The sequence below is a fragment of the Desmodus rotundus genome, chromosome 6 (genome assembly GCF_022682495.2).
Source record: "Desmodus rotundus isolate HL8 chromosome 6, HLdesRot8A.1, whole genome shotgun sequence".
Lineage (NCBI taxonomy): Eukaryota > Metazoa > Chordata > Mammalia > Chiroptera > Phyllostomidae > Desmodus > Desmodus rotundus.
This window is the reverse complement of record NC_071392.1, coordinates 85,444-205,868: the sequence shown is the minus strand read 5'-3', so window position 1 is coordinate 205,868 and position 120,425 is coordinate 85,444. Positions and strand designations below refer to the sequence as shown.

The 120,425-nt window shown below is 52.2% G+C and overlaps 5 protein-coding genes and 1 long non-coding RNA gene across 21 annotated transcripts; 4 read left to right on the top strand and 2 right to left on the bottom strand.

The window, feature by feature from the left end:
• The first annotated feature begins 2,123 nt into the window (after window positions 1–2,123).
• Window positions 2,124–8,837, top strand: POLM (DNA polymerase mu). 8 transcript variants are annotated; one of them, XM_053927208.1, is made up of 11 exons: window positions 2,124–2,578; window positions 2,777–2,957; window positions 3,611–3,709; window positions 3,858–4,028; window positions 4,641–4,712; window positions 5,956–6,151; window positions 7,197–7,329; window positions 7,438–7,540; window positions 7,650–7,865; window positions 7,934–8,017; window positions 8,167–8,835. In XM_053927208.1, the coding sequence occupies exons 1-11, from the start codon at window positions 2,406–2,408 to the stop codon at window positions 8,251–8,253; spliced, it is 1,515 nt and encodes a 504-aa protein (XP_053783183.1). In that variant the 5' UTR covers window positions 2,124–2,405; the 3' UTR covers window positions 8,254–8,835. The 8 variants fall into 8 exon arrangements, with proteins under 8 accessions (XP_053783183.1, XP_045053337.2, XP_024418853.2 ...); XM_045197402.2 differs by having other exon boundaries at window positions 6,028–6,151; window positions 8,167–8,834; XM_024563085.3 differs by having other exon boundaries at window positions 6,031–6,151; window positions 8,167–8,833.
• A 1,339-nt stretch (window positions 8,838–10,176) lies between these two features.
• PGAM2 (phosphoglycerate mutase 2) lies at window positions 10,177–12,626 on the top strand. Its single transcript, XM_024563059.4, has 3 exons — window positions 10,177–10,670; window positions 10,753–10,933; window positions 12,419–12,626. The coding sequence occupies exons 1-3, from the start codon at window positions 10,257–10,259 to the stop codon at window positions 12,583–12,585; spliced, it is 762 nt and encodes a 253-aa protein (XP_024418827.1). The 5' UTR covers window positions 10,177–10,256; the 3' UTR covers window positions 12,586–12,626.
• Window positions 12,627–13,361: 735 nt separating this feature from the next.
• On the bottom strand, window positions 13,362–24,471 carry DBNL (drebrin like). 3 transcript variants are annotated; one of them, XM_024563080.4, is made up of 13 exons: window positions 24,314–24,471; window positions 20,112–20,167; window positions 18,826–18,938; window positions 18,302–18,376; window positions 17,342–17,488; window positions 16,549–16,626; window positions 16,176–16,312; window positions 16,045–16,093; window positions 15,682–15,772; window positions 15,106–15,201; window positions 14,857–14,999; window positions 14,502–14,598; window positions 13,362–14,069 (listed from the first exon to the last, which is right to left on the bottom strand). In XM_024563080.4, exons 1-13 carry the CDS (start codon window positions 24,394–24,396, stop codon window positions 13,930–13,932), a joined length of 1,305 nt encoding a protein of 434 aa, XP_024418848.1. In that variant the 5' UTR covers window positions 24,397–24,471; the 3' UTR covers window positions 13,362–13,929. The 3 variants fall into 3 exon arrangements, with proteins under 3 accessions (XP_024418848.1, XP_024418849.1, XP_045053245.1); XM_024563081.4 differs by having other exon boundaries at window positions 16,045–16,090; XM_045197310.3 differs by lacking the exon at window positions 15,106–15,201.
• A 1,319-nt stretch (window positions 24,472–25,790) lies between these two features.
• On the top strand, window positions 25,791–35,427 carry LOC128781247 (uncharacterized). Its single transcript, XR_008427187.1, has 3 exons — window positions 25,791–26,711; window positions 31,056–31,217; window positions 31,892–35,427. It is a non-coding gene; the product is annotated as an uncharacterized lncRNA (long non-coding RNA).
• UBE2D4 (ubiquitin conjugating enzyme E2 D4) lies at window positions 28,406–43,243 on the bottom strand. Its single transcript, XM_024563091.3, has 7 exons — window positions 43,220–43,243; window positions 41,021–41,084; window positions 37,461–37,492; window positions 37,292–37,369; window positions 32,149–32,254; window positions 31,035–31,128; window positions 28,406–28,542 (listed from the first exon to the last, which is right to left on the bottom strand). The coding sequence occupies exons 1-7, from the start codon at window positions 43,241–43,243 to the stop codon at window positions 28,497–28,499; spliced, it is 444 nt and encodes a 147-aa protein (XP_024418859.3). The 3' UTR covers window positions 28,406–28,496.
• A 7,254-nt stretch (window positions 43,244–50,497) lies between these two features.
• Window positions 50,498–64,411, top strand: URGCP (upregulator of cell proliferation). 7 transcript variants are annotated; one of them, XM_071221635.1, is made up of 7 exons: window positions 50,589–50,607; window positions 51,849–52,105; window positions 57,568–57,594; window positions 57,896–57,962; window positions 59,437–59,487; window positions 59,678–59,716; window positions 61,257–64,411. In XM_071221635.1, the coding sequence occupies exons 2-7, from the start codon at window positions 51,965–51,967 to the stop codon at window positions 63,845–63,847; spliced, it is 2,916 nt and encodes a 971-aa protein (XP_071077736.1). In that variant the 5' UTR covers window positions 50,589–50,607; window positions 51,849–51,964; the 3' UTR covers window positions 63,848–64,411. The 7 variants fall into 7 exon arrangements, with proteins under 7 accessions (XP_053783182.1, XP_053783181.1, XP_053783180.1 ...); XM_053927207.1 differs by lacking the exon at window positions 51,849–52,105 and having other exon boundaries at window positions 50,498–50,607; XM_053927206.1 differs by lacking the exon at window positions 51,849–52,105 and having other exon boundaries at window positions 50,498–50,607; window positions 57,892–57,962.
• The last annotated feature ends 56,014 nt before the right edge of the window (window positions 64,412–120,425 follow it).

Genomic DNA, 120,425 nt, shown 5'->3' with positions numbered 1-120,425 from the left:
ACCAGAATGCTGACAAGCGACCCTCAGGAGACTGGAAGTGACTGGAGGGACAGCCCAAGAGCCAAGGCAGAGCTCGGGCCCCACAGGCCAAGGACAGGTGGAAATAGCACTGAAGGTAACTTCAAAGAAAGTGCTCTGCGAAGGTCATGAGGACTTAAAAATGACCCCTGGGGACCTCATGGAGCTGGAAGTGGGAGCAGGAAACAGATAAAATTCATCTTGGAAGAATGCAAGCTCCTACACCTGGGACAGGGAGGTGGACTGGAAGGGCCTGGCCAGAAGCTCGTCTGTGCGGCCTCTCTGACTTTCTGGGGTGGTCTCAGTGCGGGCGTGACTTAGGCATCTGGGACTCCCAAGCCAGGGGTTTTGGAAATAGAGGGCTGAGGTCTCTGCTTCCTAGCTGGCTGGACAGTGACCTGGTGGTGCAGGCAGGAGAGGAGAGGAGCACATGCCCCTGGCCTTGCTTGCTGGTGCCGGGCACCAGTGGTCACCCCGCCCCTTCACAGAACTTCCCTGCACCTGTGCAAGGCCCCATGTTCCTCATTTTTGCAAGTTGCTCAGTGTTTTAAGTACTCAGGTGTGATGGGCCATTAAAAGCTGCCTCTGCCACCCCAGGACAGAAGCCAGGTGCCCTGGCCAGACACAGGACATTCAAAGAAAATGGTCTTGGGATAGGGGGCTGCTCCCCATGGAGAGGTGGGACCCACAGATGGGGAAGAGGCCCTGGAAGCTGCCCCTTCCCTGAAGGCAGGAGGAGACATGGGGTTGGGGGGCAGTGAGGGAGAGGTCACAATCCTGGCGTCCTGGAGTGTGTCCTGGATCCCCAGAGGGCAGGCTGGGAGATGGGGTGGGGAGCTGAGTCCTGGGCCCACCACAAGTGGGGTGATGGAGGAAAGGGCTGGGACAGGGGCCACACCTGGCTGTCCCACCTGTCTGAGCACGGCTACACTGCTGAGATAAATTCCAAATGCAGCGCCTCGGAATGAGGGAGAGACGCAGGGACAGTTGGTTGTTCCCAGATGTCAGCGTTCCCAACCTAATTGGCATGTTCAGTGCAGCCCCAACCTTAGAAGAGGAATTGTTGGGTGAGATTTTTGGTTTCATTGGATACAGTTGCCAAACCGGTTTCCAAAAAGTCCTTCCTACAAATTGCCAATTCCCTCACACCTTCAACAAGGGCGATCAATTTTTAAAAAATGTTTGACAATGCAACAGGGGAAGAAGTCTCACTTGTATTTTCACTTTTGTAATGATTGGACAGGTCGGGAAACATGGCATAAGTTTATGAGCTGTGCGCCTTCTGTGAATTGCCCGCTGGTTCTCCTGCCAATTTTTGCACTAGATAGTTGCCTTTTCCTTATTTATCTGGCAATTTCATAATTACATGAATTAGACTTAATTTCAAAATGTGTCACTTTTCCCTCTGGTTTGGTTCTTAATTTTAATTTTTGAATATTAAATATTTTACTTTTTAAAGAGATTTTATTTTTATAGAGGGGAAGGGAGGAAGAGAGGGAAACATCAATGTGTGGCTGTCTCTCACGCGAACCTACTGGGAACCCGGCCAGCAACCCAGGCATGTGCCCTGCCTAGGAATCAAACCTGCGACCCTTTGGTTCACAGGCCGGCACTCAATCCACTGAGCCACACCAGCTAGGGCTACTTGAACACACTTTAAATTTATGTGTAGTCAAGTTTATCTATCATTCTTTTTCGTCAGTGTTTCTGGTTTACTGTAATACGTAGACTATAAAAACATTCATCGCCTTCCCAGCATGTTCTCTGTTTCTTTTTCAGATTTCAAGGTTTGACCCATCTGGATTTTATTTTGGTGTCAAGGAGTGAGGGAGGGGGCCCAGGGAACCGGCTTCTATTTTTCCAGGCGGCGGGTCAGCTGTCCCAACGCCGATCAACTGAAAACCTTCGATTGGAAGCGGCCGCGGCACCAGCACGTTCCAGGCTCCGGCGCCTGCCCCGCTGCGCGGTCCTGGGAACCCCGCCGCCAGGTCTCTGCGGCCAGCGGCTCCGCCCTGGTCAAGCCGTTAGCCCCACCCCCCACGGCCCCGCCGAGGACAGGCCCCTGACCTCCCGCCCACCCTTGCCACTTCTTCGGTCTAGAAGAATCCTCAAGCCGACGCTGCTTCCTTGAGAAGGCGTGTTCTCTGACGCTATTTGCATAGAAGCGGGGCTTCCGGCGCCGGGCGGCCAGGACACCCAATCCATGGGACCTCCACCAAAGCCTTCATTTGCATGGGGCGGGGCCTGCCTCGGGGCCTGAAGCTCCGGGCTACTTCCCCTTCCAGTCGCTTTACGCCCGCCTTCTTTCCGCCTTCCTTCCGCCTTCCTTCCGGCGCCCCACCACCTTCCCTCTGTCTTTTGCCGACGCCACCCGAGGCTTAAGCACGATGCTCCCCAGAAGGCGGCGGGCACGGGTCGAGGACCCCGGTAACTTCTCTTCCGAAGTGCGCTTCCCCGGGGTCACCATCTACCTGGCGGAACCGCGCATGGGCCGCAGCCGCCGGGCCTTCCTCACCCGCCTGGCGAGGTCCAAGGGCTTCCACGTGCTGGACGCCTACAGGTGCGTTGTCCTGCGGCACTTCGCGGCCGGGCAGCGAGGGCCGCAAGGAGAAGGGGCTGGCAGGTCTCTCTGAGATGGTAAAGACTGAACAGTGTGCACCCGGCAGAGCGAAGGCCTGCAGGAGTGGAGTGAGGCAGGGAGGAGGGCAGGCCCATTGGGCAAGGGCTCCAGGCCTCACCCTCCCTTCCCTCTGCCCAGCTCCGCAGTGACACATGTGGTGATGGAGCAGACTTCAGCTGAAGAGGCCATCTGCTGGCAGGAGAGCAGGGCGGCCCTTGCCCCAGGCTGTGCCCGCGCAGCACTGCTGGACATCAGCTGGTTCACAGAGAGCATGGCAGCTGGGCAGCCGGTTCCTGTGGAGGACCAGCACCGCCTGGAAGTGAGCTGGGCAGAGGAGGAGCATAGGGCCACAGAGGAAGGCCTGGTGCAGGGGCGGCTCCGCTGGGACAGGTGGCAGGCAGCAGTGTCCAGAGGAGGAGGGCAGAGAGGTCTCTGCCCCGACGGCCAGACCAGGCCACCCACCTCCTGCTCTCATTGTTGCTGCAGACTTCCTTGGGTCCACCTGTTCTTAGTGTCTTTAGGCCTGTCTTCGTCACCAAGCACATGACTGTGACCCCTACGTGCAATGACCCGAGGGCCAGCAGGAGGCCTCTTCCTGCCCCCATGGGTCCTGGGCGAGCTGAGTGGGGGAGGTGGGCAAGAGCTCCTGGCCTGACCTCTGAGCCATGAGGCCTCAGTGTCCCTATCTAAGGGGATATGGCAGTGGGGCACATGAGGCATGTGCGTCGGCAGGAAAAGTGCCCCGTGAGGGTGGCAGGTGGTGTCACTACCGCCCCTCTGGCCTGAAGGGTCATCAGCTTGCTCCGTAGGGCAGCGCTGCCTTTGGCCTAGGCCTCTGGTAGTGCTGTCCTGTCAGAGTTGGCTCCTCCTCTCCTGTGTGCCAGAGAGCCCCAGGTGACCGCCCAGAAGAGGCGAGGCTTCGGGGGCTGCCAGCCCTGCACCTCAAAGGGGTTGTTCATTGCCCGTCCCTAGGAGGCTGTGCCCAGGAAGGGGCTACCCAGCCCAGTGAGGATGCCACCCTATGCCTGCCAGCGGCCCACGCCCCTCACACACCACAACGCCAGCCTCTCGGTGAGCCATGGGTCCCACCCACTCCTATGAGCACTCCCTGCCCTGCCCTGTCCTGTCCCAGCCTTGGGGCAGGTGGGTTGGAGCAGGAGGGGTAGTTGAGGCTCCCGCCAGCCCTGCTGTTGCAACTCACAATGGCTCCTCCCTGCAGGAGGCTCTGGAGGTGCTGGCAGAGGCAGCGGGCTTTGAGGGCAGGGAGGGCTGCCTCCTCGCCTTCCGCAGAGCGGCCTCGGTGCTCAAGGCGCTGCCCTGCCGGGTCACAGCCCTGAGCCAGCTGCAGGGACTGCCCCGCTTTGGAGAACATTCCCGCAGGGTCGTCCAGGTAGGCATTCCCCACCCATAGCAAGGCAGACTTGTGAACCCAAGTGGGTGTCCAGGAGCTGGGGCCCAGTGACCACAGGTGGCTCTGTGGTTCAGCCCGGCTGGGGAGGAGGTCGAGGCTCCCAGGTGAGGGGGACAAGCCCCCCTGCACCCAGACACCGCATGTAAGTTAGGGCCACACCACCTGCTCCAGCGGGGCTGAGAGGACTCGGGCTGCAGGCTGGTAGCTGGCCCTGCTGGCACCCACCCAGATTGGGATGCAGCAGAGAAGCTGACCTGGGCACGAGCTTTAAGTGCAGAGTATTTGAGGAAAGTGGGGTTTTGTCCGTGTCACTGGGACAGGACATCATGACAAAAGAGACTTTTGAACTCAGTTACACGTTTAAAGGGAGTTGCGTTGAATTCATCACCTATGTTTTGGAAAGGAATTGTTTACATATACTGGGACTTACCTGAGAGAGGAAGCCAGACGCTCTTGGGCACAATCTCCGTTTTCAAGTCCCTCACTTCTGATGCCACAGAGCCCTGTGCTGAGGGTGGGATCGTCAGGTCCGTGGCCCCATCTCTGCTCTGCTCTGTGGTCAGGCTGGGCTTTGCTTTGTCTCGCCCACAGGAGCTGCTGGACCGTGGAGTGTGTGAGGAGGTGGAGAGAGTCCGGCTCTCAGAGAGGTACCAGAGCATGAAGGTGCGCACAGGGCGGACCCCAGTGGGGCTCACAGTGCCTCATTGCTCCCCAGGAGGAAACCCCCCGGGTCAGGCAGTCTCAGGAAGTCAGATATGTATGAGGCAGCCAAGCAGACCACAAGGAGAAACTTGTTTTGAGCACAGGAATGTTCTAGATCACTCAGCACTACCTGTCCTTGTTGGGCTGTTGAAGGAATAGTCTGCAGTGGTACCTGCTCTGTCACCTTAAGCAGAACGCCTGGCAAATGTTCCGTGGGGACGACCGAGTGCGGGCTGCTTGCAGCTCGCTGTCCTGTCCTCCTGATCACATGCTCTGATGTCTCTGGGTCATTGCACCCGCATCCAGGGTGCGCCCCTCCTCTGCCCCCTCACCTTGGGTCTGATGTGGAGCTGCTGGTGCCCCAGTGCCCCCTCCTGCGGCTGTGATGCCCTGCTTTTGTGCTGAAGGTCGTCAGATGGGATTCCTGTGGGGCGGTGGGGCTTCCCTGGGGGGTTGCCAGATGTTGTGAGGATGGGGGGGTCAAGAAGGGGAGGGGCCATGTATGAAGAATGGAGGGGCTCAGGTAGGCAGTGAATGGGGTGTGGGGGCAACCAAGAAGCTGGCGAGTGGGGAAGCATGGACAGAGGGCGGAGCCGTCTGCCTCCTCCTCATGGGCCCCCTGCGCCCCAGGAGGCATCCAAGCCTGCAGGGAAGTACGTTAACAATTACTTATTTTTATAAACAATGTGACTGGCTTATTCTCGGCACTTTTTCTGGGAGGACTCTGTTGGTGACAGTGACCCAGCCCATGCTATTGGCTAAGGGGATGAAGTAGGGGGTGGGGGTGCGCACAGCCCCGGAGAGGCAGGTTGCAGCAGGTCTGGTCTGCAGGAAGCAGTGCTTGGGCACCTCCTCTGTTGCTGCTGCCCCCACCAGCCCGGTGTGACCCCCAAAGGCACTCCTGCCACACTTTACTGCCTCTGCCACTGCACAGGCCTGACCTTCCATTTTAGTTCCAGAAACTCCCGGGGAGGGGCCAGCCCAACCAACAAGCTGTGAGACAGGTGACTGGTTGGGCCAGGGCCAGGGAGACCTGTGGGAGATAGGCAGTCACCCCAGGCAAGGCTGGCTCCAGGAGGGCCACCGCCCCACACCCCTCACCTGGGTGTCTGCGGACCAAATTGATGGCTGGGCAGTGAGGCGAGCTGTTGGGGGGTCACCCAGACCTGGTCCCCTCCAGCGTGTTGTGTTTGCATTTGTGAAGGACAGGAAATGTGGTCAGACCACGGCTGGAGGTGACAGCTTGCACACGTGCTGGGGGGGGCCTCTCTCCCAGCAGCTCTTCACCCAGATCTTCGGGGTCGGAGTACGGACTGCTGACCGCTGGTACCGGGAAGGGCTGCGGACACTGGACGACGTCCGGGGGCAGGTGCAGAGACTGACCGAGCAGCAGAAAGCAGGTGACCCTCAGGGAGGCCACGTCTCGGACCCCCCAGAGCACTTGTGTCTGTGTGTTTCCCACACCCAGTGCTGAGGCTGCCTTGGGGGGCGTCGGGGCAGAGCAACTTGGTGGGAGGCAGCATCTGTGGAGGGCTTCCTGGGGTCCCCACCAGTTGCAGTCAGAATCCATGGTAGCCCAGACTCAGTGGATGGTGATGGTCACAGCCACTAGTGTGACATCAGGACCTCCTGGCTAGACTTGGACTAGATCAGGCCTGGGCCTCTTACACCTGAACAGCGTGTGCTCAGTGTTCTGGCCCACTGGCCGATGGTGTGGGGACTCATGTGGTAGGAAGGACAGGACCTTGAAAGTTGGTTAGGCCTGGGTTTGAGTCCCACCTCCCTGATGTCCTCTGTGAATTGGGGGGAGGCTGTGAGCGCCTCTTGAAGCCATCAGGTCACAGGCGTTAAGCAGAGTTCACTCTGGGGTGGGTAGGAGCCCTGCTGGATGAGCCCCACGGCCCAGCCCCCCACCTCTTCAAATATCTTCTCAAGGGCTGGAGGAGGGGCAGTCTCCCAGGGCCCCAGCAGACACAGAGCTGTGTCCAGTGGAGCGTCACAGGCTGACACCGGCTGGTCCCGTGACACGGCACAGCCGAAACAGCCAGCAGTGCTCACTGCCGCTGCCAGCAGCTACCACCCCCCCACTGGAAGCCCTCTCGCTGCAGGTGGAGAGGCAGCGATCCCTGACAGGGGAGGCTGTGCCTTCAGGCTGAAGTAGTGCTTGTCCCCCAGTGGTGGAGCCGGCTTCCTCATGTCCTCCGTCAGCTCCCGGCCCCACTGCACCGCTGGGAGGACCAGGCATCGGCAGGCTCGGGCTCAGCAGTCTCAGGATTTCCGTGGGGGCAGCTGGCTGGAGGGCACAGGGACTTCTGTTGTCTCTTTCAGTCCTACAGGAACCCACAGTTATCTCTGAACGAAGGATTGACATTTAAAAGGGAGGAGGGGATAGTGGAGAGTAAGATAGGGTGGATGGGTCGGTCAGGAGGTCCGTGCTGCCCGTAGGACTCCGGCACCACCGGGACCTGAGCACGCCGGTCCAGCGGCCCGATGCAGAGGCCCTGCAGCAGGCGGTGGAGGCAGCCGTGGGGCAGGCCCTTCCTGGGGCCACTGTCACATTGGCCGGTGGCTTCCGGAGGTAAGGGGCCTGAGGTGTGCTCTGGCTCAGATCCGAGGTGGGCTGCTGAGGTGGGCCTCCCCACTCTGAAGGGCCTGGGCCGGCCCAGAAGTCAGACCTGTCCCTCAGGGGGAAGTTGCAGGGCCATGATGTGGACTTGCTCATCACGCACCCCCAGGAGGGCCAGGAGGCGGGGCTGCTGCCCAGAGTGATGCGCTCCCTGAAGCAGCAGGTGAGGGCTGCCTCTCCTGAGGGTGCTGCTGGGTCCCGCCCTCCCAGGGCTCAAACTGTCCATCATGCCCCGCTCCCCTCCCCCCCCCCCCCCCCCCCCCCGCCCCCAGGGCCTTGTCCTGTACCAGTGGCACCAGCTCAGCCGCAGCAGAGACCCCACCCACCTGACCCGGAGGAGTCACATCATGGACGCCTTTGAGCGGAGTTTCTGCATTTTCCGCCTGCCAGGACCCCTGGGGGCTGCCTGGAAGGCTGTGCGCGTGGACCTGGTTGTGGCTCCCGTCAGCCAGTTCCCCTTCGCCCTGCTGGGCTGGACTGGCTCCAAGGTAGGCAGCGAGCTGCTGGGGCTGTCTGGGCCCAGGCTGCGGCCCTGCTGACTCCTCGCTTTCCCCAGCATTTTGAGCGCGAGCTTCGCCAGTTCAGCCGGAAGGAGAGGGGGCTGTGGCTGAACAGCCATGGGCTGTTTGACCCCGAGCAGGTGTGTTACGAGGGCAGGAGGTGGGGAGCCTGCACCCACAGACAGGGCCCTGAGGGGCACTGCACCCTGGGAGGGCTCTTCCCTCCCTTCTCAGGGAAGCCGCCGTGGCGGACGGATCCTGGACATCAAGGCCCACCTTCCCATTGCAGAAAACACTTTTCCGTGTGGCTGCAGAGGAAGACATCTTCAGGCACCTGGGGCTCGCATACCTTCCCCCGGAGCAGAGAAACGCCTGAGCCCCTCTGCCGGCCCCGTGACGCTCTGGGAAAGGGGGCTGCTCAGCCAGCCGGGTCCATGGGTGCCCTTGGCTGCTGACCGTCTGTCTGCAGGCCGAAGACACTGCCCCAGCCCTCACCCTTCTGGGTGAAGTCCCCCACGCGCACCCCCTCCCTTATGCACAGCCCGCCAGGACACAATGGGGTGAGCAGGTGGAGCAAACCAGGCTGTCTCCTGAAAGTGCTGCTGGGTGGGGCTGGCTGGTCTGCCCCCCCACCATTGGTGAGCTGGGGCGTCATCCGGGACTTGGGTAGAAGTTGCACTGAATCTGCAGAGCGGTCGAGGGGCACTCCCCTCAGGGGGTCTGTGACCCGGGGTGCCTTACCACTTACCATTCATTTGGATCTCCTTTAGTTCTGCTGATGTTTTACAGCTTTCAGAATGTAAGTTTTGCAACTCTGTTAAATTTATTCCTAATTATTTCATTCTTTTGATGTTATTGAAGTGGAATTTTGTTATTTTTTTCTTCTGATTGTTCATTGGTGGTATGTAGGAACACAGCTGACTTTTGTGTTGTGAAGCCTGGTGCATGTTGTGTTAAACACAGTCACCGCTTGGTGGGCTCCACATGACTGCACACAAGTCTGTGTCGGGGGTGGGGGGTGGCGTGCAGGGGAGGCACGTTTGTGCTCAGGCCCAAGTCCGAGGTGGCAGCCGACCCCTTGGTGGCCTTCTGGTAGGGGGAGGGTGTGGTCGCTGGGGCAGTGGGATGGGAGGAGAGCGCGGCTGTGACTTGGTTTCCTCACAACCCCTGCCCCAGTGGCCCGTGTGCCCCAAAACTGAATGTAGAAGCTCTGGGCCCGGCCCCAGCCTTGGTCTGCCTGAGTGCTAGGCTGGGCACACACCTGACAACCGGCCCCTCGGATTCCAGAGGCCCCTCAGGGGCATGAATCTTGAATATCTTTTTCTTTCTAAAGATGGTTTCAGCTGGAAGGGGTGAGCCTGGCTTGGGTAAAGGCAGGTAGGGTGGGAGAGTGGGGCATATGTTAATGAGACCTCAACAAAGGCACCCAAGAGCAGAGAGGGGACCCCTGCTCCACTCTGGCCCAGGAAGCCAGGCCTCCAGCTCCCTGGTTGTCCTGGCAGTGCTCTGCCTGGCTCGGCCTCAGCCCCTTGCTCACACTGCTGCCTGCTGCCCTCCTGCAAGGCCACATCTCTCCCCAGGGCTGCAGACCCCAGCTGCTCCCCTGCCCCAAGTGGACTAGGGAGATGCTGGTGCAGCCCCTCTGAGCCCAGCTGCTGCCACTAGCTCCCACAGGGCTCATCCTGTGGGTGGAGCTGGGGCACAGAGCCACCACACACAGGGCCAGGGGAGGAGTCAGACTCCTGAGGGAGCCCCTGCCCTGATACGTAGCCCCCACTCTCAGGTGAGCAGAGCGGAGCCACAGGGGGAGTCGCACATGTAACACACATGCCCACCCGCCCATAGGCTTGTGCACACATGCAGATACACGGGCATGTGCACACGTGTGCACACACATCCCTTGACTCCGGGTGTGTCCTCACTGGCATGCAGGCTTGTCCCTGGCTGAGTGATGAGGAGAAAGCTGGTGGGACTTTGTGCTGGTGTCAGGGGCCCCCTGGGAACAGGGGTTGACGGGGTTGCAGCCCCACCCTTAAGGAGCCTTTCCCTGGAGAGCCCTCTGTCTCTGCTAGCGCCCACCTCTCAGGCTCATCGAGACCAGGATGTCTGCCCTTCCTGCCCAGCCTTGCCTGGCAACACCCCAGCCTGGGCTCTGGGCTGGGGACTGGTGGCTATGAAACTATTTTAAGTCCAGCTCTCAGCCCACCCTCCCCCGAAGCCTTTGCTACTGGCCACCTGCCGCTGCCTGTCGGTCTGGGCCTGGAATGCTGATTGGCAGTTGGGCAGGGTGGGGGCTGGGGACGGACTGTTATAAGCTGGTGGCACGGGGCAGGCAGCTGTCCTCTTCCGGAGCCCACCACGGTCCCCACCACCGCAGCCATGTCCACTCACCGCCTTGTGATGGTCCGGCACGGTGAGAGCACCTGGAACCAGGAGAACCGCTTCTGCGGCTGGTTTGACGCAGAGCTGAGTGAGAAGGGGGCCGGGGAGGCTCGGAGAGGGGCCCAGGCCATCAAGGAAGCCAAGATGGAGTTCGACATCTGCTACACATCGGTGCTGAAGCGGGCCATCCGCACCCTCTGGACCATCCTGGACGGCACGGACCAGATGTGGCTGCCCGTGGTGCGCACCTGGCGTCTCAATGAGCGGCACTACGGGGGCCTGACGGGCCTCAACAAGGCAGAGACGGCCGCCAAGCACGGGGAGGAGCAAGTGAAGATCTGGAGGCGCTCCTTCGACATCCCGCCGCCCCCCATGGATGAGAAGCACCCCTACTACAGCACCATCAGCAAGGTAGGCAGCTCGGGAGGGGGGGCAGAGGCCTCTGGAAGGGGGGCAGGGGTCTGTCTGGGACGTGACCTGCGGACGCCCCCAGGAGCGTCGGTATGCTGGCCTGAAGCCCGGGGAGCTGCCCACCTGTGAGAGCCTCAAGGACACCATCGCCCGAGCTCTGCCCTTCTGGAACGAGGAGATTGCCCCCCAGATCAAGGCTGGCAAGAGAGTGCTCATCGCAGCCCACGGGAACAGCCTGCGGGGCATTGTCAAGCACCTGGAAGGTGAGGCTGCCCCAGGAGGGCTGTGGGTGCAGGCAGGCGGGATGACACGAGCTGTGGGGCCTGTCCTGCTCCTCATCTCTGCAAGCGCCCACCGCATTGCTGAGGTGGCGGGGCCGATGCCAGTGCTGAGGGTGGATTTTCAATTGAACTGGGAGGGTTGGACAAAGTGTTTGGAGACACAGCTTTGTGGAATTTGGGTCTCATTGCTGTGTGTGTCCTGGGACATTGGTTTCCTTCTGAAGACTGAGGTGAAAACCTGCCACCACTAACCCTAGGCCAGGCCCTACACAGGGCCTAAGGCACGGGGCGGGCCCAGCTTCGGGAGGTGAGCCCTGGGCAGGGGGTGGGGGACGCTGGGAGTGGCACCCTGACAGGAAAAGGCCGGGCCGGCTGGCTCCCCATCGTGCTTTGCTGTATGTCCCTGGTCGAGTCAGGTCCCCTGCAGGGCTTCAACCACCCTCTGAGGCAACTCCTGGCTCCCCTGGCTGCTGGAAGCGGGCCCAGGGTGGAGCCCTGCCCCCAGCCCCCACATTCACCCCTCCAGGCAGAGAGAGGGAAGACCACTCAAAAGGACACAGGGTGGGTGGTGGACTGGAGCTGGTCAAGGGCAGGATGTGGGCCTCAGGGTTTCCAGGCAGCAGGAGAGTCTGTCAGCATCTGAGGGGCCTTCAAGCTTGTGGGGTCAGGGAGAGTGGAAGGTGGAGGCCCCAAACCTCCTGCCCCTGCAGGTTCATGGGCAGCTGGCCAGAGCAGACAGGCAGGCCCCCGAGGCATGTCCTCCCCAGGATGCCAGGTCCACACAGATACCCCATAGCAGGCACTGGACCCAGTGGATGGACAGTCCATGTTCCACGCCCCCTTCCTGGGGTTCCTGCAGCTCACATGCCTCTCAGCACACTGGGAACATGACTGAGGGCTCCCACTGCCCAGGGAACTTGCCTCCCTGCTTGGGGCGGGTGGAGGGGGGCAGTGGGCGGAAATACCAAAGGGCGAGCTATTCCAGGCTGGGGACTGCAAGAGGCTGGTGGGTCAAGTTTCTTCAGAAAACATAGTGCTTTCCACTTGGCAGAGCCTCCTCTCCACCTCGGCCACACAGCTGTCCCTCACCTGCTCCACTTCTTAAGAGCACCCCTGCTCCTCTGCTCAGGGTGCCCCAGCTCAGCACCCCCGGGAACTGAACAGCTAGCACCCTGCCTGAACCCAGACATCCTTGGTCTGGCCAGAGGTCACGCTGGGCCCAGGCTCATGGAGCAGCCCCAGGTCACAGCAGCCCTCAGTTTGGGCCGCTATTTCTGTAGTCTGAGGCCTCGGCTCTGCCGTGACCTTCTGCAGGCACATTTCTCGGCCTGGCTGCTGGGAAGGGAGGGCTGTGCCTGGCTGAGCAGCCGTGGCTTGGAAAGGTCACGGAGCCTGCTGAACCAAGAGCAGCTACTGCCTGGTGGCCAGGCCAGGAGGGGCTGAGGGTCTGCGGTTTCTCTGGTCCAGGGATGTCTGACCAGGCCATCATGGAGCTGAACCTGCCCACGGGGATCCCCATTGTGTACGAGCTGGACCAGGCCCTGAAGCCCACCAAGCCCATGCGGTTCCTGGGCGACGAGGAGACTGTCCGCCAGGCCATGGCTGCTGTGGCTGCCCAGGGCAAGGCTAAGTGACGAGTGGGCTCCGGCAATAAAGGCACCTTCCCCAGACCTGAGTCCAGTGTGGCCCGCATACCCAGCGCGCATCAGGGCTGGCTTCACAGGTCTAGAGCCTGAGAGGCCACAAACGCTGCCCTGGGGACCTTGGCCCCCCATCCCTGGCTATCAGGTGACTCTTGACAAGTCCCTCTGGTGACCCCCAAAGCCAAAGACCCACTTGGTAACCTTGCTCTAGAATCAGGTGCCTGGGGTCACCTGGGTTGAGTCCCAGTGACCAAGCTGTCCCCACCGTGAGTAAGCACAGCAGCCAGGAACCCACTGCCTTTCAATGGGTTGTCCTCGGCTGCCCCTGCAGGAGGCAGCACCCTGAGCCCCACCTCCACATGCAGCCAAGACCACCGCTGGCCCCAAAGCCAGGAACACCGGACTCATGGGGGTCTCCAAAGCTGGTGGGGAGGGGGAACTGTCACCTTCACGGAGAAACCAGGACAGTGAGGCCTGCTGGTGGCTTGTCCTGACCAAGGGTCACACAGGACAGGCCACCTGTACCAGGCAGGGAGGGGTCACTGGGCTTGACCACCACCTGGGGTCTGCACCCAAGGCTGCTTCCACCCAGCAGCTCCCCAGGTACATGAGGGATCGGGTTCTCCCTGAAGTGCACTGAGTGCCAGGTGCTGCCCCACACACGCATGCACACACACGTGCTGCCCCACACACGTGGGCATGGGCCCTACAGAAGGACCAAGGCGGGCCCTTGGCCTCTCCCAGAGAACTAAGTGCAAGAGGCTCGCTTCACTTACATCTGAATCTTTATGCCTCTCAGGTGACTGTAGCCGGCCAGGCCAGGGTGCACACGTACCAGACACTGGGAAGGGCTTGTTTCCCAGGGTCTGTCAGGCCACAACAGGGCATGTCAGAGCCGGGGCGTGTGGGGCAATTCTGACCCAAGTGTGGTGGTGGGCTGGGACCCGGGGAAGACAGCAGGCCAGAGCGCTTCCACACTCAAGACGGAGGCCTGGTCATCCCTGTCCTGCCACCCACAGCCCACTGCCCACGCTGAGCGACAGAACGGCTGGAGCACCAAGCAGGGCCTAGGAAGACCAGCTCCTGCAGCCCGAGCCACCATGCCTGACCCTGACTCTGCTCATAAACTGCGGAGTCGACGGTCCCCAGGTCCGACAGTGGTGGCTGCGAGGAACAGGAAAAAGGCAGGTGCCCCGCCGGCTGGGCCTGCGGGAAGCATGTGTGGGGTGCCCAGGCTGTCGCTGCCTCCAAGGCCTGTTCCTGGGAGCGCGCCGTGGGCAGTGGTCACGCTGCCACCTCTGGCCACAAGGCCCTGCAGGCATGGGGGAGGGGCCTTCACTCAATGAGCTCCACGTAGTTGGCAGGAAACATGCCGAAGTGGCCGTCAGGCCCATAGCCGCGCCACCATCCTTCATCAATCACCTCGATGCCCGTGATGAGGTTCTCGGGGTCAAAGGAGATCTCGGTGTCGTCAGCTGCAAGGAGGGTGAGCCCAGACACTGCATTGGGGGCTCAGACCCCGCTGGCCCCGGCACCAGCCCAGCCTGTCCCAAAGCCGTGCCAGTGGCGTTTCCCCCTACACACCTTTCCACAGGGTCTGCCTCTGGGCTTGCGCTCCAGCAAAAGGCTGGAGACAGCACTTCCCTCCCCCTGTCAGCCTGTGCCCTGAGGTGACCACCCAGAGTTGCCTCTGTGCTCCAACCTTCAGGCTCTACAACTAGGCTGACAACTGGGATTGACGCTGTGGGCAGCAAGGACCTGCCTGGGGCCCACAGAGAGGCCTGGCTGCGCAGGGCATCCACCCCACCCCCTCTCATCCTCCCATCTTCTGATACCCCCTGGGGCAGCCCTCCCAAGCCCAAGAACCAGCTCCTGTCCTAGGCCCTGTGGTCTCGGGGGCACGTTACCTGCCTGGTAGTCATACAGGGCCCGGGCACAGAGTCCCTTCCCGCTCGGCCCTGGGTAGTGGCCCATGTGCACAGAGCTGGCATCTGGCTGCTGCACCTGGCATGGACAGATGGGAAAGAAGTCATGTCCTGGTTACCTTGGCCCTACCCCTGGCAGGGCTCCTATCAGGCTGGGGGAGGGCATGGTACATGGGGGTCCTCCCCACCCACCCCTCCCACATGATGGCGCTCGTCACACATCTTAACGGATAAGCAGCTCCAGAGAACCTGCAGGCAGTGAGCCTCGCAGATGAGGCCCAGGAGGCTGTTTGAGGGCACAGGCCCTCACAGCTCTGCCCTGCTACAGGGAACTCACCATCGGGGGCTCCTCGTAGAGGGTCTCTTGCTCTGGAGGCTCTTCATAGAGGGTCTCCTGCTCTGGGGGCTCCTCATACACAGCCTCCTCTTCGGCCTGTGCCAGGCTGGCAGGGGCACTGGGCACTGGCTCCTCAAGGAGACCTACACGGGAGGATGCCGTCGGCTCTGGCCCTGGGTCGGGGAGAGGACACTCCCTACCCCCGCTGTCTCACCCACCCCCGGCCCCCACGGGGTCAGAGAGCCTTGCCTGCCCTGGGTCTTGAGGTGGTGTGAGTTGACTCCCTGCCGAGGGGGCTCTCTGGCTGGGTGAGCTGCTTCTGCAGGAAGGGGCTCCTCAGTTTGCCTGCAAACCGACAGTGATGGGGCATCTCACAGCAGGAGGCAGAAGACCATGTAGGCCCTGCCTTCCCTACTCCCTGCCAGGAGGGCGGGCCTGTGCCAGGACAGTGGCTGCACACAGGGAGTGTGTGGGGACAGCACACACACCCCTTTGCGCTCTCAGCAGCCCCTCTGGGGCATGTGCAGCGTGGGAGAGCTGGCCTGGAGGACTGGTCCTGTGTCCTTTCAGGACCAGAGAGGTGAATGATGGTGGCCCTAGGACCCAGCTGACAGCCTAGGGTGAGCTAGACAGGGGCTCCAGGAACCAGGGCTAGAGGATCTCCAGTCCTTCCCACCAGGTCTCTGCGGGATGAGGTCAGGGGCAGGAAGGGGACACTTGGGTCCCCTCCCGACACTCCTACCCCTGGTCTCAGGAGTACAGGCTCTCCTGGCTCACTTGTCTCGGTCACCACCTCATGGTTCCCAGTGGGGCAGAGAGTCTCACCTGGCTGGGGGCTGGAAGCAGTTGTGGTGGACTGGGCTCTCTCCTTCTGCTTGAAAATCTCCCGTGGGTGAGCTGACTGCTGACCAGGCTCCTGGGGATCACACAGACCCTGCATGGGTGGGAACCCAGGAGCCCGCGACCTGCCTGGCCCCACAACGGTGGGGGCTCACAGGCCCCCCAGGACTGGGCTGAGGGCCATGCTGGGAACTTCCGCCCTTCATGACCCTCTCTGAGGCATCCCAGGTCCCCACCTGCCCCAGCTGGCTGCAGGACCCCAGGCACCCCCTCAGGCCACGGCAGCTCGCCCGGGCGCCGCCACGCCACTCCCGACAGGCCCTCTGGGTAAGAGCACCCCAGTCTCACCGGCTCCTCTCTGCTCCTTGAAACCACTTCCTGCTGCTCATACTTCCTGCTGGGAAGGCAGAAGACAGAGCTGAGCCTCTGTCTGCTGACCCCTGACCTCCGAGGGCAGCCCCACCTCCCTGCGGGCACACCTCTGGCCTTGCTCCTGGTAGCGCTGCTCCCTGCGGGCAGCCTCCCGCAGCTCGCGCTCCCGCAGCTCCTGCTCCAGCCGCTGACGCTCCTGCTCCGCCCGGCGCTTCTCCGAGGCCCTCCGTTCCTCTTCCTCCTCCTGCAGGGAGTGCGCTCAGCCCCTACCCAGTGCAGTGGGGCTCCAGAGTGACACTCCTAGCCTCCGTCCTGAAACCCTCTCCCCGCGGTGTCTGGCTGTGCATGGCACCAACCAGAACATGGCTCCAGGAGCCCATGGGAAAACGGGGACAGCGCGAGGAGAACGCTCACTGCACGCCCAGTGCGAGCCGGCCGCCCCACACGTGCCCACGACGCCATCAGGCCGGCTGCACTCACCTCTGCTTTGGCCCAGAAGCTGTCTTTGCCGACCCTCTTGATCTCAGACATGGCATTGGTCTTCTGGTACACAGAGCCCTGTGGGGACAGGGGATGCAGCGCTGGGCCATCTGCAGGAGCTGAGAGGACAGCACCTGGCAGGTGTGGCATCCCTCAGCCCTGTGAGCTGACAGGCTGACAGCACAGCGGCCCAAGATGCCCTGGACACTGCTGCACAGGTGGGTCTCTGGTTGCACCAGGCCATGTGGGTGAAGCTTGGGAAGGTGTGAGGCTGACCTCTGGTCAGGGGCCATTCCTACGAGGCTGGCCCGCCAGCTGCACAGCAGACCACCACACAGCACCCACCACATCCCTGCTTTGTGTCAGCAGACTTGGCTCCCCACCCAGCACCAGGCCTGCAGGTGTCTGCCCATGCCTTGGAGGGGCCTGCCCTGCCCACCACTTGAAGTTCTTCCATGATGGCCACCACCCAGGGTCATGTAGTACTCGCTGGTGCCATGGCCTCGAGAGTGGCTGCGCTGTCCCTGCAGGGAGCCTCTGAACACACACAGCCAGCATCACAGGCTCCAGGAAGGCCCATCAAACCAGAGGTCAGGGTTGAGGGCTGCTCCTCGTGCCAATGGCACGCAGCTCCGGCTCCCATCAGCAGTGAGTCGCCGTCTGTGCATCGATTGGGCTCTGGGGCTCGAAGCCGGGTGGGGGGGAGCCAGCCCACAGGGGAGCAGGGGCTGAGGGCAGGTGCAGCCGTTTTGGACCCTGGCAAGTGCTCCAGACCCCGGCCAGCAGCACTCACCACTGGAGCCTGGGGGCCTGTGTCCTGGAAGCGGCTGCTTTCTCTGTGGAAAGTGTAGTTGGCACCCGAGGCCCTGGCCACCTTCTGCATGATGCACTCGGGCTCCACGTCCTCTTCGGCCCTCGCGTTGATGGTCACGTGGGCCCCCTGCAGCGAGAGCTGTGCATCAGGGAAGGCGCTGCAGCTCAGGAGGGGACAGGCCACACACCAGTCTGTGGAGGCTCAGGAGACCCCGCTGGGAACTGGGCAAATGCGCCTGCTTGTGCCAGCCTGTGCGTGGGGCCCTCGTGGCCTGTGGCACATTCTGTGGCCCGGCCCTTCACCAGATGGCTCAGGTGCTAGAGGGTTTCTTTCTGATCAACAACAACTACACTTGACAGACACCTGGGAACGAGCGTGTTTTCTATGGGAGCCTGGTCTGCTGAACTGGGCCTGTGGTCGCACGCACTGGCCCTCAGCACCCAGTCAGCCCTGGACCCTCTCTTTAGCTCCTAGGTGGAGAAACTGAGGCAGATCTGAAGAAGTGCTGGCAGAATGGGAAATCGAAGTTCTGAGTCTCCCTGCCGGTGACCTAGAATGCAGTCTCCTGACACGTGAACGCCCTGGAAACCACACAAGGCTCCCTTTACGACTGACACGCAGACAGACAGAAGGGAACGCGTCAGACGGGACCTGCTGCACGGGGTGTGGTGCCCGCCCCCCAATCCAAGGACACTGCTGAGTGTGTGCAGCGTGTGGGAGGCCAGCCCTGCCCAGGAGCAGCCCCTGGCAGCCCTTCCTCCTGCCCTCCCCCGCCCCGGGGCCACACCCAGGCAAGAGCAGGCAGCAGCAGCAGTCACACCCAGGGGCCAGACAGAGCAGGGGGCGTGGGCACACTCCGGACGCTGGCTGCAGGTCCCACTCACTCACTACGGGCACCCGGCTGGAGGAGCTGCGGGGCCCTGCAGGTGCGGCCCTCACCTTCAGGAAGCCGGCCAGGGTGCTGACGTGGTTGGCGCACACGCCCTTCCTCGCATCGTTCACGCCCTCCCCAGTCTGCAACACAACACACCCAGAGTGACCCGCTGCCCGTTTCTCACAGACACTGCCCTCCCAGGGACTCGCAGCTTCCCTGTGTCCCCAGAGGGAGAAAACAGACACCACAAAGTCCAGGACCAGGTAGCCCCACCTCTGAGTCAGGGAGGTGGTGGGGGCACCTAAGAAGCCCCTCTTCCCCAGCCCTGCCCTGCCCTGCCCTGGCAGAGCCTCCCTGCCTTTCTCCCGGTCCTCTGCTCCCTCAGGAACACCGCCCGGAGGGGACGAGGACACGGGTGTCCTGTGACCATTAGTACTTCATCCTGTGGGCCTAATTCTGGGCTCAGAGGGTGAATTCTGAGCTGCCAAGGCCCCAGGCGCCTTCAGGCCACAATGAACGAACTCACCAGCTGTGAGCTGTCCTCAAGCCTCCCAGGAGAGGAGCCCCTGGAGCCCCCAGGTGCACGTACCCAGTTGACGAGGACAAACTTGGGCAGGCCGGAGTTGGGGTCCTTCACCCTGCAGAACGCGTACATCACCTTCCCGCTGTTGAGCTCCTCCACCATCTCCTCCAGGCCGCCCTCTGCAGCAGCCACAGAAGCATCAGAGGTGCCAGGCACCCGCCCACCAGGACAGGGAGCCCAAGCTGCCACCTGCACCAGAAGGAGGCCCTGGGCCAGCCCACCCGCCAACGGGTGAGCTGGGTGGGACACGGGGCCAACAGCAGGCTGCGCCAGTGGCTTTTACTCGCACTCGTCTGAACACCACTGCTGTAAAATGACAATGTCATCTCCACCACAGACCAGGCACCCCACTGTGAAAAGGAAGGCCCCTGTACCACAAGGCTTCCATGGCCGGGACCCCCCCCAAGGGCCCCTGCCTACCTCCCTGCTCAGACTGCAGGCCCACTGGAGCGCCGCTGGCAGATGGGAACATCCTGCACGGGCTCAGCTGTCAGACTCTCGGAGGGAGGGGTGGGCGCCGGAGGGGCTGCCAGGCCACTGTCTCCTAACCCTGCCTGCACTGGGGCTTGCTGCTCTCATCAGCCTTCCAAACCGCCCCCGACTGCGGGGTCTGTGGCTGCTGAACTCTGCACCTGCCGCCTAGGACATCGCAGTGTGCGCGAGACCATTGCAGTGGCAGACCTTCTGGAGAGAGGACTATCGGGAAAGGCACTCCAGGGTTGGGGGGCTCTCCACCAAGCCACCAGGACTGTGTGTGGGTGGCAGGGCTATGCCTGGCTCAGGTCAGGGGAGCCGGCCTTGAGCACAGGGAGTCGGGGTGGTGCAGCTTGCACCCGGCCATTCTCGGGACCTTGGCCGGCTGGCCTGTGCTCCCTGCAGAGACCTCCGGCTGCCCTGTCCTTGAGCGACCGTCTCAGGGCACCATGAGGGCTCGACTGTGTGCACTGCTACGGGTGCTGGGCCCACAGTGGGTGCGGGCAGGAGGAGGGGTGTCTGTCCCGCCTCCTCCACCGGCCCAGGCCTGAGCCCCATTCTCCTCTCAGCTCTCCCAGCTGCAACACCAGGCAGCACTGCCCTGCGCCTCAGGCCAAGGATGCCAAGAAGGACTTAATTCCACCTGGAGACACCTGAAACCCCCATTCTGCCTGGTCCATATCCCCAGAAGGCCTCGTCACTGACACTGACCGGAGCCCCTCCCGCTGTGATGGCTGAACTGCTGCCTGAGCTGCAGCCCTCACAGTCACACTCTCTCCCCCCAGAGCCCCCTGGGCTCCTCCCTTGGCCATACTCACCCCCAGTGCCGGCCACGCGGATGTCATTGCTGTTGCCTTCGTAGGTGAAGAGAGCCCTGCAACAGACAGGTGGGCCCTAACGCCAGTGCCGGGGCACCGTCTGCCCTCGCCCCAGGAGCTCAGCGCGGCAGTCACACTGCAGGCCAACACAGGCCCCTGTGACCTGCTGGGCCTGACAGAGTGCGGCCTTCTCAGTTCTGACGCTGAAATGGAACTGGCCTGACTGACCGCAGGGCCTGTGAGGGAAAAACTTAAGATGAGGCGGTGGGTGGGGTACATCTACTCTGAGGGAAACTGAGGTGTGAATTTTTATGCCAACATTTTATACATTCGTGTCTGAGATGCTCGCCTGGCTATGAATTCGAAAAGACAAAGACACCCACATGTTCCTGAACCCAGAACCCCCCCCCGCCCCCCCGGAGGATCAAGGAGGAGGAACTGGCGCCAGAGCCCGCAAGGCTGGCGGAGCAGGTCTGTCTGGGTAGGGACTGTCCCGGCAAACACACACCTTCCCAGTGTGTGCAGCACCAGAAACCACGGGGGCCACCACCCAACGCGACGTCAGGTCCTCAGGGGTGGGCTCCTCGTGGGGCGAGACCTAGACCAACCAGAGCCTCACTCTCCACGGGGGGCCCAGAGCCACAGCTCCATTCTTGCAAGACTAATTATTCATAACATTTCTGGAAAAGATTTGGGGTTAAAAACTGGTGTCCCAGAGGTGTTTAGGAACTAGGATAGACTTTACTAAATGTGGGCACAGCTAGGGAAGGGCCCTCGACAAGAACAAGGGTTACTGTGGAGCACAGGCCTGCTGAGCCGGCCAGCCTGGGGCCCCAGGGTAAACAGTCTGCAGGAACCTAATCAGCTTCCCCTTGCTTCCCGGTGGCCTTGCTGACACCACTGGGCAGAGCGGCCTGTGCCCTAGAAAGCTGGAAGAAACGAGATCTGACCCCGGCCCAGGGGACCTGGTTGACAGGGAGGACAGGCTGCCAGGAAAGAATAAGCTTCCTAGGAGAGGAGAAATAATATGGACGGCGAGAAATGGAAAAAGAAGACCTGGGAGGCAGTGGACCTTTGGGAGAACATTCTGGAAGAAGTGGCTTCCCAGCAGTGCAGCCATCAGCACCAACAGTGCAGCCATCAGCACCCCAGGCAGTGCTGGCTGACTACTGGATAGCATGTTAAAGGGAAACCTGGTCCAACCATTGTCTCCCTGCTGCTGGTCGGAGTCCTGCTCACCCTCCTGCCGCAGGAAAGAAGTCCCATCCTCCCGAAGCCACAGAAGAGAAGGACACTGGACAAGCAGCAGCGACAAGAGTGCTGCTCAGCCCAGCTCTCCACCAATGGACCCAGCAGCCTGGCTGGGTAGCTCAGTTGGTTGGGGCGCCATCCCCATTCACCACAGTTGCAGGTTTGGTTCCCAGTCCATGGTTTTCTCTCTCCCTCCCTCCCCCCGCCTCTCAATACGCATGTCCTTGGGTGAGGACAAAAAAGAAAGAATCAACCAATGAGTGCATAAATAAGTGGAACAAGTTAATATTTCTAAGAAAAAAAAAGAAAAAAAAAAAAGAAGGGATCCAGCAGCTACTGAGAGCCAAACTCCATACCAGCCACCCACCTTCTGACCTCTTCCCCTTTACCCTGGGCCATTCTAGGGTGTCGCCCCCTAGAGGCTCGTTGCACACCTGTCAATCCCAGCCCTCTTTCAAATCAGCGTGAGAAAAGTGGCGCTCTGGCCTGGGCAGGACGCATCGCGGGGCACCGGCTCCTTGTGCGTCAGCCCTCCTTCTGAATCCACGCGCAAAGAGCCTTGCTGCTTGCTGGGGGTGGGACGCAGCGCTGAGTGCGCCCCGACAACGGGACTCAGAATGGACCCAAACATTGGTCCGGGTGCAGGAGCTGTCTAGGGAAGAAGGACCAGGGAGAGCCGAGAGGAAGACCCCAGGCGCAGAGCTGATGTGGCTGCCCCCTTCCTACATCACTTCAGGACCCCATCCACGATCGTCCACGCAGCACCCACCAGGTCGGAGGGGAGTGCAGCCACCTCTTCTTGCTCTGATACCACCTTTCCTGTCCCCCTTGGTCCGTCCTTCACCTGCTAGGCCTCACAGCCCTGCACCAGGGACAGAGACAGGGCCCGCCCCCACCCCTTCTCACACACAAAACCAGCAGGGTGTCTGCCTGGGTCTGGGGAATGTGACTGCAGTCAGGGGGCGACGCAGGGAGGAAGGCCCTTCAAGAGGGCCGCCTCAGTGCTGAGACCCGAGCTGTGGAGGGTCCCTGGGACGACGAGGAGGTGCACTCCAGCAGAGGAAGCAGCCGGAGCAAAGGCTCAGAGGGGGAACCAGCCTGCAGGTTTGAGGAAGAGAAAAAGGGCAGCAGTGCGGGGGCGGGGGCCCAGGCACGGAGGTGAGAGCTGCTGTGAGAGCCTGCCAGCCAGACGAGGAGGCTGACTTTCACCGAAAGAGCATATGGGAAGTCACTGCAGCGTGACAGGCAGGGAAGTGACCACAGTGAGTGGGGACCTGCACACGGTATCTGTTGACAGAGGGCAGAGGGAAGGGGCTCATGCTGCTGAGGCTGGGGAGGTGGGTGCGCTGACAGGGTGGGAGGAAAGAAGACGCTTATTGCCCTCCTGAGGGCAGAGAAGCAATGGGGTGGTAGCAGGCAGCTCCGGGAAGCAGCCCAAGGCCAGGCTGAAATATGGGAGGCCTGAATGACATCTCCCCCGGCCAGGGACAGTCCCGAGAGGACTGAGGACAGAGAGAGGGGCCTAGAGGGAAGGCCCGGCAGGACGCCCAGGAATCTCCCAGGTTCGGTCAACCCTAATGGAGGGGACTGCACAGGGGTGACGCCTCCAGGTTCAGGTCCGGTGGCCCAGTGTGGGTGTGGAAATGGGGCACGCATGTAGAGATGCTGCTAGCGAGGTTTGGAACATCGCTAGAGGTCGGAGGGCCTCCAGAGAACAACAGAGGAGGGCGGGGGCGGACATCTGGACGCTCCCCTGAGAGAAGTAACAGTGCCTGGCCTGCGGGCGAACTTCCTGAGGACTGATCGCAAAGAAGAGAAGGGGAGAGACTTTGCCCGTTACCGGACACCGCTCCCTGATAGAAGAGATGCTTTCTGGACAGAGGTCGCACAGCCTGGCTGTCCTGCAAAGTGCGGCTCAGGGCCACGTGGGGCCCAGTCAGCGGGGGCCCAGTTCGCGGAGCCCCCGCAGGACAGGAGCTTGCAGACCAGGTTCTGCTGTTCCCCAGCTGTTGCCCACAAGGCCTGGGCTGAAGGAGGGGAAAGGCCCTGACTCCCTTGGTGTCATACCGGTACACGGGAGGAAAGCCACTGTGCTGGGCACCAGGGAAAGCACAGGCAAGAAAGCAGCAGCACCTGACAAATGGAGGCCAGTCCCAGGAGCGCAGCCACACCCGCTGGCCCTGCTCTCCTAAGCCGGTCATTTTAGTCTTCCCTACTAAGCATTTCTTAATACCGGAGTGCTCCAAACCAGTCAGCGAAAACGGCTCAAATGAACCGGACAGTGACAGAGCATTCCCACCCAGAGCCACCACCAGCTGCAGAACAGTAAGCTGACCCTGAGCGTGGCTGCTCGGGTCATGCCAGAGCCCTCAGACCAGGACTCCAGGGCCGTGAAGCCCCATCATCCTCCTGAGGGGCCCTAACCTCGGCCACCAAGCAGAGGTCGCACGCGGAGGCGGACGTACAACGGTAGCACGCGCCGTGAGACACTCATCTCCCCGAGGCTCCCGCACAGGAAGGGGCTCCCCTGGATGGAGGGAGGTTCTTAAATCCACGCGCACAGAGAACCTCCTGGTCTGATGCCTCCGGGACGGGGGCTGCCCCGGCCAGACGGCCGATCTCAGAGGCCCGTCCCGGGACGCGTTTGCAGCAAGCCGGGCGTGGCTTCCGCTTTCTCGGGGAGGCTGCGAGGTCCCAGGCAGGAAAGCAGAACCTGGCGAAGCTACCAAGGGCAGCCAGGCAGAGTCCACCACGGAGGCGCAGACCGAGGGATGGAGCGGCCCTGGGGGGTCACGCGCGGCGGGGCAAGCAGTGACAGGGTCGGGACGGCACCTCTCGGGGCGCGGAGCAGGTGTGGGGCACGCAGGTGAGTCCCTGTCCGCCCGTGGCCGCGCGGGTTGCGCCCCTTGGCTCCCCCGCCCGGCCCGGCCCCAACCCGCCTGGGCGCCCACCAGTCGGTCGGGGACTTCTCGGTGACCACGCGCAGGTACGCCTCCTGCAGCGCCGGTCCGTTCCGGCTCAGGTTCGCAGCCATGGCACAGCCGGATCCCCTAGCAGCCGCCACCACCGCCTCCGCCGCTTCCTGACCCGCCCCGCCCCCGTCGGCCGGAAGCGGAAGCGGGTGGGCGGGGCCCCGACGCCAGGGTCTCGGGTGGGTGGGGCGCAGAGAGAGTGGAGACACTCCTAGGGGACCCGGCGGAGAGACCGGCTGGTCCCCTCTTGGTTGCTGCTGCTCAGAGCGCGTGCGCGTCCTCCTCCGACTCCGGTCACAGTTACCGCTCCTGCTGCAGAATCTGGGGTCCCGACGCGCGGGGCCCCGGGCCTCTGCGTGGACCCTCGGCGGAGGTTGGAGGTGAACCGATTGGGACGCGGGGAGAGGGAAGGCTGCGCGATGCCACTCCGCCACCAGCGAACTCGGCCCTGGGCGTCCTCGCCTGCCGCCTGGGAATTCGATCTCAGGCGGAGGAGACACCATTCAGACCGAAGCCATAGCTCCACTTTTAATATTTTTAGATAGAAGGGAAGGGAGGGAGAAAGAGAGGGAGAGAAACATCAGTGTGTGGACCTGGCCCACAACCCAGGCTGGGAATGGAACTGGCGACTCTTTGGTTCACAGTCCGCACTCAATCCACTGAGCCACACCAGCCGGGACTGATGGCTATTTATTCAGAGTCCTCGTCAGCAGACGTGTCAATTACCAGCAAACCATTTTCTCAAAACCACCAGGATCGTGTCTTCGTTCGGGCCACACGTGGCCCCATCACCACAGTTAGAGAAATGGAGTCATCACTTTTCCTGCGCTAAACAGTAGACTTGTTTACGCTGCATGATAAGTGGAATCCAGTAACAAATACCTCACAACTTGAGAGTTGGGTTTTTTTTTTTTAAGCCTTCCTAATCGAGTTGCTGTTCGGTTTGGACGGGGAGTCGCAGTGGCAGGAAGTGCCGGTCTGGGACGCAGGCCCTTGGGGGTGGGGTGGGGGTGGCGGCAGGGTCTCAGTGGCAATCTGGATCAGGGCACACAGGGGCACGAAGGCTGTCTGTTCCCCGTTCCCGGCCACCTAACCGTTCACCAGTTCTCAGAGAGGGGCCTTTGCTGCTCCCGAAGCTGTGTGAGGGTCTCTGGCTCCTAGGTCTGGCCTGAAGCTTCAGCCCAGCTTCTTGCTGTCAAGTGCGGGCTCACAGCCTTTGAGCCGCAGGTGCACAAGGGAAGGGCACCTCCCTGCAGGGGGCTCTGAAGTTTTGCGGATGTGTTAACCGGAAGATGTCCACAGATCCATCAGGCCTCCTGTTGCCGGCTGAAGGGCTGAGCTGCTGGGCATCTGTCACCAAATGGAGAAGTGACCAACTTCCCACACAGGGGCGGTAGCCTTACACCCCTCACCTCTATCTGAACAGGGTGGGTGGGGTGTGGGGGTTTGGGGGAAGAGGCGGAAGGAGACATTTTAAGGAAAATTAAGAAGCCACTGTCTGGTTTGATAGGTTTTGCAGATTCTTTACAGTTTTGTGATTTTATTAGTAAAATCTCAACAGGGGGAAACCTGTGTGGGGATGAGGAGGCCAGCAGACTGGTCAGGAAGAACAGGACAGTAGGTGAGGGAGCACTCCTGCTGCCGCGGGGTGCTGCCTGCCCTGTCCTCCACTCCTGGGAGGACCAGTGTCCATGACTAGATCTAATCCAGGCCCAGTCCTTATGCAGCACTGCCCGGAGGAAGCATGTGTCACAGTGACAAGAGGCACAGGAAGGAAGGGCTGGTAGGGCAGGACAGACAAGCGGCCCACACTGACCTGGAGGCTTCTTTGCCCCGCACTGGGTACCAGAGGCAGACCTCAGGCCAGACCTGTCCTGCAAGCACCTCTCTGGCACTTGAAGAGACTGTCTGCTGAATTTCAGAGACAGAAACCTGCTCTCCTTGAGCACCTGCAGTGAGGTGAATTGGACACATCCTCAGCTCTGAGCTGCTAGGCCCGGGACATTTGCATCCTGGCATGCTATCCCTGGTCAGGATATTTAGACCCTTTGCCATATTCTCGGAGCCAGAGCCTGACAAAGGATGAAGAGCCCAGCGCTGTCCAGCTAACTCAGGTGCTTCTGGCTGCAGTTAGTCATTTGTTCACAGTGGGTCCACTGCTTAAGACCATGTCTCTCCCTGTCGTCTCTTGTCCGGAGAAAAGCCACATCACCCCACACTTGGCTTTCTGGAACTACTACTGTCCAGTTGCCCTCCTGGGACTCACCTTGGAAACCTGACGTCTGCGCATGCAGGTTACACGCAGGCCCCCTCACCACAGTGCACCCTGCAGTAAGGTTTTCAACCCTAGGAGCCCGTTCTTCAGGCCGACAAGCAGGTGGGTTTCTCAGGGGCTGCCAGTGCGGGGATTTGCCGGGATCGGGCTTGTCCAAAGGGTCTGGCAAGGACAGAGTCCAACTCGGGCTGGCAAAGGGCCAAGACAGTTGACTCTGGGGATCCCAAAGGGCTGATTTCACTTTCTTTCCATGTGTCTCCAACAGAGAGAACAGGTGTGGGGAAATTTTGTCTGGACTCAGGAAATTCATAAGCTTCTGGGAGTCATAAGCTATTACACTGCAAGGGCACCCACAGCCTCAACACCAGCTTGGGATATGGGATTTTCTCTTAAGCCTCTGACTTGTCTCTGAAATGTGACCCTGGCCCCCCTCCCAATGCTCAGTGACGCTTGACTGCAAGGTGCATTGTGACCACTGTCTGAGAGCCTTCCCAGGGGACATGCTAATGGCCTCTGCCTGTCTAGGAAGGTCTAACATTTTGTTTAAGCAAAGACCAAAGGGGTAGCAAAGAGACAAAAATTAAAAAGGTAGCTGTCACTGTGGCGACAGGCAGGGAATAGGGCCCATGGAACCCCAAAAGTAGCCCATGGCTTCCCCTATAAAGGAAATGCAGGCAGGACTCAGATTGCTGCCTTGAAGCAGTGAAGTTGTGGACAACTCAGAGCTCCTGGAGCAGGTGGACCTCCTGCAACATCTTTCCTTGATCTGCCTGCAAAGGCCCCATTGGGCCACTGGAGGGCGGAATTTCATGCTGCATCCCCTGCTGCTACTCACCCCAGTGTTACTCCCACCGCTTCCTGGGAGGGGACCACTTAGAAAAGACCAGGTCAGATTTGACTTTAGAGGTTTGAAGCCCTTCAATTTCCCTCCCTCTTGGAAGGTTTAATCAGAATAATCCACCTGCCTTTCTGGCTGACCTAATCTCAAAGCTTCAAATCTAAAGGTAACCCTTCAAATGTGCTGCCTCAGAGACCTAAGAGGAGGCCAGTCACTCGCTCAACAGGCTGTTCAAGGTTCCAAAGAACCTGTTAAAAGTCCCCATGTCTTCTGTTCTGCCGGGGGAAAAGGTAGGCTTAAATGCCACCTGCCGTTTAGAATGATGAGTGAATCACAGTTTTATTCACATTTCGAAGTCTCTCCCTGCCCCTGTGCTCTGGTCTGTGGGCGGCTCACACTGAGCTTGGTGGCTCCGAGGGGTAGGTGGGTACTGAAAATCCTCATGTGGAAAAGCAAACTGCAGTCTCCGCAGGTCTGGCCTCTGAGGAGACAGCCACCTCTCCTGGGATGTTCTGTGCTTGCTGTCCCGACCGTTTGGTGTGCTGCTGCCACCCAGCGACTGGGGATGCCAGCGCCACAGAGGGACACCGTCCCGGTGACAGTGCTCCTGACTCCCGGGAGGAGCGGAGACCTCCTGGGGCAAGGTCTGCAGCAGACGGTGCTCACTCTGCGTGGGGCACCCAGGCTGGCGCTGAGATCCAGAGGCGAGGGCGAGGCGGAGGCCCGGGTGGTGCCATGGCGAGGGGTGCCACCTGAGGTCGTGCAGGAGAGGTGCACGGCACATTGTCCCCCCATGAGAACAGCAGTGAGTCGGGGTGCAGGGACCGATTCCAGTGTGGCCAGGAAGGCTGCAGACCATAATAGTGAGTACTAATTTGGCATCAAAGATGTGATGTTTTCAAAGCCACAATGGCTGAGGGGCACCAACGGGCTGCGGCTGGAGAAAGTGCAGCCACTGTCTGTTTACACAAGAGAGGATGCCCTGGGAGGGCTCGGCCAGGAGCTCAGTGTCGTGGAGGGACTTCTTTGCTGGGAAGCCTCCCAGGCACTTACATAGCATACTTCTGTGTCCACTCTCTCGCTAGTCTGTTGTATCTGGAAGAAAAAAAGCAGAGCGGGTGACACCCTCATTCAAAATGGCCACTTCCTTTGCACTCAGAGTAGAGAACAGAACTGATGAAGGGGACTGCTGCCGCCTCTTGGCAAACAGGAGGGACTAACGAGTGAGCGAAATAAAGGTCCTGGTGCAAGGATGTGTCATTTGTACCACACACCCCTTACTTTGTGAGTCCTGATACTTCTCCATAACTGTCTGCTATAGAAGACTCAGTAATGTACCAAACCTCCTCTCTTCCTCTCTCCTGTCCTACCGCGTGGTTGTGGAGGGTCAGGAAAACATACACAGAGGTCAGCCAGGAGCAGCCCAGGCTGCCCAGCACACAGACGCCAGCACACAGGCTTTGGAGCCTCCCACCCCCTGAGCAGACCTGGTGCCCACAGAGGGCTGTGGAAGCATGCATGTTTATTCCCATTACTGAGTGAGGTCTGGAGCGGTGAGGTTATAAGACAGATTTGCAGCCACAGAGGGCAATGAAGAAACCACTTCTGGTATGTCTCAAGTATCTCGTAGTAAGTGGTAAAATAAATAAATACAGTTTATAATCTAGTCAATTAAAAATGCTGTCATGGAAAACCCAATGAGGGAAACAGTGACATCTATCAAGCTTTCAAGATTAATATGTAAGTTGGAAAAAACCACTTTCCGTTCTAATCTCTTCAGACAGAAGAGGATTCATAAACTAAAAGACTCACTGCAAATGTTCTTTGAAGACCCAGCAGCTACCACTGCCCGCCCCACCCTGCATCACCCACTGAGACCCAGCACTGCTCACAGGCCGAGGCTCTGATTCCAGGGCCCTGCCAGGCCAGGCCCTTTCTCCCACACTGTCCGTGCTTCACCTTCAAAGCCATCCTCTTAGGCTTCAGCGTGGTGACTGCGCCGGTCTAATGGGCTTCTACTATTCTGGGCCCAGTCACCAGTTTGAACAGAGTTGAGGAGGCGAGGATGAACAGTGGGGTAAAGACAGTCTCTTCAATGAGTGGTGTGGGCAAAACTGGACAGATAGCATGTGAAAAATGAATCTAGACCACTTTCTTACACCACACACAAAAATAAACTCAAAATAGGTTAAAGGCGTAAATGTTAGACCTGAAACCATAAATTCCCAGAAGAAAACATACAGAGTAAGCTCTTTGACATGCCTCCCAGCAATATATTTTTGGATATATCTCCTTGAGCAAGGGAAACAAAAGAAAAAGGGAACAAATGATACTGCACCACACTAAAAAGGTTTTCACAGTGAAGGAAGCCATCGATAAAGTGAAGAGACAACCTACTGAGTGGGGAGAAGACATTCGTCAATGCTACATTCAATAAGAAACTCATACAACTTAACACCAAAAAATCACTCTGATTTAAAAATGGGCAGTGGACCTGAACAGACATTTCTCTAAAGAGGACACACAGATGGCCATGAGACATGAAAAAACGCTCAACATCACTAATCATCAGAGAGATACAAATTAAAACCACAATGAAATACTACCTCACACCTGTCAGAATGGCTGTCATCGGTAAATGAACCAAAAAAAGTGTTGATGAGGATGTGGAGAAAGGGAACCCTAGTGCACTGTGGGTGGGAATGCAGACTGGTGCAGCCCCTGTAGAAAGCAGTGTGGAGGGTCCTCAGAAAATTAGACAGAGCTGTCATAGGACCCAGCAATTCCACTGCTGGGTGTTTGTCCAGATAAAACCACTAATTTGAAAAGGTATACCTAAGCACCCCTATGTCCATCGCAGCATTGTTTACAACGGCCAAGACACAGAACCAGCCCAAGTGTCCACCGGTAGGTGAGTGGATGAAGAAGGTGTAGTATATACGCAGTGGAGCACTACTTGGCCATCAAAAATAATGAAATCTTGCCATTTGCGACAACATGGATGAACTGGAGGGTATTATGCCAAGTGATCTATAAGTCAGGGAAGGACAAATATTGTGTAGTCTCACTTATATTTTAAATCTTAAGAAACCAAATGAATAAACAAGAAGACAGAGGGTCTGTCGCGAAAACCCTAGCACACTGCTGACAGATGAGCCGCAGTCGGGACCCCACCCTGGCCGTGCTCCTGCCTTGACTGGCCTTGGCCCGACCCTGCGTCTCTGAGAAGACTCTCTGGCTCACCCTGCAAACTTCAGAATTTAATCCAGAATTTTCTTGTTACATTCTTCTAAGTCCATTCTTGACTGACCACTGGCTTTGCTGACCTCAAGGGCAGGCTTGGCAATAACACTTTAGGGTTCGGTACCAGCAGCTGATGAGCTGCCAAGGAGGGTGAACAGGTTTCATCTCCTCCCTTCTCAAAGCCAAAGGGCATGTTCCCGCGAGAGTGGGAATCTGAGCCCAGGGACACCCGCTGCATGGCCCCGGTACAGGCAGGAAGAGGTCTGCCGGAACCTGGCCAGCCAAGAGGCACCAGGCCAGAGTGGGTACCCCCGACTTCCGAGGAGCCCAAGGAGGGTGCGTACTTTTCTCTGTTGGCCTTGTAGGTGTGGGCAATCTCCGGCATCAGAGGGTCGTCAGGGTTGGGGTCGCTGAGCAGAGCACAGATGGACAAGAGCACTGGGAAGAGAAGCAAAGCCGGGTTGGCCACGAGACTGCCAGATGCCCCCGGTTTGGAGAGCCCACAGCTCAAGCTCTCTGTGGACGGAGTGAGTACTTTCCTTCAACACCCCGTCTGAATTATTCTGACTGACTCCCAGTGGCCACGGAAGTGCTCTCTCAGCTCCTCTCTGGGCTCGATGGCAGTTTTATTTCTCCTGCTCTGGGTAACTCGCGGTCGCCACACACCTTTGGTGTTGGGTCTCAGGGGCCTGTTTGCTTATTGGGAAATGGGGACTCAGAACATTCATGTGGGGTGGGCAGCTCTCCTTCTGGACTCACCATGCAGTCTTCAAAAGCCTGTCCTGCCAGCGGCCTGTCCTGCCCCTCCCCTTGCTGGCTGCTGGGAGCTCTGCTCTGCCTGTTCTGCTCCACACCCACCTTGGCTTGTCCCTTGGGCTCTGGGCCCCGTTCCTCTTGGGCAGAGCTTTTCACCTTCTCACCCACCCCGCAGACAGGACATTCATGCTGTTGACACCCTTTTGTTCAGAGGGAATATCCATATTTCTGAATCCCGTCGAGACTGGTGTCTTTAATTGCAGGAGGAGATGTGTTCAGCACACTGCTTATGGGGGGGTAATTCTTCAAGACTGTGAGGCCCTGGGGTGTGGGGGAGGGGCCTGTCTCTCCATCCTTCTGAGGCCTAGGTCAGAATGCGTGATGGGTAGACGAACAAATGAGGGAACAGAGAAGGCAATGCAGTATTTCCCTTTCTTATTTCCAGAGAAACATGTTCATAAAACCAGTGTTCTCTCCTTGCACCCAAGCACCAGTCGGGCTGGAGCCCCTGCAGTGAGCGGTCTGTGTGGACACCGTCAGGGTGGGAACAGGGCCCCGTGCCCTCTCCTAGGAGCCGTGGAAAGCCACCTGCTTTCTCTGAGCCTGTTTCCTCCAGGGACGTGGGGCAGAAACACTGCTGCAAGAGCCACAGGCATGGGACAGGGCCTGCAAGGCGTGTTAGAGCCTGGCACACACAGCTACCTTTGGACACTGTCAGTGACGGAGACCACAGGGACTGCAGGACATCGAGGCAGATGCTGCCGTTGCTGCTGATGTTGGGGTGGTAGATTTTGGTGGTGAAAGCAACCTGCAGATTGAGAGACCTCAAGTCAGTCAGGCCACATGGACATTCTAGACCTTAAATCTAGACAGTGTCTGTCTGGAAAAGGAACCAAGTGAGGTGGAAGTGGCTGCTGCTGGACTACACCTGGCTCTGCACAGTCCTGGGTGAGCAGGGCCCCCACCTGAACCCTAACAGGACACAGGTGGGGGCGGCTTCTCAACCTGTTTTCATCTCACACAGAGCTGTGGCTGGGGAGCTCTGAGGGGCTTGTTCACTCAGCTCGGACACAAGGCCCACGCAGGGCCAAGGCTGTGACTCAAGGTCCTGCTCTGGGCCGTGAGACCCGGCATGAGCCCTGAGCCGTGGGGCCCTGGCACAGGCTCAGGACTTCCACGAAGTCTTGCCAAACCTTTGTCCAATCCTGAGAAAATACTGCAGACCCCAAATGAGGGACATTTGGTAAGATAATGGATGAACACTCTTCACAAGCATCAAGGTCATGAAAGCCCAGGGGAAACTGAGGCAGACTGTGACGGTGAAGGAGACAAGACAAGGCAGCGGGACGGACGCCAGTGTGAACAGGGAAAACGTGCCTGGTGTCGTCAGCCTGGTCCAGAGCTCTGTGGCCAAGGCTGACTCCTGGGCCGGCAACAGTCTCTAGTCACAAAGAGGCTGGCGTCAGGGAGAGCTGGGCGAGGGATGTATGGAAACTCTGCTATTTTTATGATTTTCTCTAAGTCTAAAATTAATTTTTTAAAAAGTCTTTAAAATATAAGCTGACACATCCCATGCTTCTTGGGTTACTTGGTTTATGCTAGCCACAGAAAGCTATTAAAACCAGTTTCATGCTCATACCAAACAATTAAATCCAATCCTTAGTATTTGATATTTTGCCAGTAATTCTACTGATAAGGGATTATTCAGAGCCAGTCACTCAATTGGAAAATAAACGTCAGCCTCCATTCTGCAATGGCCGTGGACTCATGGTGGAGCCTCTCCATAGGTGTGAAAGCTTAGACCCAACACGGAGGGCGGCTGAGAACTGCTGGCAGCGTGCGTCTCAGTGGAGGGAACCAACCGCGCGCAAGTCTGCTGCCCGTGGACCAGTGCGTGAGAGTCCGGCACAGCAGTATTTTCATCTTCTCATTGTTCTGGATATTGCATGGAACTGGTACTAATGCATTTTCTGCAAAACCTTAAAAAGTGCTCCAAATGTTGGCAGTCAGTGTATCAAGCAACACAGTGTCTTTGGTATATTCGACTTCTGTTCTTCATGCATCCGAAATTTCATTTTCTCTTTAAATATAAAATTTTGCTTTTGTAACCACTAACTTAAAATTCTTCAGTACTAACCTGGGTACATAAAAGAATATGCATTGTTGGAGGATAATGTCCTTTCTTAGATTGTAGCTGTAGTCATCCCTGTTCAGTTCTCAAAGTGTGTTTAAGACTTTATTTATGTACTTGTTTATAGAACCAGGGAAAGGGAGGGAGAAAGAGAGGGAGAGAAACCTTCATGTGCGAGAGATACAGCAATCGGTTGCCTCTTGGGCAGCCCCAACTGGGGACCTGACTCGCAACCCAGGCATGCGCCCTGACCAGGAAACAAACTAGCGATCTTTCAGTTCACAGGCCAGCGCTCAGTCTGCTGAGCCACACCAGCCAGGGCCAGTTCTTAAAGATTTTTTATAAAATAGAATACAACTTCAAATTTCCTTCGCAATGAGGTGTATACAAAACATTAATGTATCACAAAATGAAAGTTTGTACTTAATGAGGAGATGCTTTATGCTGTACTTTTTGGTGTTTTGTTTTTTTTTTTGAAAAGTTACATTTAGATCTATTCTGAAGCAGTTCACTTTTAACAAATGCAATGTTATAGGTAAAAAAAAAAAAAAAAAAAAAAAAAAGGCTGACTCAGAGAAGACTCCTTCCTGGTCAAGGTGGTGGAGTAGGTGAATGCTGTGCTCACCTCCTTCCATGACCACATCGAGAGTGTAACTCAAGTATAGGACGACCACCCTTGAGCGCTACCTGAAGACCAGCTGAACAGAGCTCCTACAACTCAGCATATAAAAAACAAACGACAGAGATTGGTAGGAGGGGCGCAGATGCAAAATGGGCTGGTCCAACACCCACATGTGACAGATAAGACCTGGGGTCCCTCCTGAGGAGCGAGGGCTCCCAGCCAGGAGCACCTGTGCCAGGAAGAGGAGCCCATGCAGTAGCTGGCTGTCAAACTCCATCTGGGTGAGACAAAGGGAGGTCTGCTGTGGACCCAAGAGCCTCTCCAAGGGCCCAAGCACAGACCCGCTCAGCCACAAACACTGGCTCTGAGCCCCAGAGAAGGGGCAGCAGCTCTACTTCAGGGCAAGGGCTGGGGGGGCAGCTCTCTGAGACTAAAGTGCCAGAGGAACCCATTGCTCCTTTGTTCAGTCCTCCCTCTACCCAGCTGGCAGGTGCACTCCAGCACCAAATCTGGCTGACACTGCTCTCACCCACCCTGGTGAGTCCCTGAGCCCCAGCTCCCACCGGTTCACGCACCCAGCCCAAACCCCCTTCAGAGGCTAATTCATACAAAGGGCCAGCCCAGCCTGCACTGCAGGCTCTCCTAAAAGCTCTCAAAGATCCATGGATGCAGACCAGCTATAAACACAGCTGAGTACATATGAAGCACATGGAAACCACAAGACATACAGGAAATAAAGAAAAAGGAATGCAAACACAACGCTACAGAAAGTCATCAGCATACAAGAGAAGGGAGCAAGAGAATACGAAAGGAACAGAAAACCTACACAGGAAGAAAAAGTGGCCAGAGCTGTAGGCCCTGCCGGGTGGTTCGGGGGCTGGAGCCTGTCCCAACACACCACAGTGGCAGGTTCGACCCTCGTCAGGGCACACACAAGAGTCAACAAAGGAATGTGAAAATAGTGGGGCAACAAATCAATGTCTCTCTTCTCAAATCAACAAATTAAACAAAATTTTAAATGGCCAAAACTACACACCTATCAATAATTACTGTATCTTTGTGAAATATCGCTTCAGTGATAAGTTTGATTGCTGCAGAGCTATTAAAATGACTGTTCCATATGCAAAAAAAATTACTTTAAATGTGAATGGGTTAAATGCTCGCATCAGAAGAAAAATGAACATATGTTAAATGGAATATTATTCAGCCATAAAAAGAATGAAATCCATTTGTGGCAATGTGGATGGACCTAGGGGTTTTTTAATATAATTTTTAAAATGATTTTATTTATTTATTTTTCAAGAGAGGGGAAGGGAGGGAGGGAGACAGAACTATCTGTCAGTTGGTTCTCACATGTGATTCGACTGGGACCTACCCTGCAACCCAGGCATGTGGCCTGACTGGGAATTGAACCTGCCACTTTTTGCTTTGCGAGATGATGCCCAACCAACTGAGCCACTCCAGTCAGGGGTCCAGGGTTTTTTTTGCTAATAAGTCAGGCAAAGAAAGTTAAATACCTATGATTTCACTTATATGTGAAATCTAAGAGACAAAATACCCAACAAAACAAAAACAGGCTCATAAGACACAGAGATCACACGGAGAGTTGCCAGAGGGGCGGGTGTTGGGGGCGGGGTGGAGGAGGTGGAAGGACTGAGAAGCACAGACTGGTGGTTACAAAACAGCCACCGGGGCTGCAGGGAACACGGTCAATGATACTGCAGTAACTAAGTGTGGCACCAGGCGGGTACTAGATACATCAGGGGGAACACTTCGTAAGTTATGTAAACACTTTGTAAATTATATAAATGTCTCGCCACTATGCTGTACACATGAAATACAGTATTGCTAACTCTAATTGAAAAAAAAATTAAAAGAATTGGCTGATGCATCATTTCTGGCTCATTCACAGCCAGAATTGATATTCTTATTTAAAAATAATAAAAATATGTACATGGTGAGGCAAGGTAGGTTTACAGTTGTGAGTATATAAAACCCAGAGTTTATTCATGGATTATTAAGTATTGTGCTATTTTCCATATGAACAACTAAACCTACTTTTGCCCCACCCTGTGTTGGTGTCTGCAGAGAAAACCTGGAGGAATGTATACCGGGCAGTTAGCTGTGGTCTTCTCCGTGGGTAGGTTTATAGGAGACTGATTTCCATCTGCACACTAGGTCCCCAATGTCCTAATTTTAAAATAATCAACTTACCAGTTTTGCAATCAGGCACAGAAACAATTTAAAGTGATGTGAACCCACACACACCACGGTGTCCACCTCTGACCTGCTGCCTGTCCTCTGGCTCCACCGTGCAGCATCCAGGAACCGCCTCTTCTCCTCAGCCCCATGCACCCACCAGCTGTCGGCCTCTACCTCAGAGCCCAACTCCTGGGGCCCCTCTGGCCTGCTCCCTGCTCTGTGATCCCTGACATGCTCAGGGTGACCCCCCCCACCCCCCACCCCCCACCCCCGCTGCTCTGTGCTTCTCTTGAGCACTGGCCACATAGACAAGACTGCTCCCTTAGGAGACCGGACCCCTCCCGGGTCAGCTCTGGCGTGTGGTGGGCAGTAGTCCTACTTGGCCAGGACGGTGGGTCAGGTCCCTCCCTTCTCCCTCCTGTTGGTGGCACTGTCCTCTCTCGGAGACTCCACTGCTGGGATGGGGTGTGCATGAAGGGAGGTGACTTGCCAGGGTCCTGCTGACATTCAGGTGTCCCATGCACTGTAGGGCATGAGCAGCCTTCCTGGGCTCCATACCCTATAAACCAGCAGCAACTGCTCCCCCCCATCCCATTTTTACACCCCAAACATCCCCGGACATTGTCCATTGTCCCTGGGCAGGGGCTGAGTATCCCCATCCTAGACTGACGGGGACGCAGAGGAAGGGGCCAGACTCAGCCACAGCCAGGAAGAGCACTGTCCAGCCAGGGCTCCAGAGGAGGCCCCACCACGGGGACTGCCTGGAGTCTGGGTTGTAATGTCCTGGGGGCTGTGACCGTGCAGGTGGGCGAGGCCCTCAGGAGAAGTCCACGTGCAGCTGTCTGCACCAGCGCTTCAGTGGCCCTGGTGCTGTACTCGATCGTCCTCACCTTAGGGGGTTTGAATGGGTAATCGGTGGGAAAGTGGATGTTCAGGAAGAAAACGCCTCCTTGGTAGGGACTGTCATTCTGGAAGGACGAGACACAGGAGGCAGATTAGCATGCACAGAAGCGTCCAGGGAGGAAGTGAATGGGGTGGTGCTCAGCAGTGACTACCTACCGGGCCGGTGATGGTGGCCTGCCAGTAGAACCCTACAAGAAAAAGAGGGGTGGGTGTCAGAGACTCCCCACAGAGTGTCTGCCTCACCCCAGGAGCCACTTCTGACAAGTGTGGCCCAGGGGCCCCCAGAAGCACCATGACTCCCAGACACTCAGCAGGTCTGCATGCAGTTAATGGCTTACCACTAGGAAGGCTGCAGAGGAGCATCAGCTGAGGGAGAAGCTCACAGACACATCCAGATGGAGCCCAAACGCAGAGCTTCCACTGTCCTCGGCTCTAGAGTCAGGATGTGTCACCATCCCTGCATCGACACGTGACAATGTGCAGAGTACTGGCCGCAGGGGAGGTTCCTCAGGCAGCATGGCTGATACATGGACCACCCATGCGGCTGATCTGAGTGTCTAGTCCCCCTAGGCATGGCCCACAGCCCCTGGCAGAAACCACATGGCCGGTCTCCCTAAACCATGCTGTTGGTGTGGGTCAGAGCCCCCGGACAGACAGACAGACAGTCCTATCAGGCAGAATATCTCAGAGATCCCCTCCCAGAGGCTGAGGCTAAAAGCCAGACTTTTTTGACAGTAAATTCTTTAGTACCAAAGTGCTGGTAAACTGTAGTTCACTCTTCTCTTTGCACAGAATTAAGCCCTAGGTTGGCTTCAGCCACTTTCTGTATTACTTTTTATTTATCTCTTACACTCCTTCCTTCTTCCCTGGGTTCAGTCTGAAGCCAAGGGTCACCTTTCAGGTGCCAATACCCATGGCCCTGGGGCCTTGATAGGCCACCCTCTCCCACACCACTCCTGGCAGTGCCCAGGGTCTGGGAACTTGGTGACAGGCCCACGATAAGCCTTTCTTCTCCTTTCCCTCCTCTCTCTTTTTAAAAAATCCTCAGTCGAGGACATTTTTTTTCACTGCTTTTAGAGAGACAGGAAGGGAGAGAGAGAAACATCGACGTGAGAGAGAGGCATCGACTGGTTGCCTCCAGTACGGGCCTGGACTAGGGATCAAACCCACAACCCTCGGGCTGTGGGACTATGCTCCAACCTGCAGCCACACCGGCCAGGGCTTCCCTTCTCTTGCAGGACATCAGGCCTGGGGCTCTCTCTGGCATCTCAGGCTGCTGTACTGCCCTACCCAGCCCTGGAGGAGCTCTTGTGCACTCCGCAAGGCAGGCCTCGGGGGGGAGAGTGACTTACCACCAAGCTCCCAGGACAACTGTCTTTGTGGAGAGTGCCTACTTGCCCACCGAGTGGGCTGCTGAGACCACCTGCAGGGTGTGTCACTCTCTAGGGAATTCTGTCTTACAGCTCTGGGATGGTGTGGAAGTAGCCCAAGGTTTCAGACCTGCCCTGGGCTCCTGACACCTGGTCCAACACCCCACAGACTCTCCCTCGACAGCAGGACAGGAAATTGCCAAGGCATGAGGAGGGGCAAGTGCAGAGACCAGAGGGGAGGTTCTCCAGACTCCTAGAGAGGCTCCAAGACAGTCAGGGCAGCCCAGGACCTTCTCGGCCCTTCAAGAAAGCGGTATGGAAGAGCACACCCCTCCCTGCAACAAGGCTGCCTGAGCTGACCCAAGTGCCACTTCTTTTACTTTTGACTTTTTTTTTTTTTTTGCCAACTCATGCTAATTATTAGCTGTGGTTGGCAGGTAGACATACCTTTCCCTAATAATACTATAGATTGAACCCTTTATCAAATGGTTTTGATGACTAACATGCCAGAGACTGGGAACCCATATTGGAGATTTCGGAGAGTAAATAATAAAGGTGGTTCCTTCCGGTGAATAGGTTGGGAGTCTCTGGTCCTGTCACTTGAACTCCTGAGGGCTGTGGGGGGCTAAGCAGGGTTTGGTGGTGTGGTCAGAAGAGAGGACCCCAAAAGAGAGGAAGAGAGAGGAAACTTTGAGTGCTCTTGGAAAGGGGCTGTTTGCCCACAGGGAAGCAGGAAATAGCCCCAAAGGTGAGCTGTGTCCAAGGCTGCACACAGCTCATCCTCGGAGGTGCTGAGCAGGGAGGGGACCTGGGCACCCTCCAGGAATGATGCAACCTCCTGCAGGGGCCGCCGTGAAGGGGAGAAAGCTCGGTGCAGGGCAGGCTGCGGGTGCCGCTGGGAAGCTAGGCTGAATCAGGACCAGCTCAGTCTTACCAGCCCCCCTAGTTTGGCATTGTCGTCACAGGTAACAGGGGGAAATATGCTATGGAGACCTGGGATGCTTGGAAAGACAGCATGAATCAGGTGACAAGCAGGACCAGGAAACAGAGGAGCCACCGCTACCTTGCTCATCAGACTGTCACACACGTCTTTGCACCTCCCCTCTCAGTGCCCCACCCCCCACCCCAGGTGCTCTGAGCCACAACAGCATGTGCAAGTGGCACCACCCCCGTTTCTTCCAGCTTTGTGAAATTGCTCTCTCTTTACTGCAGCAACACAGACGTCCCGCCACGCGGACGAGATCGAGCCCCGGGGGCGGGCGGTGGTGACGGCTGCACAGCAGCACGAATGTTTTTGACTAGGCTGTGTGTGAGAGGCTGGTTAAGATGGTAAACTTTGTAATGTGCATTTTAACACAATAAAAAAACATTAAATGTCATCTTGGCCAACTGAAGTGAATCAGGGCTGTCCAGGCACCGCCACTTCCCGTTCTGACAAGCCTCTCATAGCTGCGGGCAGAAATCCTGTACCATCTCCACCCAGTCAGCCCCACGACCACGGCCCACCTTCTGGCTCCCTGCACTGGCCTAGTGTGGAGATGTCATAGGACTGGAACCACGTGCTAGTCCTTTTGTGTGTGACTTGTATGACCAGCATGTTTTCAGGGCTCACCCATGTTATAACACGTGTCAGAACTTCTTTCCTTTCTATGGCTAAACCGCATGCTGTTGTATGCCTATGCCACATTTGCTCACTTTTTCATCTGAGGATGGGCACCGAGGCCTTTGGGTGAGTGTGAATGAGGGTGCAATGCACACTGGCACACGACTTCTGTGTGAGTCTGTTTTCAGGTCTTGGGTGTCCATGGAGGGCACTACCCCTCTTTGACACCAGCTCACAATGAAGACAAGGGAGAGCGGAGGCAGGATGGGAACAGACTATGCACTTGGGGAGCCCGCGTGCTGTGCAGCATGGCCTCCACTGGTGAGCTGTAAAGGAGAGCGGGGGGCTGGCCGGTGCTGCACCAGGGAGGAGCAGAAGTGAGAGAGAGGCTCCGGTACCGCCCTCCCCTCGGCAGAGGCGAGGGTCATGCCTCACACAGCAGCAGGTCCTCCACCACCAGCTTCATGACCGTTTTTACCATTCATGGCCATTTCACGACCACACGTTTTTGTTGGTCAGAGGCACTTTGCAAAGCCAATGTGCTTCAGGACAGGGTGGCTTTCTAGTGACCCAGTGGAGGGAGGTAGTGATTTCAGGCTGTGAATTCAATGCATCTAATGAAAAAACCAGTTAACAAGCAAATGAGGGAAAGCAACAGGTTTTCTTAAAAAAAACTGCTGGACTCATCAATTTGGGGGTCTTGACTAAAAGCTCCTGAGACCTGGAGCCTGAAAGATACTTACAATCATCTCCCACAGGTCCTGCGGAGCACTGGGCAGGAGGGTCCCTCTGCAGGTCTGTTAATTCCTGGAACACGAGAAGTGGGCCCAGAGTTGGCGTGTGCTGGGGTGCTGTTCCGCACCCCCACACCTCTGAGACAGAAGTGCACTCTCCTAGTGGGAGGGGCTCCTAGGCCTCAGGAGGGGGCTGGCCTGGCTAATGAACATGACAGCCCCAAAGGTCTGCTCATGCCTGTGAAGACACCTGACAAGTACGTGTTATCATTTCTATTCTGTAAGTCAGGAAACTGAAATGTAAAGCGATTAAGCTGCTTGTGCAAGGTCACAAAGCTGAGAGGGCAGGGCAGAGTTCTGTATGTGTGCCTCCCCTCCAGCCTCCTCTCTCACCCACTCAGGTGGAGAAGGGCAGGGTTTTAGCTCTGAGCTCCCGAATTAGGGCGTGGAAGCACCTACCCCAGAGCAGGTGCTCAATTAAGGACAGAACTCCTGTGTTTCAATCTCCTTCTCCCTCCCACTTGAACCACTACTAGGTGTGTGGCCGTCCCGGGGCTCTGAGTAGGAGACTAAGGACACATGAGTCAGTGTAGCACAGCCACCCCATGTACCTGCATAAAAGAAGGAATGACACCAGAGCTAGTGTCCTTTATGGGACACTAACTTCTGGCCTCAATGCCCAAGTTGCCCTGGCCCAGCATGAGCCTCAAAGCCCAAGCTTTTGGGCAGTGACTCTCAAACTTCAGCTTGCATATATGAGCATGTTTCCCAATGTTCTCCATCCTCCCAGGTTCCAGACAGATCTGGGTAAACTTTTTGGGATTTCCAGAGTGGTTCTAAGCACAGGAAGGAGGCACAGACCACAGCCCATCAGGTGACAGGGAGACTCCTCAGGGGATGGAAACTCGGGGGTCTGGAGAACACGCACACATTTCAAATCTGGCTGGTGACGCTCCTACCTGAACGAGCCTGAAAATGAGCTCAACCACAAAGACCCTTCTGATCCCACCTGATGACTCAGGGGCATGCTGACTATTCTAGTCCCGCCCCCTCCTCCCAATTCTCTGGCCACCTGAGCTTACCCCTCTCCCCCTCAAATACTGGCCATGAAGCCAGTATTAGCCAGCAAGCAATACAAATCGGGCCTACGTTTTATTGGAGGGTTGGTTTACAAACACCTACCGGTTCTCAGTATCTAATTTGTCCAAGTGGGTTGCCCTTGGCAGGCAGGTAGTAGGCAGCATTACTAGGTATCACAATAGAAATGAACTTGGGCAACAGCTAAGGTCACACGAGGGGACCAGATGACAGGGGCTTATAGATTCAGGGGCTTATAGATTCAGGGCGGCTACACACCTCAGCACCCCACTACCACGTGCAATTCTGAGAGAAGGGCTGTCTGGGCAAATCCTGGACAGACTACATGCAGAGCAGGACCCGGCTACCAGGTTACCCCCACTCCTCCGCGCGTGTGCATGGGCTGTCCCTTCTTTAGATCGCCTGTTCCTCTTTAGGGGTGTGGTGAGTGGTTACTAAGATGAGGCTTCCTGAAAGACTGTGAGTCTTCACAGACCCCAACCAGCACGGAGGAGTTTCAAATGCTAATTGGGATTTTTAGGAAGCACACTGTGATTTGAAAAATAAGACCCAAACATTCCCTCGCTTCCCTTAAAGGGGACAATCACCAAAGTGCTGAAGAAAGCGCAACGCCAGCCCGCTGGCCCCGCCCCAGGCCCCGCCCCGCGTACGCAGGCGCCGCGTGACGCAGGCCCCGCCCACACCAGGACGCGAGCACCACGTGATGCCGGCCCCACCCCATCCGCGTGCCGAACCGTTTTGAAATTTACTTATTTACTTATTTATTTATTTACTTATTTATGGGGAGGGAGGGAAGGAGAGAGGGAGCGAGGGAAGGGGGAGTAGGAGAGAGGAACACTGATTTGCAGTTCCATCTATCTGTGTATTCATTGGTTGCTTCGGTTTGTACCTTCACTGGGGAAGTACCCGCAACTTTGGCGTAACAGACGCGCTCCAACCCACGGAACCCCCAGGCCTGGGCCCTAGCCCCGCCCCCTTAGGGCTGGGCCAGCGGCGGTTCCGCCTCCCTCAGTGGCGCCTCAGCCAACGGTCGCTGAACGGCCGTGACCCACCGGCCCGCGAACGACGCTTCAGACTCGCGAGGAGCTTGAGGACCGGAGGGCTCCTGACCTTCTGGATCCGCTTCAGCGCCATCCTTTCCCTGCTGCCGGGGACCGGGCAGCCGGCTCAGGGCTGCCAGAGGCTGCCCGTTGCCGCCTCCGCTGCCGCCGCCGCCGCGCAGCGCTGCCAGAGGGAACGGCCAGCCGAGCACGGGCGCCGCGGGGCACTGTGGGCCGGCGTCCGCCGGGGGGCGCCGCGGGGCACTGTGCGGTCTGGGGGAGGTGGGCTCTCGGTGCCCGCTTCTGGGCACCCTCTCCGGCTGTCACGTGGTGGTTCTCAGCCCTGCCTTGAACTTGAATTTGTAAGTATTCACTGTAAGTAGTCACTGCCGTGGTGGGTGTCAAATGTGTTCCCGCTGTTTCCACAGAAACACAGGGAACTCCGCGGCGCGCTCGGCGGTCCTGGAGATGCGCGTTTCCAGCCTCGTGGGGATGATTTTGGGGTGGCCGGAAACCCACCATATCCAAATTTAGGTCTCTGTCCCCTTCCCCTTTGCCCAACACCTGCAGGCCTCTAGGACTGGGCTTTACAAACTGGGTCAGGGACAATTAGTGTGCCGCGAAGTAAGTGCAGTGGGTCGCAACCAACGTTGAAAAAGAAAAAGGAAAAAAAGCAAACCCTGGCCGGTGTGGCTCAGTGGACTGAGCGCGGGCCAGCGGGCCAAAGGGTCGCTGGTTCAGTCCCCAGTCAGGGCACGAGCCTGGTTGCTGCCAGGTCCCCGGTAGGGAGAGGCAACCACACATACAATCTTAAAAAATAAGTGTAGAGGACAAAATCAGTGGGTCGCACGTCGTAACGATTCTGGGGGTTGTGTTGTGTGCGAGTATAGGTAGCGATCCTCCGAACTGGGACACTTTCGAGACCGGAGCGAGGTGCGCCCTGAGGCTGCCTCTGGCCAGACAGGACCTCTGGCCCCTACAGGTGTGTGCTCAGTGCGCGGACGTGTCCACGGGCCCCCGGCTGCCGTCCGCTCGTCCTTCCGCGTCTCTGACACGCGGCACACGCCCCGGCTCTCTCGAGGGCGCACCTTGTCAGGGTGCGTCCCCGCCTGCAACTGCAGGGATGCCCTGCGGCCTGCAGGGGTCGCATCCGCTGTCATCTGGGGCCCTTCCGCGTCGTCCTGCCGGGTGAGGGTTCCACCCCTGTCCCCGCTGCGACCCTCCGCTCCCGGCCGCCCTCCGTCTGGAGAGCCCCTCCTTCTTTCCCCGGAAACGGCCGTCACTCACCTTGCAAACCCCGCCCCCCGCCCTGGCCGTGACGAGCTGCTCTCCTCGTCGCTGTGCGACAGGAATCCCTGTCGTGACTCCTCCGTCACACACACTGCGTTTACACAGCTGTGCCCCTGGGAACAAATGGCCCCATATTTCCGTGTGTTTACGTATTCCTGTCGAAGATAGACCTCAATTTCAATGACGGGTATCTCTGGATGGTGATTTACTAATGACGTTAACTTCCAAAATTTACTTAGAATTTGCAACACTCGTTTAACAGAGAAAGGAAAGAAACAAATTTGTGTTGAATAGCAATGGGAATTTCATTTCTACTTCCCGTTGGTAGTTTGGTGCATATTTCTTTAAACTTTTAATAGTGTTTTATTTTGAAATAATTTTATTTAAAAAGGTTTTTTATTGATTTTTTTAGAGAGAAGGGGAGAAACAGATTTGTTGTTCCACTTATGCATTCTTTGGTTGCTTCTTTAATGTATTGATTTTAGAGAGAGAGGAAGGAGGGGACAGATGGAGGGGAGAAACCCATTGATCTGTTGCTCTATGCACCCATGCGTTCATGGGTTGCTCCTGTTGAGAGCTAGGAAAGAGGGCTAGGCAATTATAAGCATTGCTAAGCAGAAAACCTCTTGAAGGTCGCCAGGATAGGGGAGAGAAACAACATTGTCGGCCAAAGTAAGGGTAAACAATACGTGATTTGCAGAGGGCTTATTCTGAGTTACAGCCAATTAGAGGGCCATAAAACTTTAGGTGCCAGACTCATCTCAGGTCTGGACCCTTATCTTTAAACTGAGGGTACAAATTAAGTGGGACAGACAGATGGTTCTTATCAACAGGAGACAGACAGATAGTTCCTCCTGACCCCAGAGCTATGCAGAGATAACCGCAACTCCCGCTTTTGTAACTTGCTTGCTTCGAGCGCGTATAAAAGAGCTCGCCTGTGAGCGTTCGGCGCGACTCCCCTTTGCAGCCTTAACGGGCACCCTGGGAGTTCGCCTCTGCGCAGGTAAAAATAAAGTACCATCTAAGTGCACTCCACACGTCTCCATTTGATTTTCTGCTCGCGTTCGGGATACAACACTCCTTGCACGTGCCCCCGCTGGAGATGGAAGCCGCAACCCGGGTGTATCCGGACGACGCTCTAAACAACTGAGCCACCCAGCCAGGGCTGTGGGTCGCTTCTGGTTTGTGCCCTGACCAGGGATCCAACCAGCAACCTGGGCGATTGGAATGACACTCTAGCCAACTGAGCTACCTGGCCAGGGCTGGAAGTAATTTTAGATGTACCAAACTGTTGCAAATATAAAAAAAGATTCTAAAATTGATAAATTGGACTTCAGAAAAATTTAAAACTTTTCTGCTTTAAACAGCACCATCAAGGAAGCAGAAAGACCCCACAGAACAGAAGCAAATCATATATTTGATAAGGGTTCGGTAACCAGAATACTTAAAGGAACTCTTAGAGCTCAGAAAAAAAAAACAAAAACCCCTCAAAAGAAAAAAAACTGGGCAAAGGATCTGAATAGAAACTTCTTCAAAGAAAATACAGACAATAGCGATTAAGCACATTAAACAAAAAAGGTCAACTTCGCTGGCCATTAGGGAAATGCAAATCAAAGCCACCCTTAGATACCACTTCACATCCTCTATCGTGGCTGTAATCAGAAGGACAGACAGTTACAATTTTGCTGAGGATGCGAGACGTTGGAGGGATGAAAAATGGTGCAGCTACTTTGGAAAAGTTTGGCAGTTCCTTAAAAAATTAAACAGAATGTATGACCTAGCAGTTCCATTCTTAGGTATGTACCCAAGAGAAAATAAGACATGTCCATACAGAAACTTAAATATGTGTTTTTTTAAGGTGCATTTTTCATTCTAGTCAAAAAGGTCAAAACAACCCAAATGTTGACTGGATAAACGAGTCAATATATATTGTGATATATGCACACAGGGAATCTCTTTGGCAATAAGAAGGGATGAAGTACCGCCACAACACGGATATGTGGGGTTACTGGGGTCGTCATAACCAAGTATCACGAACTGTGGCCTAACAGAAAGGTTTTGGGGGGTAGAAGTCTGAAATCAAGTGTTGGCAGGGTCGGCCCCTCTGAGGGCTGGGCGGGAGAATCCTGCAAGCCTCCCTTTCCGCTTCTGGGCCTCAGGCCTCCCTGGGCTTGTGTTCTTCCCGTGTCTTCAGACCATCTTCACACCTGCCTCTGTGCCCAGGCTCCCGCTTTTTATGAGAACTCAGTCACGTTGGGTTAGGCCCTCCCATCACCTCCTCTTACCTTGCTATCTGCAAAGATCCAGTTTTCAAATAAATTCACATCCACAGATACTAGGCATTAGGATTTCCAAATCTCTTTTTGGGAGGGGAGACAGTTCAATGTATAACAGTGGACAAACGTTGAACACATAATGCGAAGGTCAGATGTGGTATGATTCTGTTTATATGAACTGTTCAGAATGGGCAGCTCCGTAAAGTCAGAAGGTAGTTGAGTGGTCGCCTAGGGCTGAGGGAGCTGGGGAGTAGTCAGTGATTGCTCGTGGGAAAATTTTCTGTCTGCGAAGCTCTTTAAAATGTCAGAACGACGATGCACAGAGTTCTTGTACACCCTTCACCTGGTTCACTGCCACACAGCCGTGTAGTAGGACGGCAGCAGAGCTGTCCAGAACGGCCACAGCTGTGCAGTGCTGCGGACTGTCCACAGGCCTTATCCCAGTCGCGCTAACTCACTGTGCCCTTCCTCGGGGCAGGATCCGGCTGGGGATCCCGTGGGCATTGTTCATCCTGCCACTCCAGCTTCCTGCAAGTTTAGACAATTCATTGCTGTTTCTTTGTCTCTGGACACGTTTGCAGTATCGGAAAGTCATTTTGTAGCATGCCCCTCCACCTGGCTGTTGTGGTTGAGATGGGGGTCACGCGTTTGCAGGAGACTGTGGCAGCAGTGACGAGTGCCCTGCTCCGTGCGCCAGGCGGTTCAGAGGGTGCACGGCCTTGACAAGGATGACTGGGTAAGCCTGACCACTCTGTTGGTATTTCTCAGATTGCCCCGTTGTAAAGCTTTTAAAACCTCACTTTAAATAAGTAGCTTTAGGGAGAAACTTTGAGACTTGTACTAATATCTTCTTTTTCAAAGATTTTTTTAAACTTATTTTTAGAGGGGGAGGGAGAGAGAGAGAAACATCAATGTGTGGCTGCCTCTCATGCACCCCCACTGGGGACCTGGCCCACAACCCAGGCACATGCCCTGACTGGGAATCGAACCGGCAACCCTTTGGTTTGCAGGCCAGTGCCCCATCCACTGAGCCACACCACCCAGGGCAGTAAATATCTTGTTTTATCATACTTTCATCCACTAGTTTTAGGTGCCATTCTTGCCTACAGTGGTGGTGAATGTGATGTTTACCACGTGCTCATTCCCTATTTCTCATTTACTTGCCATGTTTATTAAGTGGCATGTTACTGAGAGGAGGAGCTGCCTTTTCTCCCCCATTTACTTCTGTTGTTTATGTAAGTATGGCCTCCTGGGTACTGGTGCCGTCTGTGTCATCCCACCTGTGTCGCTCCACCTGTCTCAGATCTGGTCATTGAGAGGTGGTGAGAGGGCCTGTGGGATGGCCCCGCACCAGGAAGAAGGAAGCTGGACCCCAGCCATCCCACCTCCTCGTGCTCGGTCCCCTGTGTAATCTCTCCTTGAGGGGGGGCTGGATGTGGTGGCATTTCTAATGATGAGCAAAGGTGATGAGATGTCACTTCTCGGACGAGGGTACAGAGAAGACTGGCTTCCACTTTCAGCCTCCTCTCCTCTCTCCTTCCCCTGATGGAGCTGGCGGCCGGGACATGAGCTGCCCTCTGCAGATGTCCTGCGCCACGGGACGGGTCGGGGCCTCCTGGGAACAGCCGGGAAAGACAGGCCTCCAGTCCCCAGCCCTCAGAACCTAATCCTGCTGACACCACGTGAACGAGCTTGGAAGCGGGTCCCGCCCCATTCACACGCTGCAATGGTCCTGGCTGACAGCTTGACTGCCATCCCCTGAAAAACCTCGAGCCAGAGGAACTTGATTAGTTTGCTGTGACTTCCGTAAGAACACGGACTGGGGGCTTCACCGTGGAGCTTGTTTCCTCAGAGCTCTGGAGGGCAGAAGTCCAGGAGGAGGGGGTTTCTGGCGAGGGCTTTCTTCCTGGTGTGTGCACAGTCCCTTTCTTGCCTCATGTCCACGCAGTCTTCCCTTGGAGCATGTACACAGGGAGGGGCGGGCGGGCAGAGTGCTAGCGCTCTGGTGTCTCTTATAAGGACGCTGGTCCGATGGGACCTCATTTAACCGTAACTATTTCTCCGAGGCCCGTCTCCCAGTGTAGCCGCACTAGAGGGTAGGGCTTCACTGTATGAACTTAGGGGGAAAGAAACACCTGGTCTGCAACAATGACGAGGGGCTGCATGCCTCCCCCACCTGGGGTCAGGAATGAGGCAGGCTTGTGCTCCCTGCTACAGCCCCACATTGTACCGGAGGCTCTAGCCATGTCCACGGGGCCAGGAGAGAATTAAAAGGCAGGTCTTTATCCCCAGATGACATGCTTGTCCACACACACAACCTGAGGGAGATTACAAGCAGGTCCTAGAGCTACCCACAGGTCAGTTGTGATGCAGGACCAGTAGACTGTGTTTCTATGTGATAGCAACACACAGTCAGAAATTGGGAAAAAAAAAAAAAAAGGGCCCTGGCTGGTGTGGCTCAGTGGATTGAGTGCCGGCCTGCAAACCAAAGGGTCACTGGTTCAGTTCCCAGTCAGGGCACATGCCTGGGTTGCGGGCCAGGTCCCCAGTCACACGAGAGACAACCACACATTGTTTCTCTGCCTCTCTTTCTCCCTCCCTTCTCCTCTCTCTAAAAATAAATAAATAAAATCTTAATAAAATTTTCTTTTAAAAATCGATTTTGCTAATCTCTGCCTTTTGATTGAACAATTTAACCCATTTACAGTTAAAATAATTATTGACGAGAAAGAACTCACTGCCATTTTGCTATTCTTTTAAATATCCTTCCAGCTGCAAACAGAACCAAAGTTGCTCCCTCCCCACCTATCCCCCGTGCCCCCCAGCAAAGAACCTGGGTTAACGGGACCTGGAACACTAACCCTTTCAAAAGCGGAGGACCACCCTGTGGTGACGCCCCTTGACCACCAGTGGTCAAGCTCTTCCAGGTAGAATGGCCTTCCCTGCGCACCCCAACCCTGTTCCACATCCGGGTTCCCATTTCCCAGGCCCCGCATCCTCACCGCCTTGAAGTGCAGCCCAGGGCCACCAACTCCGGCCCTGGGGAGGGCGGGGGCGAGAGCAGGGAAAGACGCCAGAGGCCGCTCCTGCGGGGTCAGAGACGCTCGTTCTGCCTGGAGTGTTCGCTTGGTTGCTGGAAACCTTAGGCTCTTTTTCGAAGCCCCGAAAATGAGAGCGTGGCCCTCCCTAGTCTGCCATTTTGCGGAATACTGGTTTTTAACCCATCAAATTGGCCATGATAGGGAACGATGTGAAATTTATAGAGGGTTTTGGGAAGCTAGCGCCGTCCTCGGTGTCGGAGACGGCGCTGGGAGAGCGGGCTGTGTGTGTGTGCGCGCGCGCGCGTGCGCCAGTACCCGTGTGTGTGCAGAGACGTTTGTATCGGAAAAGATTCAAGAACACTGTATCCCCTGACCCAGAAATTCAACGCAGAAACTTGGCTGAAGGAAATAGTCGCGGCACGTGGGGACGGTCGCGTCCGCAGGGTCAGGACCCCGGACCCAGCACGAAGTGCCGGCTGCGCGGACGACGGCCCACCGCGCAGTGGAACGCCACACACCCGCGTGTCCGTTTCCGTGAACTGACACCGCTCAGTATTTTAAACTACGTCTTAAAACCAACAACGTTACTGTAGCGAAACCATGCGGCCTCTCTCACTCCCGTGGTTGCCCGCTCCCCAAACTCTTCCCAGCCCCGGTCCTACCAGGTTTGCGCCTCCTCGCTCGCCCCCCACTTCGGCCCCACCCCGCGCCCCCGCCCCGCCCCGCCCCGCCGCCCGCAGCGCCCGGCGGGCAGCCGGTGGCCGGCGAGGCCCCTCCCCGAGCCCGCGGCGGAGGAAGCGGAGGCGGCGGCGGCAGCGCGGAGACCTCGCCGCGCTCATGGCGTCGCCCGGGTGAGTGCGGCGCTCGGGCGCCGCCGGGGCCTCTGCTGGGCCAGGGAGGGACAGGGCGCGGGGCGGGGGCGCGCTTCCCTCCCGGGCCTCCGCCCGCCAGGCCCCGAGGCCCCCTCTGGCCGACCTTGGGCGGACGCGCCGCGGGGCCGGGCCGGGCGGGGGAGGGGAGGAGAGCGCGCCCCGGGGGCGGGCCTGCCAGTGGTCCGCTCGGCCTGCCGCCGGAAGCGGCCCAGACGCCCGAGGGGCAGGGGCGAGGGCGGGGAGGCGCGCGCGCGCCCGGCGCCCCCGGTCCCCCCTGGGCCCGGCGGCTGTGGGCCTGCCGGGGCGGGTGCTCTGTTCTGACCTCACTCCCTGATGTCGTCTCGGTGTTAAACGTTCCTTCCTCTAGGAAACGACAGTGCCAGGCAGTTTGCAATTTTAAAAATATCCTGCTTGCAAAATAAAACCTCATTAATTCATTATGATCACTTTTTATTTTGGTAATTTAAGTCATGAAAGCTGGGAATGACAGTCCAGCTCCTCCCTTCACGTCCGGGCGGGGGGGTAGGGGATTGGACTCAAGGTCACTGCTGCAATTGGTAAAACCCGCCGTTTGGCTGCGTCCGCTTCGCAGAGGGCGTAGACCTCCTGCTGGGTGCGAGGGGATTCAGGCCACTCATCTCCCCACCTCACAGGAGGTGGAGGTGGCTCTGGGGACAGCAGCTGGGTCCGACGCCAGCTGTCATGGCATTTCCCGTCCACTGGCTGTCTTTCTAGGCCCCGGGCAGCAGTGGTCCAACTACCCAGTACTTTGAGCTCATAAATAGAATAAACAAGGGCCCATCCCTCACAGGCCTGGCTGATTCACCCAGGGACCAAGGTCCCACTGCGTCCAGCCCGAAGGGTGAGGCAGCAGGCAAGGGGCTGAGCCTGTGTGGGGAAGCCCTGAGGCCTTTTAAAAAGTGATGGTGCGTTTGGCATCCAAGCCCACCACTGTGTAGACCTGTCGGAAGTGGACCTAGCGCCAGGCTGCTGTGTCCTTCTGTGAGGCAGCAGGCCCTAAATGGTGTCCCTGTGGAAGGTGGCACTGGCTCAGACTTGATCCCTGTAGTTCCAACTGTTTGTGAAGAACCCCATGAGTCTGAAGTTGACACAAACCTGTAATTTTCTGAGGGGTACCCCCTGCAAAGCTGAGGTCGCAAAATCTTTAGTATACTTGATGTCATTTCACAGAGAGAACGATGCACTTATGCTCTGTACAGATCTGGGGACAGTCCACACCTCTGGACCTGGCTTTCTGAGACCCTCCGTCCTCCGTGGGTCAGCCTACCAGCAGAGTGGGGTCCGGGCAGGGGTGGGAAGCGCGCCGGGATCTCTGATGGGCTGCGTCCGGAGGGGCCTCCGAACCTGCTTCCCGGGAGCGTGTTGTGGAGCCCTGTGCAGGTGCTTGGCACATACAAAGTTACCGAATCTTCACAACGGCCCGATCGGGAAGTCCTGTCGTACCCCCATGGTGCAGGTAAGGAAACTGAGGCCCAGCCAAGAGTTTAAATCACAACTTGGTGTAAAACGACCGCATCAAGGATGGTTGATTTAAATGTGGCAATGTGGCTGCTGAAGCGCACTCGGAACTGCCGGGCTCTGCGTTCTGCCCTGACCGTGGAGCAGCCTCAGCGCCCCTCCGGCGCGCTCGCGTGAAGCCGAAGTCAGGGTGTGTGCTCGCCGTTCGTCGCAGGAAGAAGCAGTGTTAGCACAGCAGTTGTCCCTTTGGTTATGGCTTTACAAAAGATGGCTGAAAATGAAGAATAGAAGTGGCCGTTCCCTTGAAAGAAGGGCTCCAGTCTGAGGTGGTGCTTTCCTAGACCCACCTGCCAGAGAAGGCCTTTTCCGTTGCAGTTCAGCTGTGGTGGTGGCTGTAGGTTCTGTTGTTGTGGGTTCTCTACATTGTGACCTTTTTTTTAAATCCTCACTCAAGGATATGTTTCTATTGATTTTTTTTAAGGGACAGAGGAAGAAGGAGAGAGAGAGAAACATGGATGTGAGAGATGAACATAATCGGTTGCTTCCCGGACACACCCAGCCCTGGGATTGAACCCACAATCTAGGTGTGGGCCCTGACCGGGAGTTAAATCTGCAGCCGTTTGGTGAACAGGACAACGCTCCAACCGAATGAGCCACCCGGCCAGGGCTCTACATTGTAGCTTTTTATAAAATTGGTAGTTGCCTTATTTTTAAAAAGAAGCAATTAATACCTGTGCCTGGTTCACATTTCCAAAGGTGTAGAAAGGACTGAAATGAAAAATCAAGGCCCTTGCACCCTGCTCCTACGGAGAGGGTGTCCCCCAGGGGCAGGCACAGTGGGATCCCATGTCCTTGTTTTGTGCTGACCCTGAGCACATTGTGCAGCTGCCCTCGGCTCCTTCTCACGGGTGCATCAGTCTGTGAGCCCTGGAGGGTGGCCTGTTGTCACCTGTGTCACAAGTAGTTTCCATCCACCTGGCATTTGCCTTTCGACTTTACGCTACTCTGAGATTTTTAAAAAACACTGTATTTATTTATTTTTAGAGAGGGGAAAGGAAAGAGAAAGAGAGGGAGAGAAACATCGGTGTGCAACCTCTCGCGCGCCCCCAACCAGCGATCTGGCCCGCATCCCAGGCCTGTGCCCTAACCAGGAATCGAACCGGCGACCTTTCCGTCCACTGGTGCTCGGTCCACTGAGCCACACCAGCCAGGGCAGAATTTTTAAAGTATTTAATGTTTTCTTTCAGTGCTTTTTTTTGTTTCATTTTCTAATTCGACTTGTAGATGCATTTGGCATTTGTTCTGGCGAGAGGAGTCTCAGGGGTCACCTCCAGGTAGCTGCAGTGGGAAAACCCCCAGGCCCTCGTCTGTACAGGGTTTCCGGGCCCTCCCCCCCCTCCCCGGGGGTCGTGTCCACCGGCGGGCACTGCGCCTGATTCTGGGGGGGCCAGGGCTGCGTGTCACTGTCCTGCAGGGTTTTCCTCCTTCATTACTGTTCTTTTTCAGAATTTTCCTGATTATCATCGTGCGGATATTTTTCCACAGAATCACCTTATTTATAAGTGAGTTTTTCAACCTAAATTCACATATAGGCTAATTGAGGGAGAATTGTCTTACAAAATTGGATCAAGCCCTCTTTTCCCCAAACAGCCTGCCTGTTCATTTGTTCCGGCGTCTTGTTCTTTGGCATTTAGAGAGTCCTTTCCTGTGGACGTTGCACATTTGCAGCCTATGCCGTAAATGCCCCTTGTGGACGCTGTGAGTGGGAGCCTCGCAGGTTCTGACATGCTGCTCGTGCGCAGGGAGGTGGCCAGGCGCCTCCAGCTCTCCGTGCTACCTGCTTGCCGTTGGTTTCCCGTCCGTCTTGGGTTTTCAGGTCTTTCTTTCTGTGGATGCAGAGTGGGTCAACGCTGCCTTTGTTGAGGGTGGAGGGTCTGTCTTTAGGGAAGGAGCTGACCGTGGTCTGTGCAGCGTGGTGGAGGGCGGACGCCCTGGGCCCTGCGGCGAGCCTTCCAGCCCTGTGTCTGTGTAGCAGCATGGGCACCCAGCTCTTGCCCCGCTCAGCCCTGCTCACCCAGACCCTCCCACCTCAGGCGGTGCAGCCCCTGAGCTGGGAACCTGGAGGCCCCTGCACTCTGCCTTCCTCACATGCTCTGGCCACTCTGCTGAAGTCCTTTGCAGAGACTTCAGAGCCTCACCCCTGCTGTCACCGCAGGTGCTGCCACCCCAGCCTGATCTTCGCCATCTCTCGTCTGCTGTCAGCATGGGACAGGCGTGTCGCTTTGGACTCAGGGCATCCTCCGGAACCAAAGCCAGTCTTTTCTCCTGGCCTAGGAGCCCTATCTCCTCTGCCCTCCCACAGCCTCCCTGCTGCCTGCTCCGTCCCAGCCGCCCAGGGCCTGGCCCACACCTCTGCCTGGACCTCTCTGCCCAGAGAGTTGTGTGGCTGGTGTGTGCGCCTCCTGCCAAGCCTGTGTGGACAGGCGCCCTGCTCCGGGAGGCCCGCCGGGAGCACCCCACGGCTGCAGCAGACTGTCCGTCCCGTTCGCTGTACTTTACATCTTCAGTCCTCTCTTGGAGATGTAAAGATTGGTCCTGAACCCAATGACCGGTGTCCTCAGAAGATGCAGAGAAGAAACAGACGCTTGAGGGGAGAACACACGGGAGGACGGACCTGTGGATCCTCTGTCCAGAGCCACCCTCACTGTGTCTGTTTGTCCAGTGCTGGGACGGCACCCCAAATGGGGGCTTAAAGCAAGGCCATCTCTTCCCTGGTAGTGCTAGGTGCAAGGAGTCCACCCTGAGGGGTCCGCGGCTGGTTTCTTCTGGAAGCGTCTGCGCCTCACCGAGCATCCGGTGTCCTTGCATTGTAGATGCGTCACTGTGGCCCCGGCCTCCCCGTGTCTTTCTTCCTGTCTCTCCAGATGTTCCTCTTCCAAGGGTACTAGCCATCGCACGGGGCCGCCGACCCCAGTGTGACCTCACCTTTGCTTAATTAGTTCCAAATAAGGTCCCATCCCAGGCACTGGGCTAGGACTTGCACATGTGTTTGGGAGGATTTGAAAGTGTTTGTATGAACCTGAGGCTTTGTGGGTGGAGTAACTGGCTTTGGGTTTTGTTTTGTTTCGGGGCCCAGATGTGGAGCTGGATGAGGAAGTGGCAGGGTTGTTTTATTTATTTATTTTTAGAGAGAGGGGAAGGGAGGGAGAAAGAGATGGAGAGAAGCATGGAGTGTGTGGTTGCCTCTCACTTGCCCCCAACTGGGGACCCGGCCCACAATCCAGACCTGTGCCCTGACTGGGAATCGAACTGCGACCCTTGGGTTCGCAGGCAGGTGCTCAGTCCCCTGAGCCGCACCAGCCAGGGCTGAACCCCTGTTTTATCAGCAGTGGGCTCAGATGGGGTCAGAGTTCTTAGTGCTCTGCGGGACAGTGACTGGACAGCCATGTCCACAGTGTCCACCAGGAGAGGGCCGAGGGCGGGCCCCAGGGACACGTGGGACAGCAGGCGGTCCGGGGAGGGGGCTGGGCGCACAGTTTGTCCTGCTGGTGAAGTGAGTGGAGCGGGATTGCTTGTCCCGGAATGACCTGCTCCAAACTACAGTGGGCTGTGGCTCAAAGGGGCCCCTGGTTGTCGGGCCCCGTGAGGCTCCCCGGTCGTACTGTGGCCCCGACTCCCCACTCACACACCATTCTCACAGCCTTTCGGTTTCATTAAATAAGGACATGCTTCTGCTGCTTAAAAGACCTCAAATAAGACAGAACAAACTGATACACGACCTAGAGGTAACTAACCACTACTAACTTTTAAAACTTTTTATTTAGTAATAATTTCTGCTGAGAGATAAATTATAAAAGTGAAAATTCCCCTATTCTTGGCACTTCAGCTCATTTGCTAGTCTCATTTCTCATTCTTTCCCTCCCTGCTGTCTCTGTGTGTGTAGGTGTGCACCCTCACACGTGAGTGTGCATGCGTGCCATTTTCCCGAAGCATCACAGAATAAGCCGCCCACCTCCTCCCCCACTGTGCCCTTCAGCCCTCGGCGTCTGCTCGCTGCGAGTCGAGATGCTCTTTCGTAACCATGGTGCTGTCACCACTGTGCGTGAACTCAGCGCTGACAGCGCCCACACTCCAGCGTGGTCAGCGGGCCCCGAGGTTTGTCCCTGTGCTCCCAGATCCAGTCTAGTGTGAGGAGTGGCACTCTGTTTTCCTGTCTCATCAGCACCTCAGTCGAGGACATTTCCCCCTTTTTTGTCTGCCATGACACTCACACTTTGGGACAACACAGTGCTCTCCCCCATGGAGCCTGAAGTTTCACTTTGGGTTTGTCCACATGACCTGGTCCAGGCTCTGCGTTCCCAGTGGGAATCCTGCACAGGTGATATTGGTCCTTTCTCAGGGACCATGGTGGGGGCCACACAATGGCCCTGTGTCCCCGTTGTCCCTGGCTTTGACCACCCACTGAGGCAGAGCTGCTGGTTTGCTCCCTGGTACCGGGGAAGCAGCCTGTGAGGAGACGTTGTTCCCCGTGTGCGTTTCTGTATGAGGCTTGGTGTTGGTTGGTGCGTCCCGGTGGTGAGGGTGGCAGGTGGTGCTGTCCCAGCGGCCACGGCCCCACGGCTGCTCTGCCAGGACGAGAGCCCTCTCCCCCGCTTGTCTGTGTGTGTAGTATCTGCATGCGCCACGAATGCCCGCTCTCAGTGGCTTCTAATTAATTACTGCACTCGGTGCTGTCCACGCTCCGTCGTCCCAGACACGACGGTGGGACCCCTTCACTCGGACCACCGTGTCTGGTGACGTGCCCCAGCCCTTTTCGAGCTCGGTGTAGTTTCTGGAATTAGATGCTTGAGCTGCTCTGGTTCTTCCCTGCACCAGGCCTGGCGTCAGCCATTTCCCCACAGAGACCTGCTGTCTTGTAGCGAAGATTTTAAAGGGTGCTTCTGCGGCCCTTTCAAGGGGACAGAGCCAGGAAACCCACACATGTGCACGCAAACCTGCAGACATGCGTGTGCACAAGCGTGTCCCGGGTGGCTCTGTGAGTGTGTTGTCTGACCCCTACTCCTCACTCACGGGACCGTGCTCACACCTCCTGGGACGCACCTCGAACAGTGGCTTCTGAAGTGGACCGTGCGCACTTCTCAAACCTACCGAGAAGAATTTGAGGCCATCGCTGCCTGCTCACCTGGTCCACTTGTGGCGAACACCTGCAGGGCCCCCCCCCCACCCCCCCCCGCCCCTTGCAGACGCACGGGGAGCCGTGTGCCCTGGCCTGGCTGCCCTGACAGCCTGTGCGTGTTTGTCAAGGGATGAGGCCCATGGGTGTTTTGTGATGGTTGCAGAATATGACCGCAGCAGAATTCCCTGTTACTGGACTTTGATTTGAAACATGTCCAAGTTTTTGCTGTGATATATAAGGCTGGCATCAACATCTTTGTAACTAAATCTTAATTGTTTCCGTAGGACGGAAGTGGAATTACTGGTCAGAGGGTAGGTATATTTTCATGTCTTTCTCGATGGCTGTGTCTGTGTCCCAGCTGGTAGTTTCTGGGAGGGCTGGCGTTTCTTCCACATGGCTGTGCCCCAGACCCGCCCTGGGCTCCTTCAGAAGCAGGGATGTCCAGGCCTGGACTCAGAGCCTCTGAGGTTCTGGTTCAGGGCTCTGGGCTTCGACCAGGATTTGTAGTTTTGAAAGGCTCCCCATGAGATTTCGATATGCTGCCAATTTGAAAGGAGAAAGTAGTATTGCATTATTTTAATTATAACGTTCTTCTGAAATTGTTTCAGACAGTCAGATTTGGCGGAAGTGGCCCCAGAAATCAAAGGCCCTGACAGACAGGCGGCGGCGGCTGGCGCAGGTAAGGCAGGTGCACTGCTTCCCACAGCCCGCCCCGGCCTGGGGCGCACAGACTGAAAATCTAAGAAGCCTAAGGCTTTGCTGTTCCTTTTACAAGTGTATTCCATCTAGGGGTCTTTTAAACACTCCCCTGTACATTGTTCCAGATGGGACCCCGCGTCAAACAGGTGGCAGCCCCACCGGGACGCTGCCCTGCAGCCTGAGCTTCGTAACACGTGTCCAGGTGACCATCTGGTCCCCACCCCGGGCACGGCTGAGAGGGGCCGCTGTACTTTCTGGGGACCACAGGTGCAAACTGGAACTGTCCTGGCAGACTGGGGCTTGTGGACTTTCTGGCCACGGTCCCTATTAGCTGGTTGTTCTTTCTCTGGACATTGTTGGGGTGGCAGCTGCCCCTCGTGACTTCAGCTGTAAGGTGTGGCCACCTCCAGGCGTCCTAGTTTCTCTCAGTCACTCATTTTGGGTGCACCTGTCAGTAATTTGGTGCTTCTCCAAATGAATGTGTTCAATTGGCTAGTAATAGTGTTATGCAAAATACAAATACAAATACCAAGTAAATACAAATATTTACTCAATGAGTTAGGACCTCACACCCACTAGAATGGATACTATCAAGAAAACAAAAAAAAACCCCATGTTGGCCAAGGTGTAGCAGACTTGGAGCCCTCGGGCACTGTGGGTGGGAACGTGAAAAGGTGGAAAAGGGGAGGGGCAAGGGGGCCTTGCTGCAGGGGCTGGGAGGAGATGTGGAGAATTCCTCAGTGGCCCCAGAGCTTAACTTTCAAGTGATGGAAATGTTTTGTAACAAAGTAGATTAGTGGAGATTGCACGGTTTGGTGACTATGAACGGCCACAGGGTTATTCGTTATAAAATGGTTTTCTTCCCCAAAGGTTTTTTGTTGTTGTTGTTAAAATACACATGATATTCACCGTCCTAACCCGTTCCGAGTGTCCAGTTCAGGGACACTTGGAACACTCCCGTTGTCGTGTGTCCGTCGGCACTGCCATCCCGTGGCTGCGCTCGCCCTGGGAGCGAGAAGTCTGCTACCCATTGCACCGTGCCTGCCCACTCGCCGCTGGCGCCCTCCGCTCTGCTTTCTGTGTCTGTGGTCAGACCGCCGCAGCCCCGCCTGGAAGGGTTCCCACAGGGCTGTCTTCCTTTGACCGGCTCGTGTCCCTCCGCGTGCGGCCCCTCCATGCTGCCGCATTCTGCAGGGCCTCCTTCTTCTCAGAGGTGGAGTAACAGGCGGCTGTGCGTGCGGGCCACGTTCTGTCGGCCCATTGGTGCGCTGACACACGGGCGGCCCCCTCGCTGCAGCTGCCGTGCTGAGCGGTGTCAGGAGCACGGTGTGCGCGTCTCTCTTCGGGACCTGTTTTCCGTGTTCGCAGGTGTACACGCCCGACGTGGCGTTGCTGGGACATGTGGGAGCTCCTGCTCGCGGGCGACACTAAGGGTGTCTGTATCTTTCTTCCAGACCTGGAATGGAGAGAAATGGAAGGAGATGACCGTGAGCTTCAGTACGGAGGTGGGAGCTCCAGGGTTTGGGACAGCCTGGGGTGGGGAAGGAGGGAATGGGCCCCTCGAGCACTGGCTGGGGTTCGATCCTCTGAACAATTGTCGAGTGGGAAACAGCAGGTTCAGAGACCAGCCGAAGCCGGCTGGTGTGCGTCCCGGCTCCCAGTCTGAGGGACACAGTCTGCCCTTTGCTGTCGCAGACGGTGCGGACGAGGCTCAGGACGGCGGCTTCCCAGCGGGTAGGTGCTTTCTCTCTCGCTTCCTCTCTGTGCCCCAGCATCCAGTCCTGTGGAAGGGAGAGGACATCCGCGCTGGTGGTCCCCACCCCCGGCTGCCTCGCAATCGCCTCTAGTGTGCTAACGCTTTATATCAACTTACGTATTAATAACACCGACAGGAAAACAACCCCCTGCGAGCTGCCTCTGTGCAGAGTGGCCCAGTGAGTTGGCACCCTAGGGTGTTACTTTTAACAGGTTCTCACAGGGGCTCTGAAGCACAGCAAAGCCTGGGAACCACCCATCTGGCCTGGTGGTTTCACTGACAGACCCGTGCAGGGGAACACCCAGGGCATGAGTGTGTAAATAGGCCAGTTTGCTCTGGCTTTTCCCCTTCATACCTAACTACTGCGCTACTTAAAAAATCACAGTTGTTCCATGTGTGATAAGACGACACCCCTGGTTTCATTCTGGCAAAACTCAGAAACCTGAACAGGAAGAGTTTCTTCTTCAGTGTCTCTCCCCAAGTCCTTCTGTTCCTGCAGCAAATCACCACCCCTGGTCCGAGTGCAGCCATGAGGCCCAAGAACCTACTAGGCGCCTGTGCAGACGGCAGGCAGAGGGTGGCTGAGGGGAGGGAGGCCACCTGTCTGGTGCTCTGAGTGCTGCTGGACGGACGGCCGAGCCCTTCCCACGAGCCTCCCCCATGACGCTTCCTCTTTGGAGAAAGGAGTAGAGTCCTGGGTAGCTACAGGATCTTTATTTATTTTGTTGGTTTACTTAACATGTAAAGTGTACTGATTATACGTAGTACGAAAATCGGTACGAGGCCATGGCTGAGACAGGGAAGCGGATGAAGCCTCTGGCAGGGCTGGGCTGCCGTGAGCAGCCGGTCTGTGAGCGTCCATGCCGTGAGGGGCGCTACATGAAGAACCGAACAAATAAGTGCAGAGTTACAATAGCCTCTAACTATCACAATACAAATGTAACCCCCATTATTGGCTTCAGACTGGCAAGACTGTTTAGCTATGGTTTGCAGCGCTCTGTACCTAGCTGTCCCTCCCTGTTTCCTTCCAAAATTCTCTGGTTACTTTGTAAAGAGAAAAGAACAGGAGCAGGAAGATCAGAGTGATTTAGTGATCATGTTACCTGTGGGACATTCCCGGTGACGGGGAGAGGGGAGCCCACTGCTGGCCCGAGTGTGGCAGCAGCACAGGGTGTGCTGGGGGTGAGGGTGGGGAGTGCAGCTGCCCACACATCTGGGTGCATGGCTGGTCACCCAGCCCGTTGACTCAGTGCTGCCAGAGCCTGTGGGCTTCCAGAGCAGGCGGACATGTAGACTTCTGCAGGGACCCCAGTTCCTGTCCTCTTTCCTCTGGAATAACCCACATGACCCCTGTGTTTGCATCTGTGGGGTGGGATTTGCATGTGTCTTGCTCTCAGGTGGCCCAGGGGCCCTGCGTCCTGCTGTATTAAGGGGGCCGCCCCCCTCCATGCCCCCTCCCTGCCTCTGCCCAGGCCCCTGCCTGCACGCGAGCACTCACGCCTTCATTTCCCTCCACAGTGGAGAGGAGCCGACTGCAGGAGCTGCTGTCGCTGCTGGGACTCGAGACTCACCAGGTCCAGAAGCTCGGCCTCCAGGACGCCCTGCAGATTAGCAGTGGCAGTGTGAGGAGCTGGGCTCCTCAGGCTCCCAGGGACCTGCCCTGGAGCTGCCTCAGGAAGCTGCAGGCCCTCCACGCCGAGGCCCGGAGCACCACCGTGGTGCTGGACCTGCCCCCGGACGCCCGGCCTGCGGAGAAGGAGAGCCAGATGGAGGAGGAGGTCATCTACTGGGACTCAGCTGATGACATCTCCGCGGACATCTACTCCTTCTCGGAGCTGCCCACCCCCGACACGCCTGTGAACCCCTTGGACCTCCTCTGTGCCCTTCTGCTTTCCTCTGATGCTTTCCTGCAGCAGGAGATCCTGCTGAGAATGTCTCTCTGCCAGTTCGCCCTCCCACTGGTCCTGCCCGACTCGGAGAACCACGCCCACACCTTCCTGCTGTGGGCCCTGCGGGGTGTCGTGCGGACGTGGTGGGCACAGCCCCTGAGGACTGTGGGCAGCCTCTGGGAGGACAGCGTAGTCCTGCCCCGGGCGCCCACCTTCGCCTTTGTGCGCATGGAGGTCAGCAGCAACTCCAAGTCCCAGCTGCTCAACGCCCTGCTCAGCCCGGGCCACCGGCAGCGCGACTGCTTCTGGCACCGGGACCTGAGCCTGGGTACCAGCTCCCGGGAGATTGCAGACGGGCTGGTGGAGATTTCCTGGTTCCTGCCCAGTGGCCGGGAGGACCTGGACCTTTTCCCGGAGCCTGTGGCCTTTCTGAACCTCAGAGGTGACATTGGGTCTCACTGGCTGCAGTTCCGGCTCCTGACGGAAGTGTCTTCGGCCGTGTTCATCCTGACCGACAACATCGGTGAGAAGGAGTACAGACTGCTGTCCTCGGTGAAGGGGTCGGCCACCAAATTCTACTTCATCCTGAGCCCCTACCGCGGGAAGCGGAACTCAAACCTGCGGTTCCTGAACCGGCTGGTGCCCGTACTGAGGATGGACCACTCCCACGTGCTCGTGAAGGTCAGCAGCACTGACGGCGTGCGCTTCCTGCGAAGGGTCCGCTCCATCCTGGCGCAGGTGGCCCGGGCCCCCTGCAGACGGGTGTCGGTGGAGGACATGGCCCACGCAGCCCGCAGGCTGGGGCTCAGGGTCGACGAGGACTGCGAGGAGTGTCAGCGGGCGAAGGGCCGGATGGAGCGCATCACCAGGGACGTCAGAGACTCGGACGCCTTCCTCCGGGAGGAGCTGAGGCTGCAGGGGGAGCTGTGGCGAAAGGTGGCCTGGGTGGAGAAGGAGCTGTGCCGGGCGCAGTGGGCTGGGGACCCGCCGGACAAGCGCCTGGCCGAGCTGAGGCACCGGCTGCTGGAACTCCGCGCGCAGCAGAATGGCCACAACCCGGCCGGGGGTGTGCAGGAGTTCATCGCAGGCGTCAGCTGCCCCTCCCTGGGCGAGAGGCAGTATTTCCTGAGGTGGATGGAGTGGGGGCTGGCTGGGGCAGCCCAGCCGAGGCCGAGGCAGCCTCTGGAGACGGTTCTGACACTGAGGCCGAAGCAGGGTGGGGCCGGGGCCCTCCGTGAACACCTCTGGCCGGAACCCCTGGGGGTGGAGCACTTTCTGCGGGAGATGGCGCAGTTTTACGAGGCAGAGAGCTGCCTGGTAGAGGCAGGGAAGCTGCCGGTGGGCCAGAGGCGATTTGCCCACTTCCCAGGCTTGGCCTTGGAACTGCTGGTGAGGGGGCTGCCCCTGGAGCTGATCGATGGGAGCACGCTGAGCACCCCCCTGCGCTGGGTCACGGGGCTTCTGAAGGAGCTGCACGGGCGCCTGGGGAGGCGGTCACGGCTGGTGGTGCTGTCGGCGCTGGGTGTTCCGGGCACGGGGAAGTCCACTCTCCTCAACACCATGTTCGGGCTTCGGTTTGCCGCAGGCAGGGGCTACGGTCCTCGAGGGGCCTTCATGCAGCTCGTCACAGTGGCCGAGAGCTTCAGCCAGGACCTGGGCTGTGACCACATCCTGGTGATAGACTCGGGGGGGTTGATAGGAGGTGCCCCAGCCACCGCCGGTGAGCGCTTTGAGCTGGAGGCCTCCCTGGCCACTTTGATTATGGGGCTGAGCAACGTCACCGTGGTCAGTTTAGCTGAGACGAGGGACATCCCGCCGGCTGTTGTGCATGCGTTTCTGAGCCTGGAGAAGACGGGGCACATGCCCAATTACCAGTTTGTGTGCCAGAACCTGCACGACATGGTCCCCGGCCCAAAGCTGCGGGAGAGGAGGCCGCTGCTGGAGCAGCCTGCAGATGGGAGTCGAGCTGCCGCCCAAGTGGACAAGCAGGGAGACAGCCTTCGGACGCTGGCAGGCCTGGCCTTCTGTGACCCTGAGAAGCAGCACATCTGGCACATCCCTGGCCTGTGGCATGGGGTGCCCCCCATGGCCACCGCGAGCCTGGGGTACAGTGAAGCCGTCTTGGAGCTGAAGAGATGCCTGCTGGAGAATATCAGGAACGGCCTGTCGAACCCCAGTAAAAACATCCAGCAGCTCATTGAGCTGGTCAGACGGCTGTGAGTGCTGCTGCTCTGGGGGGCGTCCACCTGGGGCTAGCGCCCTGCCCATTTGAGAAGGTAAAAGAGTGAAAGTGGGGCCTGGAGTTTCCTAAACAGCCTAACCAGCGGGGAGAGGAGAGAGGCAGCGGGTGGAGTGACCCTGGGGCCGCCGCACACAGAGCTCTGTCCCAGCTCCTTGGATGCCTGGCGGTAGGGCGTCTTCGTCTGCACGTGGAGCAGAGAGCGGCCTCCATCCCTGCATCCGGGCGCGTGGGTCCCCACGAGAGGGGTCGGGAAGGGCCCCAGGGAGCAGACAGGCTCTCCAGTGCCTGCAGGTCCGTGAGTGCCGGTGTGGGGACGCATGGTTCCAGCCTTCCCCACCCTCGCCCTGCTCGCTCTGCCACACCCCACTCCCCACATCATCTTGTGTGCCCCCCAACACGGGCGTGGCTTCATGGGACTGGCCCGAGTCTGCCCCTCCCCTGGACAGTGAGCTCTTGGGAGGCGGTGCTGTGTGTCACCCACCTTTGTCACCCTGGGGTCTGGCGCACTGCAGGCACTTTAATAAAGTTTGTGAAACGAGTGACCACCTGGGTGAGAGTGATGGCCGCTCCTCTTCGGCCTTGATGTGCCTGTTACCTCCGCGGGGACCACGTCTGTCTGAGGGAGGGCTGCAGGGTGGGCCCCGGGAGAAGGTCCCGCCCAGGCGGACACTGCGACAAGGAGCCAACGTCATTGCAGTCACTGCGGATGGGTGTCACCATCACGGTCCCATTCTGTAGCGAGGACGGGCCCCAGAGCAGGGGACCTGCATGGGCAGAACTGGTAGGATGCTGCTGCCCTCAGCACTGGGCCTCCGCTTCCTGCCTGCCCTGCCCAGCCCTGCACGCCAGCCCTTCATTTCACTGTGGTGCTCCCAGGACCAAGCATCCCACCTGCCACCATTAGAGCCAGAATTTGGGGGCCCTCCCACCTTGATTCTCCAGGTAAAGTCTTGGCCTGTACTGGCCCTTACCAAGGCCCCCTTGCTGAGCCTTGGAGCCCAGTCCCAGCCGTGTCACTAAGCAGGGACTCTTGGCTTAGGCGTTGGGGCCTCGTTCCGTCTGTGTTGTGTGGCTTCAGGAAAACTCAGCCCCGAGGTGGAAATCAGGAGTGCTCCCTGTCCTTTACTCCTTTTGCCAGACTTGGGGAGAGAGCTGTCTGGCCTGGACCCCTTCTGGAACCTGGGACACCCGCGTGGGTTCTGTGAGCCTCTGGACTTGGGTGACGGGCAGAGAACTCGGGAAACCTGATCTTCTAATAAATTTAGGGAAACGCTTTCCCTTCTGAAGCTGAGAAAGAATACGTAATCCTCAGTCACCAGAAGCCCATCTTTCTGGGTTGTTAAATAACACAAGTTTTAAGTTGTTAGTTCCCCTGGAAATACCCCAGGCCTCCCATTCCTTTTCCCCCTGGGGTCATGGGTCTGCCCAGATGCTGCCCCCGCACAGTGGGAGGTCACCCCAGTGTTTCTGGGCCCCAGCGGAGGCACTGGAAACCCGCCTTAGAACTGTGGAGTATCAGCCAGGTCTCTTTAAAATCGACGCTAGCCCTTCCTGAAATCTGAAACAGGGAATCCAGCCATGCGGGTTCCTGCCTCATCCAGGGTTCTTCACTTGGGGGTCTATCCGTTGTCCAAAGTTAAGTTTCAGTCATTGAATTACTGAGAATTAGATGTGTGCTTTTTCTTCTGGGGAAAGCATTCATAGCTTTCAACAGTTTCAAAAGGACACACTTGTCTTTCTTAATGATACATGAAGCGGTGTCTGTAATTGACGTTATCTTAGTTTTACTGAAACACAGTACCCAGCAGGGCTGGTGGTAGAAAGCTGATAGGGTGGCTCTCCCCAGCTCCCCGACAAGAGTTCGCCCAGGAGAGAAAAATCCTTTCTCTTTTTTCTGAATCAGTAGTGGAAAAAAAAATATTTTGGTCATAAACCTATCCTGACTTCCTCAGACATCAACAAACCTAATTCAGAGTGTGGCTTTACAAGCACTGGTGAGACAGGACAGCAGAAGAGAGCGTCAAGGTGTTCTCGCTCCTGGAAGTGGTGACTCTCCACGCCCGCCCCCCCCCCCCGCCCCCCCCAGCACCCATGTGCCTGGGCCTCCTTCCACCTGCCCTTGGCCCTGTCCGCAGGCACTTCTCCCTCAGGACAGCCTCTGGTGGCAGCCCCACTTCTACTCCACCACTTGAGGGGGCGGGGGCCTGCGTCTGCTTTTCCACCCTCCCCACTGAGCTCCCTGCTCCCTGCGGCAGGCAGCGCACCCCAAAACCAAAGGCAGCAGGGCAGGCTTGGGACCTAACCCACTGAACCAAGCCGCTTCTGTGCCCCAATAGTGGAGGGGTGGGGTGGGGAGGGAGACATGGGGCCAGAGCCCTGCTGGCTGCCCGGACGAGAAGGCAGAGGACGGAGCTTTAACTCGGGCGCAGCAGTGGCTTGGTGGAGTGTCCGGGATGGAGCTTGGAGGCTCTGGGATTCTTCTTGGAGAGTGGGTGGGTTACGAGGGGAAAACGAGCCACCCAGAGTGGTGAAGGCCATACGTTTACAGAACAGCAAGTGATGGCAGTTCTGAGGGTCAGTCAGTCTTGTGAGGAGAACCAACGTGAGTGGGGAGGTCTGGGCTGACTCCCAAGCCTACAGCCAGGTGGGCGGTGCTGGCGGGGGCGGCCCTCCCTGAGGCTGGATGCTGGTGAGTTCAAGGAAATAAAGGCCATGTTTCGCCAGGCTGTGCCTGTCCAGGGGCCCAGAGGCCCCCTCTCACACAGTGTCTCCCCTGGCTGGCCAGTGCTCTATCTAATACAGGTGAGCCCTCGGGCTGTGAGGGACCCACTGGACAGACCCTCTCAAAGACATCCAGACCACCCAGCGGGCCCCTCTACTACCTTGCCATCCGAGGGGGGCAGACAGGGCTGAGGTCAGTCCCTTATGAGTGAGCTGGTGTAAGGAGCACCTGCCCCCCAGTGGTGCCTGCAGACCAGGCTCTGAGAGTGCCGCTCGAAGGTGGAGTTCCGGGCCCTGGTTCTCAACGCTGGCTGCCCGTGGGTCTCCCCTGAGGAGGACCCGGGAAGCTGTGGGTGGGCCCAGGGGCCTGGCACATGCAGTGGGGGTGGGAGCCTCCACTTTGACAGCGTAAAAGCGACCAACCCCTGGAGATCCTGAGGAGAGCAGAGGGCTGTGTCTGAGACAGACTGTTGTGCGGCCTCGTCTCCCCAGCACAACTGCAGACTCCCCAGTGGGCCCTTCGTGGGGGTCAGTCACTCGTAGATGCAGCTGCTCCTTATCAGGAAGCCCCCGCCCCACTCTGGGCAGTCCTCAGTGGTCTGTGCTCAGCCAGAGGAACCCAGGCCATTCCCGTCCTACATGGCTCTGAAGGCTCCCACCCACCCAGTGGGGCCGTGGGCCCTGGATACCTGCTGGCAGGTGCTCATTCTAACCTCTGGTGAGTGTCCCACCTCCATCTTCTCACCTGCCAAACCCAGACAATCCCGCCTTTGCCAGGTTTGACAGGGGAAGCAGAGTTCATCAAAACACCAGGCCTGAAAATTACAGAAAAACAAAGTAACCCATTAAAAATTTCCACTGGTGATGTAAAACAATGTTTGGTGTTAAAATTGTCCTTTTAGTTATTTTAACCATGCAAACACTCTCATGATACCTGACCCTCATCAAAGGAGCAGCTGAAGTCCTTTCTGCAGCCAGGCACAGCGTGAGCAAAGGTAAGTCCTCTGCACAGCTCATCCTTGACAAACTGCGTCAAGTTTTGTTTTGTTTTGTTTTTTTAATTTTTATTGTTATTCAATTACAGTTGTATGCCTTTTCTCCCCTTCCAAGCAGTTTTAACCTGAGGTGTCAGGTCTCCCTTGGCCTCTGAGCTTTTGCTGGTGTCTTCTTACCCAAGGATACTCCTCCCCAGTCTTTGCAAGACAGCTCGCTTTTTTGGTTGTTCTTCAGCTCTCAGCTTCTGTGCCTGTCCAGAGAGAGGCGTGATTTCAGATCCAGGGTGCAACATCTCATGCTTTTTCTAGGCTAGTTGAGTCTTCGTCCTGCTCCATACAGAGGAGGGTTTCTCATGGCTACGGATAATTCTTTCTCCTGGGAGATTTTTCTCTGCTTGGAAGGTGCTTATTAACATTCATTGCCTCTATTCACTGCTTGCCAGCAGCTCCCTGCCTAACCCCACCCCGAGGACAGTCTGAAAGGTCACCAAATGCCCCTCAGGGGCAAAGTCCACCCTGAAGGGTTGATTTCAACCAAATCAGCTTTGGTTGAAAACCACTGATCTGGAAGCTTTGATCATCTTTGGAACCTGAATCACCTTGGTATGCAGCATTTTTATCATCATTCTGTACAAATTATTTTCTAATTCCAATTGTGATTTATTTTGGGTGATTATTTAGAAGTGTATTCCATAACTTAAAAATGAAAGTACTTTCTAGTTATCTTTTGTTACTTGATTTCTAGATTAGTGGCAGTGAGAACAAGAAATATTTTACATATACAGATTTCAGTCCTTCAAACTGTATTGGAACTTGCTCTATGTCGCAATACGGTCGGTTTTTTAAAAGTCCCAAGGGTGCTTGGAAAGCATCTGTAATTTGCAGTTTTGGGGAAATAGTGAAGTATTTATGTATGTTGAATCCAATTTGCTTCTCGTGATTTTTTATATTTTTACTAATTTTTTGGTGGGCTTTATTGGTTCTGAAATGGATGTGCTTTATCCCTGAATAAGAGAGATGTGTTAAATCTCCTATGGATTTGTCTGTTTCCCCGTGTAGCTCTGTTCTGCATCACTGAGTTTGTGTTAAGTGAATAGGAATGTGGAATTAACTGGTAAATTGAATTTACTGGTATGAAGTACTCCTCCTCATTTGTAGTAGTGCCTTTTTTTCCCTTCAAGTCTACTATATGTTATTATATACTTTTCATTTGGTTAATGGTTCTATAGTATATCTTTTCCCATTGCTTCACTTTGGATCTCTTTGTATGTTTCAAATAGTTCTCACTGTTTTATATTAGGCATGAGTGGTTATTAAAATCAATAAGGAGTTGATTTGGATGGAGGGTATGATGTAGGGGGTCCAATATTTTTTCCCATTCAGCTGTCCCAACACTTTATTTATTTGTTAAATATATTTATTGATTATGCTATTACAGTTGTCCCATTTCTCCCCCTTCACTCCATCCTGCCCAGCCCTTCCCTCCCACATTCCCCCCCTATAGTTCATGTCCATGGGTCATACATATAAGGTCTTTGGCTTCTATATTTCCTATACTATTCTTACCCTCCCCCTGTCTATTTTCTGCCTACCATTTATGCTACTTATTCTCTGTACCTTTACCCCATCCCTTCCCCTCCCACTCCCCTGTTGATAACCCTCCATGTGATCTCCATTTCTGTGGTTCTGTTACTGTTCTGGTTGTTTGCTTAGTTTGCTTTTGTTTTTGTTTTAGGTATGGTTGTTAATAACTGTGAGTTTGCTGTCATTTTTACTGTTCATAGTTTTTATCTTCTTTTTCTTAGATAAATCCCTTTAACATTTCATATAATAAGGGCTTGGTGATGATGAACTCCTTTAACTTGATCTTATCTGAGAAGCACTTTATCTTCCCTTCCATTCTAAATGATAGCTTTCTGGATAGAGTCATCTTGGATGGAGGTCCTTGCCTTTCATGACTTGGGATACTTCTTTCTAGCCCCTTCTTGCCTATAAGGTCTCTTTTGAGAAATCAGCTGACAGTCTTACGAACTCCTTTGTAGGTAACTGTGTCCTTTTCTCTTGCTGCTTCTAAGATTCCCTCCTTCTCTTTAATCTTGGGTCATGTAATTATGATGTGCCTTGGTGTGTTCCTCCTTGGGTCCAGCTTCTTTGGGGCTCTCTGAACTTCCTGGACTTCCTGGAAGTCTATTTCCTTTGCCAGATTAGGGAAGTTCTCCTTCATTATTTGTTCAAATAAGTTTTCAATTTTTTGTTATTCCTCTTCTCCTTCTGGCACCCCTATAATTCGGATGTTGGAACGTTTAAAGATGTCCTGGAGGTTCCTAAGCCTCTCCTCATTTTTCCGAATTCTTGTTTCTTCATTCTTCTCTAGTTGGATGTTTCTTTCTTCCTTCTGGTCCACACCGTTGATTTGAGTCCCAGTTTCCTTCGCATCATTATTGGTTCCCTGTACATTTTCCTTTGTCTCTCTTAGCATAGCCTTCATTTTTTCATCTAATTTGCGACCAAGTTCAACCAATTCTGTGAGCTTCCTGATTACCAGTGTTTTGAACTGTGCATCTGATAGGTTGACTATCTCTTTGTTGCTTGGTTGTATTATTTGTGGAGCTTTGATCTGTTCTTTCATTTGGGCCATTTTTTTTTGTCTTGGCTTGCCTGTTGCGCAAAGGGGCAGAGTCTTAGATGTTCACGGGGCAGGGTAACGCTGGTCGCTGCACTGTGAGGTTGTACGTGGGGGAGGGGCCGAGAGGGAGCAATGGCAGTTGCTCCGCTCTCTGCTGGTTTTTCAGTCACTCCCTCTGCTATCCACAATCAAATTGGGCCCCTCTGGTGCTGATTCCCGAGTGGGTGGGCTTGTGCACACTCTAGGCCCCTGTGGGTCTCTCCAACAAACTCTCCTGTGAGGATGGGAGTTTCTCCTGCTGCCGCCTCAACCTCCACGGGTGTTTTCACTCAGAGGTTTGAGGCTTTATTTCCCCGCGCTGGAGCCCTGGGTTGCGTGGTCTGCTTTGCTCCCTCGCTGTTCTTCCCGGTTTATCTATGTGCAAATGTGGGGCCGCAGGGTCTGCCAGCCACCACCGTGCTGCGCAGCTGCCTGTCTGCGCCCCTCCTACCCATCTGGATGAATGTTTCTTCTTTATCTCCTTGGTTGTCAGACTTCCATAAGTTCGATTTTCTGTCAGTTCTGGTTGCTTTTTGTTTTTAAATTGTTGTTGTCCTTCTTTTGGTTGTGCGAGGTGGCACAGTGTGGCTACCTACGCCCCCATCTTGGCTGGAAGCCCACAAACTTGTTCATTTAAAAGACAGATACTTATCCTTTCCAAGTTCTGGGGCCAGAAGTCCAAAATCAAGGTGTCGCATGGCTGCACCCCTTCTGGAGGCTCCTGATCTTCTTCACTTTCTTAGATAAGTCCCTTTAACATTTCATAGAATAAGGGCTTGGTGGTGATGAGCTCCTTTAACTTGACCTTATCTGGGAAGCACTTTATCTGCCCTTCCGTTCTAAATGATAGCTTTGCTGGATAGAGTCATCGTGGATCAAGGTCCTTGCCTTTCATGACTTCAAATACTTCTTTCCAACCCCTTCTTGCCTATAAGGTCTCTCTTGAGAAATCAGCTGATAGCATTATGGGCACCCGTTTGTAGGTAACTCTCTCTTTTCACTTGCTGCTTTTAATATTATCTCTTTATCGTTAATCTTGGGTAACTTAATGATGATGTACCTTGGTGTGTTCCTCTTTGGGTCCACCTTCTTTGGGACTCTGGTCTTCCTGGACTTCCTGGAAGTCTATTTCCTTCTCCAGAGTGGGGAAATTTTTCTTCATTTTTTGTTGAAATAAGTTTTCAATTTCTTGCTCTTGTTGTTCTCCTTCTGGCACCCCTACAGTTTCGGTATTGGAACATTTAAAGTTGTCCCAGAGGTTCCTAAGCTTCTTTTCATTTTTTGAATTCTTTCTTCATTTTGTTCCAGTTGCATGTTTATTTCTTCCTTTTGTTCCAAAGAGTTGATTTGAGTCCTGGTTTCCTTCCTGTCACTGTTGGTTCCCTGAATATTTTACTGTATTTCACTTTGGGTAGTCTTCATTTGTCCTTTCATCTTGCGACCAAGCTCAGTCAGTTCTGTGAGCATTTTGATCACCAGGGCTTTTAACTCTCTGTCAGATAGGTTGGCTGTCTGCTCATTGCTTAGCTCTCTTTCTGGAGTTTGGTCTGTTCTTTCGCTTGGGCCATATTTCTTTGTTTTGGTGCACCAGTCTGGTTGGTCTGGTTGACTGTTTCTTTAATTCCTTTGTTGTCAGAGTTCCACGCAGGTTGATTTTGTGGCACTTCTGGTTGTTTATTGATTTTGGATTGGTTGTTATCCTGCTTTTGGTTGTGTGAGGAAGTGAAGGGTTTCTACCTATGGTCCCATCTTGGTTGGAACCTCAGAGAATCTGATTTTTTTTTTTTGTTTGAAACTTGCTCCATAGTACAATATGGTCAATGAAAACAAAAAGAAAGAAAAGTTCCAAGCGTGGATCCCTGCTGACATCTCTTGTTCATTTTGGGAATAACACCTCAGTGCCTGTCAACAAGAAAAGTAGTTGATTCTAGTGGAATGTCAATGAGTGTTGATGGCAATGGTGTTTAGAAGTGTATTTTAAAATGTGCACAGGTGAGGACTGCCCAGTTACCTTGTGACTGGTTTCCAGACTAGTGAAAATGAAGCAATAAACGTGTTCTATGTGCCATTTGTTGGAAGTTGCTGTATAGTGTAATAGAGTCAGGTTTTTAGGAGTTGCAAGTGTGCTCGAAAATCATTTGCAATTTGCTTTGTTTGTTGCAGCTTGCTTAACCAATGAAGAAAGTAAAAAGTATTTAAAATAAATTTTAACCGAAGAGGTTTGAAAAAATAAAACTGCTATCATTTTATACAGAAAAATCATACAAACCATTTGGCCAAGCCACTAATACATGTACCAAGTGTGTATCTCCACTGCCATCTGGTGGGAATTGTTGGAATAACATCTTAGTGCAGGTCAGCAGGAAAAGTGGTTGAATATAGTGGAGTATCAGTGACTGTTGATTTTTTTTTTTTATAGACTGTTTTGATGTACAAGTCTCAGGTCCCAATGTTACTCACCAGTTCCTTGGGACCACTCTGTACGAGCACATCATCTGGAACACACACCAGATTTGGGGGTGTCCCATGGGTTCTTTTCTTTGATTATATCTTTAAATTATTCTTTGTCTACAGAAAAGGTATTTATTTTGCTTGTTATTTACCACACAATTTACTAAGTTGTATTATTTATAATAACTTTAAGTTGATATTGATGAGTCATCAATGTAAATAAGATACCATGCAAAAATAAAATTACATTACTTTAGTTGTGTAAAATATGAAAAAATTGTTAAAGCTTGGAATAAAACATGAAGACACGAGCAGGTAAAATGCGTTAGTTATAGGTTCATTAGTACTTAAATAATATAGTGAAATGAATCTTAGCATCATAAATGAGTTCGGGGCCTGGAGCAACGGTGTTCCAGAAATCAGAAGTATTTTGTAAGTAAAATTGTGCCCCCTGTAGGTTATCTGAGGAACTGGCAATATGGCAAATGTCCACATTTTCAAAGAGGAGAACGTTTGATGGTGAATTCTGGAAAATAGAAGAGTAAGATTGTAGATTCTAAGTTATTTTAAGAAACAATTACTGAAGAGTGATTTATGGGCAATGAAAAGAGACAGTGGGCCTCAGTGCTGTGATTTATCACATGTGGTTCAGTCTCTTAAGGTGCCATGTCTTCCTTGGCTTGTGAGTTTTCCCAGGTGTCTTCTTAGCCGAGGACGTTTGTCCCCAGTCTTTGCAAGACGGCTGGCACTGTTATTTTTGTTGTTGTTCTTAGCTCTCAGCCTCCAGGCTGCCTGTCCAGAGAGAGGTGTGATTTCAGATCCAGGGTGCAAAGTCACATGCTGTTTGTATTCTAATGGACTCTTCATCCTGCTCCATACAGAGGAGGGTTTCTCATGGCTACGGATAATTCTTTCTCCTGGGAGATTTTTCTCTGCATTGTAGGTGCTTATTCGCAGTCCTTACCTCTGTTCAGTGCATGCCAGTAACTCCCACCTTAACCCCACCCTAAGGACAGTGTGAAAGGTGTCCACACAATGTGCCAAATGTCCCCTTGGCGGGGAAAGTCATCCTCAGGTGAAAACCACTGATCTTGAAGCTGGATCATCTTTGGAACCTGAGTGATCTGGCCTTGGTAAGAAGTGTTTTCACTATCAACCACGCAAATTATTTTCTAACTCCAATTGTGATTTATTTTGGGGTGGTTATTTAGAAGTATATTTCATGATTTGTAAATATAAGTACTTTCTAGCTATCTGTGTTACTGATTTCTTGATTAATGGCAGTGATAGGAAGAAATAGATATAATTGTAAATAAATGTCAGTCCTTTGACGTGTGTTGGAACTTGCTTTATATCACTCTATGGTCAGTTTTAAAAAAAGTTCCCAGGGTGCTTGGAAAGCATCTGGGGCGTATTTGCATTTTTGGGGTGTAGTGAAGTACTTATGCACATTGAATGCAATTTGCTTCTCATGTTATTTTTTGTATTTTTACCAATTTTTGTGGGCTGTATTGGTTCTGAAACAGAACCTGAATTATAGAGATTTATTAAATCTCCTATTATGAATATTAATTTGTGTATTTTTCCACATAGCTCTGTTCTATATAATTTTGAGTTTATATTATTAAGTGAATAAAAATTTGGAACTATCTGGTAAATTGAACTTACTGATATGAAGTACTCCTCTTTATTTGTAGTAGTGTTTTTTCTTTTTTTTTTTGCTTTCTGGTCTACTATAGGTTATATATAATTTTCATTTGGTTAATGTTCATGTAGTATATTTTTCCCATTCTTTCACAGTAGATCTCTTGGTATGTTTTAGATAGCTCTCATTGTTTTATATTAGTTGTGAGTGGCTATCAAAATCAATTAAAGCATTGATCTTGGTGGAGGATGTCATGTAGGGGGCCCAATATTTTTCCCCTTCAGTTCCAACACCTTGTTTTATATCAAAAATATTTTCCCACATATGTAAGAAGATATTTTTATCATAGAAAATAACCATGGCACCTCACATCATTGCTCTCTCATTTATGCTCTTCTGCGTGTGGGGTTTCTGACTCTCTCCTGTGAGTGAGGTTCTCCTGCCTATGTATGTCTTACATTAGGCCATTTTAATTGGCTAATCTGTGTCATACCTGTTGGATTATTAGACCAGCCCAAAGATTCCTGAGGTCACAGGAAAGGTTGTTTCCCCACCACATAAGCAAGCAGTCAGGTGTTTAATATGAGGTGAATTAGGGGGGTACATGTACCTCACCATTTACTTAAGGAAGATTTAAGAATTTAAGTAAAATAACTTATTCTCAAAACTGAATGATTATGTCAGTGAAATAGGGAACAATGTACAAATGTACCTTGTGGATATACAACTTCTATTAAAAGTTTTGAAGGTGGCAATGAAGAGGGCTAACATTTTGCACTTGGCAGGTTGATTATAAACTGGCTGTTAAGAAAGGGAAGACTGAGAAATTATGTAGGATTGTCATCTCATTTCTTCCCAAGAGGTTTAGTTGCCACAGTTTGGTTTAGGAAGAGAGCTTCGGCACCATCACCTCAGCTTCAGACAGTGACACTCCTAGCAAGAGCCTGTTGACCCTCTTACCCTACTCCTTGTGTCTTAAGGTTTTGGGAATTACCCGACAGAAATTAATCTGCTAGGTATGCTGGCTTTTTTTCTAAATTGCCTGCATGTTCCCCATTTATCTTTGAAATCTATGACTCTGTTCTTCCATTCTCCAAAATACCCTGTATACCCAATATTACCTCCTTATGTTTGGTATTCATTTGAATGTGAACTCCCCTTGCCCAAGTGTTTGACATTGAATACCTCCCGTTAATTAGATTATGTTAATTTGATTGTTATCCCAGCTCTTAGAACTTAGAAGGTATGGCAAAAATACTATTTTAAACCCCGCAGTGTTGGTGAGCTGGCCGTGTGACATGCATGGCTGGGACACTAACTTCTGGAAAGTGCAGCCTCTGAGAGATCATGGACATCTGCTGGCAAAAGTAAGCATTAATATTATTTTTTTGCTCTGTGAGCCTTTTTGGTCTATTTCTGCAGGGTTTAGTATAATTTAGTATTGCCGAGAGTTATTTTCCTCTCTTGTACACTTACATTGGCATGAAAAAGTGTTTCTGAGGCGAGCTGCTCAGTCTTAGAGAGTCAGGAATGTTCTTTATGGGCTCCTGGCTCTGTTTACATTGTGAGGACTCCGTTCTGCTCCTGCATGTGGCAACTGGGCTGCACTGTCCAGGTCTAACCCTGGAGTGTGGCTGTGGGGTCCTGGTTACACATCTGGGTTCCATCTCCTGGGTCTGTGGCCTGGGGTTGGATCTGTGTCTGTGTGTCTGGGATCTGGAGGCTCTGTGGGTGTGGCTTTGTGTCCTGGGTTTGTGTATGGGGTCCGTGTGCAGCTCTAGCTCTCGGGTCTGATGTATGGAACCTGGTGTCCAGGGTTCTCTGTCAGTCTCTGGTGTCGAGTGTCTGGCATTCAAGGTTGATGGTCTTGCTTGGGCTGTGGGGACAGTTCGGGATTGAGGCTGAGGTCTGGGGTTCAACTTTTGGTTCTGGGTCTGCTCCAGGGTACAGGTTCTGGACTCCGGGCCTCTGTTCTTGTTACAGAACAGACAGGGCGGGAGGATAACAATGTACTATTACTGAAAGGACTCCCCCTTTGTCTCTGGGGGTTCCCCCCACACCTACTAGGTTCGCAATGCCCGCCACTAGAGGAAAGACGTCTCTCAGTGCCAGAGACTGGTGAAAAGGAAAGAAATTATTTATTTAAAAGTTATACAGTCCTTCTTTCTCCCTCTGCCCAGTCTGGGGTACTGTATCTCAGGAAAAGAAGTAGAAGTCTGTAATTCAGGTTCCAGGCACCATCAGCTGAGTCACTGCCACGGGGTCCCCACTCTGCCAAAGCAGCATGGTTCTCCCCCTTCTCTGCCAAAGCCCTGTGGTCCTCTCCTGGCATGGCTGCCGCACCTGGCTTTAAGTCCCAGTGCCCATCTTCCCCTGCAGCCCCATTTCCGATTCCTCCCACAATCAGTTACACCTGCCAGCATTCCCTATCCTTCCAGCTTGACTGGGCTGCCACAGTAAGTCCGGGCATGTGTGGCCCCATGACATGGAGCCAATCCTCTCCAAGCTCTCACACAGGTGCTGTAACCAGGGGGAGTTGCTTCCCAGTTACATCTTGGGTGGAAGTCACTCCCAGCTTCCTGGCTCAAAGCATGGCCACAGCTATTTAACACATCCATGAAACCAGTTAAAGGTTATAGATATGTTAAGTGACCATGCCAGAGGTTAGCTGCACAGCTGTTGTTATACAAAACAGCTCTGAAAGGCCCTGCTCCATGTGTCCCTTCCCCCACCTCAGGCTTGTGGAGGTGGGAACATCCTATATATATTTTCCTAATATTTCCTGGACACCTTGAGTTCTGGACGCCATTACAGATCCCTATTTGGGGCCCTCGTCTTGGCTGCACCCCGTTTCATTCTGTCCTGAGTCTGTCTGTGCCATCTCGCATCTGCGAAGTGATGGTCACTGGCTCCAATTCAATGCCAGCAGGAGTTCCGGAGTTGGGGTGTGGGGAAGAAGGGAACTTTAGTGCAAATAGCTCCATTTTGATACTAATGGCTGTGAGTGCAGCAAGGCCGTTAGGAAGCTCAGTATTGTTCCAGGTGAATCACGAAGCAGCACCTCTGTGGGTCAGCCCAATGGTGCTGCTGCTTAGTTGTGAAAGCATCATGGTTGTGAGGGGGCCCTGAAGTGAGGCAGCCCCGGGGCAAGTTCCCCCTCAGCCTGTGCTGCTCAGCATTTGTCTGCTCTTTCTGGTCTGGTCCTGTCATTTCCTATCAGCTCGGCTGCATTCACACACAAAGAAGGGAGCATTGGATAATGGGCCCCTCTGAGTGAGGAGATCAGGCTGGGTGAGCAGAGAAAAGGCCTCTGGTGTTGTTACCAGAGAAGTCTAGGTTATTTTTATTCATCAATTATGCCAAGTTTTCCTCTCATACTTTTTTTTTTAACCCAACCTGAGACTGCCATTTTTGTGGCAGCTTACCTAAATTATACAGGAAAATAAAAATTAAGTCAAAATCCTACCCAAAGAGGTAATAACTGCTATTGTTTTACGTATAAACCCATCCAGACATCTCTCCTTGCCTATTTCCATTCTTCTACTCTCCTGGAGTTAATTTATTATCCTGCATTTCTAATATGGACGCAAACCTTGTGAATTTTCAGCTGTATGTCCGTAATGTGCAGTTATCACTGCCTTTTCCAATTGGTTTTTAAGGTATGATTTTTATTATTACTCAGTTCCAATTATTTTAAATTCCAATTGTGATTCATTTTGAGGGACATTTAGAAGTGTATTTCATAACTTTTAAATGTAAGAACTTTGTAGTTACTTTTTACAACTGATTTCTAGATCAGCTACAATGAGAGCAAGAAACATACTTCATGTAATTTCAATCCTTTGAATTATCTTGGAATCTTCATTACAATCTTGTCAATGTAAAAAACGTTGTAAGCATGCATCTCTGCTGCCATCTCGTGGTCATTTTGGGAATAACACCTTAGGGCCGGCCAGCAGGAAAAGTTGTGTATAGTCAGTTATCTGTGAATGTTGAGTCCAATTTGCTGCTCATGGTGTTTCTCATACCCTTATTGAATTTTTTGAGGTGGTCTCTTGTTTCTGAAAGAGGAATTCTGTATTCCTGATGAGAGAGGCTTATTAAATCTATTACGATGTAACAATATAAATTTTTGTTTGTGTCTCTATTCTATGTAATTTAAGTTTATGACATTAAGTACATGGTAAATTTGGATCGTCTGGTTCAATGAAACTTTTTGATAGGAAGTACTCATCATCTCTAGTCCTGCTTTGTACTTGGAAGTCTACTCCATGTTATTATGTAATTTTATGTGGTTTATGTTTGTATAATACAGGGTGGGGCAAAAGTAGGTTTAGAGTTGTGAGTACGAGAAACAAAGTTTATTGTTGTTTTATTTAATAATTATGACATTATTTTCCATGTGAACAACTGTAAAGCTGCTTTTGCAGCATCCTGTGTATCTTTTCCCATTCTTTCACTTTAGATCTTACTTCACCCTGTTTTAGGTAATTGACATTTTCTCCCAGTTTGTGTCTTTTCTTTTTATTGTCTGAACAGGTTCTTTTTCAGAGTGGTCCTTAATTTTGCAAGATATATACTATTAATGTATTTCTTCATTAAACTGCATGTTCACAGGTATACTTGATTCTTGGCTATTTTGGTTGAAATGGACCACTAAAAATGAAACCTGCAGATGAGGGGTGGGGCCTGTCTGAGGTCAGAGGCAGGACTGGGCTGCAGGTGAGAGGGATGACCAGGCCAGAGATGTGGGTGGGGTGGGTGGGAGGCAAATTTAGGCTGGCAGGCCTGAGGGGCTGGCAGTTCTGGACCAGAGATGAGCATCCACACGGACCCGAGGTTAGGCGCTGCTGCTGGCCGTGGGTCTCTGCTGTCACGAGGTGATGCTCCTGGCCAAACGTGATGCAAACAACGCAATCCAGGCACAGGAGGTGAGCTTCGGGGGGGTATGAGGTGAGGGGACTGGGGCCAGATAGAGCCAACCTGTAGGCAGCAGAAAAGGGGGGCCAGACTCTTCCTGAGTACACATCTTGGGTCCCAATTTAAGGGACCACTTCCTGTGGTACCACTTTGCTATATTAATCTAGATTATATGATGTTTATAGACAACTTTGGTACGTGGGTATACAATGATACCCAATTTTTAATCCAAGAACAAGATAGCTTTCCTTTGTTACAGTTTCTGTTATTGGGGAGCAGTTTCCAATTTTGCTCATACCGATCCTGTACATCGTTAGGTGTATTCCGAGTGTTTTTTTTAAACCTGTTTTGTTGCTATTGAGTCCTTAAAAAATTGTATCTTTAATTTACTATTTCTATGTGTTTATTTCTGCATGTTATTTCCCCATCACTGCACTAAATTCCATTTGTGATACTTTTCCATTGATTCTCATGTGATATGAAGGTAAACTTGCTCTCCCACAGGAATGATTATTCCATTCTGGTAGCTGTATATGACATAGAAATAGTTAAAGCTTGAAAGGAAATAGAAAGATGTGAGGTAATGTGAGGAGCTAGAAAAATTCTTTTTGTTAGTCCTAGATATATTAATGACTAAATAAAAGAGTAGCATCATTCTTAGTGTTTTAAGGGACTTGACAGCCTGGAAGCAAGCATGGTGTTCTAGAAATCTCAAGTGTTTTGTTATCGGAGATGTGCCCCCGACTTGGTAATCTGAGGAACACACAAGGTAGCAAATGTCCACGTTTTCAAAGAGGAAAACTTTAGATGGTGAATTCTGGCATCTAACAGAGTAAGATTCTTTGTTCTAAGTGACATTATGAAACGGTTATTAATGTGACTTATGAGGAATGGAAAGAAGCAGGGATCCTCAGATGCTGACACAGTTTTATCACAGTATGACTCAGTCTCCTAAGTCGTCAGATCTTCCTTTGTCTCCTGAACTTTTCCAGATGTCTTCTCAACTTGGGACACTTCTCCCCAGTATTTGCAAGATGGCCGGCATTTTTTGTTCTCTGAGTTTCAGCTTCCATGCTTCCTGTTCCAAGAAAGGCAGCATTTCCCATGTAGGATGCAGAGGGACATGCTGTTTGTATTCTAAGGGACTCTTCAGGATACAGAGCAGGGTTTGTCACTCTCAGCACTGTGGACCTTTTTGGCCACATAATTCATTCTCCTGGGGGATGGTCCTCTGTATAGTAGGTGCTTATCAGCATCCTGTACCTCTATTCACTGCCCACACCCTGGCTTCCCTTCCCCTCAGGACAGTCTAAAATGGCTCAGAACATTGCCTAAAGCCCCCTTGGGGGCAGAAATCACCTTTGGTTGAGAACCACTGAGTTTGAAGCCATTATCATTTTGGAAAACAGAAATTGTTCTGGTATGCAGTGGTTTTATTATTTTTGTATGGTAATTATTTTCCAACTCTGACTGTGATTTATTTTGAACAGTTATTTAAAAGTTATTTTAAAACATCTAAATGTAGGGACTTTCTAGTTACCTTGTGACTGGTTTCCAGATGAATGGCAAAGAGAGCAATAAACATACTTTATGAGACATTTGTTGGAACCTGCTTTATAGCTTAATATAATCAGTTGTAAAAATGTTCCAAGTGTGCTTGAAAAGCATTTGTAATTTATTTTTTTGTTGCTGCTTACTTAAACAATGAGAAAAAAATTTATTCAAAATTGTACACCAAGAGTTAAAAATAAACTGCTAATGATAGGGGACTCAAGAGTTGGAAAATTTTAGTTTAAGGTTAAAAGTTATAAGCCTAGCAAGTAATGTATATGTTAAAGGTTTTGTTTCAGAAACTACAGATAAGGCCTGTCCTGGCTCCTGGAAAACAGCTGACCTCCTGGGGCACTGGTAAAGATTACCCCCTGGGGAGAAGTTGGAGGCATCCAGACCTTTGTGTTCCAGGGAGAGACCCAAGGGACACAGTCAAGAGGAAAGGTACCCTGGGGTGTGGGGAGATGGAGACCCTCTCGGGCCGGAATCCAATTGCTGAGGTGGCTGAGCCTCATGGGGCGGGGCTGCCAGCAGGCCTGAGTGCCAGGGAGGGGACAGCGCCAGCTGGTGTCGCCCCTGCTGTGGCTTTGCTCTTGTGGGAGCCGGGCTGTCTGTTTAGCTCCTTCTGTTCTCTGACTTCCTGGAGAAGAAGAACCTATCCCTTGGCTGCTGGGTCCTGCAGCAACCCCCGCCTCTGGCAGGAGCAGCCTGCTCACAAGGACTTGGCTGCGATGATTTGGGGGAGGAGTGAATTTTCTGGACCCCCAGCAGCCACATGAGCAGCTCCTCCATGTGAGGCTGGGGACGGTGGGCAGTTGTGCCTCCAACCAGATGGGCTCATCTAAACCAAAGACCCCAGGGGAGCAGACGAGGGCCATGGGGTCAGGTTGGCAAATGCGGCAGTCCCACCATGGCCAGCCCTCAGCTCCGCAGCCCCCTCCTCACTGGTCCTCAAGCTCGGGGTCCCCGGGACCTGAGGTGGGGGAGGCATGGGCATGGGCACCACACACTTGTGAGGAGCAGGGCAGAGCCCCCCCCAGAATCTCTGCCGCCGCTGCCAGACCCTTGACTTCTCTCTGGGAATGATGATGCTTCCCCGCTGTTCTGGCCCCTCTCACCTACTCAGGGAGCAGGCGGGGCTGTTTCCTTTTTTTTTTCCCCCTTTAATAAATTTTATTTTTTACTGAATTATAGTAAGTAGAGAAAACGCACAGATCTTAAAAGTACAAGATGATATTTAAATACGTAAACTATCATGATAACCATCATTCGGATCAAGATGTAGAACATTTGAACACCCCAGCAGATGTGTCACATCCCAGATGATAACTCCCAAAGTTACCCATTACTCTGACTTATTTTTACCCTGAATTAGTATTTTTTTCATGAATTCCTATTTCTTGACCTGATTGTTGGCTACATGAGTGCGGTCACTTTTTATGCATCCGTACACTTAGAACTTGTGTACTTTTCTGTATGTTATACTTCAATATTTTTTTTACATCCCGCTTCACAGGCTCACACCCCTGTCCATCCCACCTGCTCCCCAGGGGGCAGGGACCACAGAGAGCCTGGGTGTCCTGAAGGCGCTCCTATTTGGTCGGGGTTCCCGAAGTTGCAGGCCCCGCCCCTTCGTTGAACAGAGGAGGAAACTGAGTCCCAACCAGGGCAGCCCCGGGCCCAGGTCGCCAGCAGTGCAGCCCCCCACACCCTGCCAGGAAGTCCGCAAGGGGCATCGCCATGGGAAAAGTCAGTCCCTGACTCGAGTGCACGACCCCTGTGGCCAGGGCTCTCAGACACACCAGTACGCACGTGGAGCCAGAGGAAGAAGGGGAGGTCAGCAATTAGTCCTTCTCAGAGGAAGGCTCCCGTGGGGGGCTTCCTGGACCAGTGATGCAGCTGGTTGTGGGGTCCCTGGTGGGGTTACAGCAAGGAGGGCTCCCCTTTCTCTGGGCGATCAGAATTCACAAGGAGAATGGACACAGGTCATATTTCTGAGCTTTTACTCGGAAACTATGTGGAAACTCCCAGCCTGTGGGAGAAGGTGGGACAGGTCCCCTCCAGGCCCCTGTGAGTTCTCACTGTCCCCAGGCCTCTCCTGCCACAGCCTCTCCTTCAGCGGATGGCCTGAGGTGGACCATGGGCCCTGGACACCGGGTCTGAGGTTCCGGTAGACTCGTGGTGAGGGCTTATCACCTCAGGGGCCAGTCTTCAGGCTCAGGAACTGCAGCCCTGGCGTGCTAGCTCTTCCCGTTCTCGGGGACCCTGCTGCTCCCCAGGACGGGTATAAACACAGGGACGGGGGTGCTCCTTGTGGCTGGTCTGCCTCTTTCTCCTCACTGGACAGTGCTGAGGATTTTTTAAAACACAAGCCCGTTTTATCTCCGACTTCAACCCACCCCCACAGCATTTTCCTTAAAGTCTTCCACCCCAGAGTGAAAAGCTCAGGGCATTCACTCCCTGGCTCCACGCTACAGCTGCCCAAACTGTGGCAGAGCTGGGATGAAACGCCACTCCCACCTGGTTTGTGATCCCCTGGGAGGTACGGCACCGGGGAGGCACACCAGGGCTCAGCTTCTTTTCCGTGGCCTGCGGGGAGGCCCCAGAACTCCACATCTTTGTCCAGTTTCAGGCATCTGCACCACCCTGCTGAACCCAGGAAGCAGGTGGCTTTGACAGCTCACAGCCCTTTGGTGAACAATTTAATTGCTTTTGCGGGGGGGCTGTGGGGACCGATGGTCTTTTATGTTTTAGTTCTCTGACCGAAGCCCATTTAGATGGTGCAGAATCCTTGGTCTTTGATTTCTGATAAATGCTGATTTCCATGAAAAAACCCTAATTATCTCCGTCTCTTCCCTCCCTCCCTCCCGGCAGAGTCCCCGGGGAAGGCAGTGCCTGCCCTTTGGCACCACGGAGGCTCTCTCCCACCCTGGTAACTTGTAGTGACACTGAGGTGCCCCCCATCTCCTGTCTTGGGCAGTGCCCTCCCCTCCCCATTTCCAGGGTGCAGCTAAGGCCCTGATGCAGACCCAGCCTCTGGACGCCAAGGAGACCTGCATCCCTTTGGAACATATTCCTGCAGAACTCCCCCCAACCCTGGTTTTCTCCCCAGTGGTTGTCTCTCTGCTTGGACGGCTCTAAGAACTTCTGTCTGTTAAACAGCAGGGACCAGTCTCTGGGAGCAAGAAGGGTGAAGATGATGAAATAGTCCTTTTGTGGTTGGGTTTGCGAGTAGGAGAAACGGTAGTGAACTTGAGCATTCTGGTTTGTACCAGTACAGCGTCTGTGAGGGACCTGCACCCATGCTCAGGGTCAGGCTCACCATTCACCCCGCTGCCCCCCGCAAAACATCTGGGATTGGGGATTTTCTTTTTTTTAAGCAGCGATTTGCCACCGTGTGGGGCGGGCGGGAGGACGGCATTGGAGAGAGCACGCTGAGACGGGGACTACTGGGGCCCGTCCTGTCCAGGGCACCTCCCCACACCCCCCTGCAGAACGGGGTGCACACACAGCAGGTCTCTCCCGGGGCTGAAGGAGGCCAGGTCGCCTGAGCTTTGGGGCCCTGGGTTTGTCCTATTGCAGTAATAGTAATAATGGTAATAATAATAAACAATAACAATACCCTTGTTGTCATCCCCAGGGTTGGCTGGCTGGCTGTGGAACTGCTGAGGAGCGTTTGTTTTAGAATTATTTCCCACTTGTGATGTTTTCTGGATGGAATCCCATGCAGATGTGACATTAAGGGGGAGCCACTGTCCTTGGCTGGGTGACTGGGGCTCGCTGAGGGTCAGGTCGGATCCAGCAGACTCCCGGCTGGTCAGGACAAGCACCGGGTATGCGTCCGTGGAGGTGGCTCTGGGGAGACGGTGTCTCCTGTGTGTGTCGGTCTGAGCTCGGGCCACGGACTCCCATGGACCAGCCTTCAGCAAGCGGCCTTGGAGGCACGGGAGGCCATGTGAGCCTGGTCACTGACCCCCTTCCCCTGCAGGGAACACTGTTGGGGTGCACATTCCCCTCGGGGAATCATCCACACGTTGGCAACGTGCTGTTCGAATGAGGCCCCCTCTGACCCTTCACATGGGCCCTTTGGAGGACGAACAGCTGGTGTGGGGGCTCGGCCAGACAAGCAGAGGCTTCCTGTGGGCACATCACGGCCCCCCAGAGCTCAAGAATCTGGCACACAGTCCCCACTGTGGGTCGCCCTGAACTTAGTCCAACAGCGAAGGCAGCGTGGAGAACAGGGTGCTCCCAGTCAGGAACCTGTGAACAGGAGCTGGGGGTGGTTGGGGCGGGGGGCGGTGCTCAGAGACCTGGAGAGGGGTGTGTGTCAGAAGCGAGGTCAGGCTGGGTCCCCTCCCCGCACTGCGAGGTCCCCAGCGAGGAGTGGGTGGTGCCCTGGGGTGCAGGGATGGCCAGGAGCTGAGGGGCATCCACAGGCATCGGGGGCACCTCGACTTGGTGCAGTTAATGGGTTGAAACACTCAGACGTGGGCATTAAACACACTTATGAAATCCCCAAACCAGAGCCGAGCTGAGCTTCCAAAGTGACTGAGATGTATAGCAAATAAAAGTCTGAAATTACAGAAAGCTTTTTACAGAGATTGCTCTGCAGGACCAGGGGAGGGGCCCTTCTGCTCTCTGTCGAGTTATTACAGAATTCTATTTTGTTTTTAACATCATGGTTTTTAATAAGAAACCATCTGGCAGCATCTCCCCCCCACTGAGGGTATTGTTTTGTGGCCCTTTTTAGCTGGAAGGCTGATTTTGTAATAATTTACCAAACAGAGGGTTCTTTTCCTAATGTGGAGACAGTGGCTCCTGCAGGGGACACCCCTCTGCGGAGCACACGGTGGGGGGGGGGAGTCCGTGTCCTCGTTACCCCTTGGCAGGGGAGGTCCCACTCCCAAACACCCACCAGTGTCTCAGCCCAGCACCCGGGCTGTTCCTGGAAGGGGCGCCGGGGCACCCTGAGCAGAGGCTGAGGGGCAAGGTGCGCGGCTGCATGCTGACTTGGGGAGCAGCCTTGCCGGGCCGCATGGCATTCCTGACACAGGGCTCGGAGGAGACGGCTGAAGTGGCCCAGGGAGCCCCTGCTGGGCACGCTGCTGCCGGGCAGCTGGGCGGCACCTCAGGAGGAGCTGAAGGAAGTGAGATGCCCCATTAGAAAGGGAAAACGGTGCTGAATACACAGCTGCCTCCAAAACATCTCCCGGTTTGGCCAGAGGTGCCAGGTGCCTGGTGGGCGGTGCCAGAGTGGCCCCAGGGTGCCCACTGACACTGTGCCTCCCAGGGACACACAGGAGCGATGGGCTGGCAAGCCGCACTGCCGGAAACTTGAAGTGGGAGGGAGGGTCGGAGAGGGACAGATGACAGGGGCATCTGTAGAGAAGATCCAGAAACATCCACAGACTGCCAGACTAACGCGTGATTTTACCCAAGCCACTGGGTTCAAGGCCAATTTCCAAAAATCAAGCTGATTTCTTCAGAAAAGCAACAAACAGGAAAAATTTAAAATGCCCCGGCCGTGGCATGTGGACATCTATACCTGGGAATAAATCCCTGTACAGACCTCCACATGGAACGAGAGAAATCCCCCGGAGGAGCGGTGAGGATCGCCAGTGAGAGGGGAGGGAGCACCGTTTCACGCCACATTCAGCACCCCCCCCTTCAAGCCGCATTCACGCAGTGTTCACATTCTGTCCATGCATGGATCACATGCCATTCACATGCTGAGCATGTGCCACCCATGCCCTGTTCACATGCCATTCATGTGCTGATCGCATGCCGTCATGCCGTGTTCACATGCCGATCACGTGTCATTCACGTGGTTTTCACGTGCCATTTCCCTGATGATCACGTGCCTCCTTGCCTTGTTCACGTGCCATTCGGGCACTGATTACATGACATTCACATGCTGATCACGTGCCACCCATGCCCTGTTCACATGCAGCCCATGCCTGCTCACATGCTGATCATGTGCCATTCACACCCTGATCGCGTGCCATCCATGCATCATTCATGTGCCGATCAGGTGCCGTCCACGCTTTGTTCACGTTTCATTGACACACAATTCATGTGCTCTTTGATACGGGACTTAAGAGTTGGAAAATTTCAGTTTAGGTAATAGCTAGTAAGCTTCATAATCAATGCATGTAAAAGCTTTGTTCCAAGAACTGAAGGGGGGACCCACCCTGACTCCAGGAGACCACGAGCAGCCCCACCTGTGAGCCTCAGGAGGCCCGCACCCAGTTCCAGGTGGTGTCTGAGTCCCCTGCGCTCCAGGTGAGATGCCCACCGCCCAGGGTGAGAATGCTGAACTTGTTTGTTTGTAATCCAATGAACTTTTCCCCGAATTCCAAACCCCTTACCTACACTTTGTTCTCCGGATAAAAAGGGCCATTTGAAAATGGAATTTAACATGGTCTGTTATGGTGCGAACCCGCCATGGTCTCAGATCCCCGGCCATCTGAACAAAGCGCCATAAAGATTCAGTCCCTGTCGCTGCTGGTTGTGTTTGGCAGTGACCGGCAGCCTGAACACCAGTGTCTTTTCTGGTTCCACTATTGTTTTATGTATACACGCTTGCAGATATGTCAATGTGCACGTTTTTGTCTACTTTCTCTGGATTTAATGTACTCTTTTAGGTTCCTAATATGGTTACAAAAATTGTAAATTTTCAGCTTTTATTTCTGATAATGTGAATTTAAAGGCGAACATGTTTTTCATAAGTTTTGGTACGTAGTATCTTTATCACCCTTCATTTTCAATTATTTTGTAATTGAAATTGTGTTTTACTTTTGAAGTTGTTTACAAGTGTATTGCATAACTAGCAAATATAAGGACTTTCCAGAGTCCCATTTGTCGTGAATTCTGGCTGAAGTGCAATGAGAACACTTCAGAAACATTGTATATAATTTCAATGCTGCGATGCTTGTTGAAACTGGCTTTATATTGGCTTGGGCAAACGCTAAAACCTTTTGGGAAGATGGAATTATGAAGATGCCTGCAGTATTGCAGAAAGCAGTGGAACAAAACGGTGAATACATTGTTCAATACAGTTATTGGTGAAAACGAAAAACATCTGTTCCTTTGCGTCTTTACATAAAAACTGGAGGAACCTTTTGGCCAAGCAAATAGTACAGTGTTCCAAGAGTGCATCTGTGCTGCCATCTCGTGGGAATTCTGGGGAATGACATCTTAGTTGAGTCAGGAAAAGTGGTTGATTCCAGTGGAATATCAATGCCTGTGGATGGCAGTGGTATTTAGAACTGCATTTCAAAACATCTAAGTGTAAGGACTTTCCAGTTACCTCGAGACTGGTTTCCAGAATAATGGCCAAGGAACAATAAACGTGATTTATGTGACATAGTTGGAACTGGCTTTATAGTGTAATCAAGTTGTTACAACTTGCAGGTGTGCTTCAAAATCATTAGTCATTGGCTTTGTGTGTTGCAGCTTCCTTAAACAACATGAAGGGAAAGTTTATTCATAATTTTGCACTAAGAGGTACAAGTAAAAAAAGAGTAAAATAGAGTAAGCACCATCGTTGTATGTATGTGCCCTTCTGGACATGTCCACAGGCTCGTTTCCTCCACTTTGCCTGGACCTTGTTTACCATTTCAGATTCCTTGTATGGGTGCAAAACTTGTGCATTTTAAGCCTCTGTTTCTAATGTGTGCATTCAAGGGTGAGAATTTCTTTCTCAGGTTTTGGTCCGTAGCATCTTTAGCATCATTCAGGTCAAGTTACTTAGTAATTCAAATAGTGGTTCATTTTGGAGGTTCTGTAGGAGTCTATTCGAGAAGGTCTGTACAGCAGAACTTTGTCCTCATCCATTCCCTGTGAGTGCCAGCTCAAGTGCCATTAGAGCAGAAAACATACTGTGTAGGCTTTCGAGGCTGTGATGATGGTTGAAACTTGCTTTAAATGGGGTTGTCCAAAAAGTCAGTTCGGTCCCCCACTGTACCACCTCTGCATCACCCCCAGCATGTCACCTGGCACCGTTCCCACATACTGACCTTTAATGTCATTTGAAACTTTTTTAGACAGTATCATGACAACTGTCATATCCCCGTGGGATGACAAACCTCATGACAACTGGTGAATGTGTGTGTGGCCCTCTTCCCACTGAAGATGCATGAACATAAGGAACATTTTTGGCCCCTCAGTCTGTGTCATTTCCAGAAAGGTACAAGCGCAAGTGTAAGGCAAGAAAAGATGCTTGGTGTGTACAGAGAAGATGCTGAGTCTGATGGAACATGTGAGAAGTGGGTTGCAAAGATTCATGTGGGAGATTTCTCATGCGCAGTTGCCCCATGGGTAGGCAGACCAGGAGCAGTGGAGAGCCATCCAGGGCAGACGTTAACAGAGGACGGACCACGTTATGGCACGTGGGAGACAGGAAACATACTCAAAGTATCCGAATCAAGCGTCGAAAAGCATTTGCAGCAGCTTGATACCTTAATCTCTTTGACGTTTGGGTTCCACAGAAGTCAAGTGTGGTGGTGTGGGTCCCATCTTCACTGAATTTCCACATGCAGTTCTCTACGGAAATGGAAGGGAAACATTCCATTTCCAAGACAAAGTGTGAGGGGATGAACCGTTGATATTTGAAAATAATGTGGAACAGGAGATATTGAGGGAAGCCCAGGAACCACCAGCAGCCCCACCAAAGGGCGGTCTTCATCCGAAGGAGGTGATGTCCTGCAGTGGGAGCTCCTTGCAAAAACCCAGCGGACTTCTCCCAACAATGACTGATCTCTGTTAGACCAGGTGAAAGCCACCTGAGGGAAAATGTCCAGAATTTGTCAGGAAGGACAGGGGAGCTTCAGGATAAGGCAGGAGCGCACCCGCTTCTCTTTGGTGACCAGGGGAAGACTGTTCCAGCCTGGCTGGGCAGTCATGATTCATCCACAGTCCTCACCAGAGCTTGTGCCTTTGCATGACCCTTTAGTTTGGTCTTTGTGAATTTCTCTCATTGGAAAGAAATTTTCCTTCCCTGGAAGACTGCAGAAGACACTTGGAAGAGTTCCCTGGTCTGAAAGAGGACAATGTTGTGGGACAATGGAACGGTGAAGTAGCTTCAAAGGTGGCAGATGGCAGTGGAACAAACAATGACAATGTTGTCCAGTAGTTGTTCAGTCCCGTTGTTTGGGGGAAAATGAAAATTGTCTCTGTCGTGGCATCTGATGGTGAGAAATGAACAAAATTTTTGGCCAAGGCATTAGTAGGCTGTGTGTTCCAAATGCTGGTCTTTGCTGCCATCTTGTGGCCATTATGATGAATGACACCTCAGTACAATTTAGCAGGATAAGTGGTTGATTCCAGGGGAATATGAATGACTTTGGATAGCAGGGGTATTCAGAAGTGCATTTGAAAATGTCTAAATGTCAGGGCTGGCCAGTTACCTTGCCACTGGATTCCAGATTAATGGCTAAGAGCGCAATAAGCTCATATTTTATGTGACATTTCTTGGATCTGGCTGTGTAGCGTGATAGAGTTGGGTTTCCACAAGTTCCAGGTATGCTTGAAAATCACGTGTAATTTGGTTTGTCTGATGCAGAATCCGTAAACAACGAGGAGGAAAATTTATTTAAAGTTCTCTACGAAGAGGTAAGAAAAAGTGAAGAAAAATACAAGCACTTTCACTTTATGTATATCCCCCTGTGGACATGTTTACGGGCTCGTTTACTCAACTTTGCCTAGAGTGCGTTTACTATTTTAGGGTCCTCGTTCGGGTAAAAAGGGAAGGAACCTTTGTGGGAAGCCAATAGCAGAGCGTGTATTCCAACTGGCGGTCTCTGCTGCCACCTCGTGGTCATTTTGGGGAATGACACCTCAGTGCAGGTCAGCAGGAAAAGTGGTTGATTCCAGTGGAATGTCAATGACTTTGGGTGGCAGTGGTATTTACAAGTGCATTCGAAAACATCTAAATTTCAGGGGTGTGCAGTTACCTTGTGATTGGTATTCAGGTTAAGGACAAAGGAGCCATTGATACGTTTTACGTGACGTTTCTCAGAACTGGCTCTGTAACGTAGTAGCGTCAGTCTGTGACAAGTTGAAGGCATGCTCGAAATTTGTTTGTGTTTGCTTTGTTGCAGCTTCCTTAAACAACGTGGAGGTAAAACTTATACAGAATTCTGCACCAAGAGGTGCAGAAAGAAAAGCAAAGTAAAATATCGGCGCTATCGGTGTATGTACTCTTGTTTCCTCAACTTTACCATTTTCAAAATGGACTTCCTTTTCCATTTTCGGTTCCTCCTATATGTGCAAACCTTGTACATTTCCAGTTTCTGCTTCTGACCTCTGCATTGAGGGGTGAAGAATTATTCATCAAATAAATAAATAAATAAATACAATCTTAAAAAAATAAAAAGAGGATATTTCAAAGAAGGAGCATCTTCATGCAAAGAATGTGGTAGTGTGTACGTGGTAGGTTCGGGAGAGAGTACTTTAATAGAATATGCTTGCGGAAAACCAGTGGGATTACTTGTAACAGGTATGGCTCCCGATTAAACCAACTGAAAGCACCACTCCAGGGAGAGCCAGCAGTTTGTCTTCAGAAGACACGGAAGCTTCTGGATAAGGTGAGAGTGTTGTTTCCCTTTGGTGACCAGGCCAACGTGTTCCCACCCTGGCTGCCCAGTCGTGATTTGTGCACAGTACCCAGCAGACCTCGCAACTTTGCGTGGCTGTTTAGTTTGGTCTTTCTGAATTTCTCTTAATGGAGAGAAGTTTCCATTCCCCGGAAGACTGCAGAAGGCACCTGGAAGAGTTCTCTGTTCCAACAGATAACAATATTTTGGGAAGACGGAATGGTGAGGTTGCCTGAAAGATGGCAGAGGGGGGTTGAAGAAAACGTTGAAACCGTTGTTCAGTCACGTTGTTGAGGGAAAATGAAGAATGTGCCTGTCATTGCAACTCCTGGTAAAAACCAAAGGAACCCTTCGGCAAAGATCAAAGTACCCGTGGTCCAAATGTGCATCTCTGCTGCCATCTCGTGGCCGTTTGGGGGAATGACACCTTAGTGCGGGTCCCCAGGAGAATTGGTTGATTCCTGTGGAATATCAATGACTTTGACAGCAATATTAATTACAAGTGCATTTCAAGACATCTAAATGTAAGGATTGTGAGGTTACTTTCTGATTGGTTTCTAGATTGAGGGCAAAGGAAGCACTACTTATGTGACATTTGTTGGAACTGGCTTTTAGCATGATAGAGTCAGGTTTTTACAAGGTCTAAGTATGTTTGAAAATTTTTTGTAATTTGTCTTGTGTGTTGCAACTTCTTAAACAAGGGGAAAATAAAATGTATTCAAAATTCTCCACTCGGAGGTTAAATCAAATCAAATCGCTGTCATTTTCTGTACGTGCCCTTCCAGACACGTCTAGAGGCCTGTTTCCTAGAGTGTGTCTTGGCTTCATTTACTCTTTTCGGTTCCTCAAATGAGTGCCACTCTTGTACAATTTGAGGTCTTGTGCCTAACACGTGTGTTTAAGGGTGCAGATTTTGTTCTCAAGTGTAAGTATGTAGTATGTTTAGCATCATTCAGTTCAAACCATTTTGTAACTCACATGGTGGTTCATTTTGGAGGTTCTGTAGGAGTCTGTTTCAGAAGTACCAAGCAGGAGAACATTCCAGTCACCCATGTTCAGTGAACTCTAGCTTTAGTGCTGCGATAGCAAAACACATACTGTAATTGATTTCAATGGTGCAATTCTGGTTCAAGCTTTCTTTATACCGGGTTGGCCCAAAAGTAAGTACGGCCCCCACCACCCTTCTGCCATCCTGCCCCTTCATGTGACTCTGGATTGCGTTCTTGTCTTTAACTTCATGTGAAACTGTTTTGTTGGAGTGTATCATTGAAGCAGGGTGCAGCCAAGAGGAGGGCCCCAAGAAGGGATTTGTAATGGGGTCCAGGACTTGGGGTGTCCAGGAAATATTAGAAAAATGTATATAGGATGTCCTCACCCCCACAGGCCTGAGCCAAGGGGGATGGGACACATGGAACAGGGCCATTCAGAGCTGTTTTGGGTAGCAAGAGCTTTGCAGCTAACCCCTGGCACAGTCATTTAACATATCTATAACCTTTAACTGGTTTCATGGATGTGTTAAGTAGCTGTGGCCATGCTTTGAGCCCGGGGGATGGGACAAAATTCCACCCAGGATGGGACTGGGAAGTAACTCCCCCTGGCTACAGGGCCTGCATGAGAACGTGGAGGTGATTGGCTCCATGCCATGGGGCCACACCTGCCCAGACTTGCTATGGCAGCCCAGTAAAGCTGGAGGAATGCGGGGATGCTGGCAGGTGTAATTGACTATAAGAGGAGTCGGAAGTGGGGCTGCAAAGAAGGATGGGCGCTGGGATTTAAACCTAGGCCCGGCAGCCATAGAGTTAGAAGAGACTACGCGGCTCCAAAGTAAATGGGGAGGAGACCATGCGGTTCTGAAGGAAGAGGAGACCATGCGGCTCTGAAGGAAGGAGGAGACCATGCGGCTCTATAGTAGTAGGGAGGACCACAAGGTTTTGGGGGAGAAGGAGGAGACCATGCGGCTCCAAAGTAAATGGGGAGGAGACCATGCGGCTCTGAAGGAAGGAGTAGACCACGCGGCTCCAAAGTAAATGGGAGAACCACGAGGCTCTGAAGCAAGTAGATAGATAGAGGTCCATGTGGTTCTGAAGTGGGGAAAAGGACCACGCGGTTCTGAAGGAGAGTAGAGAGGACCACGAGGTTTTGGAGTGCTTCTTCTTGCCACGTGGCTTAGGCAGCAGGAGAGACTTTGCAGCCATAGAGAAAGGGGAGAGAGGACTCTTGCTGGTGGGCCATGAGAAGGTGCCACATGGCTTTGGATTAACTGGAGATTGCAGCAGCCACACAGCTGATGGTGCCGGGAGCCTGAATCACGGACTTCTACTTCTTTTCTTGAGACACGGTACCCCGGACTGGGCACAGGGAGAGGGAAGGACTGTGCATCTGTGGGTATTCTAGAGGACTTTAGTATCTTATTGAAGACATTAGGTCATTATTCTAAGTTTGTGTAACTTTTAAATAAACAATTCCTTTCCTTTTCACCAGTCTCTGGCATTGAGAGACGTCTTTCCTCTGGCGGCGGGCATTTCGAACCTAGCAGGTGGGCGTGGGGGAAGAAAGGGGGAATCCTTTCTGTAATAATTTATCGTGAAGGAACCACCCCCTCCCCCCTTGCTCTGTAACATCATGACAGATGTCATACCAGCATGCGTTTTAAGAAAATACTCATCAAAACCGTTGAGTGATGTTGTGGCCATTTTCATCCTGAAGATGGGTGAACATAAGAAACACTTTTGGCACATTAGGCTCTGTCATTTCAAGAAAGACGAAAGCACATCTGGAATGCCAAAATAAAGATTTGTAGTGTGTATGGAGAAGGCGCCCTTAGGTGATGAAATGTGTCAGAAGTGGTTTGTGAAGTTTCATGCCCAAGATTTCTAACACAAAGGTGCCCCACAGGTCTGGCAGACCATTAGCAGTTCACGGCCATCGAGTCCAGACCTTAACTGAGGACAGACCAGGTTATGCCATGTGGGAGACGGGTGACATACTCAAAGTATCCAAACTGAGCACTGAAAATCATTTGCACCTGCATGATTATGTGAATGGCTTTGATGTTTGGGTTCCACAGAAGTTAAAGGGGTGAGGGGGCGGGACTTTCTTGACCTCATTCCCACAGGCGTTTCTTTTCGGAAACATAAGGAAAACGTTCTGCTTGTAAGCAAATTGTGAGGGGGGTATGAACTGTTAAACTTTGAGAATAATGTGGAACAGGAGAGATGGTGGGCAAATGAAGGAACCACCAGCAGCTCCTCCACAGGACGGTCTTCATCCAGAGGAGGTGATGTTGCCTATGTGGTGATATGGGAGGGATTCCTGTAGGAGATGCTCCTTGGGGAAAACCAGTGGGATATTCGCAACACATGCTGGCCCATCAGACGAATTGTAAGTACTGCCGGTTGACAGAGTCGAAGCAGAAGACGGGAAAGCTTCAGAATGAGGTGGGAGAGTATGTTTCTCTTTGGTGAGCAGGGAAAAACGGTTCTAGCCTGGCCGCACAGTCGTGATTCATTAGCAGAACTCACCAGAAATTGCACCTTTGCATGGCCGTTTAGTTCCGTATCCCGAGTTTCTCCGTGGAGAGAAATTTCTGTACCCTGGAAGACTGCAGAAGGCACCTGGAAGAACTCTCTGCTGTTAAAGGTATCAGTGCTGTGGGACGATGGAATGGGAAGTTGCCTGAAAGATAGCAGAGGCCAGTGGAACGGAATGGCGATGACATTGTGCAGTTATAATTTTGGGGGAAAATGAAAAGTGTGCGGGTCATTGCATCTTACCATAAAAAGGTAAGGAACCTTTCAACCAAGGCTTTAATTAGTGCGACGTGCATTGCCTGTGTCAGTCTATGCTGCCATCTCGTGGCCACTTTTGGGAATGACACCTTAGTGCCGGTCCGCAGGAAAAGCTGTTGATTCCACTGGGAATATCTTTGACTTTTCATAGTAGTGCAATTTAGATAATCAGTTGAAGATGTCCAAGTGTCAGGACTGTGCAGTTACTTTGTGACTGGTCTCCAGATATCGGCCAAGGGAGCAATAAGCCTATGGTCTGTGACGTTTCCTGGAACTGGCTTTGTAGCGTAATAGAGGCAGGTTTTTACAAGTGCCAAGTGTGCTTGAAAATCGCTTGTAATTCGATTTTCATTGCAGGTTCTTTAAATAACATGGAGGTCAAATGTATTTGAAATTGTCCACCGAGAGGCGTATAAAAGTAAAGTAATATATAAGCGCTCTCATTTTATGTACGTGCCCCTGAGGACATGTCTACGGGCTCGTTTCCTCCACTTTGCCTGGACTTGGTTTACTATTTTAGGTTCCTCGCACAGGTGCAAAACTTGTGCATTTCCAGCTTCTGTTTCTAACCTGTGCATTGAAGGGTAAGGATTTCTTTCTTAAGTTTTCATACAGAGCATCTTTACCATCAGTCAGTCATGTGCAGTTATTTTGGTTGTTTGAAATTTATTTAAATTTATTTATTTACTTACTATATTTTTAAAAAGTTTTTATTGATTATGCTTGACCGTTTTCCCAATTTTTCCCCCTTTATCCTCCCTTGTCCTCGCACCCCTTACCCTCCAGCATTCCTCCCCCACTTAGTTCATGTCCATGCCTTGTACATATAAGTTATTTGCGTTCTGTTTCCTATACCATTTCTATGCCTCCCACCTTGTTTATGCCTAATTTTATACTTCTTTTTCCCTGTACCTTTGCCCCCCATTTCTCCCTTCCCCCTCCCCGCTGAAATTCCTCCATGTGATGTCCATTTCTCTGATTCTGTTCCTGTTCTAGTTGTTTGCTTAGTTTTGATTTTCTTTTTTTTTTCTTTTCTTTTTGGTTCAGTTGTTGGGAGTTGAGAGTGTGTTGTCATTTCACTGTTCATAATTTTGGATCGTCTTCAATTTCTTAGATAAGTCCCTTTAACATTTCATAGAATAAGGGCTTGGTGATGATGAACTCCTTTAACTGGACCTTATCTGGGAAGCACTTTATCTGCCCTTCCATTTTGAACGATAGCTTTACTTGATAGAGTAGTCTTGGATGGAGTTCCTTGCCTTTCATGACTTTGAATACTTCTTTCCAGCCCATTCTTGCCTGTAAGGTTTCTTTGGAGAAATCAGCTGATAGCATTATGGATACTCCTTTGTAGTTAACTGTCTCCTTTTCTCTTGCTGCTTTTAATATTATCTCTTTTTCGTTAATCTTGGATAACTTAATGATGATGTACCTTGGTGTGTTCCTCTTTGGGCCCACCTTCTTTGGGACTGTCTGGGCTTCCTGGACTTCCTAGAAGTCTATTTCCTTCTCCAGATTGGGGAAGTTTTTCTTCATTTTTTGTTGAAATAATTTTTCAATTTCTTGCTCTTGTTGTTCTCCTTCTGGCACCTCTACGATTTGGGTATTGGAACATTTAAAGTTGTCCCAGAGGTTCCTAAGCTTCTCTTCATTTTTTGAATTCTTTCTTCATTTTGTTCCAGTTGCATGTTTATTTCTTCCTTTCATTCCAAAGAGTTGATTTGAGTTCTGGTTTCCTTCCTGTCACTGTTGGTTCCCTGAATATTTTACTGTATTTCACTTTGGGTAGTCTTCATTTGTCCTTTCATCTTACGACCAAGCTCAGTCAGTTCTGTGAGCATTTTGATCACCAGGGCTTTTAACTCTCTGTCAGATAGGTTGGCTATCTGCTAATCGCTTAGCTCTCTTTCTGGAGTTTGGTCTGTTCTTTCGCTTGGGCCATATTTCTTTGTTTTGGTGCACCAGTCTGGTTGGTCTGGTTGACTGTTTCTTTAATTCCTTTGTTGTCAGAGTTCCACGCAGGTTGATTTTGTGGCACTTCTGGTTGTTTATTGATTTTAGGTTGGTTGGTATCCTCCTTTTGGTTGTGTGAGGAAGTGAAGGGTTTCAACCTAAGGCCCCATCTTGGTCGGAACCTCAGAGAATCTGATACTGGTTTTTGAAACTTGGTCCATAGTACAATATGGTCAATGAAAAAAAAAAAAAAGAAAGAAAAGTTCCAAGCGTGGTTCCCTGCTGACATCTCTTGTTCATTTTGGGAATAACACCTCAGTGCCTGTCAACAAGAAAAGTAGTTGATCCTAGTGGAATGTCAATGAGTGTTGATGGCAATGGTGTTTAGAAGTGTATTTTAAAATGTGCACAGGTGAGGACTGCCCAGTTACCTTGTGACTGGTTTCCAATTAGTGAAAATGAAGCAATAAACGTGTTCTATGTGCCATTTGTTGGAAGTTGCTGTGTAGTGTAATAGAGTCAGGTTTTTAGGAGTTGCAAGTGTGCTCAAAATCATTTGCAATTTGCTTTGTTTGTTGCAGCTTGCTTAACCAATGAAGAAAGTAAAATGTATTTAAAATAAATTTTAACCGAAGAGGTTAAAAAAATTAAAACTGTTATCATTTTATACATAAAAATCATACAAACCATTTGGCCAAGCCACTGATGTGTCCCAAGTGTGTATCTCCGCTGCCATCTGGTGGGAATTGTTGGAGTAACATCTTAGTGCAGGTCCGCAGGAAAAGTGGTTGATTATACTGGAGTATCAGTAACTGTTGATTTTTTTTTTAAAGACTGTTTTGAGGTACAAGTCTCAGGTCCCAATGTTACTCACCAGTTCCTTGGGACCACTCTGTATGAGCACATCATCCGGACCACACACCGGCTTTGGGGGTGTCCCATGGGTTCTTTTCTTTGATTATATCTTTAAATTATTCTTTGTCTACAGAAAAGGTATTTATTTTGCTTGTTATTTACCACACAATTTACTAAGTTGTATTATTTATAATAACTTTAAGTTGATATTGATGAGTCATCAATGTAAATAAGATACCATGCAAAAATAAAATTACATTACTTTAGTTGTGTAAAATATGAAAAAATTGTTAAAGCTTGGAATAAAACATGAAGACACGAGCAGGTAAAATGCGTTAGTTATAGGTTCATTAGTACTTAAATAATATAGTGAAATGAATCTTAGCATCATAAATGAGTTCGGGGCCTGGAGCAACGGTGTTCTAGAAATCAGAAGTATTTTGTAAGTAAAATTGTGCCCCCTGTAGGTTATCTGAGGAACTGGCAATATGGCAAATGTCCACATTTTCAAAGAGGAGAACGTTTGATGGTGAATTCTGGAAAATAAAAGAGTAAGATTGTAGATTCTAAGTTATTTTAAGAAACAATTACTGAAGAGTGATTTATGGGCAATGAAAAGAGACAGTGAGCCTCAGTGCTGTGGTTTATCACATGTGGTGCAGTCTCTTAAGGTGCCATATCTTCCTTGGCTTGTGAGCTTTCCCAGGTGTCTTCTTAGGCGAGGACATTTGTCCCCAGTCTTTGCAAGATGGCTGGCACTGTTATTTTTGTTGTTGTTCTTAGCTCTCAGCCTCCAGGCTGCCTGTCCAGAGAGAGGTGTGATTTCAGATCCAGGGTGCAAAGTCACATGCTGTTTGTATTCTAATGGACTCTTCATCCTGCTCCATACAGAGGAGGGTTTCTCATGGCTACGGATAATTCTTTCTCCTGGGAGATTTTTCTCTGCATTGTAGGTGCTTATTAGCAGTCCTTACCTCTGTTCAGTGCATGCCAGTAACTCCCACCTTAACCCCACCCTAAGGACAGTGTGAAAGGTGTCCACACAACGTGCCAAATGTCCCCTTGGGGGGAAAGTCAACCTCAGGTGAAAACCACCGATCTTGAAGCTGGATCATCTTTGGAACCTGAGTGATCTGGCCTTGGTAAGAAGTGTTTTCACTATCAACCACGCAAATTATTTTCTAACTCCAATTGTGATTTATTTTGGGGTGGTTATTTAGAAGTCTATTTCATAATTTATAAATATAAGTACTTTGTAGTTATCTGTTGTTACTGATTTCTTGATTAATGGTAGTGAAAGCAAGACATATATATATTTCTAAATAAATGTCAGTTCTTTGAAGTTCTTTGGAACTTGCTTTATATCACTATATGGTCCGTTTTTTAAAAAGTTCCCAGGGTGCTTGGAAAGCATCTGGGGCGTATTTGCAGTTTTGGGGTGTAGTAAAGTACTTATGCACATTGAATGCAATTTGCTTCTCATGTTATTTTTTAAATATTTTTACCAATTTTTGTGGGCAGTGTTGGTTCTGAAACAGAACCTGAATGATAGAGGTTTGTTATATCTCCTATTGTGATTATTATTTTGTGTATTTTTCCATGTAGCTCTGTTCTATATAACTTTGAATTTATGTTATTAAGTGAATAAAGATTTGGAACTATCTGGTAAATTGAACTTACTGATATGAAGTACTCCTCTTCATTTGTAGTAGTGTTTTTGTTTTTTTTTCTTTCAGGTCTATTATAGGTTATATCATTTTCATTTGGTTAATGTTCGTGTACTATATTTTTCCCATTCTTTCACTTTAGATCTCTTGGTATGTTTCAGATAGCTCTCAGTGTTTTGTGTTAGTTATGAGTGGCTATTAAAATCAATTAAAGAATTGACTTGGGTGGAGGATGTGATGTAGGGGGCCCAGTATTTTTCCCCTTCAGTTGTTCTAACACCTTGTATTATATCACAAATGTTTTCCCACATATGTAAGGAGATATTTTTATCATAGAAAATAACCACAGCCCCTCATCTCACTGCCTCATTTATGCTCTTCTGTGTGTGGGGTTTCTGACTCTCTCCTGTGAGTGAGGTTCTCCTGCCTATGCATGTCTTACCTTTGGCCATTTTCATTTGCTAATCTGTGTCATACCTGTTGGATTATTAGACCAGCCCAAAGATTCCTGAGGTCACAGGAAAGGTTGTTTCCCCACCACGTAAGCAAGCAGTCAGGTGTTTAATATGTGGTGAATTTGGGGAGTACGTGTACGTCACCATTTACTTAAGGAAGATGTAACAATTTAAGTAAAGTAACTTATTCTCAAAACTGAATGATTATGTCAGTGAAATAGGGAACAATGTACAAATGTACCTTGTGGATATACAACTTCTATTTAATGTTTCAAAGGTGGCAATGAAGAGGGCTAACATTTTGCACTTGGCAGGTTGATTTGAAACTGGCTGTTAAGAAAGGGAAGACTGAGAAAATACTTAGGATTGTCATCTCATTTCTTCCTAAGAGGTTTAGTTGCCACAGTTTGGTTTAGGAAGAGAGCTTCAGCACCATCACCTCAGCTTCAGACAGTGAAACTCCTAGCAAGAGCTTGTTGACCCTCTTACCGTCTCCTCGTGTCTTAAAGTTTTGGGAATTGCCCGACAGAAATTAACCTGGCAGGTATGCTGCCCATTTTTCTAAATTACCTGCATGTCCCCCATTTCACCTTTGAAATCTAAGACTCTGTTCTTCCATTTTCCAAAATACCCTATATACGCAGTATCACCTCATTGTGTTGGGTATTCATTTGAATATGAATTCCCCTTGCCCATGTGTTTGACCTTGAATACCTCCCGTTAATTAGATTATGTTAATTTGATTGTTATCCCAGCTCTTAGAACTTAGAAGGTATGGCACAGTGTTGGTGAGCTGGCCGTGTGACAAGCATGGCCGGGACACTAACTTCTGGAAAGTGCAGCCTCTGACAGATCGTGGACATCTCCTGGCAAAAGTAGGCATTAATATTATATTTTGCTCTATCAGCCTTTTTGGTCTATTTCTGAAGGGCTTGGTACAATTTAGTAGTGCTGGGAGTCACTTTCTTCTCTTGTACGTTTACACCGGCATGAAAAGTATTTGTGAGGCCAGTTGCTCGGACTTAGGAGTGTTCTTCATTGACCGCTGGCTCTGTTTACATTGGGAGGACTCGGTTCTGCTCCTGCATCTGGCATCTGGCAACTGGGCTCCATTGCCCAGCTCCAACTCTGGAGTGTGGCTGTGGGACCTTGGGTACAGATCTAGGTTCTGTCTCCAGGGTCTGTGGCCTGGGGCTGTGAGTCTGGGATGTGGAGTCTCTTTAGGTGTGGCTTTGCATGCTGGGTTGGTGTGTGGGATCCACATGTAGCTCTGGCTCTAGGATCTGATGGATGGAATCTGGTGTCCAGGGTTCTCTGTCAGTCTCTGGTGTCCAGTGACTGGCATTCAGTGTACATGGTCTGTCCTGGGTCGTGGGGACAGTTTTAGGATTGGGTCGGAGGTCTGGCATTCAGCTATTAGTTCTGGCTCACTCCAGGGTCCAGGTTCTAGACTCCAGGGCCTGTGTATGTTTTGGCATTGGCTGTCTGTGAACTTGACGCAGACCCCAGCCCGTGGGATCTGTGTGCTGTGGCAGCACTAGACAAATTCACACGGACTACAAAAATCCTGTGGGGAAAAAGGGATGGCATGGCCACTCTCTAAGTGAGAGAGGGCGTGAGGGCCAGAGAGAGCCCCTGAGAAAGCCCGATCCCTGCCTGGACAGGCTTTTACTGCTTTTCTGGGCAGTTTACATAGAGGATGGTCCACATTTACTGTGCCCATGCTCACTGTAGGTGATTACCTTTTACACACAACCAAGGACAGAATGCTGCTCATTACATCAAAGAGAAGGATGTTACAGCTCCAGGGGGGAAGTGGTTGAACTGGTTACACTACATACTTGGGTGGTTTTGTTACCGAGCAGGAGGGGTGGTTCCTTCACGATAAATTATTACAGAAAGGATTCCGCCTTTCTGTCTCTGGAGGTTCCTTCCCCCCACGCCCACCTGCTAGGTTCGCAATGCCCGCCGCCAGAGGAAAGACGTCTCTCAATGCCAGAGACTGGTGAAAAGGAAAGGAATTGTTTATTCAAAAGTTACACAAACTTAGAATAATGACCTAATGTCTTCAGTAAGATACTAAAGTCCTCTAGAATACCCACAGATGCACAGTCCTTCCCTCTCCCTGTGCCCAGTCCGGGGTACCGTGTCTCAAGAAAAGAAGTAGAAGTCCGTGATTCAGGCTCCCAGCACCATCAGCTGTGTGGCTGCTGCGATCTCCAGTTAATCCAAAGCCATGTGGCACCTTCTCATGGCCCAGCAGCAAGAGTCCTTTCTCCCCTTTCTCTATGGCTGCAAAGTCTCTCCTGCTGCCTAAGCCGCGTGGCAAGAAGAAGCACTCCAAAACCTCGTGGTCCTCTTTACTCTCCTTCAGAACCGCGTGGTCCTTTTCCCCACTTCAGAACCACATGGACCTCTATCTATCTACTTGCTTCAGAGCCTCGTGGTTCACTCCTTCCTTCAGAGCTGCATGGTCTCTTCTTTCTCCCCAATATCCTTATGGTCCTCCCTACTCTTTGAAGCCGCGTGGTCTCTCTCCTTTCTATGGCTGCCGCTTGGTCTCTACTTTACTTCAGAGCCGCATGGTCTCTACTTCCCTTCAGAGCCACATGGTCTCTCCTTCCCTTCAGAGCCACATGGTCTCTCTTCTTTCTATGGCTGCCGGGCCTAGGTTTAAATCCCAGTTCCCATCTTCCTTTGCAGCCCATTTCCGACTCCTCCTACAGTCAGCTACACCTGCCAGCATCCCTGTATTCTTCCAGCTTTACTGGGCTGCCATAGTAAGTCTGGGCAGGTGTGGCCCCATGGCTTGGAGCCAATCATCTCCAAGCTCTCACGCAGGCCCTGTAGCCAGGGGGAGTTGCTTCCCAGTCCCATCTTGGGTGGAAGCCACTCCCATCTCCCTGGCTCAAAGCAGGGCCACAGCTATTTAACATATCCATGAAACCAGTTAAAGGTTATAGATATGTTAAATGACTGCCAGGGGTTAGCTATAAAGCTGTTGCTACCCAAAACAGCTCTGAATGGCCCTGTTCCATGTGTCCCATCCCCCTTGGCTCAGGCCTGTGGGGGTGAAGACATCCTACATACATTTTTCTAATATTTCCTGGACACCCTGAGTCCTGGACCCCATTACAAATCCCTTCTTGGGGCCCTCCTCTTGGCTGCACCCTGCTTCAGTTTAGCACAGACTTTAGGAAGTTAAAGATACTCAGTCAACATTTGCTGCCTCAATCCAGGGTGAGGGAGTTTCAGGGAAAGCAAGTCTCAGAGCAACCTAGGTACAGGGCAGGCCTGATTCCCCACAGAAGTAGCTGTGTGTGTGGGCATGGGTCCTGCCTGCCAAACCTCGCTCTTGCTGGCTTTTCCAAGTGGGAACTGGGCTACATTTCCCCCGCGTGGAACAGTTCCCTATACTCCATCTTGGCTGGCAGTCCGTGGTTCTACCCTTTTGCACTCTGCCTTTATGTGGGTGGGAGACATGCTTGGAAATGTGGTCTCCAGAAAAACGTGTGGTCCTCTGGACAGTAGGGAAAGCATGCAGTTGTTGGGAAGCGCCCTGCCTTGTTTCAGAAGCTGTAATCTCCCATGGCTAAGGCTGAGTGTAAGACCTTGGGACCACAAGCCATTAAGGAGACAAAGCTTATCTCCCTGGCAGGGTCACTGCCCCAGCCCACTTTACTTTACCCTGCTTGGCCCTGAGCCTGACCAGTTAGCCAATGACGGGTAAAATTCCTCAAGGGAGGGATGACCTAAGACAGGCATGGTCAGGAAGAGGCCCTCAGGGAAGGACTTGGGGGGCTATAGAAAAAGGGGGGATGGACCCTCGCCCCTCAGCTTTGACATAGACTGAGTCCTCATTCTGTCTGCAAGAAGTCACCTAATCTCTTGACTGCCTTACTTCCCCTGCCTGACTTAAGCATGAAATAATGACAGAGGGTGGTGCAGCCTTGTGCTGGAAAGGGCGGTACCCTGGGGTGGGGATCAAGCCTAAGAGAGAATACAAAAAACCCTGTGAAACCTGCTATGCTAAGAATGTCCTCAGTTTTCTCATAAGGGTCCAAGCATGAAATGAATTTGTTTCCCAAAGTTTCCTAGCCCTTTAGCTAACTGACCCTGACTGAGAATAAGCTCTCAGAGTTCTTTGAATGTTACCTGTTGTTTGATTCTTACTGCCTGACAAAGATTGATGAGCTTTACCTGTATTCATTCCTGTGCAAATTGAACCCAATAAAAGCCCATTGAGGAAAAGGCTCTTAGCCCTTCTCCTTGGAGAGATCGGCCACCTTTTCTCCCCAAACAGATCATGTCTCGGTAGACTTATTTTCATCCACGGCGGACAGGGGGCTCTGCGGGCAAAGCTGATATAATAGCTGTCACAATACCGTCTAATAAAACGGTTTTGAATGATGTTAAGGACAAGTATGGGCGACCAGAGACAGGTGATGGGGTGGGAGTGTGGGAGTGGGGTTGCAGGCTGAACTGACTTGTGGCTGAACTGACTTTTCAGCCAAACAGACTATTGGCCAAATGGACTTTTTCACCAAATAGGCTTTTTGGCCAAAGAGGCCTTTTGACCCGATTTAAGGCAAGGTTCAATGAGCATTGCAGCCGCAAAACGTATACAGTCCATTTTTTGCTCCCATAGCATTTAACCTAGTATTCACAGAGAATAGATGAACAGATACTTCTGTTGTTCAGCACTTCCGAAAGAGACTCCTACAGAAGCTCCAAAATGAACCACCATAGGAATTACTTGATAACTTGACCCGAATGATGCTAAAGATGCTAATTACCAATTCTTGATAAACAATTCTTCACCCCTCAATGCACAGGTCAGAAGCAGAAACTGGAAATGTACAAGGTTTGCACATATAGGAGGAACCGAAAATGGAAAAGGAAGTCCAGGCAAAGTTGAGGAAACAAGAGTACATACACCGATAGCGCCAATATTTTACTTTGCTTTTTTTCTGCACCTCTTGGTGCAGAATTATGTATAAATTTTACCTCCACGTTGTTTAAGGAAGCTGCAACAAAGCAAAGACAAACGAATTTCAAGCACACCTTCAACTTGTCACAGACTGACACTACTGCGCTACAGAGCCAGTTCTGAGAAACGTCACATAAGACATATCAATGGCTCCTTTGCTCTTTACCTGAAAGCCAGTCACAAGGTAACTGGACACCCCTGAAATTTAGATGTTTTCGAATGCACTTGTAAATACCACTGCCACCCAAAGTCATTGACATTCCACTGGAATCAACCACTTTTCCTGCTGACCTGCACTGAGGTGTCATTCCCAAGAATGGCCACCAGGTGGCAGCAGAGACCCACAGTTGGAACACACACTCTGCTATTGGCCTCCCACAAAGGTTCCTTTGCTTTTTACCCGAAGGAGGACCCGAAAATAGTAAACGCACTCTAGGCAAAGTTGAGTAAAGGAGCCCGTAAACTTGTCCACAGGGGGATATACATAAAGTGAAAGTGCTTGTATTTTACTTCACTTTTTCTCATCTCCTGTTAGAGAACTTTAAATAAATTTTACCTCCTCGTAGTTTAAGGATTCTGCATCAGACAAACCAAATTACACGTGATTTTCAAGCATACCTGGATCTTGTAGAAACCGAACTCTATCACGCTACACAGCCAGATCAAAGAAATGTCACATAAAATATGATTATTGCGCTCTTGGCCATCAATCTGGAAACCAGTGACAAGGTAACTGGCCAGCCCTGACATTTAGACATTTTCAAATGCACTTCTGAATACCCCTGCTATCCAAAATCATTCATATTCCCCTGGAATCAACCACTTACTCTGTTGACTTGTACTGAGGTGTCATTCCTAAGGATGGCCACGAGAGGGCAGCAAAGACCAGCATTTGGAATACACAGCTTACTGATGCCTTGGTCAAAAATTTTGTTTGCTTTTTACCATCAGATGCCATGACAGAGACAATTTTCATTCTCCTCCAAACAACAGGACTGAACAACTACTGGACAACGTTGTCACCGTTTTGTTCCACTGCCCTCTGCCACCTTTCAAGCTACTTCACTGTTCCATCGTCCCACAACATTGTCCTCTTCTCTTCCAGGTGTCTTCTGCAGTCTTGCAGGGAAGGGAAATTTCTTTTCAATAAGAGAAATTCACAAAGACCAAAATAAAGGGTCATGCAAAGGCACAAGCTCTGGTGAGGACTGCGGATGAACAACGACTGCCCAGCCAGGCTGGAAAAGTTTTCCCCTGGTCACCAAAGAGAAGCGGGTGCGCTCCTGCCTTATCCTGAAGCTCCCCTGTCTTTCCTGACAAATTCTGGACATTTTCCCTTGGGTGACTTTCACTTGGTCTAACAGAGATCAGTACTTGTTGGGAGAAGTCCGCTGGGTTTCTGCAAGGAGCTCCCACTGCAGGACATCACCTCCTTCGGATGAAGACTGCCCTTTGGAGGGGCTGCTGGTAGTTCCTGGGCTTCCCTCAATATCTCCTGTTCCACATTATTCTCAAATATCAACGGTTCATCCCCTCACACTTTGTCTTGGAAATGGAACGTTTCCCTTCCATTTCCGTAGAGAACTGCATGTGGAAATTCAGTCAAGATGGGACCCCCACCACCCAGCTTGACTTCTGTGGAACCCAAACATCAAAGAGATTAACATAATCAAGCTGCTGCAAATGCTTTTCGACACTGGATTGGGATACTTTGAGTATATTGCCTGTCTCCCACATGCCACAACATGGTCTGTCTTCTGTTAACGTCTGCCCTGGATGGCTCTCCACTGCTCCTGGTATGCCTACCCATGGGGCAACTGCGCATGAGAAATCTCCCGCATGAATCTTTGCAACCCACTTATCACACGTTCCATCAGACTCAGCATCTTCTCTGTACACACCAAGCATCTTTTCTTGCCTTACACTTGGGCTTGTACCTTTCTGGAAATGACACAGACTGAGGGGCCAAAAATGTTCCTTATGTTCATGTATCTTCAGTGGGAAGAGGGCCACACACACATTCACCAGTTGTCATGAGGTTTTTCACCCCACAGGGATATGACAGCTGTCACGATACTGTCTAAAAAACAGTTTCAAATGACATTAAAGGCAAGTATGCGGGACTGGTGCCAGGTGATGAGGTGGGGGTGACACAGAGGTGGTGCAGTTGTGCGGGACCGAACTGACTTTTTGGACAATCCCATTTAAAGCAAGTTTCAACCATCATCACAGCCTCGAAAGCCTGTACAATATGTTTTCTGCTCTAATGGCACTTGAGCTGGCACTCACAGGGAATGGATGAGGACAAAGTTCTGCTGTACAGACCTTCTCAGAGAGACTCCTACAGAACCTCCAAAATGAACCACTATTTGAATTACAAAGTAACTTGACCTGAATGATGCTAAAGATGCCACGGACCAAAACCTGAGAAAGAAATTCTCACCCTTGAATGCACACATTAGAAACAGAGGCTTAAAATGCACAAGTTTTGGACCCATACAAGGAATCTGAAATGGTAAACAAAGTCCAGGCAGAGTGGAGGAAACGAGCCTGTAGACATGTCCAGAAGGGCACATACATACACTGATGGCACTTATAATTTACTCTTTTTTACTTGTACCTCTTAGTGTGAAATTATGAATAAATTTTACCTCCACGTTGTTTAAGGAAGCTGCAACAGACAAAAACAATGACAAGTGATTTTGAAGCACACCTGTAACTTTTAACAACTTGATTACACTATAAAGCCAGTTCCAACAAATGTCCCATAAACCACGTTTATTGTTCCCTTGGCCATTACTCTGGAAACCAGACTCGAGGTAACTAGAAAGTCCTTACATTTAGGTGTTTTGAAATGCAGTACTAAATACCACTGCCATCCACAGTCATTGATATTCCACTGGAATCAACCACTTTTCCTGACTCAACTAAGATGTCATTCCCCAGAAAGCCCACAAGATGGCAGCAGTATGCACACTTAGAACGTTTTGGAAAGGACCATGTTATACCATCCCTGTGTTCTCAAGCAACTTCAAAGGACTGAAATTATAGAAAATATGTTTCACCCTCATGGCTGCTAATGTAGAACTCAGAAACAAAAGGTAACTAGAAAGTCCTTTCATTTAAATGTAATGAAAGACACTTCTCAAATAACATTCCACAAACCCTTAGTCGATAATTCACTAGAGCCAATGACTTTACCTGCCGGCCTGCACGAAGCTGTTATTCCCAAGTGACACATGAGATGGCAGCAGAGAGACACACTTGGGACCATTTTCAAAGGGACCATCCTGCGATAAGGCAAGTTTTAACAAATTTCAAAGGACTGAAATTACATACAGTATATTTCTTACTGTCATTGCTGTTAACATAGAAATCAGGAACAAAGGGTAACTAGTAAGTCCCGATATTTAAAAATTACTAAATACACGTCTAAATAACATTGCAGTCAACATTCATTGATGTTCTACTACAGTCAACCACTTTTCCTGCTCACCTGCCACTAACATGTTATTCCTGAAATGCCCACGAGATGGCAGCAGAGACGCACACTTGGAACACTGTACTATTTGGCCAAAAGGTTCATCCAGTTTTTATGCGAAGACGAAAAGGAAGAGACGTTTTTCATTTTCACCAATAACTGTATTGAACAATGCATTCACCGTTTTGTTCCACTGCTTTCTGCAATATTGCAGGCATCTTCATAATTCCATCTTCCCAAAAAGTTTTATCATTTGGCCAAGCCAATATAAAGCCAGTTTCAACAAGCATCGCAGCATTGAAATTATATACAATGTTTCTTAAGTGCTCTCATTGCACTTCAGCCAGAATTCACTTTCCAGAAATGGGACTCAGAAGTCCTTATATTTGGTAGTTATGTAATACACTTGTAAACAACCTCAAAAGTAAAACACAATTTCAATTACAAAATAATTGAAAATGAAGGGTGATAAAGATACCACAGACCAAAACTTATGAAAAACATCTTCGCCCTCAAATTCACATTATCAGAAATAAAAGCTGAAAATTTACAATTTTTTTACCCATATTAGGAACCTCAAATAGTACATTAAATCCAGAGAAAGTAGACAAAAACGTGCACAGGCGGTGAGAGGGGTCACAGATGTGGGTGGGGCTGGGTGGGAGGCAAATTTACGCTGGGGGGCATGAGGGGCTGGCAATTCTGGGGGAGAGATGAGCAACCACGTGGGCTGGAAGTTAGTTGCTGCCAGCTGCTGCTGGTCTCTGGTCTCCGTGGTCCGGAGGTGTTGCTCACAGCCTAAGTTGATGCAAGCAACGCAAACCAGGGACAGGAGCTGGGCTGTGTCGGAGCTTTGAGGTGGGGGGAGGGTGGAGGGCAGATACAGCCCCGCTGTGGGGAGCAGAAAAGGGGGGCCTGGCTGTTTCTGGGGTACACGTCTCAGGTCACAATTTAGCTGACCACTTCTTGTGGGACCACTTTTCTATATTTATCTAGATTATGTTTCAGTTATAGATAACTTTGGTCCATGGATATACAATGATACCCATTTTTTAACCCCAAAACAAGATGATATTTTTCATCTGTTAAAGTTGTTGTTATTGGGTGGCAATTTCCAATTTTGTTCATACAGATCCTGTCTGTTATTGTTAAGCTTATTCCCAGTTTTTTTTTTAACCTGTTTTGTTGCTATTGAGTCTTTAAAAAAATTGTATCTTGAATTTACTATTTCTGCATATTTATTTCTGCATGTTATTTTCGCATCACTGCACTAAATTCTATTGGTGATACTTTTCCATGGATTCTCATGAGTTACGAAGGTAAACATGCTCTCATGCAATAATGATCGTTAAACGGTTGTAGCTGTAGGTGACCTAGAAATAGTTAAAGCCTGAAAGAACACAGGAAGTGAGGGAATGTGAGGAGACAGAAAAATTTTCTTTGTTAGTCATACATACTCAATAAAATAGTAACATCCTTTTTAGCATTTTAAATGAGTTTGGGGCCTGGAAGCATGGTGTTGTAGAAATCAGAAGTATTTTGTTACAGGGAATGTGCCCCGGGGAGGTAATCTGAGGAACACAGAGTGTGGCAAATGTCCACATTTTCAAAGAGGAAAACTGGAGATGGTGAAATGTGGAATCTAACAGAGTAAGAATCTCTGTTTAAGTGACTTTATGAAGAAGTTATTACGGTGACATAGGAGCAGTGGAAAGAAGCAGGGATCCTCAGATGAATACTGTGTTTAATCACAGTGTGATTTGGTCTCCTAAGTGGACGGGTCTTCCTTTGCCTCCCGATCTATTGCCTGGGACACTTCTCCCCGACATTTGTCAGATGGCTGGCCTTTTTTATTCTTTAACTTTTAGCTTCCATGCTTCCTGTTCCAAGAAAGGCAGCATTTCAGACATAGGATGCAAAGGGACATGCTGTTTGTATTCTAAGGGACTCTTCAGGATACAGAACAGGGTTTGTCATTCTCAGCACTATGGACCTTGTGGGCCACATAACTCATTCACCTGGGGGATTGTCCTCTGCATCGTAGGTGCTTATTAGCATTCAGTACTTCTATTCACTGCCCACACCCTGGCTTCCCTTCCCCTCAGGACAGTCTACGATGACTCAGGACATTGCCTCAAGCCCCCTTGGGTGCAGAAGTCACCTTTGGTTGAGAAACAGTTTGAAGCTTTTATCATTTTTGAAAGCAGAAAGATCTTGGTCTGGTATGCAGTATTTTTATTATTTTTCTATGTAAATTATTTCCCAGTCTGACTGTGATTTATTTTGGGAAGGTATTTAGAAGAGTGTTTTAAATCATCTAAATATAGGGACTTTCTAGTTACCTTGTGACTGGTTTCCAGATCAATGGCAAAGAGAGCAATAAGTAGTTTGTGAGATATTTGTTGAAACCTGGTTGATAGCTAACTATAGTCATGTTTCAAAAAGCTCCAAGTGTGCCGGAAAAGCATTTTTAATTGACTTTGTTGGTGCTTACTTTAACAGTGAGGAAAAAATTTTTTCACAATTCTACCCCGAGAGTTAAAAAGAACTGCTATCATTTTATGTACATACACTTGCGGAGATGTCGACGTGCACGTTTCTGTCTACTTTCTCTGGATTTAATTGACTATTTTAGGTTCTAAGTATGGGCACAAAACTTGTATATTTTCAGCTTTTATTTTTGATACTGTGAATTTAAGGGTGAAGATGTTTTCCGTAAGTTTTGGTATGCAGTATCTTTCTCACCATTCAGTGTATTTTGTGATTCAAATTGTCGTGCATTCAGCTATTGGTTCTGGCTGTACTCCAGGGTCCAGGTTCTAGACTCAGGGCCTGTGTATGTTTTGGCATCGGGTGTCTGTGAACTTGATGCAGATCTCGGCCTGCGGGATCTGTGTACTGTGGCAGCAATAGACAAATTCACAGGGACTACAAAAATCCTGTGGGGGAGAAAGGGATGGCATGGCCACTCTCTGAGAGAGGGAGTGAGGGCCAGAGAGAGCCCCTGAGAAAGCCCGATCCCTGCCTGGACAGGCTTTTACTGCTTTTCTGGGCAGTTTACATAGAGGATGGTCCACATTTACTGTGCCCATGTTCACTGTAGGTGACTACCTTTTACACACAACCAAGGACAGAATGCTGTTAATTACATCAAAGAGAAGGATGTTACAATTCCGGGGGGGAAAGTGGTTGAACTGGTCACACTCCATACTTGGGTGGTTTAGCACAGACTTTAGGAAGTTAAAGATGCTCAGTCAACATTTGCTGCCTCAATCCAGGGTGAGGGAGTTTCAGGGAAAGCAAGTCTCAGAGCAACCTAGGTACAGGGCAGGCTTGATTCCCCACAGAAGTAGCTGTGTGTGGGGGAGTGGGTCCTGCCTGCCAGGCCTCGCTCCCACTGGCTTTTCTGAGTGGGATCTGGGCTACATTTCCCCCACGTAGAACAGTTCCCTATACTCCATCTTGTCCGGCAGTGTCTGGTTCTACCCTTTTGCACTCTGCCTTTATGTGGGTGGGAGACATGCTTGGAAATGTGGTCTCCAGAAAAATGTGTGGTCTTCTGGACAGTAGGGAAAGCATGCAGTTATTGGGAAGTGCCCTGCCCTGTTTCAGAAGCTGTAAACCCCCATGGCTAAGGGTGAGTGAAAGACCTTGGTACCATAAGCCATTAAGGAGACAAAGCTTATCTCCCTGGCAGGATCACTGCCCCTGCTCAATTTACTTTACCGTGTTTGACTCTGAGCCTGAATAGTTAGCCAATTATGGGTAAGATGACCTAAGGGAGGGATGACCTAAGACAGGCATGGTCAGGAAGAGGCCCTCAGGGAAGGACTTGGGGGGCTATAGAAAAAGGGGGGGATGGACCCTCGCCCCTCAGCTTTGACATAGACTGAGTGCTCCTTCTGTCTGCAAGAAGTCACCTCATCTCTTGACTGCCTTACTTCCCCTGCCTGACTGAAGCCTGAAACAGTGACAGAGGGCGGTGCAGCCCTGTGCTGGAAAGGGCGGTTCCCTGGGGGCCTGATCAGGCCTAAGAAAAAATACATAAAACCCTGTGAAGCCTGCTTTGCTAAGAATGCCCTCAGGTTTCTCACAAGGATCCAAACATGAAATGAGTTTGTTTCCCAAAGTTTCATAGCCCTTTAGCTAACTGACCCTGACTGAGAATAAGCTCTCAGAGTTCTTTGACTGTTATCTATTGTTTGATCCTGACTGCCTGACCATGACTGATGAGCTTTCCCTGTATCCCTGTGCAAATTGAACCCCATAAAAGCCCATTGAGGAAAAGGCTCTCGGCCCTTCTCCTGGGAGAGATGGGCCACCTTCCCTCCCCAAGCAGATCATGTCTCGGTAGACTTATTTTCATCCGCGGTGGACGGGGGGCTCTGTGAGCAAAGCTCCCCCACATCTGGCGCCCAAACAGGGACCTGAGAAGTTGGGACCTGCTTCGACCACAGGCTAGGTGCCATCATCACAGATGGCATGCCTAAGAGGACAGAAATTGGTGCTTTCATCCCCCCCAGGGACAGGGCATCTCTCGGGAAGGCCCCCAGGCTTGTTACAGATGAGAGGAAAGGTTTCTGTTGTGCCTCCCCTTGAGCAGTTCTCTTCTCCTTTGTCTCCCCTGCACCCTCTTCCATGAATGGGAGACTTGCTTTCTCTCTCCCAGCATTTGCTGCATTTTGCGGGAACGGGTCAAGTGTTTAAAGGCCACTAGGGCGCTCGCTGCTAGGAGACTCCTGTGAGAGGATGAGCTGGAACGTGGACCGGGACAGAACGCTACGTTTCCCCCCAGCCGCGAGCAAAAGTCCACGCAACGAGAGGCACACTGTAAAAGCGTTCACAGTCCCATCCCCTGCAGCTCGATCCCCGCCTAGGTTTAGGCTGGGGGAGGAGAAAGCAAAGACTTTCCCTTTTATCAGCTTTCCTAGGGAGGTATTTATGAGTATTTCAGCTTCTTGCTGAGCGCCAAAGAAAAGAGGCACTTCCTCCCTCCAGCTTGAGATCTTGGGTGTCCCTACGTGAGTGGGGGCCTCGTGGAGGTGTCTGGGGTCGAATCCCTGAGACCTGCAGGGGCCTCACAGGGAATTCCATCTCACGTAATATAACTTTTGGCTCATCCGGGGAAGCGCGATTTAAGGATTGGTCACCCAGTGCTCCGAGCTCTCCCAGCTGGTCTAGATGACTGGGAAGAGAAACCGAGTCCAATAACCAGGGTTAGGGTACCCGAAATATCCGGCAGCCCTCCCTGACTGTCTTCCACCAGCAGCACATTTCGACCCACTACACTGTCCTCACTAGCAAGAAACAGGGTCTGAGGGTGCAGACAGAGTGAAAGGGAAACTGGAACTGGTTTTGTAATGGCCACGCTTGCGGCAGGAGGAATCTCAGAAAAGGCTCTTTTATTTGTTAAGGAATTTCTATAAACGTTTCTACGAATCCTCAAGCATGGGGAACGGGTTCTCGAAGGAACAGGAGCAATGTTTCAGGCTAATTCAGCAGCTTTTTAAGGCTGCTGATGTCTCCCAGATAAGGGATCTTTAGATTTGGAAATATGGGAAAAAGCAGGGCAGAGATGCTTTCACAATCAGGAAAGCTTAGACAAAAAGAGAAGGGACAGATGGGCACCAGCCAGGCCCTTCCCTGGTGGACATCACAGCCGAGCCTGGTGAGCACCAGCATGTGCACACTCGCAGCGCAGTGGGGCTGCATCTTTCCACCAGGATGGGTGACAGCGGCGGAGGGGGATCTGGTGCCCCTCTCATCCTCTCCTCCCCATGCGCACGGGAGCAACCTTCCCTGTGCTCAGAGCCAGGCGCAGGTCCTGGCCTGCTGGGTCTGCCCCCGGGGTACAGTTACACAGCGTCTAGCAGCAGACTTAGAACTGGCGCAGACAGCACATCATGGAGGGGAGTTCCAGCCAGGTCATTTCTGAGGTAAGGGACAGCAGCCCCTGTGCTTGGGGAGGCTGCTGGCGTGCTTAATTTCAAGAAAGGAATTTCTATTTTATTTGCATTTCTATAACTGGAGTAGGGGGTGTTTCTTAGCCCCGCAAAAGTGTGTGGACTCTGAAAGGTTTTGGTCTGGATGGGCAAGTTGGACGGATTCAGCCTTACATCGTCCCTGCCCAAACTTAATATCTGGGGCAGGGACCTCCTCACTCAGTGGGGAATACAAATCACCCTGCCGCCTTTTCCTTAGTGGCGACTGTACACATTCAGACCTAAATTCTCCTAGATCCTTAAGTGATCAGGCTAGACAGGAATTAGATTTGGTTAACCAATACCTTTCTTCCAGGCAGCTCACTAGGGTAAACGGACAACTACCTGTCAGACTTTTTTGCTTCCGCACACTGGGGATGCCTACTGCCTTAATGGGACACTTGTCACCTAATTTGGAAATGATTCAATGGTTCTTTTTATCCCATCCAACCCAGCACACTATCACCACCTACATTACTGCGCTATGTCAGCTTATTATCAAAGGCCATGATAGTCATTCAGCTTTTGGCCACGACCCAGCTGTTAGAGGTGTTCCACTCACCCAAGTGTATCTGCAACAACTTTCTAGTCAATCTTTAGAATTTCAGTGTGCAGTCGCTGATTTGTAGGGGGTTTAATATTAATTTACCTTCTGATAAACTTCTCCAAAACCTCCCCACTCTTAATATCCACATAGGGGAAAAATTCAGCGACACTCCTGTTCCCAAAGCTAAAACCATCTTTAATAATGGTTCATGGAAAACAGGGAAAGCTGTTATCACCTGGAAAGAGGGAACGAGTGGAAACATTTTCTTTCCGGAGGGCACTCTTCCACTCAAGAGGTGGGAATTTCAGGGGCTGTTCTTGCCCTCCAGCATTGGCCCAAAGAGCCTCTTAACTTAGTTTGTAGCTCTGGTTATACTGTATATACACTCCTTCATATAGATCAGGCTGTGTTCAAAGGGTCCATTGAGCCTCAGTTCCTAAGTCTGTTTCTAACCCTGCAAAGGCTTTTAGATCAAAGGAAGCACCCCTTATTTGCTACCCATATCCGATCTCATTCAGGCTTGCCTGGACCTATGGCAGAGGGTAATTCTCTGGCTGATGCCCTTGTCAGCCTGGCGGATACTTTTCAATCTGCGGCGATGCCTCATCAATGTTTTCACCAGAATAGTCAGGCCCTACGTAAAGAATTTAGTATTCCATGGGCCCAAGCGAAACAGGTGATCAGCGAATGTCCAGATTGTCAAGCGCTTTCAAAAGCACCCCCTACTCTTGGAATGAACCCTGGAGGGTTGCAACCTCGAATGATTCGGCAGACAGGTGTTACTTGCTATGCCCCTTTGGGAAGATTGAAATATTCACATATATCTGTAGACACTTACTCAGGTGCTCTACACGCCACTCTCCTCCCAGGGAGTCAGCAAAGCACATTAGAGCTCATTGGCTGGAGGCATTCAGCCACTTACGCCATCCACAAGAAATCAAGACCGATAATGGCCCAGGATACATTCCACAAGCCACTCAGGCTTTCTTAGAAAAATGGGGAATTCGGCATAAAACAGGTATCCCCTATAACCCTACAGGCCAAGCAATTGTTGAAAGAGCTCACCAGACCTTTAAAACATTATTAAACAAACCAAAAAGGGGGAGTCAGGAAATACCTCCCAGGAATTTCACCACACTAGCAATATATACGTACAACTTTTGGAATCGTGATGATAGTTTGAAGTCACCCATAGACAAACACCTTGTGCCAACCAGGCCCGCAGGCCCACACCCCTTGGTCTTGTACAAAGGCCCGTTAGGGGAAGGAAGCTAGAAAGGCCCAGTTGAACTATTGACTCGGGGAAGAGGGTATGCTTGTGTTTCCTCTCCAGAACAGACTTTGGAGCTGGCGGTGAAGAGGGTGAAGCCATATCAGAGAAAAGGCTTCCTTGGTGGCAACCCACCTCCACTCCATTGGACTCCCCCGATCCAGGTTTCTCTAACCTGTGGGTCACCCCCTTGAAGTGGAATTCCAGTCAGCATTGCTGGGCAGATATTTGTCATCGCCTGCAGGACGCGTTCTCTAGCGATCTCAATGGACAAGTCGATCAGCTCCAGCATGAGCTCCACCACAGCTCAGTGACATCAGAAGCTGAACTGAACAGAAAGTGTTCCAGACCCTCCACGATAATCTGCAATAGCTGAACCAAAAGAACTGGTTCGACGGACTGAATTTATGAGTTTGGGTCCTGGCAGCCGTCGGGCGCCTCCTTGTCTTAATTCTTATTTGTGCCTTACAATGTATATGGAGGTTATTTTCTCGAGATCGCATTTGGAAACAGCAAATACTGGTTTCACATGCTTCACAACTACAATTGATTTCACAAAGAAAAAGGGGGGAGATGTTGGGAAGTGCCCTGCCTGGTTTCAGAAGCTGTAAACCCCCATGGCTAAGGCTGAGTGAAAGACCTTGGGACCATAAGCCATTAAGGAGACAAAGCTTATCTCCTGGCAGGGTCACTGCCCCTGCCCACTTTACTTTACCCTGCTTGGCCCTGAGCCTGACCAGTTAGCCAATGATGGGTAAGATTCCTCAAGGGAGGGATGACCTAAGACAGGCATGGTCAGTAAGAGGCCCTCAGGGAAGGACTTGGGGGGCTATAGAAAAAGGGGGGATGGACCCTTGCCCCTCAGCTTTGACATAGACTGAGTGCTCCTTCTGTCTGCAAGAAGTCACCTAATCTCTTGGCTGCCTTACTTCCCCTGCCTGACTGAAGCCTGAAACAATGACAGAGGGCGGTACAGCCCTGTGCTGGAAAGGGCAGATTCCCTGGGGCCGATCACGCCTAAGACAGAATACAAAAAACCCTGTGAAAACTGCTTTGCTAAGAATGCCCTCAGTTTTCTCACAAGAGTCCAAGCATGAAATGAGTTTGTTTCCCAAAGTTTCATAGCCCTTTAGCTAACTGACCCTGACTGAGAAGAAGCCCTCAGAGTTCTTTGTATGTTATCTATTGTTTGATTCTTACTGCCTGACAAGGATTGATGAGCTTTACCTGTATCCCTGTGCAAATTGAACCTAATAAAAGCTCATTGAGGAAAAGGCTCTTCCCTGTCCCCTTCCCCTTTGAAGATAAACCACTTTTCCTCCCCCAGCAGATCCTGTCTCGGTAGACGTATTTGCATCCCCAGCAGACTGGGAGATCTGCATGCAAAGTCCCCACACACACAGTGCTAAAAACACAGTCACGAGGACTCTGCAAACCTGGGATGATGACTCAGGAGTGGGGGGCATTGCCCCGCAGAAGACAGGAATTGTTTCTGGGGAGGCTTCTAAACTAGGGTCCCTGCACGTACCTGGCCCCAGGCCTGCCCTGAAATGAGCCAGCCGAGTCTGTGAATAATATATCTCCTGGGACATTATGCTGTTTCTCGGTACCAAGGGGGGGAGCACCTTATGGATGGAAGAACAGGGGGATCTTCATGGTGGGGAGGAAGGGACTGAGGGGTCTGAGGGTTTCCCCCAACATAGGCCAGTTTCTCCCACACCGGCCCCATGTGTCCGAGCCCCATGGAGGCAGAGGGCCGCTTATCGCGGGATGCACGTGTCCTGCGGGGGGCAAGGGATGACGTGGGTACTCCCCGGGCGAGAGAGGGTGCCTGGGCCCCGAGAGAGCCCCCGGGAATATCCCCAGCCCTGGGCCCAGTGGCTCCAGTGGCCTCCCCAGGCTCCTGCCATGGGGCCTGGTCCCGCTCACCAGGGCCCAGGTTCGCCCCAGGTAAATGCCTTTTGCGGACACCAAGGACAGGAGGCCTACGATGCCTTCACGGAGAGGGTGGGTACGAGCGCTGGGGGACCGGGGTCCCGGCGGTCACAGTGCATTCTCGCGTAGTTTAGCCAAGACTTTAGAGAGTTGAAACCCCTGGGACCAAGTTTGGCGCCTCAGCGCAGGGTGGGGCAGTTTGAGCCAAAGCAAGAATCTTAGCCTCCCCGGTGGGGTGCAGGCCTGAGTCCCCTCGGATGCACGCGTCCGTGGGTGAGCGTCCCGCCCACCCTGGCCCGCTGCAACTGGCGCCGAACTGTGTCCGGTGCCCCGCTAGGGCCCCAGGTCCCCAGGTCTTCCGTGGGCGCTCTGCCTCTGCGGGGGTGGGAGACCTGCTGGGAAGTGTGGTCCACGTGAGAACGCGCGGTCCTCGGGGTGGCCTGGAGAGCTTCCAGTTCCCCGGACACGAGCCCTGGGACCCTGTGAACCTGGCCTGATATCTCAAGGGTGGTCACGTTGCCCCTAGGGAGGCTTGTCGTGGGTGGGGCCTGCCCTGCGCCCGCCGGGCCCCGCGTCTTGGCTGGAAACCAGCCAGCCGCGGCTCGGACAAAAGCCATCTCCTGGGGGCCTCCCCCCTGTTCTTCCATCCGTAAAGGGGGTCCCCTTTACGAATGGAAGAACAGGGGGATCTTCGCAGTGGGGGGGATGGGACGGACGGGTCACGGGTTTGCTGCAACGTAGGCCATTTGCTGGCACCCCGGCCCCACGGGTCCGAGCCCCATGGAGTCAGAGGGCCGCCTATAGCGGGATGCAGGTGTCCTGTGGTGGTTAAGGGTCCGTTCGGCATTCTCCAGGCGACAGAGGCCGCCTGGGCCCTAGAGAGCCCCCGGGGATAGCCCGAGTCCTTGCCACAGATGCTCCTGTTGCCTTTTTGGGCACATTACACCCATGGGAGAACCGGTCCTTTGTCTTTTGTCCTTTCTGTCACACCCAGCTCACACTGCCTTTTCCGAAAGTGTTCTGGGTTACATTTCACATACAAGGAATTGTTCCCTCTATCAGCTAATGGTCATTGACCCCAATTCAATGTCAGTATGTGTTCCAGTGTTGGGGTGTGGGAAAGAAGGGGCCGTTACTTTTTGGAGTTGCTCCGTTTTGGTACAGAATAGCTGTGAGTGCATCATGCATGGGTGAGAGGAATCCCAGTGTTGTTCCAGGTGACTCATGAAGCAGCACCTTTGTGGTTCAGGTGTGTAGTGTTGCTGCTTAGTTGTGAAGCAGCAGGGTTGAGCAGGCCCTGCAGTGAGGCAGCCCCGGGGCACGTTCCCCCTCAGGTTGTGCTGCTCATTCTGCTCTGGTCCTGTCGTTTCCTCTGGCTCGGCTGCATTTGCACACAAAGAAACGCACTTTGGAGAATGGGCCCCTCTGAGTGCGGAGATCGGGTGGGTGAGCAGAGAAAAGGCCTCTGGTGGTGTCACCACAGCAGTCTAGGTTACTTTTATTCTTAAATTTTGCCATGTTTTTCCCTCGTATTTTTTTTAACCCAAAGTGAGGATGACTTTTTTTTTGTTACAGATTATTTAAATTATACAGAAAAGTGAAAATTAATTCAAAATTCTACGAAAACTGCCAATAACTGCTATTGTTTTAAGTATATACCCTTCAGACTTCTCTCCTTGCCTATTTCCATTCTTCTGCTTGCTCTGGATGTAATTTATTATTCTGGGTTTGTAATATGGATGCAGAACATGTGAATTTTCAGCTGTTTCCCCCTAGTGTGCAGATTCATCACTACTTTTCCCATATGTTTTTGGTGTATTATTTTTATTATTATTCTGTTCCAATTATTTTTTAACTCCAATTGTGACTTATTTTGAGGGTTATTTAGAAGTGTATTTCATCAGTTTTAAATGTAAGAACTTTCTAGTTACCTTTTACAAATGATTTCTAGATTATCTACAATGCGAGCAAGAAACATACTTCATCTAATTTCAGTCCTTCGAATTTTCATTGGCACTGGCCTCGTAACAATATGGTGGATATAAAAAAATCTCCCAAGCTGCATCTCTTCGTTTTGGAAATATCACCTTT

Excerpts from the sequence above, each read along its gene's own strand:
- POLM (XM_053927208.1), top strand. The coding sequence starts at position 2,406 with ATGCTCCCCAGAAGGCGGCGGGCACGGGTCGAGGACCCCGGTAACTTC. Across the intron at positions 4,029-4,640 it reads ATTCCCGCAGGGTCGTCCAG|GAGCTGCTGGACCGTGGAGT; the intron begins GTAGGCATTCCC and ends TCTCGCCCACAG. Across the intron at positions 7,541-7,649 it reads TGCGCTCCCTGAAGCAGCAG|GGCCTTGTCCTGTACCAGTG; the intron begins GTGAGGGCTGCC and ends CCCCGCCCCCAG.
- PGAM2 (XM_024563059.4), top strand. The coding sequence starts at position 10,257 with ATGTCCACTCACCGCCTTGTGATGGTCCGGCACGGTGAGAGCACCTGG. Across the intron at positions 10,671-10,752 it reads ACTACAGCACCATCAGCAAG|GAGCGTCGGTATGCTGGCCT; the intron begins GTAGGCAGCTCG and ends GGACGCCCCCAG. Across the intron at positions 10,934-12,418 it reads CATTGTCAAGCACCTGGAAG|GGATGTCTGACCAGGCCATC; the intron begins GTGAGGCTGCCC and ends TCTCTGGTCCAG.
- DBNL (XM_024563080.4), bottom strand. The coding sequence starts at position 24,396 with ATGGCTGCGAACCTGAGCCGGAACGGACCGGCGCTGCAGGAGGCGTAC. Across the intron at positions 15,202-15,681 it reads TGCTTCCAGCCCCCAGCCAG|GCAAACTGAGGAGCCCCTTC; the intron begins GTGAGACTCTCT and ends GTCGGTTTGCAG. Across the intron at positions 14,599-14,856 it reads TCTACGAGGAGCCCCCGATG|GTGCAGCAGCCAGATGCCAG; the intron begins GTGAGTTCCCTG and ends TGTCCATGCCAG.
- UBE2D4 (XM_024563091.3), bottom strand. The coding sequence starts at position 43,243 with ATGGCGCTGAAGCGGATCCAGAAG. Across the intron at positions 41,085-43,219 it reads CGCTGAAGCGGATCCAGAAG|GAATTAACAGACCTGCAGAG; the intron begins GTCAGGAGCCCT and ends CTCGTGTTCCAG. Across the intron at positions 28,543-31,034 it reads TACAAGGCCAACAGAGAAAA|ATACAACAGACTAGCGAGAG; the intron begins GTACGCACCCTC and ends TTTTTCTTCCAG.
- URGCP (XM_071221635.1), top strand. The coding sequence starts at position 51,965 with ATGGGCTGCGTCCGGAGGGGCCTCCGAACCTGCTTCCCGGGAGCGTGT. Across the intron at positions 52,106-57,567 it reads GTCGTACCCCCATGGTGCAG|GACGGAAGTGGAATTACTGG; the intron begins GTAAGGAAACTG and ends TTGTTTCCGTAG. Across the intron at positions 59,717-61,256 it reads GGACGGCGGCTTCCCAGCGG|TGGAGAGGAGCCGACTGCAG; the intron begins GTAGGTGCTTTC and ends TTCCCTCCACAG.